This window comes from Ammospiza caudacuta, chromosome 16, assembly GCF_027887145.1.
Source record: "Ammospiza caudacuta isolate bAmmCau1 chromosome 16, bAmmCau1.pri, whole genome shotgun sequence".
Classification (NCBI taxonomy): Eukaryota; Metazoa; Chordata; class Aves; order Passeriformes; family Passerellidae; genus Ammospiza; species Ammospiza caudacuta.
This window is the reverse complement of record NC_080608.1, coordinates 10,029,689-10,173,867: the sequence shown is the minus strand read 5'-3', so window position 1 is coordinate 10,173,867 and position 144,179 is coordinate 10,029,689. Positions and strand designations below refer to the sequence as shown.

General features: G+C 41.8%; 1 protein-coding gene across 1 annotated transcript; it reads left to right on the top strand.

Annotated features, from left to right (window-relative positions):
* The first annotated feature begins 43,284 nt into the window (after positions 1-43,284).
* On the top strand, positions 43,285-105,849 carry TRPC7 (transient receptor potential cation channel subfamily C member 7). Its single transcript, XM_058815316.1, has 12 exons — positions 43,285-44,055; positions 62,832-63,014; positions 77,951-78,115; positions 82,905-83,121; positions 87,817-88,050; positions 89,813-90,077; positions 95,532-95,727; positions 98,696-98,917; positions 101,740-101,820; positions 103,463-103,516; positions 104,729-104,804; positions 105,707-105,849. Exons 1-12 carry the CDS (start codon positions 43,303-43,305, stop codon positions 105,847-105,849), a joined length of 2,589 nt encoding a protein of 862 aa, XP_058671299.1. The 5' UTR covers positions 43,285-43,302.
* Positions 105,850-144,179: the final 38,330 nt, after the last annotated feature.

Genomic DNA, 144,179 nt, shown 5'->3' with positions numbered 1-144,179 from the left:
CTTTTCTTTCCCTGAAATGCCAGGGGCACATGGTTATTTTGAAAGTGTTCAACCCAGCTTGGGATTTTTTTTCTTTTAAGCAAGCAAACTGTGGTGACTTTTTCCAATGAAAAAAGTGCTATGATTAAAAGCTTATAAGTCAAAGAGCAATTTCCTGGGTAATGGGATATTTGAAAATGTATGCTGCAGTGGCTTCAGATATTGTGGTCATACAGAGCAGGAGCTGGGTTGCTGCAGATCTGTTTTCTTGTTTAGACATTGGCCCTCTTGAAATTCAATTACACAGATGCAAAATTCTCATTCTAACAGCAAGTACAGATAACACAGGGATAAAGTATTAGTGTACACACACACACTGCCTTCTTGAGAGAAAACTAATATACTATGTTGTTTAGAGAAAACTAATATATCCATGTTGTTTATGCAATTCCAGTGCCAGCTGCAGGGACAGGAATTTGCTGTCTCCAAACAAACCATGTACCCCTCAATCCCTGGCATGAAATCACAGTCCTGCAATCTGAAGCAGGTGATGCCTCCCCTGATAAATGAGACAACAGAGGAATTAAAATCTCCAAACAGCCCTTTTCAGAGGGAAAATAATCTGGTCATCCCAATTTCTACATGAAAGAAAACTATGAAATGTCCACACCACTCCACCACAAAAAGAAATAAAAACCATTTTTGGGAAAAGTAAGGCAGGTTGGTCTGATATGAGGTGCAATATTACTTTGAAACACAAAGGACTTCCCAGAAATCCAGTATGTTGAACAGAACACCAGAATGGAATTTAGGATGCAAAATAAAAGCCTATAATCACACTTCATAGCTTCATTTTGATTTTGGAGACTGTATTAGGGATGAAGTTTAGCATTAAAGCTGTAGCTTGACATATCCCAAGGATTTGAAGCCTAGAGCTTGCAGTTCTCATTTATCTTTCTATTAAGCTCTCTGACAAGTTTCAGAAAACCAGGCAGTTGAATCTGCAGTTATTTGTGCTACCTTATAGTAGCTAATAAAGCTGTCCTAATTCCTCAGAGGTATGTAAAAATGTAAATTGTTTTGAGACTTTGTTCATTTACTGATGTATATTTTCCTTTTGCATATTTTCTAAATGAGTACCATGGCCTGAAGGGAGGGGGAAAGTCCTGTAAAATCCCACACTGCTATATATATTGAGATTTACTTTCTGGCTGCAATTCTACCTAATTATTACTGCTTTCTAAAATTGTTCAGTATAATGCCCAAGAGTCCCAAGACTGGAAAAAAATTGCATATTGTGAACAAGCAAAACTTGCTCATTAAATTTAGTTTCCTCATGCTATGAGACATTTAAACAAATAACAAGCTTTAAACATCTGAGTAATTTTCTTGAAATCCTGATGTTTTGATAAATACTTAAGAAAAACTTTTCATTGAAAGAGAAAACCATGAGTTTTTTAAAACTATGCATTCTTCTTTATGTATATGTAATGGCTCATTAAGTCATCGCCTGACTTGCCAGCTATAGCATAGATGATATTTTGATTATCAGATGCTGCCTTATGACAAGAAATTGCAAATTCTCCCCCAGACACTTTGCTGTGGTGCAGGAAGGCTGAAAGAGCTGGGACTGAAGAGGAATTGCAGAAATTACTCAGCCTCCTTGAACATCACAGTGTGGCATTGGATGATGGAGAGGGATGCATTAAACATTCCTGTGGGTAAAATAGCTGTAAAAAGAGTATTCTTTGTGAGTTACAACATCTCACATATTTCTTTGGCCTCTTCCACACAGGATATGATTTCATCATTGTTACCTGGACAAAAGGAACATAGAGATTGCTCCCACAGTATTTCACTGAATTTCAATTTTAATACTGAAATTTTCCAGTTACTCGTGGGATTTTCCTGATGGGATTGAGTCACATAGTTCCTGTTAAATTCTAAAGTGAGTCCCCAAAGTCAGACTCTCAAAATCACAGGCTTGATGCTGTAACGTCAGTGATGATTTCACTCAATTGGGTACAGCAGCTCCCCATAGAACACATATTTTTATTATCTGGAAAAGTCAAACCAGGTTTGCTTTCCACTGTGGGCTGGATTTTAGGAGGCAGATTTGTCTCACAAGAAAGGACAGGACACATTGGAAAAGCTTGAGTATGGAAAACACTAAACTAAATAAACAGGACAGGCAGCTGGGTTTTGATCTGGGGTTTGCATTCCCTGTTCCTAAAGCAATCCTGACACATAAATCAGGAGGTAATTGCATGCTGTGGGGGTCACAGCCCTTTCTCAATGTCTGTTTCTAAGGTTTTATTCCCCCTCCCTGTGTTCAAGTGGTCAGTTTTCATCCCTCTGTGCACAGGGATCCTCCCCAGCAGCATTCATGGAGGGAAGACTTTAGACAGGGACAATAAATACAAGCAGAAACCAAAACTCTTGTTTTGTTAAAGCAGCTCAGTCCCTCACCCCAGTGCTTTCCCCTCATTGCTGCATGAGTAGCTTGATGCTGTATACAGAAACTCTAAATATTTTATTACATTTGTACTCTGAGGAGGGGTGGATTTTGTTGACAGTCAGCTTTTACTATGAAAGGCTAGTACATGCTTCCAACCTTGCAGTGCATTTTTCTTGGATAAAATAGAGTGAGGGTCTTTTTAAGAACAAAATGTGCAGCTCAGCTTTCAAAGAGTAAAAATTGAAAATAATCCATTGAAGTGCATTCTTAAAAAAAGTAATTTTTTTCCTGGTTAAATTCAGAAAAAAGGAGAAATAAGACAAACAAATTTGTAGTTATCCCCTTGCAGAGGAGTAGGTATTTTTAGTGTTCATTATCTATTTTGATGAGAATTGCAAAATTCAGATTAACATTCAGGTTTTATTCATATATTCATGCAGTTCAAGGCAGTTTTGAGTAGATGCTGTTTCCAGGTGGTTTGTGGCTTCTGTTAGAGGGTTTAACACCAGTAAATTGATGTGTTTTATTGCCTCCTCTTACCTGAATTATCCCCATTGGTTTTACTGGATTAGCTCACAAGTGTCAGGGGACAAAAAAGAGCAATATTCTGGCAATGCACACCCAACTACGGGAATGCAAAAAATTACAGCTGATTGGGGAAAATTAACAAAAAATTTAAAATATCAAGCATTTTCCTTTTTTATACAGTTCTGCTGAACACTGCAAAGCCACTTTCAATTTATATTTATAGATTTAATTCAAATAGTAAAAATCTCACAGACTATGGACAATATTGTTGCATTTATGCAGCACCATGAATTTTTGGGTTGGATGTCTTATGATGCAAAGCAATTCATTCTTCGTTATTCATGAAATTAATTTATACAAGCAGTGCCTAAACTTGCTCTCATAGAAACTGGAGAAGTATTCTCCTTGCCTTCAGAGCAGGAAAGGACAAGCAACTGCAATATTATACATCTGGGAGCATAGACATTTCTGGAAAACCTTTTATTTCTCTATACAATGGGGTAAATGAAAGACTATGTTCAAACTTAAATAAAAAAACAGTAGAGAAATATCAATTCAGTTGTCTAAGAAGTGAGTAGTATTTTTTGCAAAGGATCAGTAAGCAGAATAAATGGAATAAGAGCTGAATAAATAAGGTTTGTATAGAAAAGAACTCCATGAGGGTATCATGCATCATTGAAGACGTGCTCTGCCAAGCAGCTCTGTGGGGAAATAAATGTATACTAAAGGGAGCCAATGAAAGGTTGACTGAATACAAAATAATGTCAGTTTTGTGTCCTTACAGACTGAATAAACCATCCCAAAGCCCCCTTCCTGTCCTTACTTCAGATAAATCTGCTGTGTCCTTAGTGTATTACAGCTGCAGATGCCAACTCACCTGGGCTGGATGGCACAAGCCCCACCTGGGGAAACCTCTGTCACAGTGCTGCCTACCATGAAATGCTGCACAATTCCAGAGGAAATACTTATTTAAATGTTAAACCTCTCCATCACTGGTCAGTCTGCCTGGGCTGTGAATGTGGCTTGTCTCCTTCCCGGGCTCAGGATATATTTTTCAAACTTTTAGAGCTTGGAGATTTTAAATGGAACTTAACAAAAAAAATTCAACAAAGTCTTTCCTTGGATCAGTTATTGATCCAATAACAGACCAAAGCAGCTTCATTACATCATTTTCTGGATGCCTGAAGTCAGATGGAGAAAAAGTTGCTTTCCAGCATTGTGGAATTACAATACCTTCATATATTCCCTCACCAGAAAGTCATCTATTCTCTCATCCTGCAATTAATCTTGCAAAAGAGCAAACAATGACATAGAATTAATCAACCACTGTGACAAAAAAATTGTGATGGAAAGATGAACCCAGCTAAAATTAATTTTTTGAGCGACAGCTTGAAGCTCAAACAAGTGGAAAACGTGGTGCAAATTGTACCTAGCTTCAAGAAAGGGATTTTAATGAGAAATGCAATGGCACAGCAATACTAATCAGTTATAAAAACACAGTCCACCTTGGGCTGCTGAGTGAGTCTCATATCCTTTCCTGCATTTTCTCTTTCCTGTGCAGCACACTGAGGGAACAAAGATTGCCCTGCATCCATCACCCAGGCTGAGGGAAATGCTGGTGCAGCTGAGTGGGTTTGTGCTCATGAGCAAATGTCTGTGACAATGTCCTCTGGCAAATGCTGCATGAAAATATTGCTGTTACTGAAAGCAGGAGGTGATGGATCTTCCCATGAATGCTGTGTTATTTACCAGAAATCAGATACCCAGGAAGGGCCCTGGGGGCTGATTGATGCCTGTCACACACTGACAGCTGCCAGGTAAGGACAGGGAGGTTGGGATCCTGATGCAGGCATCACTCTGCAGCTGCAGACAGGGCAATCAGCAGGGAAGTTCCATGAGCTGGGGCATCAAGCCTTGGTTCGTGCCTGAAATATAGCAGACACTATCACCTTCTTATATTTAGGGATCTTCAGCTTTGTATGTTTTGTTTCTTTGGTTTCTTGGGTATTTCAGAGCAGAGAAATCTTCTGCCTTTCTTATTGACGCTTCAGAGAAAATCAGGCAACCTGTCCCTCCCAAAATGCTTTTGTGCATTGATGGAAGTGGAGGAGGAGCCTGGTTAGTCCTCCCATGGATTCCTGGCTCCAGGTAAATTAATTCTCCCCTACTTTAATTGAACTTCACCTCAGTGAACACAAGAGGTGTGTAGAGCCCAGCTACTTCTCAGATTCTCATTAACTATTACTTAGCTGCCTTTACCTGTGCTAGTATTTTCTAAGTAACTGGAAAGGTGCTGATTTCATAGCAATGAAATTTTATCTTTACTTTCCTTTGCAAGTGTTTTGAAAATATCACTGTAGCCTTTTTTCTTCCAGATTTTAGGAGCTCAACTGGCATGTGCAAGAGTGCAGGTTTTATTCAAGGTAACTTCCTAAATTTTCCATTTTGGAGCTAAAAAGATTGGTTCATTTACAGTTTATTTGTTCCTTTGGGTTATTTTTACAAGTGGAAGTATAAAGCTACTGAATCTTTCTGTAGTTGCAGTTGTGATAGTAACTCAGCTTCTCTTGCTGTTTTTAAACAACAAAACCAAGATCACAGATTTCCTAGCAGTAAGCTGTCACCTTATTTAAGTTTTGCTGTTACATTCATTCATTGAAAGAATACTTGAGAAAAAATACTATGAAATGCAAGAGTTTAAAACTGTAGGAAAACAAAGTACTTTACTGATAAATTGATAACATATGATTGCTTGGCTTGAAGAAGGCTTCTTGTACATCTGTCTCAAATGGAATGTGTACTTTCAGTTGATTAATGATCATGTATTTCTCTATGATTTCTTAGAATGGCAAAAAATGCACTGAAAATGTACCTTTATATGGAGGTGAAGATGCCCAGATGTGCATGAAATACAGAATAACAGTGAATATATTGAATCTGTCTCCTTTTTTGCTTCCCTCTTTCAAGTCCTTTCTAAAAATGATGGAAATTGAATAGATAACAAAAACATAGTGACATATTGAGTGATAGGCCTGATTCCCATGCAACACCCTGCTTATGTTGGGAGATTTTGCTCACTTCTAAAGAGGAACCATTGGATACCAATGGAACAGGGCTCACAATAATCTCTGGGCTTCTTCATCTTATTCCCTTCATTTCTCAACATTCCATTGCTTCCATTGCATCTTTGCAGCCTTTTTGAGTGATGTTTCATACATATAATTAAGTGACAAAATCTATCCCTTCCCCACCTAAAGTGAGGTGAGCCGTTAGGAAATAATTTCCAAACAAATGTGTCACCATTGTGCTATATGCAGCTTCTGATTCTTAAACTTTGGGAGGAAATGAGATACAATTAATCACTTTCCTCCCCTTTTCCCTCCCAAATGGTAGTTTTCTTATTTTAATAAAAGTCACTGCAATCATACAGAAAAAAAAATGTTTGTCAAAACAACACATACATTATGGCTGTGGAGCATGTCATGGTGGATAATTTGCTTTCTTTATCTTAGAGCTATTATTGTTTTCTTTCAAGTCTCTTATATTCAAGGCTAGATGATTTCAATTACTTCAGATCTGCTGTAGGTCATGTTTTCTGCTCCTACAGTCATCCACCCTTTTCATTTTAATTTTAAAGAACTGAGATAAATGAAACAATAATTTTCAAACAACTGCAACTTTAACTCCTGGTTAAAACTGGGTGAAATGGAATGGTCATTTCTTTTTTCTGCTAAGGAAAAAGATTGTTATGTTTGTTGATCATTTCTGCAAACAGCTCTCAGAATTATATTTCAGGTTTTTATTGAAGCTGTATCTTTTCAGAGCTATCTAGAATTCATCAATAATCATACAGGGGCATGTGTGCAGTCTGGGCTCACAGCTCAGGACAGGCTCTGCAAATGCATCCATTCCTGCTGGAAGCTGTAAGGGCTCCAGCTGGCTCAGGAATGCCCAGCACCTTCCAGAGAACCCTGACAGTGTCAGCAGCCTTGGCAGAACACAACTGGAGGAAAGGATGATCAGAATGAGTGACCTACTGAGTCTGGAGGAAAAAGTCAATGAATGCTGATTGCCCAAACCACAGGACCACATGCAGCTGTAGATGGCTGTCGCTCCAGCAGTGTCAGTGCTTTGGAAGGGAGGAGAGAAAGAAGGACAGGGAGGTCCCACAGGAGCAGGAGAAACATCTGCTGCTCCTGTCCCCTGTGACCCTGGCATATGGACCCCCTGGGAACTGGACTTTCTGGTCTGCTGTTTAACACTTATCTGAGACCCTGGGGGTCTCCTTGCTCCAGAGTGCTGCAGACACCCAGCTGTTCTTGTCTTCTGCAGCAGATGTGCTCTGCAGATGTCCCTGAGGCTCAGAAGTACATGTGGAGCAGCATCCAGCTTTGCTCAGCTCCAGGGGAAGAAGGGGTTGAAAAAACCAAAACTATGCTGCAGGAGTTTGAGCTGGTGCTGGCTTCAACTCATTGTTCTCCTGCTGTCATTGGAACACTCTGGAAGGTACTGCCAAGGGAGAGACTTTGCATTGTCTTTAAAAGCCTAACACATCCTATGCACTGATCACCTGTGCTAGTGCAAGCTGGAGGCCTCAGAGCTGAGAGCTAGCTATAGAGCTAGTTATGGGCTGATGGACAGTGATCGAGCACCTCATAACCCTTCAGTCCTTGTTGATGTACCCCCAGAAGTATTTCTGAGGGAAATTTTCTAAGGGTTTATCATATATAGAACTATGAAAGGGTAATTTGGCCTCCTAAATGAAGATATTCCTTGGCAAGCCTTTTGAAATCTGTGGTGAATCCATCTAAACATTCATTTATTAGTAAAAAAGCAAACTCAGCTTGACTGGAGTCAGTGCAGGGTCAGCTCCCCAGGCAGCAGACTGCAGCCCCTCTACCTGGTGTGTAATTCTGAGTTTGCTGCTGCTGCACTGCACCCAAACTCTTCTTGAAGAGGCTTTTCCAGAGCCTCTTGTCCAATCTGTTGATATTAGCACCTCCTGGCCATGTCTGACTCCTTTGGTTTATTTTGTCACCTATTTCCCATCTCTTTTACTCAGTACTCTTCTACCCACCACACTCTGTTCTGTATGCATGCAGAATATAAATGTTTTGAGGATAGGAATAATTGAGTAGAGAAAGAATAATGATAATTAATGGGGGGCTTTGGGTGACATTTATTGCCTCTTTTCCAATCAATATATTCATAGTTGGTGAACAACGCAATAGAATAATTAATAAAGCAAATAGCATATGTCCTTTCTCACTAGGCAAGGAACTTAATCATGCATCATTTTTCTACATCTGTCATGACACCTTTGAGTTGTTAGATATTTTGCTCTGTAATTTGTTGAGTATGAAAGCATCCCTCAGCAAAAAAATATTAATCTAAAACATTGTTCTTGGACTTTAACCTACAAATTCTTATAAACATATTCCTGAATAAGGCAACATTCAAGAAATAATAAATGCTAATCCCAAGCATATCTTCATTTTTATTGTCTTTTTTACATTCCCCTAACTTCTTTTCTTTTAAGAACAAATAAACTTGATTCTATGAGCAGTAATAGACAAAAGATAAGAGAGGAAAAGCCACCACACAACCAACATAACTCAGAATGTCTGCACTACAAACAGACAGAGGATGGGTGAAGCAAGGAACTGGCTGATTCTTTTTTATTTTTTGGATGCAATTTCACACGAGATGACCTACATTCCTGATGTGTCTAAATGCACCAATAGTTAAAACAAAATACAAACAAAGGAAACACAGTTCTAGCCCAGAAAGAGGAGTGGAGTAATTCTGATTTATGATTGCTACTTTATTTTTCATTGTTGTAAGTCTCCATCAGCCAATATGACCAATCCTTCTCCTGGACCGTTTTTCTTGTCAATCATCTGCTAAGAATTTCAGACTCCCATTTTAAGCAGTGAGTCTTTTGTTATCAGAAATCAGCTTTATCTTGAAAACAGTTATCTCTTAAATTACCATCATGGGAGGGGTGGACTGGAGAAGGTTTATTTTCCAATTTTTTCCCCAAGAGCTTTCCTTTTATGCACAAAGCCCGTGGAAGAAAAAGCATCGTTAGCACAGCATCAAAGAATCCAAAGAAAGGATAACCTTTTCTCAAAGCAGGGGCAACCATTAAATGAACAATTCATTTAATTTTTAGTCACCTTCTCCTTTCAAATGAAAAGCAATAGAAACACATGTCAAAGAAACCAATCATGGTAAAATCTCTGTGCAATAGGCAGACTCTAATAGAAAGAGATGATGGTACAAAGGAATGGGAAAAAGCAGCTCCTCTTTCTTCTTCTCTCTTTTGTTGTGAACACAAAGATAAGTGCTTGCAATCAGATGATTTTAATGAGCAATCCAGTTGTTTGGTCTGGATGGTATATTTCCAGATGCAATCTATAGAGGTGTTGGAATATGAACTGGTTCCTTCCTAAATGCTCACTCGCCTGGCGGGACCTGGCAGGGCAGCCCTGTTGCAGTGGATGTGCTTTCTCCAGAGAGAGCAGGCAAAGGGGAGGGACAGAGCCCTTGCAGGAAAAATGGTTTTCAGTGCTTTCCCCCACACACACACTGTGCAAGGGCTCTGTTCTATTATTTTCTATTGGTTGTGCAGGACCTGTCTGGTTTAAGTGAGAAGTTCCATCTGCACTGAATAGAGTACCTGTGATGGCTGTAAAATCCCGAAGCTCTGGAGCTAAACATTCTGCTGTGTGCAATCAGACTAATACACAAATATGAAGGCATAATGTGATCATCTTTGTTGCACTGATTAGCTTGTTTTGGGAATGTCTGTGTGGGAGGCCTGATGCTGAAGTGGGAGACAGAAGATCACTGGTAGGAGTAATTGAGCATCATGTTACCAAGAGATTCATCTGGTAAGTACACAGAAATATTCAGTGAAACTGTCTGGTAGTAAGATGCTTGGAGAAGTCATATGAACATATTGACAGGCCTCTTAAAATTCCAGATAAGTTTTGAGCAAATCAGGATTTGTGGACAGCATATGCTCCTAGTCATGGGCCTCTTTCCCTGCACATTTTGTTACCACAATCTTTTTGATGATATATTTAAAAAATCAGGCTTCAAGCTGTGCTTATTCCCAGGAGTGCCTACCTTTTTCTGCTTTCCATCTCTTCAAAATCCAAACAAGTATTTGCAACACCTGAATGTTACATTTATGCAATCAAGTCAATATTTTCTCAAAAGCAAAGTATCAAAAGTATCTCTCTTTGTAGAGAAGTTGAGATGACTCCAGTGTGTGAAGAACACCAATATTGTAAACAATAATTACAATGTTCCTTTTCTCCCACTAATGGTTCTATTACTTTTATTATTACTTCCTTTCTTATGAAATGAATTATGTCCCTGGAGCTATGTGAAGGGATTCATATCTACTATCTAGGCCTGGGGAGGAGAAGAAAAATTCATATTCACTTAAAACATCTCATAGTGAAGTATGGAAATAATAACTAGTTGTAAAATTAAAGTGATTTCCATGGTTAGTAATTTGTGTGTAGTTTTGACGGTAACTACTAAGGGCTCATGTTGGATCTAAATATATAGCTTTATGTTTAAATTAAAAAGGGGCTATTAGGCAGTTGTGCTTAGTTATCATGTACTGAAAAAAAATATATTTTCAGTGCTTGCTTTCAGTAATTTAGTACTGAGTGTGCCTTTCTCTGCTGGACCTCCATGAAGAGCACAAAGAGCCCTCTAAATCCCATTAAGTGAGAGTTTCTCACTCTCACTGGCTGTATGGAGGGATTGTGTTTGGAAAGAAGTGGCATCTCACTGTGGTTTTGCACTGCCCAAGACTACAATGCACAGGTTCAGTTCTGCAGCCTGTACCTGATGGTGACCTCCTGTGAGTTTACAGAGATAGAAAATGTTCCATCCTAGGATGTTCTAGGAAATGTCTCCTAGGAAATTGCTGCTAAAGGACGCTCACCTTTATATTATTATTTATGTTCTTTTGAGAATACATACTTACCTGCCCCCTTAACAATCACGGTCCTTGTTTGACTGTTTTTCTTCAGTGTGAACCTTGAACAGAGCATAATGCAGCAAATGTGGATTTCAGTTGTTTGCCTTTAGAGATACACCCTCAGATTTCTAGCTGGAAGCCTCTAGGGATTGATGTATGACATTTTCTTGAGATAGTAATCCAAAGTAATTAAAAAACACAAGTCAGGAATAAAATCATAACTTGAACAAAGCCCAGAATTAAAATACATATTTTATCCCTTTTATCTAGCCTTCTAATCAAAATGATAATGCTTTGTCTAGCTTGAAATGTTAATTGCATGCTATAGGTAAAGGATCAAGGGAAAAGGGGACATGAAACTGTACCTTTGCAGGTTATGTATTTCTTGGTTATGTATTTCTTGTATTTCTATGTATTTTTTGCAGGATCTGTATTTCCCTGCTGTGAGTGGCACTGGGCCAGCATGGGACTTCCTGGAACAAGAGCAATCCTTGCCCCTCAGCTCTAAACTGACCCTGTTCCTCCACCTTCCACAGAATCCCAGGATGGTTTGGGTTGGAATGGACTGGAAGCTCATCCAGTTCCACCCCCCTGCCATGGGCAGGAGCACCTTCCTCTAGAGCAGGTTGCTCCAAGCCCTGTCCACCTTGGCCAACTGGGTTTTTTGCAGCCTAAATAAATGCATTTTGCTTTCAGATGATAAAATAAATCAATATTTAACATAAATCATTTTGCAATTTTTACTGCATTTTCTTATCCCTGTTTCTGTAGTCCTCAGTTGAGAAAATCCTGCATTAAAGCTCCTTGGTCCCTTTCCTAATGAGAGAAATTAAATTCAACTTTTGTGACCTGCTGTGAACTCACCCAGCTCTTTTGGGAAGGGGGAGAACACCTAAAATTCACAGCTGTGCTGGTCTCTTGAACAGAAAAAGACAATACCTGCTGAGAAATATAATATTCCAAGAATATGAGTGCTGGATATGATGGATGTTGACAGATAGATGAGAGTAAACAAGGCAATAGGAAGATATTTGTCAGTTTGACAGGGGCTGATCTTCGCATGCCCGAAGGCAGATTCCTATCAAGAGCACGACATCTTAAATGTCTGTGAGTGGTAAAAATGGGAGGGTTGAAAATAAACAATGAGGTGATCTAGAAAAAGTTTTGGGGAGCTCCGTAAGGAAGAAGGATGGTAAGAAAGATGGTGATATGTCTTTAGCAATGTGGCATGCAGATGGGGCAGGGTCTGGGGATGGGTCAGAGCTGTGCCAAGGGCTCTGTGCCAAGGGATGAGCTGGCCTGGGAAGGACCAGGAAGGGCTGGACACTCAATTTACACCAGCAGGGTGGGGAAGGCAGCAAAATATGGAAATAGAGATTTCACACCAACAGGCCATGCAAGGAAAATGATCTTTCAGCAGAATTCAGAGTGAAGAAAGGGAAAAAAAACACCTGTGGTGAAGAGATGAAAAGTTTAAAAAGAAGTTTTTGTCTCAGGAAATCTAGGAAAAGTTCTATTTTCTGGAAAACTTTTATTTTTGGAATTAAGGTGCATAAAAATCTGTGTGACCTAGAAGGGGAAATGAAGGTATGGCCTGGGAAGTAGGACTGTATGACTGTTGTCTACAGTGAGAGAAAAGAAGATTTGGGAGGATTATGGAAATTCCTGTGTTTAGCTATACTGGCCTTGAAACACAGGATAAAAGCCATCAAAGGAACAATCCATAAAGGTCACTATGATGTTTTAAAGAAATAGCAATTAGTTAAATAGCTAAAATTTCTCATTTTTTGGAACTAGATCAACTTTCTGTCTACGAGTTCCTATTTCATATGTACAAGGTACTGCCTTTCTCAATGAACAGGAAAATACATTTGTGTTACTGTTTTAAGTACCTAAAATTTATTTTAAATTTCTGTTACTATTAAAAGCTAATTTTTTCTGTGTATATAAATGGCAAACCTATGAAAAACTTCTGCTTTTTTGTCCTTTGATTCCCCTGTTCAACTACTCTCTCTTCTTTAATTCCATGCTCCTTTCTCTCCCTACATTCACCTGTGCAGAATAATTTCCAAAACTATTCAAACTCTCTAGGTTATTTAAGGCTACTGCCTACAAGCCATCCCAAGAGTTTTCTCTTTCAGTGTAGAACAATGTGTGCATGTCCCTGTCCCAAAACATCATCACCAGGCTCTGCAGCATGGATCTGATGGTGTTAGAGAAGGGATGAGAAATGAATAATAACTTATTCACTCTGCTTTTGTTTTTCATAGAATGAACTCTTTGTTTCCAGCTCAATAAGAGATTCTGTGCTTACATTAAGAGGTGTACAAGGACAGAGCTCTTGCTGAGGACTCAAGACATGCACTTCAAATTGTTCAGGAGCTGGAAGCTTTGAGGAGGACCAGCTCAGTCAGCTACAGGAAACTCTTCTAATGTGGGGATTATGTGTTAAATGTGACTGTCACAGACATCTTTTATGGAAAATCCTTTCCTTAGGATTTTTTCTCCTGAGAAGCTGAGAGGCCTCAGGAACAGAATGTAAACAATGGTTATCTGCTGCTGTGGAATGCAACAGGTGCATCTGTGATTGGTGTGGTTGTTTTTAATTAATGGCCAATCACAGTCCAGCTGTCTCGGACTCTTGGTCAGACACAAGCTTTTGTTATCATTTCCATTCCTTTCCTTGCAAGCCTTCTGATGAAATCCTTTCTTCTATTATTTAGTATAGTTTTAATAAAATATATGTAATAAAATAATAAATAAAGCCCTCTGAAACTTGGAGTCAGATCCCCATCTCTTCCCTCATCCTGGGACCCCCATGAACACTGTCACATGTGACTTTTATTTCTACCTCTGCCAGAGTTGGGTTGTGGTTTGGGGAGTGTCTCTTTATTGGTCAAATGTCAAAAATACTTCAAGTAACATTTTGTACTAATAAAAGTATTAAAGAAAGAGGAATGTGTTTGATATCTTAAACATTCAGAAATGCATTATAGGTGGGGACTGCACAACACTGTGATGTTCTCCCTTGTGTGGTATAGAGCTGTTCTTACATCAGTGCTTTGGATGAGTCAGTCTTACATTTGTCTCTCAGGGACTGGAACCTTTTGTTTTGGATCTAGACGCCGTCATTTAGCAATGTTTATATAGTGAGATTTTCTATTTTAAGACAGTTTCTATTTCCTTCCTGGCTATATTTAAAGAATATTTATTACTACAGACCATTTCCCCAGAGTAACTAGATGAATATAGCTTTTTTAACATTCCATAAATTAGAATTTTTTTCTTTATTACTTAGTGCAGCAGTTCCATTTATTACCTTTTGTTAGAGACAAAAAATACTTTGGATCTTTCATTTTGCAAGTAATTTACTGCAGGTTGGTTTGTTTTATTGTATTCAGTGTTAGCTTCCAATATGGCACTAGAAAGATTTAAAAATTTAAAGAGACACATTTTGGCATTGCATAAAAATACTGGGTTTTGCTTGGCTCCTAATTGCAGTTTCAGCTCTTGCTGTTGCTGCTGACTGAAACCAGAACAGAATTGTCAGAATTTCTTCTGTATTAGAGGTCACAGACAGGGTAAACAAATGCTGCTGTATTTCTAAATCATAAAGTTTCCCTAAAAAGGGTAATCATGCAGGCCTAATTTGATCAAAATATAAGCAGTGTCCTTGTAGCCAATCTCTGAGGTCATTTGAGACACCTTGGGAGAACTGAGAGATGCCCTGTGCCTTTTCTGCCTCTGATTGCCAGCACTAAGCAGGAGAGCAGAAATATGACAGAGCCTCATGCTTTACATAAGGTCAACTCATTTTGCACAGGGGCCAAGTCCTTCTGAAAATAACAGCAATAACTTTTAACTTATTCTAACATCTCCAAATATTTGTCTAAATGATCTTGGTTTCTGTCCTCCTGCTGGGGTTCCAGCAGGGACAGAGGCAGCCAGGGGCAGCTCTTGTCTTTCATCCCTCTCCCAGGGTTTCACTCCCACCTTGGCTCTTCCAGACAGCTGCTCCTCCTGTGCCCTTTGCAGGACATTCTACTGAGCCAAATAGCAGGGATAGATACTTGGAACAGAATTTTCTGGATCACTGTGGTCTGGAGTCCCAAGTCCCAAATCATTGCTGCCACCTGCTCCTTCAGCTCTCATGCAGTGATGGATTGGAACTGGAGTCCAAAGCAGAGGCTGAATTTATTGAGTCAAGAAAGGTCTTTTGCCGGCTTGATTAGAGCTTGAACTTCATCTTTTCTTATGGAGCCAATGAATATCTGTCTGGGCCACACATGCTAAGAAGTTTAAGCCTTTTTCTCTTTGAAAAACAAAGGGGCAGGAATGCTGAACTTCCACGCTGAGAACATTTGGTTGCAAAGTCAAGCAACAAGTTTAGTAAATGCCACAAGACAAAGCCACATTCTGTGCAAGCCCAGGGATATTTGAGGGACGCCAGTCTCCTTTCAGGTACAAATTGAATAGCAATGGAGGCAGAAATGTTTAAAGCAGGAGAACCAAGCCTTGTCTCAGGATTCAGGGGCTGGGATCAGAGCCCCCAGGGCTGTTCCTGTGCTGGTGTGTCAGGGCAGCACTGGGGGCTGCAGGAGTGTCTGAGCCTGCCAAGGCTGCAGTGAGGTTGCAGGAACAGCTCCTTGCAACTCTTTGGCATGTCTGCCTTTAAATAAAGCATTTCTGTGTGCAATTTCCTCTATTGGTTTATAAGGAACAGTTTTCATGTCTGCTCCATTACAAACTCCTCCATCTATCTGTGACTCATCTGGTAGCACAGCACAAGGAAACAGCCCAGACTGGAAATGCTTTCATACGTGGAGCTGATGGAGATTTGTCAATGTCTGAAACTTTTTTCTCTTTTCTTTGGCTGCCACTGGCTTGTATTATCATTCCTAATCTTTTAAGACTCAGTAAAAAAAAAAAAAAAAAAAAAAAAGATAATTAAAAATATTTTAGTGTAAAAGGAATGAAGGAAAATTACCATCCCAGTCTGTCTTAGATGGCTGCTTGATTTTCCTGATCCTTAAACAATATGAATTGGACCCATAGTTTGATTCCTTTCCATAGACTCATTTGGGGCTGTTATCTGTTTCACAAGGAAAAGCCATCAATTCTGACTTAATTTAATTTACTTTTATTGGAATACAATTGTAGAAACAGATGCTTATGTGTGGATTTGATTATACAGAAAATAAATCTTTTTAATGCTTTCAATAAATATGAATGGTTGCCCAATACTTCTCATTTTATTGCTGCATTTTTCAAGCTCCCTTTGAAATTAGTTGAATTTTGAGATTTATCTCAAAGTGACAAGAAAGCCTGAAAATCTTCTGGGGTTATTTTGTTCTTTTGCTTAAGCATGGCTATAGGAGTCTCAGACTGTAGTTAACACAGAATCCACAAACTTATAGATAATTTCTTAAAGAAGTACAGTTCTATTGTGTACATCCAATTACCATGGAAATCAAACCCCTGTTGTTAGAACCTTTCACAGTTCATTTTTCAACTTAATACACTATGAACTCTTCTTCCTCAAGTGTTATTAAATTGTCTCTTTAAAACTTCTCTGCAGTGATCACACAGAAACACAGAATGACAGAGTACCCTGAGCTGAAAGGGACCCTCAGGGATCCCTGAATCCCAGCTCCTGGATGGGAACCTGCACAGGAACACCCCAAGAATCACACCATGTGCCTGAGAGCTCATAACAGCAGAAGATCAGTATTATTACTAAACTGGAAAGTAACTGGTCACTCTGCAAAGTGTGAAAAGTGTAAAGCCACCTCCTACAACTATAATTACTCCTTCTACAGTAATTATAGCTAATTTCTTCCAGAGTCTCATTGACTATGTACAGGGTATTAAAACTGCCCTGTTGTGGACATCAGGTGTGGACATTTCTGTTTGCCAGGGGACAGCTGCCACTCACCTCTATTCTAATCAAACCAGGACCAGAAAACCTAAATTTCAAAGTGGTTAATGCATTTTTAAGTAGAAATACTATGCTTAGAGGCCATAGATATTTGTTCTTTTTGTTCTGTATTCCCTCTGCAAAGGATAGTTGAGGTTACACAATGACTTTTTAGAAACTTTTGTTTTAGCACAGGAAGCACCCCTGGGTTTTCCACTGTGACCTGTTTCAGCTGTTATGACAGCCTGAGGATCCTGCAGTTCCACTGGGTGTGACAGCCCTCTGTGAAGCCCCAAATGTCACCAGAGCAGGCTCTAAAGCTTCAGCCTGCTTTTCTGGGTGTATTTAGCACTGTGACTAGACTGACACCCAGCAGACAGTGGGGCTGGGGCACTCTGCTGTCACTGAATGGCAAAATGAGCATTGCTCATGGTTTGCAGAAGTCTGTGGGAGGCAGGAGCAGCATAAATGGCACATCAAGTCTATTAAAGCAGCAGCTGAGTCTATGGCAAACTGTAGTTAAATCCTGACAGGGAGAGGCTTTGTAAATTGCAATGCCAGGTGTTTGTCTCTTTCAACATGCTAAAATGTCTATGGATGGTGAATTTTGGGTAGGATTCAGCAGGAATCAGGCTGTTTGTCCTTTCACATCCTCAGAGAACCCCCCAGAAATCAGACAAGCACTGTAATAATCATGTAGCCTTGTGACAGAAGGGTGTCATCTTCTGTCTGTTATCAGCCAGAGCCTGCAGGACCTCAGCCCACAGGGGAGGGATCAGCTGGGAGAAAACCTCCTACAAAATCCCAAACTTCTTCCAGAGATGCATCAATTTTGACAGGAATTTCCTTGGAAATTTTCTCAAAATGAGGAGATGTGGCTAACAGTTGCCTACAATAATCCTCTGGAGGTGTGAGAGATTCAGACTCTTGGGGTTGGATCTGTGACCTGATGAGATGCTGACCCCCAGCCCTTTCCTCAGCAGCACCCAAATCCCAACACAGCCTGGCATGGGTCTAACAGGAGGTTCATCCCCTCTTCCTTGCCCCTTAGAAACTGGGGATAATAGGAAATAATCCCTGGTGGTTTGGGAAAAGACAAGGAAATTACTAATCTCCTTTCTATCATGATATTCACTACAAACTTCCCTTCTGCAAGAAGAATTTTAATAAGGCAACTTTTAAGTCCATCAGAGAAATTAAATAACACTAGAAAATATAGAGAGTTCAAACCTTCCTAAAGGTTTAGATGTGATATGTGGTATTAATTCACTAATTACTAAATTAATTACTGCATGCAAAAGCCACACGATAACAACAACAAACAAAAAGGTCAAAAAATATCCCTTAGTTCAGAAATTGCTTAGGTTTTTCTGTTTGTTGGTTGGGGGTTTTTTAATAGCAAAAATCTGCAATGAAGGATTCTTTTGAATATTCCCATTGCTCTGGTGGTGCTCAACATGATGGGGAAATTGTTTGATAGGAAATGAAATGCTAATTGTACCTAAAAAAGGCAGCATCTCTTCCATCTGCATAACCTGGCTTGTAGGGCTGTCAATAACACATCAAACCTCTAAACAGACAAGCCTCGTGTTTATGAAAACAATCTTGCCTTGAAATTTTGAATAGAGCAGAGCTTTTTTGGTTCTGGACAGATTTTTTACCTTGAAGCAGCTGATCCATTTGCTGGGAGCCAGGACAGAAGTGGGGCCGGCACTGCTTAAATGAGATTGGGAAAGGAAAAAAAAACCTCTGTTAGTCACTAAGAAGTGTGTATTGCACTGGAAACTGTGCAAACTTCATCTAACATAAAGGGTATTGTCAATTACAGATAATCCTTGGTAATTAAGTATTGATCTCATTTGATTTTTATGTCTGGCAGCAGGAACAAAGCCTGTCCCCAAGTAGCTGCTCCAGCTTCGTTTGGCACTTTAAATGGCCCAGTCCATTTGAGCAGCACTCCCCATGTGTCGGTCGGGTGGATGCAGCTCCCTGTGGGTCAGTTCTACCTCTGCAGCTGTAAATGTAGGTCAGTGCCTGCCAAGAGGCTGCTCCTTATCTCTGAAAGCACAAATCCTCACACGCAGCATCCCAGCGTGCTGTGTTTGTCTGTCCTGTGAGAGAGCTCATTTTTCCAGAGCAGAGAGCTGATTTTGTGCCATTAGCAGTGCTACCAGCCTCCCTCTATCTGTCCTGGCCCACCTCTGCCACCAGCCCCCTGTGGCACAGCACTGCCAGCATCCTGCTGCTGTGGCACAGCCAGGATGTCCTCAAGGCCAGTGCCCATCCTCTGTGCTGCATCGCTGTCATGGGGATGTTTTCTTCCACCATTCAAAAGAGAACCATGAACTTACAATAAGCCCCCAAAATAACTCCCAAAAAAAGCCAAAATATGCAAGCAAAATAAAATCCTACCAACTGGTAATGCTGGAGAGGCAAATTAAGTGACTGTGGCACCGGTTTAAAGGAAGCAGTTCAGCAAAAGTTAAAAGCGAATTAAAAGCAGTAGCTCCTACCCACTACCCAATTTTAAATCTGTGTGTAGGACTTGTGGTTGAGATTTACAGGTGTGAAAACTCAGTTCTGGAAGGGAAGTGCATGGTGAGCTGATTGAAGGTAACATATCACACCACTGGAATTAAAGACATGTCCAGTGCCAAACCATCTACAAGGGCTGGTAATGCACAAGGAAATGAATTTTTGCTGTGAAAGTGACTGAGCACTGGCGCAGGTTGCAGAGAGAAGCTGGGGCTCTGCACCCTTTGAGAAACTGGAAAGATGTCTGGACACAGTCCTGGGCACAGCTGGCTCTGGGTGGCCTTGCTTGAATTGGGGCTTGGACCAAATCAGCTCCAGATGTCCTTTCTAACCTCTGTGAATTCAAAATGTGTGACCTAAAATGAGCACAGGCACAGCAGTCCTTGTTAAAATTTCTTTCATTAATCGCGCAGCTGTTGTGACCAGACTCTCTTTCTTGAGTTTGTGTCTTGCCTCATTTTCTGTTCAGCCAAGAAATTCCTTTACTTTCCACCACTTTCAGGCTGGTGCTGAACTGTTTCTGTGAGTTCCCTGCCCTGAGCTACCTCAGGGTTCTCAAACCTGAAGCCAGCTTGGTTTTGTCCTCAGCATGACTGTGCCTGACTCGTGCACTTCTGGCTGCCTCCAGAGCAGACTGTGGGGATCATGTCCTAGAAGGAACCCTCCTGTCACTCTAATCACACCTAAAAGGAATCTGATCTTCACATTCTTTCCAATCCCTGCATGTTTTCAAAAGGATTTTTTTTTTTTATTTTGCTGTTGCTTTTTTTTTTCTTAGTTTCAAGCACCATTAAGAAGCCCCCTGCAGTTTTACCTCATCTCTCTGTGTCTACTGCTGTTGGTTTATAGGAAAAATATGATCCATGTATTTATCTAGTGAAACATGGTTATTTTCTCTCTTAAAGCATTCATGGCTATTTTTTCTCTTAAAGGACTCAAGTTTTCCCCTTAAGAAATCCATTGACTCTCATATATCACTCTAAATACCTCTTTAATAGGCATATTGCTTTCTCGTTCGTTAAATAACTACTTCACCATCTCCAAAATACCTGTTTTGATATTAAAAAAAGTCCAGATTTCCTATCCATACCAGAAGGGTCTGAACTAGGTGATCTATAAGGTCCCTTCTAACCCAAAATGATCTATGATTCCATGAAATTAATTTGGCATATTTTCTTGCTCCTGTATACAAACCCTTGTGTAGCTTCCTCTGCCCAGTTTTCTCTGTTCTGATTATTTTGCCTCAATAGAAATCCACCAGCAGTACTTAAGTTCAAAACAAAATATGCTCTAGGAGGGAAACAGTTTTCTTTTTCTTAGGCAACACATAATTATCCACTCCTCAGTTCCTATGGAACTTGTTTTCCTATTAGGCTTACAAGGGGCTGCAGCTGTATTTTTCCCTTCAATCTCCCCCCAAAAAACCCTCATGTTGGATTTGTTTCCTGGTCATTTTAGAAAATCAGTTCAAAGCAAAATATCACCAAGTTGCCATATCTGGAAACTGCATTCCAGTGTTTATGTGCCTGCACAGGGTTCGCTCCAGTCTTGTGGCAAATACTCTGGTTTTGGGATGCCTTAACATTTTAGCTTTTATATTTTTCAAATCCTGTACTGCATTAGTGCATAACTCTAATCTCCATATAGAGTGTCAGCTGCTGTCTTCACATTTTGGGCAGACAAAACAATCCCTCTAGGCCTGAAATTCAAGGATACCCTACTGCCTTAGGCCCTGAAAAGTATAAACAAAAGTGAGTTGGGAGGAAGCAAACTGGGGGAATATAACTGGACTTCACTACCGAAAGCTGTAATTGGAGGATTAACCCCTGATATGTAAATGGACCAAACTAAAAATTGTCTGAAAAACTCATGACCATTGTCCATCTTGGGTGTAGCTCCTCTCAGAGACTGCCCAAGGTGAACCTATTGAAGGCCTTTAAATACCTACCCGCTTTATTCTCTTAACCTTGTCTAGCCTCTGTTCTAGGCAGCCTCCCCAAGGCATCCCTTGCTATGGTGGAAAAGAGGGCTCTGTACCCAACAGGATGAGCACTGCAGTGCTCTGATCTTGGCCGCAGGAATCATGAAACTGCAGCAGTGATGTGCTGGATTCCCTGCTCTGTGTAACAAGGTGAAGCACACACACAAGCTGCTCAGGATGTTTGCTCAGGATTTCTGCTCAAAGACCAGAACTGGCTTTGAGTTTACAAATAGACTCAGATTTGATCTTACAAAGATTTTGCCCATGCTGCAAAAACATTTTGCTTTGAAATGTTTTTTATTTTAGGTTTTGACAGACTTAAACAATCTTATAGTCTCTCCATTTTTATAAGGAAAAATTACTCTTCTGTTCTTTATTTCTGCTGTCCAAACAGTAATATTTGAAAGACTTATTGTAAACAAAGAAGGGAGATTTTCCTTTTTAATTTAGTATTCAAAGTAAGTAGAGACAAAAGATTTGAACCCTTCTCATAGTAAAAGCAGCAGACTGGAGAGGCAGGTGGTGTGCACAGTTTCTCAAAACTGAAATAAATCTGAAAGCATAAAGTGGTCACAGTGACCTCTGTCTGTACAAATTACTCAGGTTGGTTTAGCTAAAAATACTCCTATTTCCTGAAAGAAAACCCAGTAGAAAAGGGTTTTGAAAAGGCATTTCCTCAGTGTGAGCCTGAGCAGGACTGTCAGTGCTACCTTCTAAATCCTTCCATGGAAACCTCTCAGCAGGGGAAGCATTAGGCTCTGAGCATGGTTAGCCTTTTTCAAAATAAGCGTGAAAAAACATTAAAAGAATATTGTGCTTGTCAAAAATGTGAACCAAAATACATAAACCTGTCTCCAGTTATCAACTCAGCATCTTTATTTGTAGGAAAAAATGGGCAGGAAAGCTTCAGGAGGAGCATCACTCACAATATCTGGATGTGCTCAAGGGAAGCCCTGTGAACTCAGTGCTCTTTCTGCTTACTGGGTTCAGTTTTACTTTAGACCTTTGGTCATTTACTGGTGCCACTGAGCCAGAGATTCTGTTAAACAGCCCCCAGGTTCCTGTTTACTGCGTGCACTGCTCAGACGGACAAACCCACCAGTCATCCCTTGAGTATTCTCTTAAAATCCTGAACTGGTGGAGGAAATCATGCTGGATTTCCATTAGAACTGTGAAAAAGAAAGATTTCTCTCCTCTTCCATTATCACCCTGATAAATCTCTGTGAGGTGCACCTCCTCACCTTTCCAAGCTTCCCTGAAGAACAGCATAAGGCAAATGGCTTTCATGAATCATCTCTTATTGACAAGACTGCCTACCTGTGTTTTGGGGAGATAAGGGCTTTTTATCTGGCTGTCAAAGGTGATTGTGGATAGAATGCATGTGGCAAAAATTTACAGAACATTCTTTTTCCACTGCTTTAAGATGCACAGATTCTAACAAATAAAACTGATCATAGAAAGATGATTTATTTGCACTCATAAAATTTATTATGAGCCTTGGCCATGAGCTTTGTCTTAGTACAGTGAAGCATCTCCTAAAGACTGAGATGAGTTGAAAATTGCACCACTGATGAAACCAGCATTTTGTAGTGGTGTTGCTGATATGGTTAATGCTTCCTTCCAGTGGTGGTTCAGTCCAGGTCTGTGAAGATGACTCCAGGAGTGACACAGATTCATTTTGTTTCCCCCAGGAAGCATTGGCTTTTGTCTGTATTGTGGCATGTTAGGCTGTACCAGGCTGAAGCCTCTGTTGCACCATCAGGTTATAGGTGCCACCCCAAAAATGTTCACTTGGTGTCTGATTATCAGAAGACACAAAAAACTGATCTGGCTTAATTTGAAATTTTACTGAATCTCCAGGATTTTGTCACAAAACTCCTGCTGATTCCAGACAAAGCACAAAGCCTTGTAATGATCAAGAAGATCTGACCTACCTATTTGCTTAAATGACCATTATAAAAAGGATTTTCATTCCACAACCTTTATTCCAATCAGCACTGTGAAATCATGATAATAGATAAAGAATCAGCCACCATGTGTTATTCATTAAGCTGTGCAAACTAAACTGCAAGTGCAGAATCCACAGTAATTACATTTGGGTCATTTTTTCAGGAAATATTTTTGCGCAGACATCTACCCAGACGATTTATTTGCAAAATACTGACTTGTGCTGGTTGGCATAAAAGGAGAGTTAGGACTATCAGGTTTCATGCTCACACAGTTTGGTCTCACTTTTCTAGAGCTGAGACTGCAATTTTTACTGAGTTTGAGAGAAGTATTTAAAAGTGATGGGTCATTGACTGGTGGCTCCAAGGAAAAGGAGTGGAATCAGTTTGAGGTTTAAAGTGCAGTATCAGGACAGAGAAGGATTTAGGGTGATAGTATTTGAAGGAAAGTCTTCTAAACAAATATAAAGTTTTGGAACAAAAGCCAAGGCAAAAAGGAGCTGTCAGGCTTGTCAGGGTCAAGAAGACAACAGGCTAGGTAGACTGTAAGTTTTCTAGCTCTTTTTTTTAAAAAAGAAATTGAGAAATTAAGCAAAACCCCTAAATATTGTGTTCTGAAGTTAAGGAAGATGAAAGATGTCCTCATCTGGTGAATTAATTTACTTCTAAAGTTAGTCAATTGTTACCTCTCCAAATTCAGGATTATTTGGTTGAATGGATGCATGCAGGACAATCATCTTGTGGCAAGTGCTCAGTCTGAGCCTCATCCACTGCAGGTACTATTTTATAAGTAGTGACTTGGCTCTTTCAAAGTGGGATTTGTCCTTTTCGACTGAGATGTCTGTAACTGTACCTTAAATCATTGTCTACATTAGTGTCTTGTCAGGAGGAGAAGAGGTATGCTGGGAATAGATCTAAGGCATCTAAACAAAGCACTTCTCACCCTGGGAGTGCTCAATTCTTTCCTTTGACAGCTAAGAGAGGCTGTATGTCCAGTCCAGAGTGCCATTGCCTCCCCTCTCTGTAAACCCCTGTCAGGTGAGATGAATCCCACACCCAGGAGGTACAGAAAGGAGGCAGGGATTGCCACAGCCACAAGCTTCTCATGTAGCAGGAGTGCCGTGGAAAAGCAAAGCTCAGGCTGAGGTGTGGAGGGTCAATGGGAGCTCCCTTCCCGGGGTGGAAATGGCAGAAGGAAGGATGACCTGCTGCAGGTGAATAATTGCTGGGTAATTCCTGGGGGATCTCAGTTAATGGAGCTGCAGCTTAATTAAACCTCATCATTCATAGCTTCCCTTGATTGCTTCTCTTTAAGAGTAAATAGAGGAGGGAGGCAAACAGTACAGACTGTGACAGGTAAGTGGGCTGTTCACATTAATGAGTGTGCATTGTGCAGTCAGCAGTGGCACCAGGCTGGGGAGGAAAGGGGATTCTTACCACAACTGTCCTCCCCAGTGATTAGGAAAGCTCTTCAAGAGAGCTTTTGTGTTTAAGCACAAAGTGAAGACAAAAAATTATGCCTAAAATGTTATCTGAAGGGTTTTGAAAATAATACACAGCATAAGAGTTTCCCAGGGTGGCAAACTGAGGTTTGGGAAGAGCACTGTGCATATGAAGTAGGTGGGATGATATTTATTCCACTCTTTGAGCTTTGCTTTAATTTGGGGAGAAATTAAATCCTGGGGTCTAATGAGAAGGCTCATATATAATCAAAACAATTTAGGTTAGAGTAATATAAGACAAACTGGCTAAAAGCAATGACTGACATTTAAAAAAAAACCCATAATTTCAAAAGTTTTCACTGAAAAACTGGTTCAGACTTCCTCAGACTGTCATCTCCCCAACCTGTGTTTGAGTAAAAGGAATCTTATTTCACTTTTTCCTGCTCTTACCACATGTGGATCCATTCTCTAACCTCCTTGGGTAGTTGTGGCACTGTTTGAAGAATAAATAATCTGATCCCTGAGTCCAAGCTGAACAGCATGAGAAAGGAGAAAAGAGTGAACCTACTTTCCACCACTATTTCAATGATCAGATTTTTTCCTCCCAAGTAAGTTTCTAATCAAAAAAAGAAGAGAATGTTCTCCTACCAATGTCCTTTAGCCAGTACTACCCCTTTCTGAAGGGCAGCGAAGGTTATGTGAAGCAGAGATATTAAATAATTATTTAATTAATAATAAATAAATAACAGATGTGTTCCAGAAAGAAACTGGCTCTGAGGGGTCAGTGCATACTATTTTATATTGTCTTATATGCAGAATGCAATACATTTCAGTAATGATGTTTGAAAAAAAAATTAGTGGCATAGTTAATCCTCTTTTGCTCAAATATTTGTCTATTTGTTATCTATCAACAATGAAGACCAAAACTCAAAACTCAGTCAATGAAAAATTCTTAAATATGACCACCGATTATTACATAGATTAAAATAAACATGAGGAGGTATTTATCATACCAGTTAGATTCACAAAGATTTGACATGAAATTCAGGATGTAAAATGCAGGAGAGATTTCCAAGTCTTTCAACATTGTTTGAAAGGTATGTTAAGTTTTTACTGCTTTCTTGTGATAATGTATCATGTATCTATTGTTCTTAAATCCTGTTTTCTTGCAACCTTCTTTGCAAAATAGGAGCATGTCAAGTGTAACTTTAAATGACTTACAGATGTACTCAACAAGGTGGAATGAAAGCCCTATTTCCCTGCCTTTCAAAGATGACACTATTGACATTTTGTTTTCATCATGAAACAAGTATGTGGTTTCCAGAATGATCAAATGCTGCTGCCTTTAAAATGAAGTGCATATCAAATGCTCTGAGGGAGTAATTCAAAAAACTCATTTTCCAGTATAGTAAAGAGCAAGAATTTTGTGCTCTACGCACATGAAGAAAACAAAGTAGATCAGGGGTAGTTTTAATGCAATGGAATTGTATTTGAAGACAATCAGCACACGCTGATTTACAGCAATAGTACATGGGTTACATCTGTCACTTTTTGAACTGCTGTTGAAGAAATTTGCAGAGTTGAACCCCTCAGTTGCAAAGTTGCTAAATAGATGCTGAGGGGCTGATATGCCTTTGATTTGCTTGGGTACCCAGCAGCAATCCCAGTGAAAATACCTGTGTGGAGCTGATCCTGACTCTTTAGAACTGTAAAATGCCACACCTAATACTCCTGACTGGAGAAGTTCCACCAGAGAGTTTCTGAACTGTTACATTATGGCTGAGATAAATAACTTAATTCTTTCCTTTGCTGAGTCTGACACCTCCCATCCCTGTGCCACACTGGGATTTGTGCTCCAACTCAGCCTGCACCCTGCCTGTGCTGAATCCCCCAGTGATGGGAACTGGAGATGGTGACACCAGCACTGCAGGGTGTGACACTGCTGGGTGCAGGCCTGCCCTGCAAGGGATGGAGGAAAGATGCTCTGATTAAGACTGCAACTTGTTAATCCAAATATCAAAACTCACTTGTCAGCTTAAAAGTCCTATCTCTGAGCTCATTTCATTTGCCAGGGGCTGCACTGAGAGTGATAAGAGAAATCTCATATAATTGAAGTATTGGTGTACAGTACGAAACATGAGGTAAAGGAATAAAAGCTCTATTTTTCTCTTGAGTTTTTCTTATCCAAGAGGAAGCCAAGGCAGTGGCCAAACTGGTAATAGGCATTTAAGGCAAGTAATTGACTGCTAGCCTTCAAAAAGGATCTGATGTGGGTTTATTATCTGTCTCATTCTTCTTACAGCATATAATAGAATTTAATGTTGGAAGCCAGGTATCACATATCAACTACTGATAACTATTTCAATTAGTCTCCAGATGAATGTTTATGGAATACCTTCATTCTGTGGATATTTTTTTGAAGAGATATGAAGCTTGTCCTCAGAAGAAAAACAGACTTGGCTGAATTACAGAGTATGTCCAGAAAGATTTCTATCTATTTAACATGTTGCTCAGGCTGATTTTGTTATCACTGAGAGTAAGGACTTTGTAAGGCACATCTGAAGTTCACAGCCTGGCTGGCATGACATGGATATTCTTTATTAAAGCATTTCTGAAGGCTTAACGATAGTCTGTTTTCTGTAAACCATTTCTGACCATTGGTTACTTGGAAGACACTCAGAGAACTTTGTTGGGATTCATCCACAGGTAGGTTCCACTTTGGAATCTGTTTCCGACTATTATGCTCATTTAATGGAAGCATCAAATTGGGGCACTTTGAAATGCTGTTAAGATTTAGTTTCTTGTATTTTTTTTATTCTAATTCTACTATGCCAATCATATTTCATAGCACAACAAAGATGACATTAACACAAATTTTGCTAAAAGGCACTAAATCACACACACATAAAAAAAAATTGTCTCAGATATTTTTTCTTCATCTCCTCTTCTGTGCTGAAAATGCACAGAAGAATATGAGGTACCCACAAATCTAAGCTTGATGCTGAGCACAATGTTATGCAGAACAGCCTTTATCTTGTGGATTTTATTTAAGGAAAGAAAAACTGTTAGGGATTAAAGTGTTTGGGATGGAAGATCAAAGAAGGACCAAATTGAATAAATGCAGTGTGTGGAGTCTGTTGATTTCATTCAATGTCCTGTGGACAAGGAATTTACCAGTGGTTTTGTGAACTAAGCTGTCATCTCTGCTAATTTTCTCTTTTGCTCAATCAGTGTGTAGACATATTATGTCAAACAAATGCATGGGATTCCTCCAGGCTAAACTTGGTGCAGTTAATAAACCTTTCACTCATCAGCTTTCAGTGGTTAATCTGGATTGCCTCACCTCCTCCTGCTGATTCTAGAGGCTGCTGAGAGGCACTTTATTCTCCTGCATGAAATTTTAAATTATTTCAAGGCTTGTTTCTTTCAGATAGAGAGATTGATCCATGCTTGAGCCAATCCTTCATCTCTGTCACTCTTTCAAAGCCAGAAGAAATGCCATTGTGTGGTCGTACTGTCCAATGCTGCTGATCACACTGTGCTATTTCCAAAAGCAACTGCTTGTGAATGGTTTCTAACAACTTTTTTTGGCTTTGAAATATCTCAAATGTCTGGTTCTGATTTTTTTTAAATTTTGAGATTTTAAGTTTTTTAAGTACTGCAGGAAAGTTCACCTTCAGCCAGTTTGCTTTAGCTGATAACTCCAAGAGCACTGGCAGCACATCAGCATCCCTAAGAGGATGGGCTTTAGCTTGGTCTGGTGATAACACTGTTTACAAAACTGCTTCAGAGATGAGGAAAGGCCAAAACCAAGCCAGATTCAGAACAATGTTTTGAGATGCTGACTTTCAGAACACATATCAGGATGCTTTAGGACAGGCTGCTAACTACAAAAATTCACAGCAGTGGTGCTGTCAATGTTGCTGTCACCAGCACAGTCTGAACTCTCCATGTCTGCAAGGACTCAAGTGTAAATTTAATGGAAACCCTGATTTCAAAGGCTAAGCTTTTCATTTTGTAGCTTGTGCTTCAGGCTCTTCTCAAGGAGAGAGAAATTGAATGAAGCAGGTCATCATCTGTCCCATGTTATATATGGTTTCCAGAGTACAAACATTTAGGTAGAAATCCTTCTTTTAGACACAGTTAATCTGGGTTCCTTCTTTTAGACACAGTTAATCTGGGTTCCTTCTTTTAGACACAGTTAATCTGGGTTCTGCTTCTTGGCTTCTTCAAATGCTTGAAGGAATTGAAAAGTTATCCTGACGTTGATTTTTCTGCTGTGAATGAGAGGAGTTGGGAAGCGTAGCTGGGCTTTTGGGACCTTGTTGATGGCTAAGAGGCTCAGCAGGAGCACACCTGCCTTGGAGAAGGTCCCCATGGGGGTTCAGAGCTACCCTCGAGTTCCCCACAGCACTAAACTGCCCTAAATTATCCCTGATGAAAACTGGGAGAGAGAACAGCAGCGTTGATACTCTCACTGATAATATTATTATTCTGGTTGTTTTGGAAACCTATGGGATAAGCATGGCCAAGCTGAGGGCTTGTACTGGCATTGGTAGAGTTTGTGTTCATTCCCTAATAGGTATCAAAAATACAGTTTTGAAAGGGCCTGGAACAGTGCATATTTCTGGGGAGTGAAAAGTGAAAAAGATTTTTGTGCTTAAAATTTGTACTAGAACTGAGAACTTAGTGTTAACGTAAGATTTTCATTAAATGGCCATTTCTCTAATATGTGGTTAAACACTTGCTTTAAAAACATACTAAAGCATCAATATTTTGCATTTTTTTACTTTAGAATGATGCCATGTTTACAGATTATACTCTAGAATCAGATAGTGAAAAAAGGTATCAAATATCTTACTTTGGAAAAGCAAAAATATCTCTTTGACTTATAACTAAGGTAATGTAAAAATCATTTGTGATTTTGCAATTTTCCAGGTTTGTTTTGCTCCCCCCCCAAAAAAAAAATCCAACAAGAGAATTTATCATTCTGATCCTTACATGGAATATTTTGGTTTATTTTATGTCTTTCCCACATTCTCAAGTATTGATTGCATAAATATTTTTTGATTCCAAACAACAAAAAACATATTCATCTTTTTTGGGGCTCTTGTTTCTGGTGTTCATGTTTATTGATTTCCATGGAAATTAATTACTTTATGTTGTTTTTTCTTTATGTACAATATTTTAGTGAAGAGTTTTATCAATAATTTTGTTCTTGGGAATACTTTTAAAGAAATGGAAATATTGAACAATCACAATTCTGTGGATCCTCTCTAGTAATCACACAATTGTATGCAATTTTGTACCTTGTGGGTTTCTTTTTCCCTTAAGCAGTTATTTCATTTCATCATAGAGGAAGATTTGGCACTAAAAGATGTAAATGTTCTGTACTATGCAATTAGAATAAAATTCCTTTTCCTTGAAATTCTGCCAATTTACAATATTGTGAACAGAGGAACAAAAAAAATGAGCTGAACATTATAAAAAATCCTGAGCAGGTCTGAGAGAGAAAAAAATGAATGAAACACATAATAAGCTCTACCTATACATGGAACATTTTTTTTTTTAATTCTGGTGAGAGATATCATATATATATTCTATGATGCTTCTGGAGGGAGCAATATTTAATTGAAATATAAATAATTCAGACCACATCAGTAGAACTCTTGAGAGTGGATGGAGAGCACCATGAGAGCAATACCTATACTCTGACATCTAAATGCAATTAGAGTGGGATCCAGAAAGTGAAAATATCACGGGGGGAAATGACCATGGGGTCTGCAACCAAATGTGTTTGGGAAGCGTGCAGGAAGTGTTGCATAAAATCTGATTACAAAAAACAGCAGAGGGAAAGGATTCAGAAGGGAAATGGAAAGAGTTTAGGGCTAATTATTATATGCTCAAGTGTGAGCGTGGCCATCTGGCAACTCGTCCCCAACCTGTACCCTCAGGAGAAAGGAAACTGTGATGAGGAGAAAAGATGAGCAAAAATAATTAAACACTTGAAAGAGAAAAATGGGACAAAGAAAATTATAAAAGCTCTAGAAAGATTTGGCAAGGGTTGTAGAGAAGCAGTAAAACTGGAGGAGAGCAGAGAAGCTACCTGAAGCTTTAAAAGAAATAAATCTGAGGTTGGCAAAGGTTCATCATCCTACTATTTGGGGGGAAACAGCAGCAAAACCTCAAACACCTGCACATGAACTTCTGTAAACAGCAAAGAATACACAGCCAGTAAGGTCTCACACAGAAAATAAAGAATTGTCACTTCTGTTAAAATGTGCATCAAAAATATATTTACAATGGCCTCTGCAGCCAAGAAATGTACAGAAGACATGATTAGAAACATCACTGTCTTGTGCCCTGACAAAAACTACTCATCAATTTTATAAGGAAAGCAGTCTTTAATATCAGGAAGGAAATAGTTATATGTATTAAAAGAAAGGAGTAGAATTTCTCTTTCAAATTTAAAGTTCTCCCGTATTTTAATTTGTAAATATTTTTCCTGTATTTGTATCTTTATAACGGCAATGAGGTTCAACAGGAAATGAAACACTTGTATTCCAGAGTTTCTTCTGATTCAACTCTTAACTGTCCAATTTATTAATAGAAGAATTTTTATATATGTAAGGATCATGCCTTTATAATGAGAAATAATTGCACCAGTTCTGATTACCATATAAATTGTTCTTGAGGTAAAATGGGTTAAAAGATCTTGTCAGACCAATCATATCACTGATAGGACCTTAAATGAACCCATTTGTTCTCTTGATGCTTCTTTTATTGGAGGATTATCACTTTTTTATGATCAATTTTTTTCGTTGTTGGGGGTAGACAGCTGCTAGTCTTAGTAAAGTTATCCTGAAGCTTTTAGGTCAGTAAAAGAAGTTTCAAGAGAAAAAAAGGCACTAAAGTGAATAAAACTGTCTTCCATATAAAGGTTCACAACTAGACAGACAGTGAGTAATAAAAATATATTCTGCTTATTATGTTTTCTAATGTGAGGAGACTTTGGCATTTATTTCAATTTTTTAATGTGGAAGGATATTAGATGAGATTGTACAGCCAACAGGGTTACTATTCATAAATACCCTTGTAAACTGCCAGTCATCCCAGCCAGTAGCTCTGGAGAATGGAAAATTCATGAGATGCTGGAAGTAATACAAAGACATAAAGCAATATTTTGCCCTTCAACCCCGGGTCAAAGCTGATTCAGGTGGGTACCATTTCAGGAATAATTAGGATTGCATGTCATATAGGTTGGAATTATCTTCTTGAATTTTAAAATATTATGCAAGCTAGGCCTATGTACTAATATTTAAAGGAGCATTAGTAGTAGGATGTTGGTACAGCTGGTTCTGTGGGGGCTTGGAAGGAAATTCAGTGTGCTTTTTGTTGCCTGTGTCTTTAATGAGTTAAAAGTATTGATGAGTTTGAGCCCTTCCTCCTCCTCCTCCTCCTTTCTTCATTGGCTTCTCCAAAAGCTCAGCACAACTCTGCTGCTTCTCTCCTGCTCCTTTGGTTGTTTTTCCAGGTCAGGAGCAGTGCAAAAAGAACGGGGAAAAAGAGATGGAATCATACCAACCTTCTTCTTAATGTTCTTTTCTTTATTGTTTATATTTTAGCTGAAGTGTTTTGAAATGTTGGTGATAAATGCATGTGTTTGAAGGAAGGACCAAATCAAGTTTTTTTCAGTGACTAAACAATACAGAAGTGTCTGGACAAAATGGTTTATCAATGGTAATGACAAAATGTTTATCAACAGAAGCAAAAGTTCTTCCAAAAAATCATTGAACTTCCATTTGTCCTCTTGTTTTGTCCGGTTGTGACAGCAATTAAGTGGTGGAAATCATTAAGAGACAAGAGAAATTACTCTGATGAGTAACTGGGCAATTAACTACTCCTACATCAATAAAAAGTTTAATATCACAATTTGTAAACTTTTTTTTCCCATTTGATTTAATCCTTCTCCCCAAAAATCTTTCTTTAGTCTTTTAGTCTTTATTGGTGGTGCATGTATAACTGCTTGAAACTCCAGATATAAGCAAAAAAAAATAGACTTTTGTTTAACATGAATATGTTAAGAAGTTGATTTTCTCTTTCTTCAATATGTCTGGGAATGCAATAATATTTGAGGATAAAGAATAATGAACCAAATAAAAACTGAAGAACTTTCAAAACTACAAACCTCGAGAGAAAATGTGAAGTCTCAATATTCATTCAATGTCATGACATAACCATACAATTCCATGACTTATAAAATTGCTTAATTGTTTCCATCTTTTGATTCTGCAGAGAAATGTGCACTTGCTTGGTTTTTGTAGGATGTAACAACTACCATGTGTTTCCTTTAGTTAAAGGCACAAGTGAGATGGAAAAAGTAACAACTTGATTCTTTAATAAAAGAATCTTGCCAGTGAGGCAAAAACATTTTTGGTACACTTTACAAGAGTGCAAATATTTGATGATTTTTGGGAAAAAAACCCACAAGTTTTCTATGGTTTCTTACTCAATACAACTTTAGTCAGAAGTGTTTTGTATAATATTAGAAATAGATTTCTCAGCACACTCTTTTCATATGAAACTGTTGCAATAGCAAAATGCAAAGTTAATCATGATGAAAGGCAAAAAGTTCAGAACCTTCTGAAAAATGCCTTTTAAAAGAACCAAGTGTAAGATTTCTTGGTTCTGAAGCTGTGGGTTTCCACTGGTTCTGAGCTGTGCTTAACCAGAAACCTACAACAATACTTTGTACACATTTAATGTGCATTGATAATAACAGACTAGAGACATCCCCAGTCCCCTTTTTCCCTCTCATTTTCTTTTTGCTTTGCATGTTAATCTGGCATAATTAATTGCAATTGGGAGTGCTGTCAGTATTTTATCAGCTGCAGATTTATGGAGTGGATAAGATGTTGATTATTAAGATTATTAAGAAGGTCCTCCTGATAACTGAGTGCTAGATATTGCTGGGGCTTTAGGGGTTTATGGCTGGGCTTTGCGTTTTTTTAAATAAAGGTGGGAAAAAGATAAGAACACAGAAATAGAAATTGTGAATATTTTCCAGTGAAGTTACAACTCAAAAGGGTCAGGAGATGTAATTGCAACCGTACAGATACATGGAGCAGAAATGTAGTACATGCATTTCAAAACTATCTCAACAGCAAAAGTGAGTAGGTAGCTGTGGAGTCTTTCTTTTGTTTTCTTTCATTTTATTTTCCTATCTGCACAGGTTATCTTTTCCTACACAATGCTGTTCTCCCACGAGCCTGGTAACATCCACATCCTTCTCATATTTGCCAATACGAGACATGATTAATTTCAAAGTGAACTTCAAGAGTCCCTAAATGGGGCGAGACCAAAGCCATTAGTGCATTTTACAGAAAAGGAGGTGCTGACAGTGTCAAAACAGAGTGCAATGAATCCTGCAGAGCTGGCTGCTGCCCTTGATCCTTAGAGGTTAATACTGTCTCCCCCAAATTCAAGACAAAAACTCTCAGTAGGAAAAGACTTCCCCTGCTCACAGCTCAGGCTGGTAAAACTAACTTCATTGCCCAAAGATGTGGGTTGAAAGTCCTGCATCAGGCACCTTTAAATGTTTCTGAAAGGCATCATCTGGGATGCTTAGAAAAGAGAGAAGCAGAAGCAACAGCAAGCTCTCTGTGGTCCTTGCCAAAATGGTCAGTGCCCTCAGGTGTTTCAATCAAATAACATCCTCAGCTGATTGCACAGGTTTGAGACTGAAAGATGGTGAAAAATCTTCTCCTAATCAGTGCTCCCACTTCTTGCAGTGCTTGAGGGGGTGGCAGAGGGAGAACTTGGGGCAAATCGTCCCTGTGCCATCCTCCCATGTGTGCTGTTCAGAGAGCCCTGGCCTGCCTCCCACCAATCTGAGGGGTTCCTCCAGGCTTAAACTCCCAGAGGCATGGCAGGGGAGGCAGGGTGGCATTATTTGGTAATTGCATGAGTAGGTGGGGATCCCTGCATCCAGGTAAGGCAAAGGAGGGGAGTTGCACCAGTGGGGAAGGACATGGAAGGTCATGGACCTGGAGAGCCCTGGGTGACTGGAGCTGTGTGGGAGGCACAGGGAGCATCCCAGGGGGATGACTGGGGGAGGAAAATCTGCTGTTACCTCTCGGAATGGAGGGCAGGATGACACCCCTGTGCTCCTGGATGCAGCTTCAAGTTTCTCTGGCAGCTCTCCTCTGCCACGCAAGGGAGGGGAGTGATTGAACTGAGTGATAATTTTGCATGCTGGTTTCACTCTCCTTTCCCTCCTCTCCTGGCACACGCATACACACAGCCCTTCTTCCTAAAAGACTCCTAGGTCTCCTAGGTACGGGATCAAACACTCCCAGCCCGGGCATGGCAGAGGGGGAGAAGCGGCTCCAGCCACTCCCGGAGCGGGGCGGCACAGCGGGGTGAGCAGAGCCCGGCATTCGAGGGGAAAGCCCCCACGGAGCCCCCAGGCAGCCCTGCCCTCCCCGGCAAGGCTCCCTCGCCCCGCCTGCTCCGGGGCAGCCCCTGCCAGCGCTCCGGGCTTGACAAGGGGGCGCGCCCACGGCAGCATCGAATCCACACCCCCGGCAGGACAGCGGCGTGCCAACAGGGGGAGGGAAGGCGGGCAGGACAGCGCCACTCTCATGCCAACCTCGCAGCCGGCTCTTCCTGCAGGAGGCGAATCGCAGGCGCTCCCGGGGAGCCGTGCCCCGGCGGAGCCGAGGCTGGGATGAGGATGAGCGGCTTGGGCGGCGGCTGCAGCACCGCGGACAGCGGCAGCACCGAGCGGCACCGCGGACAGCGCCCCGCGGCCACGGCCGCCCGCTGAACGGAGCCCGCCCGACGCGCTCATGTAAGAGGCTGGCCGGGGATGGAGGGACGGGTGGGTGGATGGATGGTGCCCCTGCCCCTCTCCTCTCTGCTCCTGGCTCCGATGCTGCTCCTCACTTAGGGACTGGGAAGTTTTGTGGGGTTTGGAGCAGTCTCCGGGTGACTCGGTCTCCTGCGAGCCTGAGGATGGGCTGGTGGGAGTGGGGAGGGTTGGTTGCGTGTGATATAATTGATTTTAATATCAATCAGTTTGGTTTGTCTTTTCATGAGTGTTTTGGCTTTTCATGAGTGTTTTGCCTTTTCACCCTTGGAATTTGTGCTTGCTGTCAGTGTAACGCAAAGGGTTTGTTGTTTGCTAGCAGCCACATGGTTTGGAGGCACGCTGTTTTCTTCTTTGGTAGCTGGGCGAAACGGTTCAGGGTTTGATTTTCGTTAAAGCAGTTCGGGCAAGGTGAAATATAAAAAGAAAAAGTGAAAGGGGACGCTGTATGCTGCGTGTATCATGCCTGTTGCAGCTTGCAAGGGCTAATGGTTGTCAGGGGTCCTTCTCTGCACGTTTTTTCCTGTCTTGAGATAACTATGAAGTGAGCATTGAAAAGGGTGCATCAGCAGGGGAAAATGACATGCATCCAGAACAGAGATTACTAGTTCTTTTCAAAGCTTTTCTTGCTCTTTTTAATGGAACTGCTTGTTGAAAATCAGCGTTACACTGCCCCCTGCTTGAACAATTAGAGATTTTTCGTTTCTCTCATCACTAGTAAAAATTTATGAATGAACAGGTATATCTCTGTTGTGTTCTCTAGTATGATCCAAGCCTGAGTTTTGAAGCGCTTCAACAGTGAGAGTGAATTATTCCTAGTTCCTAAAGCCAGATTTAAAATAAAAAGTAGAACTCGTTCTTCTTGTGACATTTCATTTGGTGGTCAAAGATATTAATGAAGGAACAATGGGAGAGAATGTAAAAATAGCCTTAATTTTGGTACATCTATATCAGGTGTTCTGTGATAAATTTGTAATAATTAGCCAACTTCACAACCAGAGATTAAGGGGAAACAAGGAAGGAAGGGGTATAAAGTAACCTAGTACTTGTTTTATAACACAAGAAGAATTTGAATAAAAGAGAAAAGATCCTTATTTGTCAGTCTCTTCTGCTGTAAAAGTCTCGTATTGGTGCACAACATTTCTATGGGATGGGGAAGAAAATGCTGATGATTAGTTTATAAGAAAGAGGAGGGTGAGACAGCTGAAAAGCAGCGGATGTTTTTTTTCTGCAAGATAGCTGGTAGAAAACCAAATTCCATTTCCTTCTGGTTTTTCCAAACCACAAGACAGAGCTGCCTCCTTTCTAACAGAGAACAGGGAGGATTTGAAAATGTAGATGCTGTTAAAGGTTTGGTGGTCCATCCTTAATGTTGCTAGGCTATTTTCCTCAGACCTTTTGCTTCACGTCACAAAGATGTTAAAAGTGTTCATGTGTGTCATTGATCAGCAGTTTTTAATGGCACCAGAGGCCTGGTTTGTCTTCCTGAACATTCTCGTGCTGCCATTCCTTAAAAAGATTTGGAAAGGTGTGGTTTTGCTGACTGCTCCATTAGGAGAGAGACCTCTTTCCAAATTTTACTTTTATTTGTATGAGCAGTGGGAATGATGGGGAGGGGATATCACTTTCTGCATCTGGTTTGTAGAGCTACTCTGCAAATGAATTAATATCTGCCTGCATGGCCTAAACATTTCGAATAATTACATCAAAAAAACTATTAATTAAAAATCTAATAATACATCCTGGACATGTACTCAACTTTACATGTAGGAGAACGACCACATTGCTGACAGTATTGAACTGGGGATTTCAATGTTGGTCACAATCCAAGAATAAATAAAGTGTCACTTCAGCTTTTCAAAGCATAGAAAACTTCAGAATAAACTGCTGACAATCAAGGCAACCATCTCAAATTTTACTGAGTCTGTTTACATAGTAAGTCAGCAATATGTGAAAAAGGATACTTAAAATTCTTGTCTTACATGAGAAAAAGCTTGACTTAAGGTGAGATTTAGAAGGCTGATTAATATTTTGGATAAGAAGGGAGTGTCAGAGGACTCTGGGAAAATGAATCTGTGCTGGATTTGGAATTCCAGAGTAGCCTGTTGTATACAGCATAATAAATGTATGCAGTTGTGCTCAGTCTGTGTTCCTTGACTGAAGTCTGGAGTATACTTCAAAATAAGTTGCAATTTTTAATTGAAAGATTAACAGTCCACTATTTTTGCTCTGAAAAACTTGAATTATTATTTTAAATTGATTGATTTCTATCTCAGTTTTTGTTTGCTTTTAGAGCCCAATTTCCTTCTATTTTGTTCATGTTTATAGCATGTCTTAGCTAGCCAGGTTTTCTGTGTGGAACCAAGGGTTAACAGAGAAAAATGGTCCTTTGATATATAAGAGCTGTGTCAATTCCAAAGAGGCCTCAGGGAGTCTGGAGCCTTTATGTGCCCTGATTCTTTTCAGAAGTATTGATGTAAGTAGAAAGAAAAATAATAAGTAAAGTGTCAATTTGACAGTTTCTGAGGCTCTGTAGGAACTGAGGGCAGTACTTTCAAAATGGCTTTCAGAAACTGAAATTTTCTTTTCAACAAGGCAGAGTTAACGTCTCATCAAAGCCTGCTCTGATGGGTGCTTACAGAGCTTATAGGGCACAGTAATGGTTACAAATCCAAAGTCTCTTCTGTAGTTTCTGGACAAAGGGGGCCATTGAAAGGGCACAGGGACACTCCTGCCAACCTCTCCCCACTTAGTGAAGGCAAACCCAAAGTGTAGGCAGAGACCAAGTGTCCCTAAAGCTGCCTTTGTAAATGTCCTGCTCAATTTCTAGGCTTAAAGACAGGTAAAGGTTGACATCACCTGAGAATTCCAGAATTGCTGCAGTTCCTAATACCTATTGATTTCAATACACAGACTTTGGATGTTTTAAAATCTCAAGCAGGTACTATTCAGCCTCTCCCACACTTTTAAGGCTCTGGTTCAAAGCCATGTGTAAAAACTTCAATTCAGCCTTTTAAGGCACTTGAGTCTTTGAACATTTTCTCCAAGCCCCAGCTCCAGGTGGTGGCCCGGCCCTCCCATAGGTTTTTCTGTGGGATTAGAGAGGCAGCACAAGGTGTTGAATGGCAGAGTCTGGAGCCCTGTGGAAAGGAAGGTCAAGGAGAGACCATTTGCTGGAATAAGCTCCATGTGGAGCAGCTCAGCTCCTTTGTTATGTCCACCCTGTCCTCCCTGTCAGCACTCAGATCAGTTAAGAGAGTGTGGCTGCAAAAAAAAAAAAGGAGATTTTCAGCTTCAGTGTGTTTCTAATGCATCCACATTAAGAACGAATCTCATGTTATGCCATGTTCCCCTCTCAGACACTGTCTCAGCACCGTCAGAGCCAATTGCAAGGACCTGCTCTCAGTCGCTTTAATTAGAAACTGAATGCTCCCAGAAGAAGATTTGTTACCAGCTAAATCACCTTTCAGAAAGAGCTATTCTTCTCCACTCCCCACAGGAGTCCAGACATCTTGTGGCTCCCTCAGCCATGGAAAGCTGGATGTGCTTTGCTGCAAGCAGTACTCAGGCTCTGAAATTTTTAATTTTCTTTTCCTGGACCATTTTGTCTCCAAGAGCACTGCATGCATTGGCATCCTTTCCTAGAAAAACACAGTATTTAACTGCAGTGCCTGATGAGTTTGATCACTAGCTGTCTCAATAAAATATGCAAATACAGAGTCATTTCAATCCAAAGCACCTTTGAAGAAAAATGATAAGATAAATGCAATCAAGTCACAATTACTTTTATTAAGTGAGCACATTACACAGCTCAGTAAATATGATTAGTTCTAAATGTGCCTGCACACAGCTGAAAAGCAGAACAGAACAAGGTGTTGAGTACAGTCGTGACATTGCAGGAGGGTTCAGCTTCCAAGAGCTTCAGCTATTGCATCCTTTGCTCTTTGCACTACTGCTTCTCTTGTCATGATTCAGTGCTCAGGTCAAGCATAATTATAACTTTTTTTCAGAAGGGGGTTTGGCAGCTGAGCATGTCTAATGAAATTATTCAAAGTTAAAAGTGTAATTTTTTATTCATCTCTACTTCTCTATAAAGATGATAAAGTGTGATAGCTGAGACATTGATCTTCTCTGCTGATGAGCAAGGGGGTGGGGGGGTCATAATTCATGTGAGGTGAAGCCCTCTGGATGATGGTGCTCTTGCCCTTAGCTGCAGGGAGTGGAGATCAGCTCTGTGCTGTAGGGACATCCCTGAAGAACCTTTATGGCAAGATAAATATTGGATGGTCGTTATCTCTGCGAAGAGCAGGTGTTCTTTCCTGTTTCCTCTTTTTCTGATGCAATTTCTGTTGTTAGAAACTGTGTATGAAACCAGTGTTCTCTCTGAATTGAAGAAAGTGAAATGAAGGTCCTCTTTTTCTGGCATGTTTTCACATATACAACAAACAGGTGTGAATTAGCTCTAGGCCAAACTCTAACCTCTTTTTCATGCAAAAATCTTAACTAGGCCAACAATAATATTTTGTGTGTTTATGTTTACTTTGGGTGTGATTATAAGACTATCTGTCCCATCTATCTGGGTTGTCCTTTAGAGGCAAAAACATACTTGAAGAGAAAAACTTTTCTAACAAAAAAATTGTAAAGTATCAAGAACTGTACTTCTACAGCAGGAAAAATATCTAATAGATTTCTCACTGTTGGAAATTATAGATATTTCTGAGTTGCTTCCAGTACTGATACTTAATATAACAACAAATATAAGGTTGCCAAATGTCTTACCTTACATGGGTTTTGAATATCAAAGAAGCCAAGTGGAATTCCTTCAGCTTGAAACAGCTAATAAAATTAACTGTCCTAAAATATTCCAGCCTGTTCAATCCTGCTGCACTCATGGGTGATCACTGAGCACCTACCTGGGCTGGACTGGTTTCCCCTTGATCCCAGCAATGATGGCTTAAATCATCACTAGCTCATCCTTTCAAGTTGCTTAACATTTTAAGAGATTTAATTCAACACTCAGGAACTCCCAAGGCTGTAAATTTTTAAAAAGTGCTTTCTAGTTCTATAACTCCCCACTTAACAAAGTCACAACTCAGAAGTGTTTCTTGGCATGTGCCGTCCTTGCTTGAACTCAGCAAGGTTCCACTACATGTTCAAAATGTAAATGCTGTCCTGAATAGCTAAGGACAGGAGCTCCAGTTTAAAAAAGCATTTGTGCATGTGGTTATCACTTCTTTTTAACCACATGTTACTCGTCCTGGCCTTGCTGGAACTGCTTCTGAGATGAAAGCTAATTGCTGAGGGAAATATCTGTGTGTATGCATATATGTTTCCAAAATTTGGACTCCACTGAAATCAATGAAACCTATAATGTTGACTTCAAAGGGTGCCAAATTTTACCCTGGGCATTTTTTTGGCTTTAGAGAACTCTATATTTCTGTGAAATATGTTAGTTGCATACTTTATTTATTTAGTTGTTATTGTTTTCTCTTATAGTAAATTTCATGTAGTCTAGGGAATTCATTTACTTAACCATATTGCCTTCATTATTCTTGTATACCTCATCTCTGTGTTCTTCTTCAACTTCAAACCATGCTGGAAGGAAATAGTTTTGAGATTCATACAGCACTTTATCTCTCAGTGGAGCCTGGGATGATATGTTCAGTTCCTACTAGCTTTTATTAAGATGTTACAGTTATGCATCAAAGCTTAGGGGGAGAGGTTCTCAATTATGAATCTGTTTCAACCTTGTGTGGTCACATAATTGATTCCCTAGGATTTGTTTAAATTTTAATGTAACTCTTAAGAAATGCTGTAAAATTTGTTTGAAAGTCTTCAGTCCATATCAGCACAATGAATTAAAATTATATGTATGTGTTGGCTCCATAAGAACAGCAATCTTGAGAATTTCAATGTCCTGGATCTTTAGATATTTTGGGTATCTGATAACCCTGTGTTTTGCCAGGTTCTTGCTGGTTCCTTTGCTCCTTTGTTGCCTATTCTTGAAGGCAATGGACCTTCTCCACTTGGTCTCCTGGCACAGTTCCCCTCATCCTCACTGCAGAACTTTCCAACCTCTGTAGTATTTTTTCAGAGCAACACATGAACTTTTCATTGACTGAAGGTCAGCACTGACTTGGAGAACAGATGGAGTGTGGAAGGATGAACCTTTGCCACCCATTGAGCATTAACACCTGCTTATTTGTTACATCTGTCCACTGCAGCTCAGAGGCTCCTGAAGATTTTACCCAAGTGATTTAGGACTTTCTATTGGGCTGAGTGCAAATGCTGTCTGTGAAAGAGGTGTTGTTTTTACCTTTTTAATCAGGCTGCACATTCTGTGGGCTTTGGATGGCAATTAACTCCACATGCTTAGACTCTAAAAGACACTGTGAGTGTGCTGAAATGCTGCTGCAATAAAATTTTTTAAAAGAGCAACATTGAGACAGCTCTGAATGCAAAATGTGAATGTTTTAAAGCCACAGATACATTTAAGATTTATGTTTATTTCATACAAAAATGCATTTTCTCATCCATGAGACAAACTGTACATAACATTGCTTTCTTTGGGACTTACAGAGAAGGTGGAATAAGGATAGTTTATCATCTCACCATCTTCAAGTGAAGGGCATTTCAGCCACATAATCAGTGAGGAAATTTATGACCTTTTTTCTCCTGCCCTCTGTTTGTGATGAGAGACCTGTGTCTCGTATTTCTGCAATAGCTCTCTAAAACATGCTTACTGGGGACTGATGTGATATATGAGGAGTTATTCCTGTGTTTTCCCAGAGTCTCCCCTGGATCTGGGTACTTGTATTTGAAGTAGTGGCTGACTGTATTTCAGTAAGAAATTAGACTGTTCATTATTAAACTCTCTAGATCAGGAAACAGAAAAATGGTATTATGTACCTTGAAAAAAAGAAGGGAATGAATAGATGGTTTGCTTGTACCACCTGAATCTTATCAGAATATGCAATATAATTATCCTTGTTACCATGTGCTTAAAATTAGAAGCATATAAACTTTATGGAACATAGTTTACTGGCCTGATCCTAGGTCTATTGCCAAGGGAGAGTCCTGCTAACCTTCTTTAGGGCTTGTGCCCTCAAGGACAAAATTCAAGAGGAGTGGTTCAGAGAAATATTGTCTTATGTACATTAATCCTAAATATGATGTAAACAATACAAATGGAAAATTATATATATTATAAAATATAAGAATATAATATATAAAATTATATATTTATCTATTTATATTATAATATCATATTATATATCATATCATATATCATATAATATCTAAAATAATATAATATATAAAATAATATGTAATATATAAAATTATATCTATTATAAAATTATGCTGCTTTTTTCCTATTTATCAAGTCAAGGATGTGCATCCATGTTGCAATCAGGAAGGGTGAGCAAATCACTTGTCTTTTGTTCAGAAGCTAATCTTTGTTCCACATATATCCTAAATGATTTTACGTAACTGGCGCAGGCCACACAAAGCTAGTCAGATGTGGTCAAAATGACACATTTCCAACCTTATTTCAGGTCCTGTGAAATCATGGCTGTGCTAGGATGTAACCAACATTCCTCTGTGGTTTTCTGCAGGTTGAGACACAGCAATTCTAAAGACATGCATCGGAGGCACGCCACCCTTCGGGAGAAGGGCCGGCGCCAGGCCATCCGGGGCCCTGCCTACATGTTCAACGAGAAAGGCACCAGCCTCACCGCGGAGGAGGAGCATTTCCTGGACTCCGCAGAGTATGGCAACATTCCCGTCGTGCGGAAAATGCTGGAGGAATCCAAAACCTTGAACTTCAATTGCGTCGATTACATGGGACAGAACGCCCTCCAGCTGGCCGTGGGGAACGAGCACCTGGAAGTGACAGAGCTGCTCCTCAAGAAGGAGAACCTGGCCCGAGTTGGGGATGCCCTTCTGTTGGCCATCAGCAAAGGGTACGTGCGCATCGTGGAGGCGATCCTGAACCACCCGGCCTTCGCGCAGGGACAGCGCCTCACGCTCAGCCCCCTGGAGCAGGAGCTGAGGGACGATGACTTCTACGCCTACGACGAAGATGGAACTCGCTTCTCCCACGACATTACCCCCATCATCCTTGCTGCCCACTGCCAGGAGTATGAAATTGTTCACATCTTACTTCTCAAAGGTGCACGGATTGAAAGGCCGCATGACTATTTTTGCAAGTGCAATGAATGTATGGAAAAGCAGAGGAAAGACTCCTTTAGCCACTCTCGCTCAAGAATGAATGCCTACAAGGGATTAGCCAGTGCTGCTTATTTGTCTCTGTCCAGTGAAGACCCTGTCCTTACTGCTCTAGAGCTTAGCAATGAACTGGCCAGGCTAGCCAACATTGAAACTGAATTTAAGGTAACTCACCACTGTGCCTTTTTCCTTGGGCTGAGAGTGTTCAGGCTATTGAGTAGTTTACATGTTTGATCAAATTTTGGGCTGTTGTTTGAGAGGTGGGGGAGTAAGACTGGCAGAGACTGCCAGACGTGTTAGCTATGCATAGATTCAGATCACTGTCAATCTCCAGTTAATAAATGCTTGGAACTGAACATTGCATATTACAGCAGAAGCTTAAGTTTCTGTGTTGCACACTGTGATTGCTTAGAATCTCTAGTTTGCAGCAGGAATAAAAATTAGATTGTTCAAAAAATGGAGACTCGTTTTTTGTAAGAAAGGTAAGTCTTTTAATTGAGCAATCTATTTTAGAGGCAGAGCTCTAGACACTGTTTTAAGAATCCAGTACATCTAGTTCTGCTACAATGATAAAAGGTATAAATCAAGAAATTTTGGTTCTCTGTAAAATATTTTAAACTGCATTGCATCTTAATGGTTTGGTGCTGCATCTATACATGATGAATTGCATGAAAAAGGAAAAGAGAAACAATCAATAAATAGCTATGAAGTTTATCATCATGCCAAACATAAGAGTAGAGCTTGTGGAACTCTCTTACAAGTTATTTGAGATTTCCATTATCATAATGAGTTTGTAAATGTCCAATGCCATTTGCAGTATTTCTGTATGCCATTTACATGATGTAAAGAGCATTGTCTTCCTTTCTAATATAAATTAGGCATTAAACCCCTCATTTTCAGTGGCTCAGCCATCAACATTAGCCTTTTTTCTGTTTTATGGCTATTGTGCAGCTACAATCAGGATCAGTGACTCTGGGGTAATAAATTCCGTGTTGTGAGTACACTGGGGCAGGATGCTCACCAGGAATCCATCATTTCTAATTAAGAGAACTATTCATGTGTTAAAGCATCTGTTTCAGGATTTGTAGCTCTGTACTACAAAGGACTGGGGAGGTCATCCCCCTGCACCAGGCACTGGCGGGGCTGGTGTTCAGTTTTGAGCCCCTCACTCCAATAAAGATTTTGAGGTTCTGGAGCAGGTCCAGAGAAGGGCACAGAGCTGGGGAAGGGTCTGGAACAGAAGTCTGATGAGCAGCAGCTGAGGGAGATGGGGGCTGAGCCTGGAGAAAAGGGGGCTCAGGGGGCGCCTTCTCAGTCTCTACAGCTCCCTGAAGGGGCTGTAGCCAGGTGGGGCTTGGTCTTTTCTCCCAGATAACAAGCAACAGAAGAAACAGTCTCATGTTGTGTCAGGAGAGTTTTAGGCTGGATATCAGGGAAGATCTCTTCACAGAGAAGGGGGTCAAGCCCTGGAAGAGGCTTCCCAGAGAAGTGGCTGTGTCACCATCCCTGAAGGGATTTAAGAGATGTGTAGAAGTGTCACTTGGGGACATGGTTTAGTGGTGGCCTTGGCAGTCTTGGGTTTAAAGCTGGATCTTAGAAGGTTTTTCTGACCTAAATGGTTCTACGAATCTGTGCTCTCCACTTTAAAAGTAAGAAGAAAACAGATTATCAGGTTTTGTGATTGAAAAAATCGCGACCCGCTGAGATCTTTTGGGCAATAAAATCATGGTAAAATTTTGCAATCTCTTTTTCCCCATGTGCATCAGAATGCAAGGACACAATAATTTGAAGGGGAAGTTTTATTTGGATTCAGTCTGACTGAAGCAACCTCCTTGGGCTCAGTGAATCCCAGTGCTTGAGTGAGGGTTGCTCCAGTGTGAGGGCACTGGAGGCTCATGCCCACACTTAACAACAATAATATCTCATTAATGCTCCAGCTTCTTTTCATAGACAGCTGTATATTGAGAGGAGCATGAGCAGCCCTAAGCATTGTGTGCCTGTCAGTCCTGATAAGTGTCTGGCTGCAGAAAAGTAAATATATTTACTCTTCTGATATAAAAATACCAGAATCTTCTCTTGCACAAATCCTCCAGGAGCAAACCAACAATCCAATATTGAAGAGCTCCATGGTGGTTATATCTCTGCACTGGCAAATAGATGGGAATAAATCAATACCCAAAAACCCCCCAAAACATTAGAAACCATTTGCCAAATGATGCATTTCCAGGTTTTCCAAGTTCATTGTCTTGTTGGAAGGGTCTGTGCAGCACACATCCATGAATGTTAGTGAAGTACCTACTCATACCATAAGTTTTCTTCAAAGATTTCACATTCCTTTGCTATATTCATTCTTCCAGAAATAAGAAAGTTCTCAAGATTCTAATCTATTCTCACTGTAGCAAAAAAAAAAAAAATACCCCCAGAGGTATGTATTTATGTAAAAATATTTATTCTTATTAACATAATCAGTGTGATGTGAAATAGGGTATTAATAAAACAGTGGGGGGTTTTTCACAGAACATGACAACTTAAGAATTTATTTTGAGGAAAGAACACAATTGCTGAAAATGTATTTAAGAAGTCCGCAAATGAAGAAAGTTTATGAAATTAGACAAGTTCTAGAGGGCTTTTTTTGTGACTAAAATAGAATTTTCCCAGAAACTTAAAATGTTTGATTCCTAAAGTTCTATAATTAAAATTGGTACTCAACAGATTTATAAAATTATCACTCAGGATTGTTTAAGAACATTATTTAAAAATTATGTGCGATTGCAGAAATGCAGTTTTCAGGAGGTACAATGAGTCCTTGAAACGGAAAGACACAAAATTTTAATAATGTAGGTGGACAAATAGTAATTTAGTAACCTCTGAAGAAACTGCTAGCATGAGCTAATTAAAATATCAAAGCAGTGCCTCTCTCCTGCTGCTTGCTGCCCCAAATCTCTTATGCAAGAGCACCTTTCAGCACATCAAAATGAGAAGCCAATGCATGTGCTATTTTTTAAAGAACATTAAAATTTTTAAGCAAGTTGCCTCTTTGTGCAGACAAATGTGAAGCAAAACAGCCATGTGGACCACTTTAAAGAAGAAAACTTGTGTTACCTGTGGTAGGCCAAATTATCCATTCTTTAGTTTTTTACTGTGGCAGAAACTGAATAGATTTCTATCACCTTAAATTGCTAAGATTCAGTAATATGCTGCAAATCTGATGAAACAGATTTGCAAATTTGCAAAATTTTGTCAAAAAACAAGATTTCTCGTTAATTGTAGAAAAAAAAATTGCTATGAAAGATGTAGTCCATTAGTCTAGAAATAAATAAGACCTCTTCCCCAAAGTAAAATGAAAAGTGTGGAACCAGTTGTTTCTATGAAAATACATGTAGAAGTGGGGTGGATGGGAAACTCCTAAGAGATGGATTCCAGAAGAGAGAGAAGCAAACATCAGAGCCCCTGAGTATGTTTGCAGGTCTTTAAGCAATGATATTCTCCTCTAGTGGAGGCAGCCTAAGCTGAAAAAAAAATACCTTAATTAAGTGCTTTGTCATTTTTGTATATCCCACTTGAAAGCTCAAAATTAAGAACAAGTTCATTACTTTCTCTCTCTTTCTAGTTTTAATTTTTTTGTTTTAAAAAGCCAAACCAACATTCACTGGAGCAAAGGCAGTACAGAGTGGGGGCCTCATTTAGTCCAGTGGATGGGTCCCTTCTGCATTGCCCTTGGGAACACAGAGAAAGAGAGGATCCCATGTGGATTGAAGGGTTCCAAGTGACCATGACTCTGCAGAGTGTAGGAAAATCTGGGCAGGAAACTGAGGGGCTCCTCAATTCAAAAATCAAAAGTACAATTAAAACAATTATAGGACAAAGTTAAAGTGCTTTGTAGTTTTCCACAAAGGGAGGAAAACAGATATTAGGCTAATGATTAATATGTGAAGCTGTTTTGAGGGAGAAAGCATTTATTGTCAGCCTAGCAGAGCTAGGATCCCTCTAGCCCACACAGGAAGAATTCTCCTCTCTCATTCTCCCCTTTTTACTCAAAAAACCCCATCTCTGTACATTCCAATTTCTTTAAAAGCTTGCAGATCTTGGACCTCAGTCATAAAGTAAATAATCCTTGTGCCATCTACCAGAGGATTCTGTTTGTTTTGCTCATATAAATAAGTCTGATGAGCCAGGGTTTGTCCATCTGAAGCAGCATCACCCCTAAGCCAGGCTGATGAGAATTGCTCTCCTCTTTGGTCCAGAGAAATCCATCTCCCTTGTGGCAGCTTGGTGGGAGAGCATATGCAGATGTCTGCACAGTTACCAGCTGTTCACAGCCAGGTGACTCATTTCCAAGACTGGAATATTAAAAGCAGTGTCAACAGAATTGTTTTTATATGTCTATCAAAAGCCTTAGGAGATTGAATTTCTAGCAAACAGCCTGCAGGAAATGCCTTTGCAACTGTCTTTAACAGCAGCATCAGCTTAATGCTACTGTCCACAATGTGGAACTGAGTGATTCCCAGAATAATAGTTCTGTTTACTTTTCCTGAAGCAGTGACTGTGTGATCCTTTTTCTGGTGAGATCCCCCTCCACAGCCACCACTGTTTTACAGCCTTGCATGCTCTCAATTTGGACCACATGCTTGTGTGTGTCAGGAAGCATCCTTGTGATGAAGTAAATCAGGCAAATCATTCCAATTTAGCAATCCAGACAAATCAAATTAGAGCCTCGCAAAGGAGGCTTAGAAAAGATCTCACCAACCATAAGCAGTAAATCAGAGCTCAGCTCCTCCTGACTAAAAGCTGTTCTAAAAGCAAGATCAAAATCATCACCTGGAAGACATATGGTGTGTGGTCTTTGTTTACTGCTCCCACCAACATTGTCAGTGCAATTACTACAGCAGAACCTGTTTTGTTTCTCACTTATATGTTTCTTCCTGTCTTTCTTCCTTTACAACACTTTCTCTAAAAGCTTTTGGGATCCAAAAGCAGGTCCTGGCAGTGAGCCTGCTCTCATGTGCAGGTGAGCTTCAGGTGCAGGCTCAGGGACTGTGAGAGGCTGGTGGGCAGCGAGTCCAGTGTGGGGATGCTGCAGGGATGAGCCTGAGCTGCCCCTGCTTCCATTGGGCTGCAGGGATGCAGAGAGCTGAGCCTCAAACCCCTCTGTTCTCATGATGATGAAAGAGTAACAAAACAGCCCTTGAGACTCTGTGACTTGTTAGGATGATCTGGCACTCCTGTTGCCTCAGTAAGTCAGCTCCAGCTTTTATCCTACTTAACTATAAACCGTTAACTTCACAGGATATGCTTAACTTAAACTTTAAAGAGAAATTACTTAGTCCATTTTCTTGTTGTTTCTAGCTCCATGCAGCAGGGAGTTAAAAAATCATTATTAGACTCTTGGTGTTTTGAAATGAGTGATAAAAAGATGGAAAATGGCATAAAACATTGAAAAGTAAAATAGTAGGATGGGGAAATACTTTGAGAGAATGGAAGATAACAGTGAACTTGGAAAGAGAAAAGTACTTGAAAACCCTCAGATTGTAAACCAGCAAGGCTGCACTTATAAACTCGGCTTCCTACCCAGGCTGGACAGACTCTGGGGTTTGTTTGCTCTCAGGACTGACTGATGGGAGCTGTGCCTGCAACTCATCTCCCACTGAAAGCAGAAACTGGCGTGGGAACCTCTCTCATTAGCCTCATGAACATTCCTGTAAATCCATCACTTCGTATTTCCGCTCTGACCCATTCTTCCTTCAGTGATCTTCTCATCTTTTCTTAATCTCTGCCCTCAACATATTCTCTGGCAGACATCTTGCTTCTGTTATGTTTGGGAATACTTTTTATGACTCATATTTATTATTTCAGCAAGCTGCTCTTAAAGGCTTTAGTGTGTTTATACAGCATTTGTTTAAGCTTTCATTTAATTTTTCAGACATTCTGTTCTTTTCTTTATTTTCCTTCCAGACAGGAGTTGCATTTTAAAGAGAGGGATTTTTTAAGCAGCTTTCTTTTTTTTTTCTTTGTGTTTCACTTTGCTGGGTTTTAAGAAGAGAAGGCAGCAGGGAACTTCAGAAATTTGGTCTGGTAGGCAGAATGTACTCATTGCCTTTTATTACTGTTTTTATTTCTCTTGCACAGCTCTCAGTCTTAACTACTGCCTGTTTTGAAAACTAAGCATCCCAGTACAAATGAGTATAGGAACATCACTACTCACAAGTGATATTTTTTGGATATTAATTTTTCCAGGTCAATCTTTAGTGAGAATATTATTTTATGTTTTTTTCTTAGGGATGGAGTCAAGGATGTGGTTTGGTCGTTTTGAACTTTTAAAAAGAACTGATCCTTTTTGCCCCCTCTCACCTATAAGCCAATTTTCCCCACTGCCATGAAAACACTCACATTTAGAACCTGTGATGTTTTTGTTTTAATTTTCACTTGCACAAAGCAAATGCATAAACAGGTACAACCAATTAATTACCCAACTCATAGTACAGGAAAGAATCAAGTCCCAGTAAAGCAGGAAAACAAATTTCCTATTGTTACAAGTTTAACTTCTTGTTGGAACAAATTAGGTATTAAAATAAGAGAGGAAATTAAAAGTGATAATGGAAATAGCCTGGGAGAAGGAGAATAGATTTAAGCCTGCAAGTGAAATCAGTGTTTGGCTCACTGAGTGGGACTCACTCTGTGCAGAAGGAACTCATTCTCTATGCTGTTCTTTTTCAGAGACAAATTCACTAATGATAGCTGCTACATCAGCTTTGTCTTAATAGTCAATTAATTAATCGTGGTTACATTTTTCTAAGGATATGTAGCAGAAACTGTGGAAAAAGAATATATATAGTCTTTCTGCCCTTAGAACCCACCAAATCTGTGACTCTTATGTTGCTCTCTACATATTTATAAACTAAGAAATATCCTTTATATTTTGGGAGTTGTTTTGGTAAGTGCTCTTTTTAGGCTCTGTGATTAAATAATTTTCTGCCTGGCATATTGCCCAAGGAAAATGGTTTTAAAATGTTGCATGAGAAGAAAATCTTCAAAGTTTTTCAGAGTGGTGTAGAGCCATTGCCAAAGCTGGGATGTCTGGAGCTGCCTTGAGAAACCCAGATTTGTATCTCTGTGTGTGAAGGTGTGTTAGCATCTGTCTGTGTCTGCTCACAGTCAAGCAGAGCAGTAGGTGCTGTGATTCACAGTGAAGGGTTTAACTCAGTCATCCACAGCCCACACCTGTACCTGGGAAAATGAAGACCATTTTTCATGGAAGTTGTAACTCTGTTGGCAGCACAAGCCACTGAGCAGTCACATAAAATTGGATAATGTCCACTGCCCACAAGGTTATTTCACCCACCTTAGGAGGTGACATTGTTGTTAAAATCTCCCAGCTGAAAGAAAACCTCTTTAAAGTTCTCAAAATACTTTACATGCAGGAAAAACTTTTCTCTACTTTCCTAGGGAACCAGCCCATTCTCTCTTTTGAAAGAGTGAAAAGGGAAAAAAGGTTCTTTGTACACATCAAAGCATAGACATTGCATCAGTGGAAGAAAATGGAAAATTTGAATTAATGGTTCAATCACCTCAGATTGAATTAAGCCTCCCCTAAAAAATCTCCAAATCTTGAAGGAAACTTTCAACATTTGAGGATGTCAAGACAGATGTAACCCTGGAAATATCTGACTCTCCCAGACAGTGTAGCTGGAATACTTTTGTTCCCTGTGATGCTACTGCAAGTGAGATTTTTGGCAATGCCAGTGCGCACACCATCGGTGCAATGTTTATTGCCCTTTACAGCTCCCTGGGAAGTCATTTTTAGTCCTACTCAGTTAAGGATGAGCAACATTGCAACTGCAGCACTCACATCTTACTGCTTCCAGCTTGATTGAACACATCCCTGGAGCAGGATTTAGTTTAGGTGGGCAACAGACACGATCATAAAAATATAAAATGACATGGAATTCTCTTATGATCATTAATGGGAGAAAACATCTGGGAAACAGAGAGCAATAGAAAAGTGTCACATAAGGAAGTAGCACAGCAGTTGCCTCACCACTGCCAAGCAATTCAGAAGCATTTTTACATATAAAGCTTTTAAGCCAATCACTGAGATGCTTTAGCCCGGTAGAGAAATAAGTGTAAAATCTGGAACCAGGTGAAATTGCTTTAAGGTAATTTTCCTCCTGGGATTTCAATGTTTTCTTAAAAATAAGCAGCCCATCCTCCAACAAGAGCCCATTTCTGAGGAGCTGGAAAATCCCTATACTAATAGTTTAGAAATACTTCAAAAATTTAACTGTAAAAAGTTCAGCTTACCACAATCTTATTATTGTTACATGATGATCTTTATAACAGCTTTAACATGGGAGGAAAACTCAGTCGCTGGCAAAATCATGACCCATTTGACCATCATCTTCAGATTTGTTGAAGCCATGATTTTTTTCCTCATCCTTTGAAAGAATGACATGCAATGAAGCATTGGGGTGACCAGCAGGTCTGATCCAAGGCTGAAACCTGCTCATGGATTCCTCTCTTTATACAAATGAGGAGTAGCAACTCACATCTTGGATCCATCACAGCAAGGTGTGATGGGCTGGTGTATCAGTAGGTGGGATTGATCCCTAGCACAATCTCTCCCAAAGATCTGGATTCTCCCACAGGATGAACCTTTGTCTCTCCAACCTCTAAGCAATAAAGGTGAGACAAACCCCTGTGTGCCAGCTCCTGCTGCTCCCTGGCTGCCCTGTGCCTGTGCCATGGCTGGGCTGGAGCCCTCGCAGCTCTCCAGAGCAGAGCATCCCAAATTCCCTGCCAGCCCTGCTACCAGCTGCTCAGGAGCTCTTGGAGCAGGGACAGTGATTTGGCCACTTGCCTGTGTTTAGTTAACAGTGACAGAGTGTTTTCCTTTCTTGCTCACCGAGCGTGGAAGACAAAATGAGTCCTGGTGCTCAAACTGGTGCGTGCTGTCAGTGGCAGCGCAGTGAGAGGGTTCCTGCTGCCCTGAGCTGCTGTTGGAAAGAAAGACTCATTGGGCCTTTCCATCCCAGTCACTGGGTCCTCTGCAGGGAGCTCAGAGCTCCTCTGACTTTGAGCTTGCCCTTACATACCACTTATCTAAGAGAATTTTCTCAGCACACTTACTTGTGGCCACATTTCTCTTCACAGAGAAAAGCAAGGCTCAACTTCCCAAGGATATTTTCTGTGAATCACAGTGAGGAACCTCAGAGAAAGAAGAAACAATTCTTATCTCATTTGCTGTGCCTGTGTTTGTGCAAAAGTGGAATGCAATATGGAGATTGTTTTCTCAGAGTGATGGTGTTTTGTTTCCTTGGCCTATCGGGGCCAAGTGTGTGTGCAGACTGTGAGTCAGCAGAGTCTCAAGGTTTTGTTCAGAGGAGTTGAGTGTTTGTGCAGGTTCAGTTTAGATGTAGTGTAGTGTAGTATAGTATAGAATTATATAGTATAGTAAAGTAATTAATTAGCCTTCCAATTAATTACTTTATTATACTATATCAATGGAGTCCTCTTTGTCATTTCTCCCTTTGTCAGGGTTGCCCTACTGTTTTATAAACTGATATAAAATGGCACAGCAACACAATCCCCCTTCTTCCTCCCCTCAGTAATGACTGGTACCAAAAGGGGTCCACCTTAAAGCACCAAAGATGAAGATATTTTTCAGACAGATAAAATCCAATTCTTGTTGAGGAAAACAGACAGAAAAGGCTGTGATCACTACTGTGATATCATTCCAATCCAACATTTTTAAGCTTTGCATTTAATTAGTGCCAGCAAATGGCCAACCATTCAGCTGGTACCAGCACTGGGGTTTGGGAATAGTTAGGAGCTGGGAGGTTTGTGATGAGCAAGATGACTGCTTTCCAAAGAGTGCTGCTCATTATTTACGTTGGGAAGGGATATCTACTGGAAATACAAATGAGCATAATGAGGATAATTGCTCGGAATAGAATAATGGTGTTAGAGCAGCGGATGGGAGAATGGAGTCAGGTACGTTTATCCAAGGCACTGTAGGGAATCAATATTATATTAGTGAATGTAAATGAAGTAACACATTCTGGGGATCTCAAGTTTGACATCAAATAGGATGCAGATGGGCAGTGATTTAGTTTATCCCTCATTATGTTGTTAATTGTTGTTATTGTAGATAATTATGATGAACTTATCCTCACTGAGTCCAGGCAGACTATTCAGAGAATTGTGGATAAACAGTAATGGTATACAAACAATTTCATATTGCTTTAAAATGGTGCTAAGTACTGTAGAAACTATGGTTTTTTTGCATTCACATGATCAAAAATGGCAATTTTCTGGAATTTAATTCGTTGCAGGGAAATTGTGACCAGTGCAGCATGGAAACAGCTCATTACCCACTGGGTGTCATTTCATTCTCACTGTCCCAACTCCAGGATCTGAACTCATTTTAGAACAAAGAGATATAATTATGCACCTTTTATATTCATATTTCTGCTCAAGAAGGTTCTACAGCATGACTTCTAGGTCTGCTCTTCTCAAAGAGAGGAGAATTTCCATAAAGTCAAGATTGCCCTGTGCCAGGACTCAGCAGCTGGAATCACATTTTTCCAAAGTGATTCGTTGCTGTTTATGTGCCATGGGAACTACAATTTCACCCACTCTGATGCTTGTGACCAGTTTTATTAGAAGCTCTCCTTGCTGGGCATTGAGAACTGTGGTAGTTGGCTCTTTGAGACCTGGAAAACATAAGGTTATTTTAATTACTAATATCATTTGCAGTGGCTTGCAATTAGGTCAACATTCACTTGCAGGATGGATTTAGGAGGAGTCTTTTTCCTGATATGCATGTGCTGCTTGTAGCCAAAAGTCCTGTGAGAGAAGGCACTCATAGCACTTTTGAACATACAAATGTGTTTTTTAAGCAAGTTGAAGGTGCCAAATTTACCTCAGCCTAAGGGATAAATGAAGCTGTCATGAGCAAGCAATTACTGTGAATTTAAATACATTATTTTCTCCTGGTTGTTTGCCATCTGATTTTCAGGAAACAAAGAGATGTCAAGCAGCTGAGCTGAGAAGAGCCACACAATTGAGGAAGAGCAGCTAATTCTTTTAGTGCAAGGAAACTATTTCATCTCAAATTGTATAGGAAATAGAAATCTTCCCCAGTGAAACTTGCAAGAAAGAGATCAAGAATGTAATATACATGGGAAAATGTCAGAGAGAAAAAGTATGGATGGCATGAGGAATGAGAAGCTTGGCCCAGCGGTAACTGTGCTTTGATAAATCTCTCACATCAGAGCTGCAGAATTACCTGAAAGGAGGCTGTGATGAGGTGGGGGATGGCCTTTTCTCCCAGGTGATTTCCAGCGTCATATCCCCACACAAGGAGAGAACAAACGTTTGAATGTCATGAAGATGGATTTGGAGCAATGTGCTGCATCTTCATGAGCTTGATTTTACTGCTGACATGAGCAGATCCTAATCTCTTCTCCAACCACAAAACCATCAGAGTGTTATCTGGAAGTGCACAGCTTGCATTTAAAGAGAAGTTGTTGACAGGACACAGGAGACAGGCCCTCTCCTTGGCCACATTTGTGTATTCCCCACATTTGGCATGCACTTTTCACTAATACCTCTGTCCTCTTTATCCAGGGACTTGATAGTTTATCTTCTGAAAGCAGGTGTTTCAGCATAAACATTCAAATGAGCTAGGGAAAATCTGCAAGGAAAAAAAATAAAACACCTTTCACTTAATTGAGGAATCAAAAGCTGTGGCTTATTTGTGATTTGTTTGAAAACGTGCTGAGGTGATAGGAAAGAGAAGTACCTCAAGCATCAAATGCCATCTTATGTTGAAAAGCTGCTATGCTAACCTTAAGACTTTAAATATTCTCATTTTAAAAAAAAAATTTAGACCAATATAATTTCTGTTCTAAGTTAATAAAATATTTTCAGAGACTTGGAATGGGGTGGTAGCTCTCTGATGAATAACACTGATGTTCCTGCACAGGGATGCTCAGTAATGGTACCTGTCAGGCTGAAGGTGACTTTAGGGGAAAGGAGTAGAGGAGATGGAGGTGTTTTCCAGGCAACTCATTAGGTATGAAAAGAAAGACTGTATTCTGTTCAGGGTGAGAACTTTGGATAAGTCAAATCATCCTTTAATTTCAGTGTAGAGGGAGTTCACATGTACAGGAAACTTATTTCAAGTTTCAGATAGTAAAAAAATCAATAGAAGTAATAAAAAAGGCTGAGTGGATTCTGAAATTTCTTATGCTAGGGAATCTAAAACTTTGAAGAGTCAGGACTTGTGCTCAGTCTCAGTCCTTAACTATAAGGACTATGTTTGATTTCTGCATTTGCTTTCCCAAAAAATACATCCATTAAATTTAGATTTTAAAAACCATCCAGACACCTTTTAAAGGAATTGTTCCAAGGGGAAGTCAAAGTAAAGTATTTTTCTGGTTCTAATGTTTTTATTGATGGAAAAACACCTTCCAAAATTTATTCATTAGTTTTGGTCCCAGAGAACCTACATTTATCAAAAATATTAATAATTTCCCAGAAGGCATTATTGGTAGAGTCTGTAGATTTGTAAGAGCTAGAGCAGAAAAGAGCTAAAGTGCAAAAGAGTAGAAATGAAACAGGGAGGTGCAAACCTGTCCTTTCTGCTGCTTTTGACAGTTCCCATTTCAAAGTTCTTGGAAAGTTATTGCTGAAGATTAAACATATACCTGGACCTGCAAATGATACTTCAAAAGCATGGTAACAATTCTAAAGAATTTTCAACCCTGCAACTAGAATTACTACCACCATCTTGTTGAGCTTCTTGAAGTATTTCATGTATCTACCAGTCAATAGGTATGAGATGAAATTCAAAGTCAGTGGTTTGATGGATTCCTAAATGTTCTATCCCCTTGGTGGAGGGATATACTCTCTCAGAGATGAGCTTCTGCAGTGAATATGAAGACATGAATTGCAGCTAGAAAGCTGAGGAGAATAAAGAGACACAAAAAAAAATCTTATTGTAAATCAGTCAGTGCAACTGCCATTGAAATCCTTGTAGTGATGCAAGGGATGTTATTTCCATGGCTTGTTGGAAGTCAGAAAATTTTTGGTCCTCAGTCAGATGATCCTGTTGTTTTCTGGGCTTCTTTGGAGAAGAATAATACCAACACAGGCACACTCTGCTTTGTCCTTGGGCTCCTATATTGGCCACATCTCTTGGTGACAGAATCTAAAATCCCCCTTTGCTCTGCCATGCTGCAGCCTGGCCCTGCTCAGAGGACAAACCATGGCCATGTTTATTTTGACTCCATTTAGAAGTGTCCAAATTGCTTGGAAAGCAACAGAGTCACACTTGTGAAATGTCAAACTCTTGTATATGAACAGATTGGTTATTATATTATGCACGCTGGAGATTAAGAAGTCAAGGTCTGGATCATTTTGAAAATGAACTGAGGCATCTGTTCCTACCTCTAGAAACATTTAGCAACCTGCACCTGAGTGGGGAAATGTTTTAAACCAGCACTGGGCTTTAAATTCAGAGGCATGCCCACGGCTATAGCACAATATACCCAGAGCTCCAATAATTCTCTGATGTGCTGCCACTTAAGGAGCAGGAGAACATAAACCAATGTTTATGTGCTTGCTGGACAATTAACTGTACAGCCTTGGCATAGACTGTGCATGTAGGCATTTCATTTAGTCTGGAAACAATAAGAATGCACTCAACTGTATTCAAAAGTGTCAGCAGCTGGCAAAGCTCTTTGGGAGGGTGCTCAGTGCATTTCAGAGCAAAGCAAAGTTACATGGCCAGGATCGGTGCAGGGCCTTCCTCAGCATCTTCTCCCATCACCTTCCCTGCCACTGGCCTTGTGCTTCTTTTCACTCCCAAACACATGGCCAGCCAGAGACACTGTAAGTACACACAAGGAAATCTGCCCCACAACTTTTCTGTACAGGCTTATGCATATTTCATGTGGTATCTAATTGGTAAATATTTATAAGCATTTTGAATATTTGACATGATGGTTTATTTAACAATTTCATTTCAAATCTTGCATGAAATATTTCAGCTTTCCCCCCCCCCCCCCCTCCTTTCTCTCAGCTTTGTTTTCTTTCTACAATAATTTTTACTTGGGGGAGTTTTCTGTTCATATTTACAGAATTGCCTCTCCATTTTTTTTTCCTGCTGTCTCTTCTCAAAATGCTAATCTAAGCAATGCAATATTTCTCTCCTTGATATATGTGTATGTGTGATGTAGAATGAATACAAAGAGCCAAGAGCTCAAAGAAACATAAAAAGAGACTCTGTGCAATGTGCCTACAGCTTTCATTTGCACAGCAAATTTAATGCTACCCAGAAAGGCCAGATAGGTTCCTGGTCTTAGTTTTCCTCATTTCACTTAACTTTTTTACTCAAACTCCATACCTCTGACCTGAAACAGCTCTTTTCTGAAAAAAATCTGGTTGGTTTTGAACAGATGTGGAGACATGACAGAGTTCATTTAGAACATAATCAACAGATAATAATAGGGTACTCAGAGAAATTGCAGTGAATGACAAGTACCATCAGCCTTTTCAAAACAGCAAAATTAGACATTTTTAACTCCACATGCACAACACTGTTAGAAGAAGCAGGAAATTACTAATTTGGAATCCTTTTATTACATTCTAGTTTTTAAAAAATGATATTGTAACATTCTCAGGCATTATCCTGATCCTGCTCTGCTCACTGCCTCTGTTGGAAATAAAATTCTCTTCCATGTGTAATTTGAAACAGACTGGCTCTCTTGCCTACTGGGTTGTATCCCTCATCTTCCTCCCTGAGGCTTGACAGCACTCAGCCTGTCAGGATGAGGCCTCTCATCTCTCATGTGTGATCTGCAATTTTCATTACTGTAAAAATCCATCTGGTTTATGAAGCTCTTAATCCTCAGACTTCCACAATGTGGCACCTAACTGGGGAGCTTGGGAAGGTTTGGGTTATTGTCATTGTCTGTGTGTGCTTCTGCTGCCCTGCCAGGAGAACTGAGCTGGAGTTTGTGTCCCCAGCCCTGAGTTTCCTGTTGTGGTACAAGTCTGACCCCACTGCCTGGCCAGGCTTGCAGCCAGGATGGTTCTCCACAAAGCTTATTTGGACAGCAGGGCCGTGAAGTGCCTGGTTTAGGGGTAGGACCCGGCTGGCAGGGCAGGGGTGAAGTGGAGTGGGGACTGTCCCTTTGCACCCCAAGGCACAGTGGCCATCTGCCCCTCTGTGCTCTGGCAGAGTCAGGGGAGGCCTCAGGGCTGTGATCTTCAGAAACCTTGGTGTAACCAGAACCACAGAGAATTACAGAATGCTCTGAGTGTGAAGGGACCCACACAGATATCAAAGTCCAGCTCCTGGCCCTGCCCAGAGCAGCCCCAAGAATCCCATCATGGTCCTGAGAGTGTTGATCTTGAGCTCCGTCAGGTTTGGTGCTGTGACCACTGCCCTGGGGAGCCTTTTCCAGTGCCCAGTCACCCTCAGGGTGAAGAATATTCTTCTGATATCCAACCTAAACCTCTCCTGACACAGCTTCTTTTTCAGGCCATTTCCCCAAGTTCTGTAACTGCTCACCAGTGCATGGAAGTATCTGGAAATGCATCCTTGCTCTTCTTCACCTCGTCCTCCCACCCCTGGCTAATCTCTGCCCTGGGGTGCAGCCTCCCATCCAATGTCCCAGCACTCCTTCCTGCAGGGAAAGCAGCACCTTGGATGCTTCCAAATGTGTGAAATACGGGCAAATGTGTGAAATAAACAGTGCTGGCATGAACACCAGTAGAGCTGGGATGCTGCCTGTAAATAAATCTTCTTGTCTTCCTTGGGATTTTTCCCGTGCGTCAGAACTCACAGTTCAGGATTTCAGGTGCAGGTACAGAATTTCTGCTTGCGTCACCAAAGCTGTGCATTGCAAGCCAGGATCAGGAGAGGCTTGGCTGTCAGACCTCTGTTAATCTCAGTTTTTAAGTAAAGAATAATGTGTGCTTGAGAGAAATACCTTGACATGAGGAGAGTCATTGAGCGTGTTCTCGCCATCAGGGTGATCAGGGTTTTCTATGATGACTGTGAGCATTAAGGAGCCCAGAACAAAGATGAAAAATGATTTTGTAAAAGGGATCATCAGAAGACACAGCAGGTTCAGTGATCTTTGAGACTTGTTTTAACAGATGAGCAGTCTCCTGAGAGATGTAATCTGCCTGCCTGCCTGGCTGCAGAATTGCTGTAGAGCAGTTTATTTTATTTTATTTTATTTTATTTTATTTTATTTTATTTTATTTTATTTTATTTTATTTTATTTTATTTTATTTTATTTTATTTTATTTTATTTTATTTTATTCTTTCTACAGCTTGTACCTTGGACAGGATGTATGGCTGCTTGCATCTACTTAAAAATCAGAGTAAAAAACTTTGACTGAGGAAATCATCCATAGTTCCTACAAATGTACAGAATCAGTAAAAACATTAAGGTTGGAGATGTGCATAAAGCTGCGTCTTTTTTCCAGCTGGGAACCTGCCATTTGCAGATGCTTTGGAAGCACCTTCCTAGTTGCTACTAAATATCTTTCCTTAAAGAAAGGAGAAGAGGGAAAATAATCTAATTTAATACAAACTAGTTGCTCAGATGATGTGGAAGTGGTGATGAGAATTGTCTAAAATGTGCTGGTTAATAAGCTTATGAAGTTTGCAAATAGTACATAGAGAATGGTATTAAAGCCCAGCAGAGTTCTCACCCTTGGTTTTTTTTAAGCTGCTGAGCTAATTGAGCATCTCCATTACCTGTGGCAGCAAGGCCTTTCATTCCCACCCTACACATGTTTTCAGATCTATCCATATTTGCTGTCCTTAACTATTTCTGTATTTATTTTGAGGCTGATGTTTTTGTTTGGCCATCTATTCTCTCAGTGAAGAGGTAAGCTTTCAATTTATTGAAATTCATCTTGGTGTGGGGAAGATTAAAGCATGGAATTGATTTGAGAGGAGTGCTTTGAAGCCATAAAGTAAAATCTATCTTTCATTTACATTTCAGACTTTACCTCACCCTGTATTTGAAAACATTTACTCCACAAATCCTATCTATCTCCACAAAATGCTCTTGTACTAGATTTAGATGTAAATGGACCATCAGCTTTTGCCTGAGATATAAGAACATCTCAAATCTTGGTGCTCTAGCTTGGCACATTTATGGAAGTTTTGGTGCCCCAGCTTCTGCAATGGGGCATTCACCCAGATAAAGATCTGCTGGTTGTGCTCTTTATGTCTCCTCTTAATGAAGATTTGAAGTTCTTGCTCCCCTCCGTTAACAACACAATTAGAACACCTGGTCTGACTACAGCACTAAAGGACAAAGAGAGAAACTCAGATCTAAAGTTTTTTGATACATAAGAGGATGTAAACATACAAGTTTCACCCTGCATGAGGTGTCAGCAGTAAAATCCCTGCTATTCCCCAGCTGTCTTCAGCCCCTTCTCCTAAACACAGATCAGAAATGGCTCCTTCCCCTTCCTGTGAGAATGCCCCACTTGCAGCCCTGAGGGGCTTTCTGGCTCCCTGTGATTATTATTCTGTGATTATTCAATTATTCTGTGCTCTTCCCAGCTCTTCCATGCATGAAAAGTGAAGTTGGGACGTGCACACACATTCATGGTAGAAGTAACCTCAAACCCATGACAAAGTCATTAAACCAACTGATTTTAAAAATTCATTAGCATCTCAATTCTGAAGGGGAAAAACTGACCAAAGAAGTTAAGCCACCTTTAATTAAGTATTTTAGACAGCACTGTTCCAACTAATTAATGAATGTTTGTACAGTGCTTTAAGATCTTTGTGTAACAAGGAAGGCTAATATGTTGCTATGTGTAAATGATAGAAAAGATAATTTAGAAAATACAGAAGCACAAAGCCAGGTTACCCTTATCACTTCATCAAAGCCAAGTTTAACTATCTTCTTCTTTTGGCTGCTGGCTTAATTAGATAAGGTTCTGAATTTAATTAACTCATCAAACCTAATTTGAAAAGACCTCTCAAATCAGTTAGAGCTTGTCTTGTGCTTATTATTCCTATTTGTTGCATGGAGCCTTTAATATCACCATTTTGTTATGATATGAATCGTGGCCTTAATTGTGTTCTAATTTACAACATTTACTCAGATGGTGGCACTCTCCTTGTTTTTTAAGTGTCAGCATGTGAAAATCAATCACAATTTAATTTAGGGCAGGGAAATTGCTCTTCTAGTCCTCTGTCAAGTCAGGTACAGGTTATCTCTTTCCCCACAAGTGTAATTTGGGTTCTCAAAGTGAAATTATTTCACAGGAAATCATGTTGAGTTTCTGAAGTTCCATTTCTTGGTGAGGTGGTGTGACAATGTTCATCTGGCTGCTCCTTCAGGAATGTTTAACTAAACTCTAAGGTTTGAGGCTGAAGTTGGTTTTACAACTATATAATTCATTTGAACACATCTGTGTGTGATGCTCCAGCTTGTTGTGCCAGTCTGAAACTTCTCGAAAGTTATGAAAGAAAGAATTACTAGGAAAGAATCTAAACTGAAAATTTTGCTGTATATTTTACCCAGTTAGCAGGACCTTTTTCTTGGCCATATTTTTACATTCCTAGAGATACGCCACACAGAGAGCAGACATCAACTGATTGCTTAAAATCAAAATTTCCCTAGAAATTATTAACTTGTTCTGTAAAACTTGTTCTATTATCATGCAAACTATGCTGCTGATAAAAACATTGCTAATTAAGTCTGGAGGAGTTCCTGTACTTTTGTGAAAAGCCATCAACATGCTGTGTAAATCAAATGCTTTCTTACTCTTCCAGGCAGCAGTTTTGCAGAAGTAACCTTGCTCACAATTGCTCTCTCTTCCTTTTTTTCATTTGCTGTTTGCAGCCCAGCTTTCCAGCACACAATTAAATACATTTTCTTTCTGTTTTTCCTCAGAATGACTATAGGAAGTTATCTATGCAATGCAAGGACTTTGTTGTGGGGGTGCTGGACCTGTGCAGAGACACTGAAGAGGTGGAGGCTATTCTGAATGGAGATGTGAACATCCACCTGTGCCCTGAGCACCACCGGCCGAGTCTGAGCAGGATTAAACTTGCTATTAAATATGAGGTCAAAAAGGTAAGCTCTTCCTTTGGGTCCCATATGTCTTCACATTTAATTGTGCTTCCTTGATGCCTCCTGAAAAATAAACAAAAGATAGATTTCACTGGGACCAGGACTGTCCCTAGAATTTTAGCAACTTGTGGCTTGATTTGTATTTTCTCACTTGCTTTAATATGGAGAAGGTTATCTGCAAAATGAAAAAGAAATTCTTCTAGAAGTATTTGAAACAACTAGCCAGCCTTACAGAAGTGTGTTGTGTGAATGGAAAATGTTATTCTGGCAAATTCTAGGCCTGGGTGGTCCCAATTAATTGCTCCTTCAATATGCTTTGATGGAAACTGGGCTCCTGCTACGGGACTCGAAGAGCATTCCAAATTTTTGAGCTAACATCTGCTCTCTCATTCCCCTCCCAAGCCCACCACCTGCTCCATTTTGCCTCTTGACTCTGCTGGCTGGAGAAGGTCTTTTCCTGTTATGAAAGCCATTAATTAAAGAGAATCTTAAAACATATTTGAAATTAAATGCTTTCATGCAGGAGCACGTAGCATGGAGCCAAATATTCTCTCCTCGGATGTTGTGTCTCTGCTTTGTTCCATCACCAAGACCAAGCTGAACATCTCAGTTCACTCTCAGTTCAACAAGCTGGGTCAAGCTTAGTTATTGAAATTATTGTTGCTTTGGTAACAGGAGGCCAAACTTGCTCTGGTGCTCCTTCAGAAAATGAACTAATCTAAAAGACACAGATAGTGCCTCATCATGGAACAGTGCCCAGTGATCCATGACCTGAGAATCATCAGTCACAGAATCACAGAACATTCTGAGCTGCAAGGGACCTTGTGCCTTTTCAATGTGTGAATTCTGTGCTACTTTGCTCCTGTGCTACTTATCCTCCTAAAAATTTGTGTCATCCTTTTGCCACCAAGACCACGAGCTGGAGCTGCTGTGCTGCTCTGGGCACTTCCACCCTGGCTTACCTGGCTCCAGAGGGACATTCCCCCATTTCTTACCCTGTCTGTATGTAGCTTTTCACAATGCATGAACACTGACCTAAAGCACCAGTGGGGGCCATGTACAGTGGATCTTTTAATGAATAAATATCTTCCTAGGCCCAGGAAAGCTGAGCATCCTTTGTGGATCGCAGCAACTTGTTGCACACTGGTAACAACAGTTAAACTAATTGCAGGATTTCAGGATGGCTCTCAGGTCAGCACTTTTCAGCACATTCCTTTCAGCAGCTGGTGTGTGTAAGATGAGTGTTTAACTGCTGACTCCAAAACAAGGCAGTTCAGTCTGTGGGAGACACAGACACACTCAGATAAATGGGTTTGGCTTTGGCAGTGACATGATAATGGACTGATACTGGTCACACTTGCTGAACAAAGACATTGTGTTATGGTGACACAGTAATTAATTCCTGAAGAGGCAATGCACTTCAGGTGCAAGCTTTTTATTCAGTTGAGAGATATTTAGGTTTATGTGTACAAATCCTGTGCTTTGAAATCCATTTCCATTTTAAGGAAATCCTATAACAGAGAGGGGTCAGAGGGTGGGTGAAGTATTACACATATTTAATGAACAGATTCTTGGACAGATTCTGTAAATTTCAAGTCACTTTTCCAAAGCTAATGACTCATCATGACTAGACCTTGTCCAGGTCTGGGCTCCTCAGTACAAGAGAGACGTGCAGCTCCTGTGATGGGTCCAGCAGAAAACAAGGATAATTAAGGCCCTGGAGCACCTTTCTTATGAGGAAAGGCTGAGGGAGCTGGTCCTGTTCACACCTGAGAGGATTCCCCATCAGTGTCTGGCAGTGCCTGCAGGGAGCGTCCAGAGGATGGACCAGGCTCTGCTCAGTGCTCCAGCTAGCAGGACAAGAGACATCAGACAGGAACTGATGCCCAGGAAATTCCGCCTGAATATAAGAAAGAATTTCTTCACAGTTCATGTGACCAAGCACTGGAGGAGATCACCCAGAGAGTGTGGAGTCTGCTCACTGGGGATATTCAAGAACTGTCCCAACACAATCCTGTGCCATGTGCTCTGAGATGACCCTGCCTAGGCAGGAGTTTTATACAAAACAGCTTCAGGGACTTCAGAATGGTCTGACAAAGAAAAAAAAAAAAAGAAAGAGGGGTTAGTGGTTATGAGTTATTTTTTCATTAAGTTCATATCCAGACTAAATATTTGCACTCGCATGGGAAATTTTAAGAAATATTTGATGTTTAAAAAATCTATTTCTACCATTAGCTTCTTAATTCCCATTTCCATATTAATACTTAGTGCCTACAATAGGCTTTCTTTGATGAAAAATTGCAGAGAACCATGAAATGCATTGAAAATTATTATTTAATATCCATTATTTTACTTTTACAGCTGCTGATGCAGCTTGTATTTCATCACATTTTTATTTCTAGAGTCTGGGAAAGATGTCAAGGACTCCCACCCTCAGACAGAAGAGCAATTGCATCTGCAGAGTTTCATCAGGCCTTTGCAAAATCTTTTAAAATCTTCCTAGATCTTCCAGATTTCTTTGTTACTTCATTGTCCTCACACAGTGCAGTTACTGCAATTATGGTGTCTAAGGAAAATCTTGTGTTCACTCAGAGCTGAAGCCTTCTTACCTCCTCTGCTCAGTAAACCTGCAGCTGGTACCTACAGCAGGTTTTTTCTATATTAATGGAAATGTCTCTGCATTTTTCCTTCTGTGTTTCCAATCAAAGTCCCCTGTTACCTCGTTCATTTTCAACTTCAAAAAAGCAATTCTCTGGTCAAGTGAAAGGACATGGTTTTATTGATCCTTATCTTTTTTCCTAATTCACAAAGTTTGACATGAACCTTGTAAAGTCATTCAAGAAAGCATCAACAATTACAGGCTCCATTTGTTGGTCTCTTTTTTCCTTTTCTTTTCTTCTGCAAAGCATCCTACTAACACATATGAGAGAATGGTGAAAAGCTTAAGGCTCTAATTCAAGGACTTTCTATAATAGAAAGTTATTTGAAGAATTAAGAAACTCTGCTTTTACATATTTTGCATCAAGGAGAAACCCAAAATTACAGTAGTTTATAAAGTCTTTATAAAAATGGTGTATTGCTGTTATTCTTCACACTTTTTGAAAGAACTAAATAATCACTCTGTACTCCAAGATTTTTTGGAAAAAAACACTCAAATATCCTCTGACCAAGTTTTCCAGAGGCATTTTTCCATTTAGATCCGCTGTCTTAATGATTCCTTGGAATTTATCAAAATGGAAACAGTTTTTCAAGAGCAAAACAACCAATTTTCAAACACTTAAGCAGGTACTGAGTCCTGGATTCTTTCTAAGAACTGAACTTTTTGCCCATGCTATGGGACTGTTGCAAATGTACCATTGTCTCCCCTGGTTTGTTTAGCGATGCTTTCAGAGATTTCCTTCTCTTCCATCTCTGCAGGGTCTGGGGCACAGGGAGGAGGAGGGTGGGGAGCAGGAGGAGCAGCCAAGCACCCTGGTGATGCTGCAGCCAGACTGCCCAGGTGCTCACCTGGACACTGGAGCAGAGGCTGGGAGCTCTCACAGTGGCACCAAAATCTGGGGGGGTCCAGCAGCTGCTCACAGAAGTGGCAAAATAAAAAGCAGCATTAAGGTGGGACAGGTGGTTTGGGTGGATTTTAACCAAAAGTAGCTTGGGTTGCTAAGTTCTGATCCCAAGCACCATGAGCTCTGTGGCCATGGATATCCTCAGCTGCTGCTCATGCAGGTTTACAACGTCTGAAAGCTTACTGTGCTCTTGATTGGAAATTTTACAGTAATGGTTTTTTTCTTTTCTTGAAACAGTCAAACAAATTTGTTTTCACCCAGGTACTTGAAATGTAAGGGTAGCACACATTTTTCCTCTGTGTGAACTCATTTCTAATTAAGCCAGAATATGATTCCTGCTTTTGAGAGGCAGAGATTCAGAGGTTGGAACTACCCTTGGACAGCCAACGATGAGAAAATTAAAGTTTTGATGTCTTACAACAAAACCATTCTGCTGCTTTATATCAGCTGCACAGATGCACATATTTTATGTTCTCATTTTAGTCTCTACCAGTATGATCCTTTCTTGTCTCTCTTTAATGTTGGCAGGGGACTTGTATCAACATTTACCTTTAGGTATAAAGCTGTGGCTTCTCTGTAGGTGTACAGCTATTGCTCCTCTGTAGGAGGGGACATTAATTTCCCTTCTTTCCCAGTGGCAAAGTTATCATTGCTCTTTTCTTTTAATTGCAAATGTTGAGTGCCCACCTCTGTCTTCTCAGCAGCTCTGTCCATAACCACCACAAAGCCAGAGCACCTTTCTCTTTCACGAGTTTTAATTGAATTAACAGTAAGACACACAAATTGGGTTGGGGAAAAAAAAAATAAGAATTAAACAGAACACCAGATGGCTGTGTAAATCCTATTTAAGAGAGAGCTGGAACAGGAACTTTTTTCATAACTATATTATTAATAATTAACATATGGAGGATGCTCTGAGCAGAATACTCACGGCTGCATTAGATTATAACTTTTCACTGTGTTGGTCTCATGGTTCAGATACTTGAGGGCATGAGGAGTCCCAGCTCTCATTAACTGCTGCAGCAGCCTGGATGGGAGCAGGAGAAGGCCAGGAGAGCCAGCCCTGCCTGTGCTGAAGGGCTTTGCCCCCCAAATGTGCAGTAACAGACACTGCCCCAAAGATGCTCCACTAGAGCATCCTCAGGAAGGTTACCTGGGACAGCCTGGGTTTTGCCCAAGAAACACAGGAAAATAAGGTGGGAACAGAGGGCAGGAGAGACCCAGAAGTGACCAGAAGTTCTGGCAGCAGGAGAGCAAGGAATGTCTCTGTGCCACATGCCATGGTGGGTGAGATCTCTCTGCAGGATTCTGGGCACAGCCACACCTGCACACCAGCCTGAACACCCATGGAAAACTACATTTGGGTAACCCAGATGAATGATTCACATCCCTAACTTCAGTTTAGGAATTTCTCACAGGACAAACATTGACCTTTCCGTGCTCCAGTGACACAGATATGGCTGTGAACAGGACAGGGTTATGGTTTACCATCTGAGGAGAAGCCTCAAGGAAAGAACTTCTCAATCAAAAGGGCTTTCAGAAAGTTGTATTTTTGTTTCTGCAAGCCCTCATTAATTTCTTCCCTCACTTTTTAGTTTCAAGAATATGTAACTGAGGTCTTGTGAAGTCATTGATGTCCTGGACAGTGGTGGTGGGAAGAAGAGTATCTCTTGCTTCTGTCAGGGGAGAGCCAGTGAATGCTGTAAAATGTAAATTTTATATCAGTGGAAGCACTGTGGTCATTCTGGACTCTAAAGCTTATCCATGTAATTTTTCTTTTTACATTTTTAATTGCATGTTGCAGATGTTTTGACAGAGATTGGAAAGGGAAGGAGTTACTTCCCTTCCCCACAAAATGCATTTCTATATCTGAGTATTTCATTAGCAAGGTTCCTTCCTCCCACTAAAATCTGTGACTCTGATTATTTCCTTTTTCCCAGATGTTTTAATTTCTTTTCTTTTCCTTGACAAATCTCATTTTGTTATTTCCTGCACATACATCCATCCTCTTAAGGTTTCAATGAATCATTTCTCCATCCTGAATACTGTCTGAAATATTCTCAGTTCACTGTAATATGCAGACTTAATTATTTTCATTTGCAAAGTGTCACAGAGTCTTAAATGTCCATCAAGATACAGACAAGTGAGCACAAGAACACATCAAAATCATTGTATGGATGTACATCACTGATGAAAGGGCTTTAAATTACCTTTATTAATAATTAATAATAAAATTCCCATAGAAAAGGGCAATTAATATGGTTTGCTACAAACCTGACCTTAGCTGACTCCAATTTTGACTTTGCCTAAATCCCCATAGACAATGTTTTAAATCTCTCCTTCTGTGCCCTCTGTGGCTGTTTTTTAGACACCAAAGGGACATTGTTGTTTGGTAGATTTTATTGTGGCATGTTTTCAGATGAATAATTCAATGCTAAAAATTTTCAAGTGGTTTTGATTTTGCACAGATATGAAAATCCTGGAATTTTAAAGGCTGGGACTTGCAATTCAGTCTCTTGTTTTCAGATAAATAATTCAGTGATAAGATTTATTCATATATGTAAAAAGAGGAGAAATCAGACAGTAACAATAAATCTCTTCAGAAAACATGCAGCCCACTAGAAGAAGAAACTGAAGTTTTCCACAGGGCCAACCACCTTATTCCCTACCCTAGAGGAGAATGCTGAGCCCAAAAAAGCTCAATCTTTATCTCAGAAAAGTCAAATTATAAAAAAACTTAAAGGCAAAGCAAGGTTTAAACTAAACCAATCAATGCATTTGTGTAAACTCTACATTTTCTAGTTACACACATCACACATATCAGACTTGCCTTTTCATTTCATAAGGTCTAAAATTAACAGGAGAACAACAAAAGTCCCTTCTGCTATTATCAATTTTGCCTTTCCAATCAGTGCTGAAGAGCAATAATGTCAATGGGCAAAGATATTGGATTTCAATAAAACTGGAGAATGTGTGAGTATCCTGGGTTTTGGTGTGAGTATTTGCCCTCTACCAAATGGACCTAATAACAAAGATATTTTGGTTCAGAAGGAATCAATGTGAAAAGTTTTGTAAAGGTGCAGTTTATTACTAAAACTCTTCTAAATATTTGTGGGTTTATGCCCTAAATGCAACTCAGAGGCTGAAGCTGCACAATTAGTTGGGCTTTTTCTCCTGATAATCCTGGCTCATCTGGGCCTTGCTTACAAACACAAACCTTTCCCTTTGCTGCAGGTTTAAAAACACTGAAGCTCAACTCCAGACAGCAGGTCTGAATATTCACCAAGCCTGCCACAGAGCTCATCTGCAGGATGAGCAAGAGCCTCATGAATATTTGTGTGATGCCATTGGACAGTGCAATGAGCCCCAGGGACAGAGGGAAGGCTGCAGCCATGCTCCGGGCAGGGACATTTCCCTGTTCTCTGGGTGTCTGCAGCAATTCCTTGTCGCGCACTGTTTCCTTTCATGCTGTTGTTAGATCCCATTGAAATGAGGCTTGATCAGCTGAATTTTTCTCTCACCCGTGAAAATCTTTCTTTTGCATCTGGACAAAGGAATCTGGACCTGTTTTTGCTCTCTCTTGTAAGGTTAGTCTGGTGCAAAGTGTTTTTAAAACAGGGCCCATGGCCATGGATAGAATTTAACTACAATTAGAGCAGATCTATTTTTTGTGAAAAGGTCCCAGTGTCACAGCATGGGTCTTTGGAATGGAACTTTACTTGTTATTTCTAATTCATTAGCAGTAGGGCACGTACTTTCTATTTCTTTCTTAAACTTTCTGCAGTTTTATTTTCCTCTCTTGAAGCCACAACAGCAAAGAGTGAACCAAGTTCCAGCCTTATTTACCCCTTGACAATTTCAGCTGCAAGAATTTAATAGCACATGCATTTGCTAAAGGCAATTTTTTTTCACACTCCAGAGCATGAAATAAATACAAAATATATTGAATATCCCACCTGCTTCTGCTAAGGTCTCAGAATAGCTTTTGCAAAACAAAGGGCTCTTTGTTCACTGGGAAGTTCACAGAGCAGAGATAAGAGAAGGTTTCTGCCTGTGCTGGTCTTTCCCTGCACTGTGTGTTTTCCAGGAAACTTCAATAACTCCCTCTGAGCTCTCTCATCTTCTGCTCTGCATCAAGTGAAAAAAAACCTGTAACGGGTCTTTTACTGGATAACAAAAATGTTTTGGCACATTTTTGACGTTTTGTACTGCCCCCCCAAAAAAGTATGTTTCAGCTCAAGAAAAGTATTTTATTCAGTGTAAATGCAGACCCTTTACTTAAGCTTCAAGTCTTAAAAATGCCTAAAATATCAAGGGAATCTTCAAAAGGAAGAAGTGTTATAAAAGCAAAGAAACTTTTTTTTTTTGTTTTAATACATTCAGTGATTTTTTCCCCTCTTATTAGCATGTGGGGATATATTTACCTCTTAGTTTATCTGATTCTCTTTGGTGAAATGGCAGGGTATTTATGACCCTTCCTAGGAAGAGCAGCAATATCCTGCTTTGACCTTCCCCTGAGTTTTTCCCAGCCCTGCCAATGTTTGCTGATACTCCCACAGTGTTCAGCGCCCTGCTGAGAAAGGATGATTTCATTGCTCCTTCGGTGAAGGCTTTGCTGGGAGGAGCAAAACAAAGCTCAGCTTTCCCTCTCTCCCCTCCTCCTCCCCTCTGGTTTTGCTCAAGAACAGCAAAGCTGCCAAGGAAACCTCAGCTCCCCTTCAGGCCCAGCCCTGCCTTTGGTCCTGCTGGGAGCACGAGCGCGGCAGGCTCAGATCAGGCTGGTTTGTCTGGGAGCTCTCAGGAGATCTTGGTGATTATTCTGATGTGCTTTTAACTTTCCAGAGCACACAGTGTGTGTAGTCCAGATCCCACCTGGTTTTTCCAGTGTGTGTGATCCAGATCCCACCTGGTTTTTCCAATATGTGTGGTGCAGATCCCACCTGGTTTTTCCAGTGTGTGTGATCCAGATCCCACCTGGTTTTTCCAGTGTGTGTGATCCAGATCCCACCTGGTTTTTCCAGTGTGTGTGATCCAGATCCCACCTGGTTTTTCCAATGTGTGGATCCCTGCAGGAGCACTGCTCCTCTGCTCCTGACAGCACAGAACCCCAGAATGGTTTGGGTTGGAAAGGGACCTTAAGGATCACCCAGGTTCAACCCTCCTGCCATGTTCAGGGCTGGCAAAATGGGAAAAGCCATGTGTGCAACCCATTTGATGCCCCCTTCTTTTCCAGTTGTAATTCAGGGGCACAAGGTGCCAATTGAAACCCTTTGGATGGCTCATTTGAGTCAGCATTTTCCCTAACAGATTTCTGGCATTTGAAGCATTGCACACCCAGCCCAGGGTTCCTGTGAGCAGGAGCTGCTGCCTAAAATGTGTTAATAAATGAAGGTTTGCAGAAGCAAAGAGCTACATCAAAAGGTAAATGCTCAATAATGAACCCAGAAAGGTTGCTCCAAGGACATGAATGCAGCTACATGATGGAAAGAGAAATTGCTCATCCCTGCCCCTGCCAGTGTCTCTTGACATCCCCAATGTTCTCCTGCAAGTCTATTTATGCAGCTCCTTTTTAGCTCACACTCAGTGATTAAACACACTGAAGTTTGCCATGAGGCTGATGGGGAAAGCACAGGCTGAGAGGACACGACAGGAGCACCTCAGGACTTTGCAGCCCCAGGTTCATGGTGTTGGTTCTGATCTGCAGGGTTTTATCTGCTTTCACTGCTCCACTGATGAGTTTTGCCTTCCTGCCACAGCCCCGGGCTATTCAGTGTAGGGTGCATTAGCAAAGGGAGATGATCCTGTCTGAGTGGTTCATTCTTTTGCCTCAGTGGTAGATTTCTGTAATTTTAAGGGAAATGGAATTATTTCAGTAATAAAAGAGATACTGGTTTCTTTCTGCACAATTAATTCCAATCATCTGAGGCTGACCTCTGTCTCAGCTGTCTTGCCATGTTTCCTTATTTCTGCTGACACCATTTTTCTCTCCAAGATAAGACTCCTCTCCTCTCCTCTCCTCTCCTCTCCTCTCCTCTCCTCTCCTCTCCTCTCCTCTCCTCTCCTCTCCTCTCCTCTCCTCTCCTCTCCTCTCCTCTCCTCTCCTCTCCTCTCCTCTCCTCTCCTCTCCTCTCCTCTCCTCTCCTCTCCTCTCCTCTCCTCTCCTCTCCTCTCCTCTCCTCTCCTCTCCTCTCCTCTCCTCTCCTCTCCTCTCCTCTCCTCTCCTCCCCTCCCTTCCCCTCCCCTTCCCCTCCCCTCCCCTCCCCTCCCCTCCCCTCATTACAGACTCTTCCTCTGTTCAATATAATAGAAAATTCAAAAATAAAAGTCTTTCTATTGCAGCATTTTCTATGAGAAGTAATTTTCTATATGTTTATAAAATATAAAGGTATTTTATCTTGGAGTGAAACTCCTGCTTTTTTGAGCAACTATGCTAAGGAAAACCTCTCATTCTGTCATAAGAGCTCAGAAGTGTTTCCCCACAATGCATATAACATGTTAAGCTACCAGAGAGAGCTGTCACACATCAAATTAAATAGAAATGTGGAAACGTGATCAATCATTGTGGTATCCACAGTGGTCTCTGAAAAACCTTCTTTATTCCTATATGTAAAACTCTTCCTTTGGGTCCTTTCAATTCCCACTGAACTCTTCGAGAAACTTTTCTGTATTCCAGATAAATATTCATGTCTCTTATTTAATCCCCTGTAGCACAGGGCAGGGCTTTTGGAGGTGTCAATACTTTCCTGAGTCTTCCACTGCCTCTCAAAAATTCTGCTTTGGTGCCTTCATTATTTGAGCTGATTGCTGTGTGATTTTATTATGGGGTTTTTTAAGCCTATTTTAACTTAAAAAGCTGTGTGAGTGATAGGCTGGAGGGAAGAACTATTTCCTTCCTATATCAAGAGGTATGCACAGGAAAATCCACTGCCATCTAGTGGGATCCAGGGCCCTGGGGCCAGCAAAGCTCCCCCTGTGGTTTCTGAATGCAGAAGCACTGCAAAACATTTTGCTTGAGCCCACAGATCCTGATGCATTACCTTCCTGACTCTGCCCAGGAGATAAAGCACTCAATGCTTTTAAGTGGCTGGTTTTGGAGCCAGGCAATCCCCTGCACTGCCAGTGCTTCCATTTCAATCAGAGATTTCCTGCCCTTCTGCACAGCCCTGGTCACACTGCTCTTTCTTGTCTGCAGCTCGGGAGCACCCACGGTTTGTCCCTGAAAGCCTCCTCACCTCATTTTCCAGCTCTGAGGAAAGGAAAAAGAGCATTTAATGGGAACATTGAAAAAGCACTGCAGCATTCAGGCCTCTGAAATTCAATATCACACATCACCATTTGTCATTATGCTTTGAAGCATTCTGCCTTGAAGCTTTTGTCTCAAGCTTCTTCTCCATGCCTAAGTGCCTAACCAAAGCATTTTTAGTGTAATCTTTACCTTGGTTTCAGTGCCCATTCCAGGGAAGAGAGAAAGTTAAATGTAACATCTTTGAGGTGATCTAAGACCAGTTTCTGAAATGTTGACAGAGAGAGGACTGGCAGTGTCCAAGGGGTCACTCTGTGTTTCATTAATATCTAATAGGGAAAACAATGAAAACCGTACTGCTTGCTGTAAGCAACTAACAGATTAAAACTCATTCATGCTCTGATCTTTAACTTATTATCATTTTATCATCTCTAATCCTTAACTTATTTTTCCCTCATTTTTGTAATAATCAGAGTAAGATGATGTCCTGGGGTGACTTAATGATGCTGAATTGTATCTCCATTCATCTGTTTAGCCCAGAAATAAATTTTGTGCCTTTAAAATTAGATCCAAGAACAAAGAAGGGGAGAAGGAAAAGCAGTAAATTTTTTGTGTTTGTATTCAAAAACAAAGAGCTCCATCTCTGTGTGTTGTCTGTGCTGTCTGCAGCATAGACAGGGAGCAGGAGAGAATCACCTCTGATTTTAGTTAGGTTTTTTTAAGTTAGCTGAGGATGAAATGTTTTTAGGAGCTGTTCAGCTGTTGTTCAGTCTGAGAACACCAGGATTATCATCCAGGGCGCCCCAGGCTGCCCTGCAGCTGGGACATCAGACCTGGGCCCCAGAGAGACCAGGACATAACCATGGAAAAGACTCTTTCTCTTTCCAATCCACAGAAAGACTTTCTGAATTTGCCATCTCTTCAGAACAACAAGAGGTTCCATTGTTCAATATTATTAATCTTTTCATGTTTGTGAGTATTTTGCTTGTTAAATAAATAGAGTTTTCCACTTTTCCCCAAGGAAATCTTTTCCCAAACCAGTGGCAGGGAGGGGCCGCTCAAATTTGCTCTCTAGAGGAACTCCTTTGGAAGTTTTTTTCCCACATTTCCCATAAACCAGGTCAAAAACTCTCTTGGTGCCCAACATGGGGCTTGAGAAAGTGGGAAAAGCCTGTACTGATTTCATTTTAGTTGTACTTTGTAATGGGATAAAGCAATCAGCAGCCATGCTGCTTGAATTCATAACGTCTCTCTGGGTGGAGGCCTTCATGTGTCCCGGGTCCCCAGGCTTTTTTGAGGTTTTAACACTTTTCTCGTCCCTGGGCTTATTTTCTTATCTGGAGATAGCTGCAGTATTGTTCCTAAAATGCAGCTTTTACAGTAGAGGGCCACGGATTAGTATAGCAATTATGCTGGGCTCATAATGATTTATAGGGAGTTTACAAAGGTACTGGGGTTTGTTCAAGGTATGTATGGATTGTGGTTTATTCATCCTGCCCTGTGTCCTAGCTCCAGTAGCATGTTTTGGGGGTTTATTGGTAATTGCACCCAGTTTGTTAGAGGAGGAGCAAGGGATGAGGCTTTTCAGCCTTTCCTTTCCTTCTTCTCCTTTGAGTCTGTTAAGTCACTTTTTGAGAATGTTCTGTTTCCCCTGAAAGAGAACGTTCTAAGAACATTAAAGAGACCACTTTCCTGGTATTTTATCTGGTAATCTTCCTCTATTTATGGTCTGCAGCATGTCTAGAGTTAGGGCTGAGATGTCCAGAGGGGCTGATGAGACCCCTGACCCAGGAGGGGACCCAGCCATGGAAAATCCTGAGTGCTGTGGGGAATGGGAGGATTTGGGCCAAAGAGATGACAGATGAACACCATCTAGGCTCCATGGCACTCTGCCTGTCTTTATTGCCTTGTACAAAATAAATTGTTCCACTGAACTGGGTTTTATGGCAATTCCTTCTCAATTTTCCTATACTTGTATTTTTATTGTAGCTGTTTCCAGACACATTGAAAAAATGGACAGATTAAAATGTCTGATGAAGTCTCTGGAATGCCAACCAGAAGTCTTTGACTGTCTCATTGCCAAGGACAGCTGAATTTCTTTGTTTGAGTGAATTCTGAACAATTACAACAGGAGGAGGAGGTCTGGGTATTGCTTGGGCCCTTCATCCCAAAGTCTGCACATTCACCAGTGTCATTTCCCTTCCCATGAGTCACTACAAGTGTGGTTGAATTCATGATATCCGAAAATAAAATTTGCAAAAGAGATCAATTCTCTACTGAGATTCCTTCCACTTTGTTTTTCTGTCCATTTGCCAGGAAGATAACAAGCCCAAGCAGCATTAGGACAAACACAAACATCAGGCATTAGGAAATGCCTCCTTGTAATACTGCTGTCATCACCTCAGCCTTACACTTTAAATGCTCAGAAGGACTAGGACTCATGACTTATAATTACTTTTTTTTTTTTTTTGAAAGCATTCTTTTCCATGAAAGCAGCTTAAAAGAAAGAATATTAAGATGTTAATATTTCCAGGAAAAAATTCTAAAGACAAAGGAGGTTAAAAGTACCCATCAATTTTCTTTGTTCTGATTGATTTATTCAGTAGAAGGGGTAGAGTCTCATCTTCTTTTTTTTTTTTTCTTCTTTTTGAGAAATGTAGAACCCGAAGCCTAATTCATCACAAAACAGCTGCTAATGTGCTATTAACGAAGGAAAAGTGTTACTGCAAAGCAATCCTAATTACTGTGCAACTGTATTTCCTTCTGAACAGTAACAGTTCTGTTAAGCAAACATCTCAAAAAGAGTACATTAAGTTCCCAAATCGATCATCGTTCACAGGTGGTGAAGATGAAAGCACAGTTAGAATTTTCTCTGGTTTTCAGTCCCAAGAAAACCACAGATGGCAGCTGAAATCTTCCAGCTGGGTGATCCAGGGCAAGGGGTGGCTGCCGGGCATGGTCCCTGTCCCTGTCCCTGTCCCTGACCCTGACCCTGTCCCTGTGGCCCCCAAGCCCTCAGCAGCCTCTGCTTTCCTCCTCTCCTTTTTTCCTGACCCCTTTCCTCCTCCCCTTCACCTCCAGAAAGTTCTACTCTCTGAAAGAGCAGAGCATTTTACATTTCCCTCCCAGGAACATTTATTCAGCCAAAGAACTAATAAATGAAACACTCGGTTCTACTTATGAAATCAGCTGCACCAGCAACATATTTATTTTTCATTTTTTCTTTCTATTCTTTTGCATTTTAATTATCTTTTCTTTGTGATTAAAATAGCCACGTTCTAAATTCAATCACCTCAAAGAACAATATGAACTAAAGTTTAATCTTTTATTATAAAACTGTTAGGTAGGATCTGGTGGTGCTGTAATTTTGCCATTAGGAAACTGCCCTTTTCACTTTTCTGCCATTCACCTTTTTTTTTTACCTTTTTTTTTTTTTTTTTTTTTTTTTTACTTCTGAACAGTAAACTGAAGAGTCCCAGTTACAGGGTACAAAACAGGTACTTTCTGTACCAGAGCACCACAGCTTTCCCTGCTGCTTTTGAATTTGCTTTTGTCCTATCAGTAAAGAATGAGCTGTCATATTTTGAAAGGTACTCTGAGATAAAGCATCTAAAGTAGCAAAATACCAGCCAGATCTCATAATTTGCAGGAGAGCCCTGCAGAATGGCTCCCTTTTGGTCTTTGCAAAGTGAATAGAACAATTTAATATTAGTGCTGTGTTAAGCTGCTGTGTCAATGGCCTTGGCAAAGTCATCACAGTGTTTTCCAGCTTGATTTCGAGCCCCTCTCTGTATTTTCTGAATCTCAGGGTTCACTCTCTTTCCCCAAGAAGTAACTTGCTCAGAGGCATTTTGTCAGTGCTGACCACTGATGGATTTTGGGGTTTGGCTCAGATATTCAGCTTTTTAACCACACAAAAATAGCTTTCTTCTAGAGAAGACAAGGAACAGAAGTGATGCAGGTTCTGCCACCACCTGGGGGTCCTCTGTGCCTGGTTTGCTGTTTTCTGTTTTTTTATGGACAACAAAGTCATAACTTGTCATGTTCCACAGGCAAGTTCAGAAGGTTTTTCCCTGAAATCTCTTCCTCTTCAGACAATGCTACTCATGTCTCTGTTTCTGCTTTTCTTGCAGTTTGTTGCTCACCCCAACTGCCAGCAGCAATTGCTCACCATGTGGTACGAAAACCTCTCAGGCCTACGGCAGCAATCCATAGCTGTGAAGTTCTTGGCTGTTTTTGGGGTCTCCATCGGGCTGCCCTTCCTTGCCATAGCCTACTGGATTGCTCCCTGCAGCAAGGTACAAACTCCTGAGGGGCTGTTTGCAGGCATCTTTACCCAGGGCCTGCAGTGGAACCCCAGATTTTTCCATAAAGATGTTGGGAAGTGATTCATGGTATCCTCTAAGATACCATGGGGAGAACAAGCTTGGGGTGTTGCTTGACAGACACAAACGGAACTGTCATGGTCTGAGATTTAGTGGGTAAAGAGGGTGAGGGAATGGGTGACAAGAAAACAGAAGGAAAAAGAAATGTGTAGGAGATAAGAACATAAGAGTGTAATGAAGAAAAAATAGAAGAACCACCAACACTGGAAGCAACTAAAGGAGGAGGTTCTTGTTTTAGTTAACTCATGTTTAATTTATTCTTCTTTTATGCACTTTTTGTTGTGGGTTCCTCCCTTCTTCAGGGTGCCTTTGTTACCTTTCCTCCTTCTTTCTGAGCTTGTGGTTTTAATTAGCAGAGCATTGTTGTGGTTTTAGTTAATTCAGCATTATTGTGGTTTTAGTTAATAGAGCACTATTGTAGTTTTAGTTAGTGGAGCATTATTATGACACATGGGCATGAAACTCTGGCATGCCCCAGGAAACTTCTTAGTGTTGCAGCAAGGACTAAGACTTAATCATAAAATCTTTATGGTTTTGAGGGAAGAGATGATGAATCTTGGAATACAGCTGTATACCTAAATATAGATCAGATGGTGGAAGACAGTTTGTTGAGACCTAGAGGTCAAAGGACCAGAGCCAAACATTAGCTTAGGTAAAATCTCAAGTAGTTTGTGGTATGAAATCTGTAGAGGTTTCATCCTGAAGGAATCTGCTCAAACAAGTGGAGATAAATAAGTGTGTGGCTGAGTGATAAATAGCTTTGTCATTGCTCTTGCCACAGAAAAAGGGGTGGCAGGGAAGAAGATAATTTCACATTCAGCAATAGCCAACAACACCATCCCTTACAAGGAAGATGTCTTCTGCAGGAGGCTTGTCACAGGTACTTAAATTTGATAAAAATGACCCCTGGCACTGATACTCAGTCCTGAAAGTATGTTCTTCCACTTCCTCTAAAAACCAGTGAGGAATCCTTTCTAAATATTTCAAACTCAAGTAGTTATAGATCCATCAATTAGTATTGAGGAAAGACCATAATTTGAAACACATATTAATACAACCAGAAAAAGTCCTTCGGTACATCTGAGATAATAAAACACATTTAAACCTTGGTCTCCTCCAAAATAGCTCCAAGAGGAGCATTTTGTGTTAGAGGATTTGAGGATGTAACTTCATCTCCTCGAGGTCTGTACCAACACAAAGCTCCTCATTTTCCATGGGTACCAGCCAGGACTCAGAGATGCTCACAGAGCAGTTCATGTGAAATCCAGGCTGTGCTGTGGGTGCTTTTGGCTGGCTCATAGAGGGAATTATTGCTTGGAATTACCACCTTGATTCCTCCATGTCAGAGCCCAGTCTAGCAGGGGTTTATGAAGCTGTTTAATTTCCTCCACCTCTGTTGAATGTGTTGGGAGTTGGCACAGCAGCCAACAGCAACATTTGTGATGCAGTCTCAGAATTACAGGGCCCACATTTGAATATGGCAATAGGTAGGAAGAACAATTAGACTAGAAATAAGTGGAGAATTTAAAAAACATAAAAACTAAGAGTAAAGAAACTGAGGCAGCCCCCCACTAAACTAAAACAGTTTTGCAGCAGAAGTAAGAAATTATTGAGAAAGTGACTTAGTTTTAATTTCTTGAGGTAGGTGTATTAAAATTTTAAAATGGGGGGAGGGGGATACTTAACTTTTCATCAGCTTTGATTTCATTATCCTAAACCTTTCATGCATTGTTATTTTTCAATGTTCCTTCCTTTTCACCCCACTAGACTTTAAAAAAACACATGTAACTTTCTAGCACAAAGCCCAATTGAAATTTCCTTCAGGCCGGTATTGTCTTTTAATGCATGGATTTGCCTTGATCAGAACAATGTAGTCTTGATTTTTGATTGGGGCCTGTGATAGAAATAACTGAATCACAAAAACAATTTTTGCCCTAGGAATTGGTGCCTCACCCAAAATCATCACTGTTAATTTCAAGGGCTGCAGGTTGATCCAAGAGCCTGCTATCCTCTCATAGTGTTATTGCAGAAAATTCTACACAGGCAGCATCTCCACTCTGAGCTGCCCCATTTTGTCCTGGTCAGCTTTACAGTTATTTTATTTGGTTTTTACTGATGGAGCAATCTTGATCTTACACAACAGGGCAAAGAAATAATTTTTCCACAGTAATAATCAAGAAATTGATACACTCATGCAGTTACACACCTTGAGTTTAGCTATATCATGTTGTTTGAAAACTCTTATTGTCATAAAGCATTAGACTGGTTGGAGGAATTCACACTTCATAAGTTTTTACAGAACATTTTAGTCTACCTCTTATTTTAGCTCTAAGCTAAAAATTAGATTTCTGAGAAGATATAGAAAGCATCAGCTCAGAAAAATAATGGTAAGCTTTCTGAAGTAATAAATGGGACAAATGGCTGATGTAACATTAACTAAATGCAGATTTCTGTTAAATCATGAGAGAAGTAAGGGAAATTACCCACGGAATTCATTTGGTTCTGTAATACGTGGGATTATTTCTCTGATAACTGAGACTATGCTACTTTAATCTAAGGTCTTTTTGTTTTACATTTCTATAGACAGCAGGAAAAGTCTGTGTGGAGAGGATTCATGATTCAACAGTGATTGCTTTTCCTCTTTTAGTGAATTCAGGGTAGAAATGAGTCTCATACAGATTGCAAATGCACTTTCTTAAAAATTTCTTGCTAAGGATCCATGGCTGGTGTTCCACTTTACTCTTGCAATCTGAACTCTCTCAGGTCATAGGGGGAAAACATCTGAGATTATTACTGTGTGACTTTAGACCTATCCCATCACCCCCTCAGCTCAGTACTGAAATTATAAATTCTACTACAAAGCATCAATCTACACAACATCAACCATAAAAACTGTTGAGAACTGCACCAATGGTGACAGCACAGGAGGTGAACCAGAACTGTAAGGGTTGAGACTGGTTTTAACACTTCATCCACTCCTATGTCTGCCATATTATTCGTAGATAAGATTAAATAAACTTGGGTTTCAAGCCAGTGCAATATCTACCCAGCTAAACATGTCCTTACTGACCTCAGAGAATGTTAATAAGGACCTCAGGAAAGAGCAGATATTTTCATTTTCTTTAGTCTTTTCAGTATTTAGAAGCATGCACATTTTCCAATAGGATTTCCTATTCTTTCAACTTTATAAAATATTTTATTGACATTTTATAAACTCTGATAAGAAAAACAAATAAACCCCTGATTCCTAGTACTTCCTTTGAATTTCTGCTAGAACTAGAGACCTCTGCTTTTGAAATATTTCCTGTTCTGCCATAAGCAGAGACCAGGGCTCCTTGGAATTAATCTGCTATTGGAGATAAATATGAAAATAAGTAATTTCCTTTTTATGTTCTCTTTCCTATGAAGTTTTATTATCAAATCAGTGGATATTAAAAAAAATGGATTATATCTTGGCATCAAAGGGAAGGAATCAATGAGTAATAAACTGAAAAAAATGTTTTGAATTGGCTTTGAGGGGAATTTGGAAAGACCCCATCCAGGCCAGCTCTTCCATTGCTCCCTGTTGTGTCCAACACTACAGGCTTTGGCCCTAGTGCTCCTGAAAATGCTTCTACTCCTTCCATCATTCTGGAGTAATGTTTTCTTGGATCACAGAAAATTTAAAATTTAAAGAGTGATATTTAAATTCATTAACCAAGAAAGCTTGTCAAGAAGAGCAGAACAATTATCTGCAGGGAAGAGACGTACTGCTCTTGTTCTTGGCTTAGTGTCTTGAAATAAATCCTTGTATTCTGGGAGTAATTCTCCAGCTTTGGTACTAATTATGAGAGAAGACTATCATAGCAAAGCATTTGAAAAGCATTACTAAAGCATATTTAACCAGAAGGCTGTTTCTTACATATTGATAATGAACCGAGAATTCACTATTAATAAAAGATTCTAACATATAAGGATGAGAATTGTGTCCATCATTAGTCTTTATATTGACACACAAGTGCATTCATATAAGACAAATAAACATGTCTCTCATATAAATGTCCTGGCTCTTAATTTTCTACTCACCATATGGCCAGGGCAATTAGATATTACGTATGGGTTTAAAGAGGCATTGCCATGCATAGAAAATTACCCAATGCATAATGTCTAGTAATAGCAAATAACAACTTGAACAAATCTAAACTCGATTTAGCTAATGATCCAGAATCAATTACTGAATCCTTTTCACCCTGGGCAAAAGGTTTCAAATTTTATAGTGGAAAACATCTAGGACATCACATCAAATGTCACTGTTAGGTTGGATATGACATACGTACATGTGATCAGGGTCTAAGAAAAAATTTTTTATTCTATGTGTTCTTCAGCTTATATACTCTTTAAAAAGTGTGATCTTAAGTCATTAACTACATCACTTAATGACTTATTAATTGGTGCAAGCAATTAGTGTCAATATAATTGGCAAAAGTTGTACAGAAATTTCATAAGGCACATATACACATTTACTTCTGCACATAGTTTAGCTTACAAAAATTTTTAATGTATCTTTTCTAATTTGTTTCCATGCTGACAGCCTTGTCTTCTTTTTTGCTATGGATACACTCGAAAATCATCAATTGTTATTTCTCCTATTAACTCAGCTTTGCTTTCAGGCTAGCTGTGGGGGGTAAATAAAAACCTTCTGACTGTGCACGTTGCATTGCAGCTGGGACGTACCCTTCGAAGCCCTTTCATGAAGTTTGTGGCTCATGCAGTTTCCTTCACAATCTTCCTGGGACTGTTAGTGGTGAACGCCTCAGATCGGTTTGAAGGGGTCAAAAATCTCCCCAACGAGACCATCACGGATCATCCAAAGCAAATATTCAGAGTCAAAACAACCCAGTTCTCATGGACAGAATTGCTGATCATGAAGTGGGTATTGGGTAAGTGAAACCAAAGTGTCCACAAGTGCTCTGTGGAAATTCAATCTCATTAGGAATAGCATAACACACAATGACAAGACAAAGAAAAAAGAAAAATTTAAAAAACCCCAAAACAAAAACAAACAAAAACCCTCCAAAAACCCAACAAACCACAAGCTAAACAAACAAAAAACCCAAACCAAGAAAACTCCCCAAAATTGAAACAACTTACTATGAGTCTAGATGTTGATGTCAAGAGTTCTGGTTAAAAGAGGAGCAAAGAAGACTTTGATCTTGGCCATTACTTTTGAAAACATTGAATGGTGCTTAGCAAATTCTCATTTACCTGATTTTTCCACTTTCCATCATAAATGCCACAGATGTTGCCTATTTATCTCTGTTGGTTTAATCATTGCATCTTAAAGAAGATAATGTTATAATAGAAACTTGTGGCTTCACTCTGGGACAAAGTGAGCAGAAAGAAGTGTGGTGAGTCTGATTTATTACCCTGCCATGGGATCCTACTGTAATTCACTGAACCTCAGTGTCTTTGCCTGCAAAATGAGTATAATGTCATTTGCTTTTCTTGTAGTGCACTCCGAGGTCTAGTGATGAAACCTTCTAGGCAAGTAAGAGCTAGATTTTATGAAATTTGTAGTATGAAATTTTTACCAGTGAGAGGACAGTGCAGTGCTCAAATTTTACAAAAGAAATTATTCAGCAATTACAAAGTAAGGATTCATGTGGGTGAACCTTTTGAGTGTGAAAGTGTGCCACATCCGCAAGTCAAATTTCTAAGGAGTTTCAGACAAATTCAGATGTCTCACGTTTCCTACAGGCATCATTTACTCCTGGCAGGTCACTTAGTTTGAACCACTAGTCTAAACAAGTTCTGGAGAATTTACTGGGAAATTGAGCTTATCAACTCTGTAGAATCTTTGTCTACCTCTTCTGAATCTATTTTTGTTCACCACCATGATTTTGATTCTCTTCTTGCAGCAAATAATTCCACTGTTCCATGAGTACTGATGGCATTAAATTCCCCTGAAAAATAGGATATGGCTGCTCTATCTGATGACTTCCTGGCCAGTGTTTCTTTGTTCCCTGTCCCTGTGATAATCAGAATCCCATACAGGATATTAGGCTAGAAAATGCTGAATAGATGCCAGACTGGATAGAGTAAGACTGTAAGATATATTTTTAAAATTATATTAAAGCAGTTGGACAAGATTATTAGATTTTAAACTAGGTATTCTTCCCTTATAGGCAGTAGGTATCTGTCTGCTTGTTGAGTTCCTGAGAGATGAAGAAGAAAACATTTCATTTAAAGAGAAGGTTTTCACTTTTCTGGGAGTAGAAAGGTGATTCATTGTACAGACTCCTGAATATAATGAGATTTTCTAATGACTGCCTACATCTGCACTGACAATCTCCTCTGGCCATTTTACCTGCTTGCCTCCATAAAGCTTCAAGTAATGTTTCAGCAATACTGAGGTGAAAGTTTGGTGCACATGGCCTGCACTTGTTGAGCCCCATGTGTGACCCTGAACTTCAGGGATTGTAAAAGCACCAAGGGTGGCAGCTTTTGCTGCTAAAATCTTACAGATATTATAAATACATATATTCAAGTAGAAATATAATTAAAGTGGCCAACACAGACCTACCTAGTGTCCTTCTCTGATGGAGTGACTGTGTAAGTGCACAAGGACAAGCTGCAGATGTCATTTAACTGGACTTTTGTAAAGCCTTTGACATGGATCCCCACAACATCCTTCTCTCTAAATCAGAGACAGATGGATTTGATGGGTGGGCTGATAGATGTGTAAGAAAGCTGCTGAGGGTTGTGTGGGCAGTGGCTCAGAGTCCACTGATGGACATTGGTGACAAGCGGTGTCCCTCAGGGTCTGCATGGGGACAGTGTCATTTAATACCAGCATTAATGAAGAGAGTTCAAGTGCACCCTTAGTGAGCTGGCAGATGGTAAATGCTGAGGCTGGCACACCTGAGGGATGGGATGGATTGTCAAGTTTAAACAATCATGGGGATCTCATGAGGTTAAACAAAGCCAACATCCCCTTTGTACATGGTGCACAGCAATTTTGGCTCATGTACCCAGGGCTCATTGCTTGCCTTGGCTGCCTCTTCCCTGTGAGCTTCCCATCTCTTCCTCTTCAAATGAGGAAGGCTGGCATTTTCCTCATGAGCAGCATGGGCAGAAGTGTGCACTCAAAGCAGGGGGTTTATTTCTAAATCCCCACTGCAAAAGCAGCCAGGGTAGCAGTTAAACTCTGGGTAGATGCAATCTGAGCACTATTAATCTCTTAATCAAACAGCCTTTGGTGGACCCAGGAAGGCTCAAAGGCAGCTCTGCAACATCAGCTGCTCCTGATTTATGCACCAGGCCAGAGGATATAAAAATCTGACAAACTGCTCCTTTTTGTGCACAGGTGGTGCACAGCACTTCTTGCACACTCCCATTTTTCTTCCAGATGGGCTGTGCCTGTATCTTGACTCTCCTTCCCCTGCTGAAACCAGAATTGCCCATCAAGGTGACATTTCTGATTATCCCTGCTGTGGGAACAAGAGAAGCAGGAGCTGAGCCTAGGATGTGCTCACATCCCACATCTCTGAGCATCAAACTCAGGGAAACACCCCCTGCCAGAGCCATTGGGGGCCTCAGAAACACCACACTGCAATGTAATCCTGGCAGAGCTGCTTTGTCTAACTACTTCTTATTCCTTACACTTCATCTTACGTCCCATCCCCTAAATTTTAGCTGATTTTTCTCTTCTCAATACTTTTACTGGGGAGAAACTTTAAATTACTGTCTCATAATGTGTATACAATTACCCAGCAGTACTGACCAAGTAATTACTGTAACTTTTCTACTTGTCCTGACAGACATTTTTAAAAATGATTGCCACAAAGCTGGGGAAAAGAACAGTGGAAATTATAGGCCAATAGCATGTTACTTTCGCAGATGGATTCTTATTTTAGTCAGACTCCTCAGTTTTAGACACTTCTTCATTAATCTGTGGCTTAGGTATATTAAGTGAGCAAGATTAAACATAAATTTGGACGGGAATAATTTCTGGTCATCAGTGAACAAGTGCTTTGTTGGGCAATGCTACCATGCATGTGATATTTCTTTAAGTGCTTTGGTACCTTTTTAAAGCACACATGTAATGCACAGGGCTAATGGCTCCTATCCACCATTTCTGGAATGCTTTTTTTTTTCAAGGCAGAAATGTTCCTTTAATATTTCATCCTTGCTCCAGGAAAATTCCTGAGAAACCAATTCTTCCACCTCCTCCCTTAGGCTATTTATTATTAAATCTCGCTCTTGGTGAGTGTCAGTGTGGGATGAAGTTCCTGCTTTCACACAGCCAGGCACCAAGGAGGAGGAGAGCTGGGAGGCTCCTCTCCTGCCCTCTGCTCAGCATCCTGCAGCTCTCAGGCTCTCTCTCAGGGCAGACCCAAATCAGGGCACATCTCCAGGGAGTTCCCAGGGCTGTGGAGCTCACAGGCTCGCTGTGACCTTGCCTGATGGAGAGCTCAGCCTTCCTTTTTCTCTTTCAATCCTTGCCCATGCACAAGGACTGAGAGCAGCAGCTCTCCTCTCCTCCTCCTCAGGCTAAATTCCCAGAGACCTGTTTCCCTCTCTGTAACCCCAGTGCACCTCTGGGGACACCCCAGGAGCTTCAGAAGGAGCCAAGCAAAAGCATTTGCATGCCACACCACGAGAGCTTCCAGCAGAGAGGATGAGAGGAGTTCACAGAAAGGAGAAGATTGCAGGAGGTCACATGGAAATTGGCAGGCGCTGCTCCTCCTTGATTAAATGTGAATTTTGCTGCTGCTATGGAAACAGGACTGGGTAGAGAGCAGGAAATATTTATCAGTGGGTTAAATATTCCAACACTTTAGCTATTCAGGAGTGAGATTTCAGCCCTGGAGCCCTGCTGGGATTGAAAGTTGGGTAAATTGGTGAATCTGACCTGAGGTCTTTGACTGAATTCACTTGTCCACTCCAGCTCTTCCCAGTAGGACATGGATGTAAAATATTTGAATTCACTGGGTTTGGCATTTAGGTTTATTTCTAAGTCTGTTGTCAGAAATCATAAATTTGAGCTAAACTCAGTGTTTGCAAAGTGGTAATTCAGACTTTAATATATGGAAATTCATTATTTAATACAGAAAGCTTTATGAAATTGGAAGGAAAGAATTTCTGTCTTACCCTTTTTTAATCATACTAAACTTACTATTGAACAGTTCTGTTTGCATTCTCCAAATGGACACCCCCACTGTCTTAGGGAAGGAGGAACAGAGCAGCAGAGCAAGCAGTGCCATTTTCAGTGCCACGGTGTAGGAAGGTCATCCTGGGGACAAGAGAGGAAATCTACTTTTTTTCCAACTGCATCAGCAGTAGAATTTTCTACTGTCATCAGAGTTTCTGAACAGTGCTTTTTCTGTTGTCATCATCAGAAATCAGCTTTTTTATTGACTTATAGAGTGACATTTTGAGATTTCTGCTTCATAAGCACAAAAGGTTGTATTAATTTTTAAGAAAAGATGACATGAGCCATTCTCAATTCATACGTTTAATTAAAAAGTCTGCAGCTTTGATCTTAGAAGCCACTGCAAGCAGGAAACAAACAGATCTGTCTGAATAAACACCTCCTGTGCTTGCCAGTTACAGATGCTCTGATCCCTCCACAGGTATGATATGGTCGGAGTGCAAGGAGATCTGGGAAGAGGGTCCCCGTGAATATGTGGTGCATCTCTGGAACCTGCTGGACTTTGGGATGCTGTCCATCTTTGTGGCATCATTCACTGCCAGGTTCATGGCTTTTCTCAAAGCCTCTGAGGCACAACAGTACGTAGATCAGTACGTTCAGGATGATGACCTCAATAATGTCACCCTTCCCCCTGAAGTTGCTTACTTTACCTATGGTAAGATGCTTTTTGCTATCTAATATTTCCTGTTCTTTTAAGTTAATGTGTGGCAGTACTGAAAGCAGCTTTCTTTTTGTGATATTTATATAGTATATTTTCTGAATAAACCAAATTATTTTCCCTAGATCTATCCATTCCAGCCATCTTCCTAACCAGTCAGAAAGGATCCAAACCTCATTCAGCCTCTGCTCTTGTGCTACATTCAGGTCAATCACATGCTGAAAATGTATCTTGAGCAACAGGTAATCAGGAACTCTGAGTGAGCAGAACAGAATTTAAATTACAGATGAATTAATCTGCTTGGCTTTCCAAATGAGAGAGGAGGGAAATGTGTGAACAAACACAGAATCTGAGGCTGCAGTAACTCTGCATTTGTTACATCCAACACCTCGACAAAAATAAATAAGAATGGCAATAAAAATAGCTGCTGCTCATCAAAACCTACATTTTTGTAGGGCCTGTATCATCTATAAGCACTGACATTGGGAAATGCAAGCCGCAGCAGTGCCTTGAAAATGTTCTTTTGGATGGCTGAAATGGTTTTTCTTTGCTATACAGAAATGAACAGAGCTTCAGGTGTGGGGACTGGAGACATTGCACACCTCTGCCAGCTCTGGATGGCACCCATGGGGATTTTTGCTCACAGGAGTTGCAGGAGCTCCAGAGCCAGGCACTAAGGAACACCAGTGGCTCCCTAGGTGTTCTGGAGGTTGTTCTGGTGCTATGCTTGGGCTGGAGAGGAGAGCTGAGGCAGCATTTCCTCCACTTAGACCCAACCAGCCCCAGAGCCACGGGCCTGACCCAGAGCAGTTCAGAGCCACAGGATCAGCCTCCAGCATCCCTCCCTGCCCACACAAGCCAAGAGCCACAGAGATGAGGTTGTGGCTTTTCCCCCTCTGCCTTGCTGCTTACTCATTTAAAGTGAGTTCATGACACAAAGGTGCAAAGGGTCCAGAACAGAATATCCCAACAAGATGCTGTGAATTCCTCCATCTGATGCTTTTCCTTTGGTTCAGATTACTGCAAATGATGCCCTAGTTTAGTGCTGTGGCCCTGAAGATGTCACGTTTTAATGTGAGTTGCAATCTTTCCATCAAGAGCCTGAGTTGATGCAAGGACACTTATAAGCCATATTAATATAAATGTTTACATTTATTAGATTAGGTAAATGATGCATATCTGGTAAAGTAAAACGATTAGAGTAACTAGACTTCTGAAACTGGTTTTATTTTAGAGATAACATGAAAATGGTACACAATGTTTATATCTGCTTTATCTGAACAAATCCTAACTTTCTTATCTAATGGTGGAGATAGAAGATCTTGGTCTCCCTAATGCTTCCTTTCCAAATACTGACACAGTGCCCTGTATCCAAATCCACAGCTCTACTCCACTGTGTTGTGGTTTTGGTTCTCCATCTCAAGAGCTTCAAATGGACAAAGCACAGCACAGTTAATATTCAACTTGGAAACAGAAAATATCAAGTTTGTTTAAAGCCATGCTGGGTTTTTTTTTCACTGTGTGGCTTCAGTAAATCCCAGTGATTTGGTAATTTCCTACCTTTACCATGTGAAAAATACAACTATATTTGTACAGCACATTGTGGTCCAGTGTACAACTGCCCCAAAGTTGTTTGGTTTTTTTTTCTCTTTAACTCCCACCCAAATGCAAGACTGAGTCTGGAAAACGGTCATTTATCATAGCAGCTTCCAGCTAACCCTTTCTGTTACTAACACCCAGTGTACATGTATTGTTTTAGCCAGGAACAAGTGGCTCCCCTCGGATCCCCAGATCATTTCAGAAGGCCTGTATGCCATAGCTGTGGTACTCAGCTTCTCCCGCATTGCTTACATTCTTCCAGCCAACGAAAGCTTCGGGCCCCTGCAGATCTCTCTGGGCAGGACCGTGAAGGACATCTTCAAGTTCATGGTCATCTTCATCATGGTGTTCCTAGCCTTCATGATTGGGATGTTCAACCTTTACTCTTACTACCTTGGTGCAAAGTACAACCCCGCGTTTACAACGTGAGTACCCGTGGGAGGGAGGCTGCTCTGCAGGGCTGGCCCCTCTGGCCCTCTGCTCAGGGCTTTCCAGAGCAGGGGACAGTCCTGCTGAGAATGAGGGATGTGTCCCATGCATCCAGGGGAAAGCCTCCTCCCTTGCACTGCGATGTGGCACCAGCACAGCACTGGGACAGTCAGTTTTGTGTCACAAATCCACCTGGACTCGCCTTGGGGACACAGGGCAGGCTTTCCTTCCCACACACCTCTCTTGGCATGATGTTTTCCCCTTGCTGTGTGCTGACTTTCAGGAAACCACTCCAAAGCCACAGTGCCTGAGCCCACAGTGGTGACTGTGTGCACAGCAGACATTTGATGCTGCATTTGATGTGTCAGTCCTGGAACGTGTCACACAGTGAGCCTGGGGCTAAGCTCATCACTCCTCTTGGAGAAATTACCTTTCCAGTGTCATTTCTGTCCTGCAAGTTGCTGTTGCCTTACAGTTTTACCACACCACCCTCTTGTGCCACATGTAACCTGTAACACAATGTTTACTTTCCCCTGTTGAGCCAAATTTGCATTCTAGACCTCTACTGGAGCCTCAGAGTGCATTTTAATGGAAGGATTTGTGAGACCATTTACATCTATCTGTACTCAGTAGTTACGGAGAAGAGAACTGAGTGTGTGGGATGTGACTTGCTTCAGATTTGAAAAGAGGAAGATGCCCTTGAAGCACAAGATTTAATGAGCATCAAGGCTGCACCATCCCTGGCTGCCTGGTGGCACAGCAGCCCTCACTTGTGGCATCCCCCAGCCACATCCCTGGAGAGCAGCACTGACAAATTCCAGCCACTGGTGCAACTCAGCACAGTAGCTCTGTTATTAGCACTCATTATCTAAGTGCATCTTCCAGTAGTTACTGTCTTTTGATTGAAATAATGATCAAATATTCACCAAAATGATGACTGCTCACTGGAGTAAAGATTGCTTTAAATGCCCAAGGGATATTTGGGCTGGGAAGAGATCCTCCTTAACTTCAGCCTGCTGACTGCTTATCCTGGGGGGACTTCATGTTCTTACAAAGCAAATCTTCCATGAGCATAAATTTTCCTTTCAAGAATTTGGAAGAGCCTTTAAAAATACTTACTTTCTTCTGATTATTTAAACACACAGGAGGTGGCAAATGATGATCAGTGAAAATGAGCCCTTTCATCATGTGAAACAAAGAGAACAGAGTTACATTCATTCCAAAAATCCTCCTTAGACATTCCATGCAAAAAACCAGAAGCCCTGAGGTAGACAGTCTCAAACAATTTTAATAAGCTAATTGCAAGGTTGTTTTGGCAGATGGGCAGACACCAGTTGTAGCAGTGCTTCCTGCTCTATTTTGGGTGGCTGCTTGTTGGCCTTGCTGAAGGTGGTGGTCTCCTGCTGCCACTAACTTACTCGTGGAAAGGAGAAAGATTTCAGTATTAGAGCTTGGGTATTAGAGCTTTTATTACAGCTTTACAAGTATTACAATCTATTATCTTTGTTTCATTCCCTGAAAAATCCCTGGGGCAAAAAGGGGTCATGCTTACTCTGGTGTCCTCATAACCCTTCTGTGACTGCAGCAACATCACAGAAGGCATCTCCTGGGAGCATGTTTGTGAATCCTGATGAGGATAGGTGAAATTTTACAGAGAGTTACGCAGTCAGAATTGTGAATATTTAACTCTGATTCTCAGAGGCCACTTGGACAGTTGTGACAGGAAAAGACCCAGTGGATTTGTGCCCATAATTGACTGTGGGCAGTTCCAAACAGCACTGGCAGCTCCCTGGATTGCCTCAGTGGGAAGCCTTAGACAAACAGCTGCTCACTAAAATACCTCAAATCACACATTTAAGAAGAGCACACCTTCCCAGGGCAGTATGTAAGCAGAAAAAAGAATGTACACTGAGGGAATTGCTTGCTTAGTTCTAATGATAATAGCTAGTGAATATTTGGTTTAGCTTTCGCCCTCCCTTTCTACTGTACTTTGAAATTGTGTACTCAGTTTCTTCTCTGTTCATCTACAGAACAAGCACATAGTACCCCAGTGGCCTCTGATTTGAGTTAGTATACTAAGTTTCTGTCATTTCTTTCCTTTTGATGCAAAGGAGCAAAGGAAATAAGGATGCAGTTGTCTTTACTCCACACTAGTTAAATATAGAAATTATTTAACTAAATACACTTTGAACATTTTTTGGAAATTCTTCAATGCTGAAGAGCAGATCATTTCCCCAGCAGTTGCCACCACACCAGCTATGTTTATCTGTTTATCAGATGCTGTGTACAGCACACAGCTCTTGAAACAGCCTGTAATTAAGAACATGCTATGCAAACAAAATCGAAATGGAGTCAAGGCTGATTGTGTTCATCTTGCTTTCTGCATCAGAAATCAGGCTGAAGGCTACAAGGCAAGGTTTTCTGTCTCACTCTCCCCAAAGGGGAATGTGACTCACTGCTCAGTGCCAAAGCTACTTCCAGGCTTGGAGGCTTTTTTCTACTTGTTTTGTTTTGTCAAAATGTGATAGTTTTGTAGATTGCATTGACTGTCTTGCTTTTTTGGCAGAGTTAGTTCTCAAATTCATTTAAGGAGATAAATCTGAAAGGATGCCTTAAGGTTTCTTAAAGAGGAGGGCACAAGACTGATATGAAATGACAGGCTTGCCATGATCCTTTGTGATGAAAAGCACTCGCTGTACACAAAAGTGAGGAAAGTCTGCAAATAGATAACTGGCTATGGTTTGTTAGGAAGAATCACCTTCCTCAGTGCAAAATCCTTAAATTTTACTGAAATAAGTGTAATGAAACAAACAAACAAACGATCTCTGTGGTCTCCCCAGTGCAGTCAGTTCTCCCCCAGTAAAGAGGGTGACTGCTGCAGAGGCTCCTCCACAGGGAGCATCTGCCAATCTGTCACTGCCAGACCCCTCTGCTGCCAGGAGCTGCCAGGCTGGGCAGGACTCCTGACTTCCTAAATCCTTCATTTGTTTGCCTTTGAGAAGGATGAAACACCTGCTGACCTTGCAGGAAGGGGGTAAATTGCTTAGCTGGCAACAAGGGGACACCTTGGCATCTTGGAATCTTTGAGAACTTGGCTCCCAACCAACTCCTCTCATGTTTTAGTGAGATGTTCTTGAAAAAAAAACAAACAAACAAACAAAAACCCCAAAAAACAAACAAACAAACAAAAAACCCCAAACCAAAACAAAAAAAGCTCAACTGATGTTCTCTGCAACCTGTGCCAAATCTCTGGCAATAATCTAAAAGAGAGAAGGAAAGAGTCATTTGCGGCCTTTGTGATGGGTAGGGAGGGACTGGTACCAGGTCTCCTTAAATCATTTCCTCTGACAGAAAGGCCTGCATATGCCTGGGGCACTGCTAAACATCATTTTGGTGCTACAGCTTAGGTCAGCCTCTCCAGCAGCCTCCAGTCCCACCAGCACAGGCACTGGTCCCTTACCTGACCCTGGAAATCAGGTTTGTGGACATGACAAAGGAGCCTGGCACTCCCTTTACCTCTGGGGCTCGGGGTGGTCAAGGCTGCTCACAGCTCTCAATTTACTTTTCAAGGAGAATCTGGCACTGCTCGAGCACAGAGGTCAATGCTCAAGCTGCAGAAAAGGAGCAGAGCTGACACATTGTATTAAAATCTGCCAGCAGGGCGGAAAACTGAGGGAACCTTTCTAAATTAAAAAGGAAAGTTAATAGCAGGGTGCAGCTGGGCTCAGGGCTGGAGTTAGGGTTTTTATTAGTTTGGGAAATCACCTCGGCGGTGGGTTTCAATGCCAAAGATCATTGGTGTAATATGTGTTCTTAAACTGGAAAATACAACATCTATTGAGGGAGCAGTGGCCAGATTGCCACTGCACAGTGCAGGGAGCCTGACACATTGATGCCAGGTCAGCCCTGCTGCAGAGAGGGCAGGAGAACAGAGCAGGGTGTAACAGGAGAGGAAAAGCAGGGGGAAAAGTGATGGTCCCTAAATGTAATATGGTCACACATCCCCCAGGGGTATCTCTGCAGCCCTGCAGAGCAACAGGCTCAGGGAGTGGGATATCAGCAACTCTGGTTATCTGTGAAATTGTACAACACTTATTTGAAACACCACTCAAGGTTAGTCCCCACAAAACAATATACAGAGTAAATATTATACTCTTTACTGCAGTTTTACTACTACTTGTAAATGAGCTGTGGAGTACCACAAATGATGATGAGAATTAAAAACCAGTTTGCTGCAGCAGAAAGGAGCTGTCCAGAAATTCTGCACCAGCCTTTCAAAGGGTTGAAATTAATTTCTCTTGCTTTTATGAATGGTGTAATTGACACTGGAATTGATGTAATGTTTATTTTTCCTGTTGAATATGCCATGGTTTGTGTCTATAAGCTGTTTTTATAAACAGATTTAGCAGGATTAGTAAAACACTACCCTAGTAAGAAAAATTTCATCAAAATAATTTTTTATGGCATTGTTTCATTTGAAGGTGCTCCCTCCTGGCGGGCAGGAGAAGGGAGGCAATTAACTGTTAACAGGCTAAGGATTGTTCAGCAAAGGCAAAATGCCTTCTAAGTTAAATATTAGGCAAAATGCTTTCAAAATGTGCCAGCATCCCTTCTCCTCTTCCTCCTCCTTCTGTCCTTTTCAGCTGTGGCTGCTCCCCTCCCCTGTTACAGCCCCAACTCATTGGATCAGACTCTCCTTCTGACCTGTCAGTCCAGCTTCATTCTTTCCAGCCCCACTTCTCTTTGTCGTTGGCTTATTCCCCTTTTTCCTATCTTTCAGCCTTTTAATTTTCCTCTTGCTCCTTCCTACTTTCAAGCAAGGATAATAATCAAATCAAAATGCCTTTCTGCAACATCTTCTACCACTCCTTAAATCCAATTTCTTCCTACAAATGCTTGGGTGTCTGACATGTTTGGAGTCCCAAAGAAGGACAGGAAGAAAATCAGACTATGGTCTGGCTATATTTGCACTCTGTGTTCTTTATATTAATGCCACAATGCAGAACTTTTCAATCCTTTCTCCTGGGTGAAAGACATGCTTCTCTTCTGCCCTGGAAACTGCAGAGAAGGAGGTCAGACTTGGTTCTATCTTCTTGGGAGGAAAAAAGAGTGAATGAGTAGAAGCAAAAGCCCTACATAAAAAGTTTCAGACTGCAAGTTGCCCATGGATTTGTCATCCCTATTAGGGACACAAAATCCTAGTGTAATGCACCTGATAAGAACAGATGGAGCAAATCAGGGCACTCTGTAACTTTGTAGTATTAATCAGAAATCATATTTCTTTATCAAATCAGGAAATGTGATCTGGCACATCCCTAGGTGATGGATAATGGGTTGCAATAACTGTGCCAAGATATATTTATATTTGTGGATTGCTGCTTTTATTATTAGCATGTGGCCTGGCTAACCCAGTGTCAACTCTATTAAGAGATTGTTTGTTTTATTTTTAGGGTAGAAGAAAGTTTTAAAACCTTATTCTGGTCAATATTTGGCTTATCTGAAGTGATATCTGTGGTGCTGAAGTATGACCATAAATTCATTGAGAATATTGGATATGTACTCTATGGAGTATATAACGTGACTATGGTGGTTGTGCTGCTTAACATGTTAATAGCCATGATCAACAACTCCTATCAGGAAATTGAGGTAAGATAAATCAGATTAAAAACACAAACTTAATTATTACTGATAATGAAAATGCTAAGAACCCAAGGAGGCTGTAGTTTACTTTACATCCAAGGTTAGAATCCTGAAAACATCATATGTGGTATAACAGTTAAGGCTGAGTCTGTCCCCAGATTATGATTGAATTAATAATCAACAATGAATAATTTCTATAACTATTTCAGCTTCCTTGTTTTTAATGACCCTCTGTGAGTAAACCAAATTTCCTTAACATGTATTTAATGGAAGTGGCTTGTGATATTTTTTATTCCTTTTGTTGGTTATCATAATTTATCCATGTGTGTTGCCTTAGCTGCATTGTTTGCTTATGACAGAGTAATATTTCTTCTGACTTTTTGCCCTGTTCCCTACTGCTTAAACACTCCAGCCCATGTAGATATGAAGCTCATGTGCATTCATGAAAATGTTTAGAAATTACCAGGCATAAAACTTGATACAATTTTTTTGAAGAGTCTTTAGGGTCGGCAAAACATGACTTTGTGGACATTTACAAAATCCATCTTTTAAAGCATATAAACAGAGCCCTCAAGGAATATTAATAGGTTTCTGCAGAAAGGCGTTTGCAGGGTTTACCCAGCCCTGTTCAGTAGCGTGGCTATTAGCAGAGTGGATTTGCTAAATGCTTTGGACATAAACAACTCTCTGCTAATCTAAATAAAGGCATAAAAAAATACATTATTTGGATAATGTTAATGTTGAGTCACCTTTTACTTCTGATTTGTTAAATGTCAAACTTCTGCAGTTGCGTTTGTAGTAATTACTTGTCCTAATCTCCCCTCAAAACCTGACATTGAAAAAGGCCAGGGCTGAAAATATTTTCTCACTGTAATGTCTGATTCATCCATGAACTGTAGTACAAATATAACTCTATCCTGTGCATGCTGTAACTGAGTCTAAATGTCAGAGAGACCTTACACACGCTCTCTGCCCCAGAACCTTTCAGGATTGCAGAAACCAGAGTCATTTCTCCAAAGGTTTCTAATCACACAGGATCAAGCAATTCCCTGAATCCTATTCACCTGAAACAAGTTTTACTTCAGAAGGGGTCTCAGCCTCTTACTGCATTTTCCAGTTTATTGTAGTAGACAGAGATGCTCTTGAAGAAAAAAAGATCTCTGAAAATATGTGAATAAGTGGCCTATATTAACTTTCCAGTTTAAACTTTGTGAAAGCCATTTTCTTGGAAAAATGGTTTGTCATTCTTCTTGATTGCAAGGAAAGTTTCTAAATTTTGTTAAATATTACTTGTAACTATCAGCAAGCAAAACAAGTGTGACTGTTTGGCCCAGATCCTCCTAATTGAAGAAAAACTAGTTCTGATAGTAATTAATTTCAGTAGTCACTAGTGAGAGATTTCAAGAGCTCTCTGTGAATCTCTGTGAAGATTAAAGAGAGTTGTAGAATCTGAGTCATATAGGTTTGAAAAAAACCTATAACCATTCATCCAGGTGGCCAAGGCTACCACCAAACCATGTCCCCAGTTGTCACATCTGCACATCTTTCAGTATCCCCAGGGGTGGTGACTGACTGCAGAGGAAGTCCCTATTGCCAAAGTGTGTGTCTGACCAGAGCAAGTCAATGATGTCCTGGGATGGACATTGCTGAGGAATTAAATTCCATTATGGTCAGTGGGCAGATGGTTTGCTATTAGCTGGAGTGACAAGACCATATTTTCTTGCCTTCCATTTAACATCTCTCTTTGCTGCTTCTGGTTTTCCTCTGTTTATACCTCAAGTACTGGTGCTTCCTGACAAATTTGGATTTATAGAAAGAAAGAAAGAAATCCTTTTGCTAGCCATAGAACAGAACAACTCCCATCAGCAGTACTTCTCACTGCATAACAGAAAGGCATTAGAACTGTTCACTGGTGGTTTGTTCTGTAATTCACCTTAAAGGTTTTGTGAGGTGCAACCCCAAACCATGAGAACAGAGAAGGGCATGCTGCTGCTCTGGTGAAGCCACACTGCTGTAGCTGTGGCAAAATTCATCTCCACGGTGTCATGGCAGTTCCTGAGCAGGTTCCAGAGGTTCAGGGTAATCAGAGGATATGAATTTCACCAGAACACACAATTCCAGATGTACACAAGTACAGGGAGCTGGCAGATCCACACCTCTGCTCCTTCTGCCCTCCATGTAAAGCACAATGAACACAGTGGTACAGCAGCTGTATCTCATCCTTTCTTCTGCCTGATAAATGCTCCAGGTACATGGCCCTGATCATGCTCCTGTATAAATGCCAAGTGAATGATTTCCTCCTTAAAATATTTGCTAGCCTTGCCCTTGTTACTTGGAAGTGATCCTGGCCCACTTTGACAATTCATAAAGGACATTCACACACACTGAATGATGGAGTTTTTCTCCACCTTCATCAGTGGCAGGAGGTGAACAGTAGGAGAATTAAGGTATTTAGGGATATATGGTGGTGAATACAGACAGGATCCAAGAGGAAATCAGCTGATGATAGGGGAATGCTCATCCAGCAGTGTCTGAGCCTCCCTAAGGGGATTCCTGGCCAGAGCAGTGGTAACAGATGGCACAGAGCACTGCAGTTCATCACAGACAGTCTTTGCTGTTGTTGTGCTCATAAAAATTTTTTCTGCTTTCCATGTCTCTATGTTCTGACACATTCATTTGTCAGCATAGCAAAAAAACAGATTGTTACTGAGACAACCCTTTGATACACAAGGAAATAGTGTAATATTTGGAACACACATGTGTTCTGTTTATGCATCATTTTGTTTAAATCTTCCTTGTTTTGAAATTACCAGAAAGAAGCCTACAAATACACATTTTGTACAGGGGCCTTGTTCTGGGAGGCAGAATTTTGTTGTACTTAACTCCTACCTGTATGTTTGTCCTGGTCAGAGCTAAATTCCTTCCTATTTACTAATTTGGGTGTTGATTTGTTTTTCCTTCTCCCCTTCCCAAGGAGGACGCGGATGTGGAGTGGAAGTTTGCACGTGCCAAGCTCTGGCTATCCTACTTTGATGAAGGAAGGACTTTACCTGCTCCTTTTAATCTAGTGCCAAGCCCTAAATCATTTTATTATCTCATACTGAGAATAAAAATGTGCCTCATAAAACTCTGCAAATCTAAGGCCAAAAACTGTGAAAATGACCTTGAGATGGGGATGCTGAACTCCAAAAAACGGGTATGTTTTATTTCCACTTTTCAGCTTCTTTGTGGAAAGGATTCATGCCAGGGAGCTGCTGGAGAGGGCTGGATGGTGCTCAGGGACCACTGCACGTTGCTCTATCACATTGCAAGCAGGGTGTCCTCCCAAAGGCCTCGTTGCACCAGGAAAAGGACAATTTTTGTAAAAGCAGGCACTTTTTTAACTTTTGTAAAAGCAGGCACTCCAAGGCCAAATAAGCAAGGTCAGAGAGAGGGGCAGAAGCAGAGGAACGAAGAGGTTCACGACTTGTCTGCTCAGGGCCATTGTTCCAGGCTCTCCCAGCTGAGCTGTGTGACACTGCCCAGGGAGGGGACAACAGGGTGGCACTCTCCAGCTGAGATGTGTGCAGCCCACCCTCAGCTGTAACCTTGGAAGGAAGACTGAGGAGAAGGGAAGGGAAGTTGGAGGAGGCTTTGCAGAATTTGTCTTTGGGGCATGGAGGCTGCTTTAAGGTCTGCTTGGACCTCTTGGAGGAGCAAAAAACAGAGCCCCCCAGCTCACGGTGAACTATCCAGGTCGTGGTGAGCCATCCAGCTCATGGTGAACCATCCATGTCCTGGTGAACCATCCAGCTCATGGTGAACCATCCAGCTCATGGTGAACCATCCGTGTCCTGGTGAACCATCCAGCTCATGGTGAACCATCCAGCTCATGGTGAGCCCCCCAGCTCATGGTGAGCCATCCAGCCCATGGCGAACCATCCAGCTCATGGTGAGCCATCCAGCCCATGGTGAACCATCCAGCTCATGGTGAGCCCCCCAGCTCATGGTGAGCCATCCAGCCCATGGTGAACCATCCAGCCCATGGTGAACCATCCAGCTCATGGTGAGCCATCCAGCTCATGGTGAGCCATCCAGCCCATGGTGAACCATCCAGCTCATGGTGAACCATCCAGCTCATGGTGAGCCCCCCAGCTCACAGTGAACCATCCAGCCCATGGTGAACCATCCAGCTCATGGTGAGCCCCCCAGCTCACAGTGAACCATCCAGCTCATGGTGAACCATCCAGCTCATGGTGAGCCCCCCAGCTCATGGTGAGCCATCCAGCTCATGGTGAACCATCCGTGTCCTGGTGAGCCATCCAGCTCATGGTGAGCCATCCAGCTCATGGTGAGCCATCCAGCTCATGGTGAACCATTCGTGTCCTGGTGAACCATCCAGCTCATGGTGAGCCATCCAGCCCATGGTGAGCCATCCAGCCCATGGTGAACCATCCAGCTCATGGTGAGCCCCCCAGCTCATGGTGAGCCCCCAGCTCATGATGAGCCCCCCAGCTCATGGTGATCCCTCCAGCCCATGGTGAACCATCCAGCTCATGGTGAGCCCCCAGCTCACAGTGAACCATCCAGCTCATGGGGAACCATCCAGCTCATGGGGAACTATCCAGCTCCAGGCAGCTGGATAGTTATAGATATCCACAGCCTTCAAAGAGGATCATCCTCCCAGGAGTTTGAGAGAACTGCTCAGGTCTGGTGCTCACCCACTCTCTGCCAGCACCTAAATTGAAGGGAGAAGTCTGTCCATGGGGTTTACTCTGTATTATCAAAAAATTTAACTATCAGCATAGGGTGCTTTGCTGAGATAGACAAGCATGTCTACAAATTCATTTAACACTGCTATCGATTACTGGAAGAACCACTAGAACAGTGGAGTCTCCAAATGAAAGAAGTGTTTCTCCTTCAACTACCTCAAATAATGATTTTAAAATGCTTTTAAAATGTTATTTGAATCAGACTGCACTAAGCTTGCTTTGTTTGAAATTTAATTTCTGCTTCAAAGCCTAAAACAAAGTAATAAAATTTCCTCTAAGCCTCTGCTCCCCAAGCCTGATGAGGGAAAGTGTTTGGCTTGTCTTTTTTCATGGAACTCATGCAATATTCATATTTTCCATGGCTTTAGCATAAACAATTAAGAATATCAGTCATTTCTTGCTTGCCTATTGATTTTGTTCATGTATCATCTTCAAGAGTCTCTGTAAGCCCATGATACACCTGATGAGTAAGAAAGACATTTGTTAAAAATTACGCTATTATTTCAGACTTTCAATCATTATAAACATCCTAATTTGAAAGAAAAAAAAATTAGGATCTCTGGTTCAACCATGGAAGGAAAGCCCTTATCCAGGGCCTCCCCTCTACATACAATTGCATATAGGTGCAGAAGTTTATGATATTTATTCCTTGAATAAGTGATTTATTTGGTTAATATTGGATCAAAAACCTCAGAGGTGGATTAGAGTCAAAGAAATCTCCGACAAATTTTATGTGTAGTGTCCAGAAAAGTCTCCTTGGAAGCTTCTAGAGCTGTCATGCCTCTGATTAATATAAAATTGTCTGTTTAAAAAATGCATATTTTTCTTGACCCAAAAGAAAGAGCAAAGGGTACTGCTGTTTTAAAAGGACCCATGAAAATCAATTGTGTTTCAGAATTTGGCTTTGTACCACAATCCCGTTCTTTCCAAACGCAAGCAGTTATCTTGTGTTCTGAATGGATAAGCATCAGCCTCATTAAGATAAAAGTATTTTGTGCCTCTTTATACCTTGTTGTCTAAAACATGTGTGTGAATAGCATTTCTGTCTAGATAATTTAGAATCCAGATTTTTCCATTAATTTGTGTATTTTTTTGGTTTTTTCTATCTTCCAAAAATTTCCTTTTTTGGCTTGAATGTTCTAGCTTTTACTGTACTGTACATAGAACCATTTCCTACTGTTTTTCTAAAGCTCTTCTTAGTTTGGGGCTGTCTGGGAATGGGAAGCTATCATTGATTTAATCATGTCATGATGTTTTATAATTTCAGAAAGTTCGTTTTCACTCTAGCATTCAGAACACAGAGAGTTTTTCTGGGAAGAACGCTTACACCAAGCCCACGAGATACCAGGTAATCAGAGCATGAAAGCAGGAGCCAGGGGAGAGCTCTGCCCCTGCCCAGCTCCCACCTGCAGCAATCACCTTTGCCTTCTCCAGGCGATGCTGTCCTGGATGGGCACTGCCTCGGGGCTGGGCTGGGGTGTTATGGAAAGAAAAGCAGTCTGTACCCCATGGAAACACGCATGGTGTTAGCATTTGTCATGCTGATTAATGCCTCTGAGGGTGTTTAACTCAACACACATCACCCAACCTTTACTCCTCCCATCTTGCATTGACAGCATTTCATCCCTCACCTCTCCAGCTGCTGCATTAACATCTGCATGTGCTTCCCCTGGCTTGTCCTGCCCAGCTAACCCTGCAATGTGCTACGGTTCAGAACCCCCTGTGGCTGCAGAGGTGGCACAGGGTAACACAGCTGTCTGTCCAGCTCCAGTGTGGTGCCAGCAGATGTGTCATTTCTTGTGCAAACATGTCCCAGGGCAACACAATAAACAGAATGTGCCCTGCAGGATTTTTGGCTTCTTTTGTAGCACAAAAGTGGAATGGAATCCGATGGCAAGTGTTGTGTCTGAAGGGACTGACATTAAAGACAGATGAGGAAAATAATAGTTAAATTGGCTAAAATGTGCAAGGGCAATTCCAGAACTGGATTGTCTTGTCTTGGTACAGCTTTCAGCACAATGGGCTCCCCAGCTGTTCAGCAGACCAGTAAGAAATTTCTACTGGTTTTAAAAATTTTTCATGCTTTTCTACCAAAATAAGAGGGGTATCTAAAAATCTAAGTTAGAAATGGGATGCATTCACTCTGGCATCTGGCGTTAGTTGGCTTGATTCTATCAAAGTAAAGGGGATGAGAGATTGTGTCCTGCTCAAAGTGGCATTTCAGCACTTCTGACATGTCCCCATCCATTCAAGCCCACAGGTGATGTGTCAGCCTCTGCTGAACTGGTTCTCTTCCTGTAGCTATTATTTCTCAATGAGATCACCAAGTGTTTGTGGTAAATTAGACCTTTATTTCCAATATTTAAAAAGACAAAGGTGACCGTGAAAAATAGATAGAAAAAGCTAAGTACATGTTATTTTGTTTTAATAATGCCAGGTTTGTCTTCAAACTACCTTAGAACATTTTGGTTGCTGCAGAAAGAAATTGCCCAAATAATATAAGGAGAATGTAATAGTCTAAACATAAAGAAGAAGGAACAGTGTGATAATCAGGCTGTAAAGCTTTTCTACTACTGGGAAAACCTTTGAAGCACTTGTTTCTAGCTTACCAGTGTTTATCAAGGGATATATCTGCAGCCTTTGCAGTCTGTGTACTTAAGACTACATATGAACAGTGCTCTAGAGGGGTAACAAAAATATACAGAATTTAAACTTGCAATATTTTGAAAAGCATGAGGAACAAGTCAACACAGCTGCCATGATTTGAGAATAAATTAGTCTAGGAAAAACAGTATCTTTATCAAAGAGAATATGGGAACTGGTGTAAGGAGAGGTTATGTATCTTTTTTTCCAGGTAACAAGAACCTGTGTTCTGATTCCTTGTTTTAGTCTAAATCTCCTCTAACTTCTGCTCTGGAAAAAAAAGACTTATTTTTGGCTCCAGGATTTCCCTACTTTCCCCAAACATTACTTCATTTATGTTTTCTCAGGTGACAGCCCTACCTCCCTCTGGATTCTACTACCTTGGCCATCTCCAGCACACCGTAGGTGCACTGTACTCATCTCTGCTGCCTTAGTGACTCACCTGCTTAGCCAGATGCCTCTGGCATAAAGGACAGTCCTAGTCACCCCATATTCCATGGCTGCATGGCATAGACAAATGACTGGATCCTTCTTTAATCTCCACTAGCCTTTTTCACTGCTATAATCCTTATTTGGCTATGCAGGAAAAAGAGCAGGTGTACTGTTTTCTTAATTTCACACCCTTTGTAGCATTTTTCAGATGTTCCGAGCAGAGATTGCTCTGTGAAGAAGTGAGTCCATGCCGGGAGAGGCTTCTCCTTTAACGCTGGACATCTGGTCAATCAAAGACACTGAGCTCTCTTGTGTTTTCAGAGGATGTATGTAAATCTCTGTCTCTTAGAGAGCACTTCTTTTTATGTTTATATATTTTTATTCCTTTTTTCCTTTATAGGTTTTTATTATGAGATTTTTTTCCCCCACTTAGGTTTCTTTTCTACAGTGAAGATAAGGCTATGAGCTGTACCCCAGAGTGCAGCCCAAAACTGCCAAAGTTACTTTCCTTTTAGATAAATGGAACTTAGACATTCTTGGAACAATAGCACATTGCAAGCTCATATCCATAACTATCATCTATTCCCATACTTACTATTCCATACTAACAATCATCTTCCATTTTCTAAATTTACATGGCTTTATATTTTTCCCCATATATATCTCTTAAAATCCACCATTTCCATAAGAAACTTTTCTCCCTTAAGCCAAGTTCCCCACCTTTGTTCAGACTCTATTTTCTCTGTCCTCTAAATTTTTCTCTTAAAAACCCCATGACAAGGCTAACAGAGTCTTCCTGTGAACCTCAAGTCAGCTGCATTGTGAGTTTGCTAACATCATTAATTACCACTTATTTCTTCCTGTAAAGTACTATTAGACAGCAACATGCTAAAAGAAGGCTCTGGAACCCATTTCCTTAGCTTTTTATTGGATCATCTGTGTTTTCTTTCTGTCTGGGACATGCTGTAGATTCACATACATCCCACAAAGAACCCCAAAGTGCCGAGTGATTGAGTGGCTGTCAGTCAACTACTGTAGTGCAATCTTCACAATATAAAATGTAAAATAAATGGGGGGGGAAAAATAAAAAAAAATCTCTAGTGAAACCATATTAATTGCTCATAATAAGTCTGGCATGTGGACAGTCTCCCACTGAAGGAGTGTTTCTGTTCTCCTTCCAGAAGATAATGAAGCGTCTGATCAAGCGCTATGTGCTGAAGGCTCAGGTTGACCGGGAAAACGACGAGGTCAATGAAGGCAAGTGGAATTTTATCATTGACCCACCTAAGGAGCATGAGCTGTTATTGCTGCTGATCTGGCCAGGAGGAGGGTTGAGCTTAGTTAAGATGCTCTGTAGAGAGAGCTTGCTCATGCTCACACTCAGGTGAGCAGTGCTGACTCTGAGCCGCCCTTGTGCCCTTGGAATTCCAGGTCCTTGTTTGTCCTTAGCAGAACACACATCTCACAGGATCTTCACCCAGCCCTGGTCCTGGTTTGTCCTTAGCAGAACACACATCTCACAGGATCTTCACCCAGCCCTGGTCCTGGTTTGTCCTTAGCAGAACACACATCTCACAGGATCTTCACCCAGCCCTGGTCCTGGTTTGTCCTTAGCAGAACACAAATCTCACAGGATCTTCACCCAGCCCTGCTCACCCCTGTAGCTCTAGCTCTCCTTCCTTTACCACCACCAAGGTATTGCCAACACCCAACCTTACCCTGGTGTCCAGGTGAAGCATTTTCTGACTGCATTGCCCAAGCCTGCCCCAAGGACCGTGTTTTGAATGGGATCCAGATTCACACTGCTGTGGTGGCTTGTGGGATTTTTGTGCAGATGGAAAAGAACTCTAACACCTCTTAACTACACCTCTTACCTACCTCCTATGTAGGTGGAGATCAGTTTGTGGAGGGAGAACAAATTTGAGAAAGAAACATGAACTCTCCACAACTCTTCAACAGCTGTATTTGTTGGTACCCCTACTGCAAGTACAGGTTATTCCTTTCAACTACAGATATTGTGTGTATAATGCAGGAAGATCAAATGCAGCTCCACACACATTCCTGACCAAACACTGCAATTATTGCTCTCTTGGGTCTTGGAACCATAGGGATTACTGACTTGGTTGAGTATGGCTAACAAGAACATTTTCCTCTTTCAGGAGAACTTAAAGAAATCAAACAAGATATTTCCAGTCTCCGCTATGAACTCTTAGAGGAAAAGTCCCAAGCTACTGGTGAGCTGGCCAAACTAATACAGCAGCTGAGTGACAAGTTTGGGAAGACCTTAAATAAGGACATTTGATGGAGAATACAGAGAAAGACAACTTGTTTTCTAAACATTGTTCATTCTCAACCAGCATCTAAGGAGGGCAGAAAACATGTGAAAGATGAGTATTGCACACTCAGCTTTTGTTGACAAGCACTTTGCTTTTACTCCTGCACTTGGTGAGTGACCAGTTAAATCTTTTCTGATACAAAAGTGACTTGATGGTAAAAATCTATGCCCCCAACATCAGAAACAGATGCACCACAGAGAAGGCACCTCCAATTAAAGGCAAAAAAAAAAAAAACAGATCTTCATTCACCTGACTCCAGAGAAGACAATGTGACTGTGCTCATTAACACCAACAGAGTCTGTACTGACCAGGAATGGGTGAGCCTGAAGAAAAAATGTGCCAAGCAAATTCCCTGCAAAAAATTTTAAATTCCTATTCTTGGGTGTATGCTCTCCTTTTATGTTTACATTGGGAACCCTGAATAAAACTTTGGCAACCCTGAATATAACTTTGATCAGCACTGTGGCTAATGAAAAGCTAATGAGAAATCATCTGTTGAAGTGACCAAGGCAGTGAACGAGAAGTAGAAGCTGACAGCACTGGAAAAATGAAATCAAGCTTGTGGGGTAAATTATCCTTTAACCTGATGAAAGGATTTCCAACCAAACACTCCTGTCCCCCTTTTCCAGCTGTATTAGCTCGTCTGCTGATGGATATGGTCTCTTTGTATGCACTTAGCCTCTCTTTTATCTTTAGTCGAACCCATCTCCGACAACAGTGGACTGAAATATTTGTAATGATGTGAAACTCACTTCCCAGGAATACCCAGAGATAAAACACCTTGTGCTAATGTATTCAGTTCAAAGAACAACATTAATCCAGAGACAGCGATGCAACTGAGCTCAGCTTTCAGATTCCACAGGTCAAACTGCAAGCCATAGGGAGGGATCAATCACAAAGAACATTGCCCAGTAGTTTCCAGCCTTGAAATTTGTACAAAAATGTTTCAATTGAACATTCTGACCAAAAAAAAAAAAAAAAAGAAAAAAAAGAAATAAAGGAAAAAGTCATTGTAGAAATTGTTGTCATCTTTTTGGCTCTTACAGAGGATGAGAAAGGGATTCAAAGTGTTCTAAGGCTGTGGTATTAGAAGGATCACACTTTTTCAACAGGAAAATTATAAGTCTGTGCAACACAACTGCAAACATGGATGGATTGGGTTTTCATGGTCGGCTACATGATTTCAACTACTTAAAGCACACCTTACTACTTGGGAACCATGGAACTGGACTGTTTGTTTACATGAGACACCCATAAAATGAACATGACATCTAGGTTTCAGCTGAGACAAACAAGCAGAGCCAGAAGGTGACCTGTGATCAGTTCTTAAGTGCCAGATGAGAATACATATAGCCTATTAGAATAATAGTTATATTTGTACAAAAATGAAAGAAAACAAAATAAAAAAAAAGTGTACTGTACGTAGATCTGTTTAGAGAAAAAAATACTGTATTTTTACCTTTAATAAAATTATCTTGTATACTGTAATATTTTTACCTAAAAATGGAAAAAAAATAAAATTACCTCATAATATTTTGTTGTACACTGAGTGAAATATTTGCTTGATCTTTTGACTACCTATTACATGGCCTTTTTTTTTTTGTTTTTCTCCAGTATGTGAACAATGAAATCATTATACAAAGCAATTTTACCACAGTCATTCTGAAGCCTGAAAGAGCCAAAATGCAACACTTAAACTAAAATAATTTTAAATGAGAAAAACTCAGGAATGGTATGTACTCAGCACTTTGGGCTGTCTCCCACAAGTTTTGACAATATATACGCAGTTTTCCCCATAAGAAGAAGGAATATATTTCATGGCAATACTATTTGTCCCCTCCCCACCTTTCCAGCTCACTGCACTCACTCAGGAACCCACCAAGAAACAGCACAGTATTCTCTAGGACTTCAAAAGTAGACTAAAATATTAAAAATATTGTTTAAAAAATCTGCTTCCTCCTCTTTTGCATTTACATTCTTGAAAGTATCAAAGTACAGAGACTTTATATAAATATTCATGACAAGCAAAATCCCACTACATCAGAGCACTTTTCTCATCTGGTCCCAGTAACACACCCAAGAAAGTTGCTCACTGTGTATTAATGGGCTGTTGGCAGAAGCAGAGTTTATTCTCCAAGGCCAGTTTATAAGAAATTAAAATTAAGAAGCTTCACTGAAAGAGAAGCCTGAGAGAACTTAGAGAGTTTGAAGAGGAAAAATCAAGGTGGGTGAGTCCCAGATTGGACGAGACCTGAGACATGTGTGTCCCCTGTCCCATTCCCCATCACCAGGGGACCTCCTGGCAGAGCAGTGTCACATCAGCTGAGCTGGATTTCCTCCTCTGTAACACCTCTGACCTTTGGTTTGTAGTGTAGGTGTTGGTATTCCTTGGACAAATTCATACTGTGAAGGGATGAAACTTCTTACACAAATTATTTGTAGATACAGAATTATAACTTTTTACGGGAAATAAGAGAGGTTCCATAAAAATGAGACTAATCTGGACTCCTCCACACAAAGGTAAATATTCTGCAAGAGATGGTCACAATTCTGCAACTAGCACAGGTCAATCAAACTGGATTGGAACAGACACCCTGAAGAGGATCAGAACAAAGTCATTCGCCAGCCACCATTGATTTATTGACTGCCCAAGTCTCTAGACAGTTGTTTCACACCTTGCAAAGGACAAACCAGCCAGCTGCTGCCAACAGAGAGGAAAAACCAGCAGGAAGCACTAACAGGAGTTGATATTTCATGGGGCTGAAGTGCCTGGTGTTAAGCCAGGGACCCCAGAGGGGCAGGTCCCAGAACAAAGGAGCTGCCCAGGGGCACCTGGCACCTTGTCCCTGCTCTCAGCACCAGGGGATGGATGGGCTGTGCTGCCACAGGGCAGATGGGATGCTTCATACTCATCTCTGCTCTCCAGCTGGATTAATTCTGCCTGTAACTTTGTGGAGGATGACTAACAAACACTGTCCTCAGTTCCCAAAAAACATGGTTGAAAAGTAAATATTATGAAGAATATGAATGGTGTAATGAATAATGGCTTACAAGGCTGCCTGCATCCTGACCAGAGCTCATATTAAATCGTCAGAGCTAGGCTTTATTTTTAATTAATCTACATGAGGAAGGCATTTCCAGCAGGCCAAAAGAAATTGCCCTAATTAAAAGATACAAGAAATGAATGATCAGTCAGTGAGAACAAGCCAGGACACAGTCCATCAGCACAAAGGCAGCAGAGCTGAGCAGCCTGGACAGGGCTCCAAACACATCTGCAGCTGAGGGCAGATCTCTGCTGCACCATGGCCAGGTCTGGCTGCAGCCCTGGCAGGAGGCAGGACCTGCCCTGCACCTGTCACACAACCCCTGTGCCTGACAAACAGGGCACTTCATCCTCAGCTGAGGATCAGTAACCCTGAGTTATTTCCCTGGGTAACCCACAGGCAGGGAAGGGAACCACAGCAACAGGAATGCTGGCAGGCTGTGCTCAGGTGGGCAGGGAGGTGTTTCCTCTATCCAGACATTATAAATGCCTCCCTAGTGACCTGAAAAACAGTTCTGCCCTTGCTTTGGCCACACATCTCTCACCACTGCGGTGTCAGAGGCTGCAGGCAGCAGGTCCCATTTTTCCCCTTTCACCCTGGCTGGGACTGGGCTGTGAACCCTGCAGGTAGCACACCTGGTGCTGGACAGCAGCCTGCACTAGCTACAGCCTTAAGGAACTGACCTTTTATTGAGAAAGGAGGAGTTTTATGCATTTCTATTGCACAGGGGAAATGAAATAGCCTTAGCTATTTCTCTGCATCTGCCTAGTGAAGGAAGACGGAGGCAGAGAAATTCAGTGATTTGCCTTAATAACCTGAAAGGAAGGGCCCAAAATGGGGCTGTGGTTCTGAATCTTATTAGAATGAAAATATGCTCATTAGCTTTGCCCTCTCTTTGTCCCTATTCTGCATCTTTGTAGGGCATATACTCCTCAGTGAGGGACAGGATCTGTCAATGCCTGATGCCAGCAGCACAAGAGCAACAGGAAAAAAAAAGTATGATTGCCTCAGTGATCATATATAATTTTGGGAAGTCACCCCATTCAATCCCTGGGAGATTTTAGTGGCTCTATATCAATGATATGTCTTCACTACTGCTGAATTAAAAAAAAAAAAAGTCAAATAGAAAGGGAGATTGTAACCAAAGGAGCAAAATAACTAAACTGGTTCTGAAATTTGTGATGACTTTTCCATCAGGTAAAAGGACACTCTCTTCAGGTCATTTGAGACAGACATTTAACACAAACCTGCAGTGTGACAAAGGGGAATAAACAGTTAATGAACAGCTAATGATCCTGTTAATATACAACTAATGTTTACTGTAATACAGACTAATATTTAATTCCCTTACTAATGATTAATTATTGTGCTGCAAGGTTTCAATTAGGCTTGCATAGCAGAAGCATGGGGGATCTGGTGAGGAGATGGGTTTCTGTGTGAAGTCACTGCCCTGAGCCCAGGCTCTTCCCCAGCAGCTGCCCCAGGGTGGGCACAGCTTTGGCAGCACAGCACAGCCCACGTGGGAGGGAGCAGGAGATGAAAATTGTTCCCTTGTACATCCAGGTGGGTGGCACAGACTCATAGCAAGTTGCTTTTGAAAACAAGCTGATAGAAACCTGTCGCTGTGCCCTGCAGCTGACAGCATCCAGCACTGCGCTCTCCCCCTGCAGCAGGGCTCCCAGCCTCTGTCCTGGTACCAGCATCCCCTCTGATGGCAGGCACTGCAGCAGGGACTGCAGGAACTCACTCCCAGGTTTTCATTTGAAGATGAAAGCTTCCATGAAATTAAAAAGCTGGTTTGATGCAAAAGTTCTATCTGTACAATAATATGCTTTGGGCCAAATCTTCACCATGATTCCCAAACACAATTAAAGAATTCAGTTCATCCTGAAAAGAAGCTTGTTGGGCTCATGTGTATAGAAGCAGCACTGACTGGTTTTGTCAGTCATTCCTGCAGCCAGCCAGGACAGACAGACAGGGTAAGATACTCAGAAGACCACACTCAGAAGTTGGAAATAGGAGGATTCCCAGCTCCATTTGCAGCCAGCCATGTGAGCCCATAAGTTTAGGGACTTTGATTTTTGTCCCAGATCTCAGGCAAATCTTTGGGTGAGGAGAGGCCAGCAGGGGCAGCCTCTAAGCACACCTAGGAGCAGAACTCACTCCAGTAGCAGAAACCCCAGCTTTGCTTTCAGGCAAAGCCTCAGTGAGATCAAACAGATACCTGAGCAGAAGCAACGTTCACTGCAGAGTGAAGAGTCACGACTGGAGGGAGACTTTTGTGCTCATTAAACACCCTGCAGTGTTTGCTGTGTGCCTGGGAGCACCTGGCTGGTCCCTGCTGCCATCTGGGCATCACAGCAGAGCCACGTTTGTGGTGATGCCCCGAGGAGCCACCACTCTGCTGTGACAGGAATCCTTGGGGACATGGGTGTGGTGGCAGGAGCTGCAGGGACCTGCAGGGTCCGGGGGTAAAGCTGCTGCCACTGTCCTCCAGGGCAGGATGGAAGGGATGGTATCACAGAGGTGAAACACAAACTTAGAGCAGGTTTTGCTTTCAGGGCTGAACAAGGTGGGAGAGGTGAATGCAGGCAGGAGAGGAATGAGACTGAGGGAGGAACTTTGCACTCATGGCAGCTGAGCTGTAGCATGGAGGCTGGGGTGTGCATTACCTGCCTGTGCCTCATTGTCCTTTGGGGTGAACTACAGTCCATACACTCTGAGTTTTACTGCTGAGTTTCTTTAAATATTTAGAAAAAAAAATTTGGGAGGTGAGGGATGGGGCTTATGTTCTGCACCCATCTTACAGTGAAAATGATGAGGAGAGAAAGGTGCAACTGAAAATATAATTAAATGAGAGGAAAAAGTGAGTGTCAGCAGGAATAAGAGAAAATAATAGCGCTTTCTCAACTGGAGTTCCAGCCACCACCCTGAGCTGCTGCCTGTGAGCACCTTTTCCCAAGCTGTGCTGGCTCAGAGCTGACCCCTGGGGACAAACAAAGCAAGGATACAGCTGCAGAACCTGCTAAAATCCACCCTGGCCCCAGACACTGGCTTTGGCTCAGAGACAGCATCATAAGGCGGTGGAACAATTGTGCCTGGTAATGTCAGTTCATGCCCAGCCTGCAGTAAACCCTCAGCTCCACAAGTACCCAGCGCTCTGAGAGGAAGAAACTGTTTGCTGTTTGTTTTTTTCAGGAGTTTTTTCCCTGGCTTTTAACAGTAAAAGTTCAAAGCTCCTGTGCCTGCAGAGAGCTGTGAGAAGTTCCTCTATATTTTCTCCATGCTTTAGGATAATCTGTGGATGTCTCACGGGGATTTCAGTGGGCATGTGCATTCAGGAGGGGAAAACACAGCCCAGAGCTCTGCCAAACACAAACTGCAGTGGATGGAGAGAAGGGAGGAGGATGGATCCGTCTCTTGCTGCTGGTTGCAGTGGGAGCCAGCAGGTTGTGCTCACGAACAAGAAATGCACAGCGAAAGCAAAGCTACAGGATAAAAACAACTCCTCTTTCTGCAGGGCTTTTCTCCAGCTCATTACCATCTACGTGTTTTAACAGCCCATAAAGCCACAAGGATCTGGCACTTATTAAATTCTGTTATTAAAAAAAAAGAAATTATAAACTGATGTTTTCTTGTTAGAAAGCCAATATTTCTTCAGCTGACTTTGATGCACTCAAAATTTTCTACTTTTTACTGTCTTTTCCTTTTTTAAAGTGTCTGCTGGCTCCTAGAGGACAGCACCTTTCAGTATCTCTCATTTGTACCTGCACAAAATATAGATACACAGCTCCAGAAAAAATTCCCTCTTCAGCTGAATTTTTTGTGTAGGACCTACTGTGGCCAGAACTGCTGCTTCCCTAATATAGGGATTCTGCTGCTTGAACTGATTTAAAAATGTAAAGGTTAGGTTCTCTTCCAATCTGTACCTACATAAACCAACCAAACTAATTTAAATTAGAAAATAAAAATGCATGTTTCTGCTATCATCTCACATGCAGGGTTTCCTTAACCCATTCTTCCAATTTTAGTAGTATTTCTAACAAAATGTGGACAATTCTTTAATCTGAGGTACCAAGATTTTTGTGATAGCAGAATGAGTGACATTTTTTCCAAAATCTGAAGGGGAATCCCTCCAGCATTCATCCTTCTTGGAGCTGGAATTGTGCCTTAAGCCTCCTTCTTGTTGCCCTTTCTTGTTGCCTTCCTTTTTGTAAGGACACAAAGCCTGTCCTTAACCAAAGACAGCACTCCAGTCACAGCCTGGATCCCCTAGGTGCAGCAGTTTATCTCTTGCTGGGCTTGCAGCAGTGGCTCAGACCTGGTTGTGTGAGAACAGCTCAAACCTGGGTGCTCCCAGGGGCACCAGAGCCAGGGGAAGGCTCAGGAGCCCAGAGCAGCTCTCCAAAGGCAGCACCAATTTATTCCTGGTGCTCAGGTCTCCAGCAATGCCAAAGGGACTCGTCTGGGACTGGGGTACAAGGCAGGAGTGATACAGAGTTATGGGATGACACATCCACCACACGTCAATTTAAATTGGGTAGTCACAGTAAAAAGCTGAGCTGGCCCAGATAAAGAAGTTCAGATGTTCCTTGAAAAAAAAAATAATAAAGCAGACATAAAAGCATGCTGTAATTGAATTAGTGAGGATCAGAAAAGGCAGGATGAGTCCATCAGCAGCTCTGTGTGTCAGTCCCAGTGCTCCCAGTGCTCCCACAGCCCTGAGCTGCAGGGCCTGGAGCCACCCCCTGAATGTGACATGCTCAGCCTGAGCCACAGGCACAGGGCTGAGGTTCAGAAACATATTGTTATCTAAGTCAATCCTCCCAGCCAACCAATTCCAGCAACTCACTTAGAAAACACCACCCACGTTCTGTAAAAATTCAGGTTTGAGATGCAGCCCACAGAGATTAATGAGGGTTTGAATTTATGCCTCAAGAGCTTCCAATGCTTTGGTTTTTCTGCTATACCATTATAATCTTCCTATACATAAAGGGCTGCTCACATACTTCCAGAAAGGGCTTGATTTCACAGCTAATAAAAATTGCATTCAAGAAAAAAAAAATAAAGCAGCTGCTATTACTCAGGCTGCAATTTAGCACAAAGTCTGGGGATGCAAATTAGTGTGCAGTGGCCAGACCGAGTTTCAGGTGGTATTTTTCTCTGCCATGTGCAGGTGGGCCCCAGGAAAGGGACCCAGTGGGGTGGGGGTTCTGCACAGCCCCTCCACCTGTCCTGGCACTGGGGGCACTTTCCAGCAGCCCCCAGAACACCATGGGGTGTTTCCTGAGGAGAGCTTTTCACTCAAGGCCTGAGGAATGGCAGAAGCCAGCAAGACCCTTCCAGTATTCCCCAGGCTGGTGACGATTCCAGCAGCCGTGGTGACAATTGCTCAGCACTCGGGCACAGATGCTGCTGGCAGCCATCCTGCTGAGTGCACCCATAAAAAGCATCCAAGCACAGCTCTGCACATCCCAGGCACTGCAGAACAGCACTGAACAAGGTGTTAGCTGGGAAACACCCCTGGGAACTTATAGTTATAGTGAATTTATGCTCTGTTGTGCTACAGCAGACACGGGCAGCCCTAGCAGAGCACCAGGGTTTTTTGCCTTTCTGTGTCAGTGTTGCTTTTCAGATTTCATTTTTGTCAAAATTGAATTGGACACCCTGGGGGAAAGGAGGGGCAGGAATCCCAGCACTGGCTGAAAAGCCAAATAACCTTGTTCACACAGGCCATCAGAAGATGTCTCTTGTCTTGTGCACCTCTCCCAGAAAGGACAGAGAGAAAATTCACCTTTTCTTAGCCCCAAGTACATCCTTATCCCCATTTCTGAGCGATCCAGGAACCTGTAAAGCTGCAGGAAAGAAAATACATTCTTCCTCTCCACACATTCCATGTGAGACACTGGAACAGCTCTCAGGGTGGTCCCACTGATCAAGCCCAGAAGGACAGTGGGGACCAGCACTGTCACTTGTGATGTTCTGCCTCTGCATCCCTTTGAGCCTCACTGTGCACAATCCAGCACAACTGTACACATTTCATGGGGAATGTACTCAAAATAAGCATTACTCAGACTGATGACTAGGTCTTCCCTTACAGCCATCTGGATGGTTTATTTTAGAAAGTGATTTGGAAAACAGTGCTTTATTCATAATTATTCTGAGGGCTCCGTTAGAACACAGGGGCTGCAGGGACCCAGCTCCTGCCTCTGTGTGGCTTTTCTCTCACTGGCCTCCAGCTTCACAATCCCCTCAGTGGTTCCCACAGTTTTTGAAGGAGGAGGATCAGATTTATCATTAACCACAACAGCTTCTTATCATCAGAACTTTGAACTGCAGCACCAGGCAGGTGCCAGAGGTGACCCACCACAAACTCACAGACCCAGAGCCACCACACACCTCCAGCTCATCACCTTGCACTGGGCTGCAGCCACTGACAGAGCTGCAATTTACATCAATGCAAATTAACACTCAAATTGCTCACTCAGGCCTGTGCTGCCTTTCAGTGTGTGTCACCTGCTGCACTGGAGCCACCATGGGCAGGGGCAGGTTCAGGATGCCACCAACACAGGTCCCAGAGGCTGATGCCATCCTGCCATGCATAAAGGGAGAGGCACTTTAAATTTAGGAGGGGTTCCTGTGTATCTCATCCAAGCCTCATAGTGCCTAAATTATTTATTATGCATTTGCTGCATTATTTATTGAGTCCCTTTTGCCCACACACGCAAGGAACACGAGCCAGTGGTTCTGCCACAGATTTCATACCCCATCCTAGCTCCAACAACTCCTTCCCATCCTCCTCCAAAGGACACACCACCTTGCTGTTTTCAAGGTAAGTATGTTTTCCCTTGGGTGCAGAGGAGGGAGGTCCCAACTTGCCTGTCCCAAGGCAGGATCTTGCTCAGCAGCTGTGCCAAAATGAGCTGAAATTATCCCAGGAGATCACAGGAGGAGATTTTCTATAAATGTGGCCCTGGTCACTGTGAATAAGGAGCCCTATCTCTGCCCCCAGGAGGGGACTGCTGACTCTCTTGCTGTGGCCACCACAGCCATGGAGCATCCCCCATGCTGAACACTGAAGCTTTTGGACTGGCATGGAGCTGTGTCAGGGGAGGTTTGGGTTGGGCGTCCTCACCCAGAGGGTGGCTGGGTGCTGGAACAGGCTGTGGTCACTGCACCAAGCCTGACAGAGCTCAGTGAGTGCGTGCACAACCCTCCCAGGGACAGGGTGAGATCTGTGCGGTTGTTCTGTGCAGGATCAGATCTTTAGGGTTGTTCTGTGCAGGGTGAGGTCTGTGGGGTTGTCCTGTGCAGGGTGAGATCTCTGGAGTTGTCCTGTGCTCTCAGTGATCCTCGTGGGTCCCTCCCAGCTCAGGATATTCTGTGACTCCAAGGCTGGCTTTGCTTTCCCACATCAGGGCAAAGCTGCTGCCTGCTGTTTCAGAGAGCCAGTGCTGCCTTTTCAGAGAACATTTCCATCTGTAATTACTGCACAATGGGACAAAGTGAGGGTGCTTTGATCATGTATTCATGATATCTCCCCTGCTTTGAAGATAACTCTGCAGAGTGACAGCAGCTGTTTTAATCTCCCAGGTGGTGCCAATAAATACAGGAACTGGTAGTTTAACACAAGCTATCCATGTTCTCATATTCCTCCAATATCTAATAATAGAACAGAACTGTGAAATATAGCAATGATCCCACAGCTGCAACCACCTATTAAACCAAGACAAGACATGTGAAGGATGGCTGCTAGCACCATCCAAGCCAGTGAATTTTCAGATGTCCTCCCATCTGCAGAAAGGATTGCAGATTTCATTTATTTCTCCAATACCCGACAGAGCAGAAAAAACGGAAGTATATTTTAAAAAGGTATCAAAAATCATCACTGTCTGGACCAGGATGGAACCTCTTAAATTGTCAGATTTCACAGCAGAGTCTGCATGGCACTTCTGCAAGTTTTCAGAATCCTACCCTGTCAGAAGGTTATAGGGCTGCTTGTGATTTGATCTCTGAAGTAATTGCTAGTTGGGAGAAATAAGCAAGACCATTCATTATATTTCACAAAGAACAAAACAAACCACAAAAATAACAAGATAGAGGATAGATTTGGCTTGTTGAAACAGATGGATATTCCTTCAACTACATTTCAAGGGCAGGAAGATGCACCAATCTCCTCCCCACTGTGGATTTTTAATAAAGGAAGCAGAAGCAAACAAGGAGGGTTGATACCATGAGGCTGCAAAGGCAGCTGCAGTCTCAGGAGAAGCAATTTTGCCTACAGTTCGTGCTGTGTGGTCTCCAGGGATGTATTCTTTGCTGGCATTAATTGGCATGGAAAATCAATAGAGCCACGTTTATAAGCTGCAGTTGTTGCCTGGGTCTTTCTTTGCTTCCCCTGCCCTGGCAGAGATGTGCTGTTTATTGACAAATTGCTCCTTGGGATGATATGTGCTAACTCCACAGTTCCTGCAGTAAACTCATTTCTCTCTAATCCCCTCTGTGCAGAGGCTTATGAAGGCAGTTGTGATTCCTGGATCTCTGCCTTTGGCTACACCTGTGATTAATGGCATTCCCCAAGTCTTGCAGATTTGGGATTTTGAGAATATGGTGGGAGAAAATTTGTATTTGTCGGGCCCCAGGAGTCTAAAGTGTTTTGTGTCAAATCTTCCCTGTGTGGCATTACATTATCCCCATTTACACATTATTTTATCCAGACTTTGCATTTCAATTAGCGAGTCTTTAGGGGTCCCTTGAATGAAAAGATGAAGAAACACACTCAAAATTTTTTGCTGATCTCTCCCTTGAGACTCCAACCATTTTTGGCTGTACTCTCCTGCATATTCTTCCCTTTAGTTTACTCTTCTTTTTTATTTCCACTCCATTTTTCACTGTTTTATTATTGGTTTTTGCATTTCTCTGCTGCTGGTGTGACATTTCAGGGAGGACAGGATGGATGCTCTGCAGTCCCAGCAGAGCTCTCTGCTCTTGCTGAACCTCTGGGACTGAGGACAATTCCTTGCTCTTTCCTGGAGATCTACTAAGGGCTGAAATGGCAATAAATAAATAAATTAATCCAAACTGAGACCATACTGTACATGGTTAAGGGGGAGTTAAGCTGGCTGCTGGTTTTCCCTCAGTGGCTTTATCTCCAGGCCAGCATCAAAGGGATTTGCTTGACAGCAGCCAAGCAGATGGGAACAATAAATATGCAATAAAATAATTGCATGGATTGCATTTACACAGGAATGAGAGCAGTAACAGGGGTGTATAGAATAGTGCAACTCCACAAGAAAGAGTCTGCAAGTCCCGTGAGGAAGGGACTTTCTGTTCAAAACCTTCTGAATTTCCCAGAATTATCATCTGGTCTAACTCTGCCTTTCCCTGAGGGTTTGGTGTCAGCTGTGGATGACATTTGGTGCCAGGTGAGTGTTAGTCCTCCTTGTGAAAAGATGCCCCTGTTGGTGTCCCCACAGACATGGGCCAGAGGAGGAACAGGGAAGGCTGAGAGAATTGGGATTGTTCAGTGTGGAGAGGGAAGGCTCTGGGGTCTTTTTGTGGCCTTTGAGCATCTGAAGAGGCTACAAGAAACCTGGAGAGAGGCTGTTTTACAGGGCTTGCAGTGCTAGCACAAGGAGGAATGGCTTCAAACTGGAGGAGAGCAGGTTTAGATTGGATATTAAGAGGAGGGTGAGGCCCTGGCACAGGCTGCCCAGGGATTCTGTGGCTGCCCCATCCCTGGCAGTGTCCAAGGCCAGGTTGGAAGGGGCTTGGACCAACCTGGGACAGTGGAAGGTGTCCCAGCCCATGGCAGGGGGTTGGAATGAGATGTTCTTTAAGGTCCCTTCCAACCCCAACCACTCTGATTCTATGTCCAGGCCTGACTCTTTGACACTGCTAAACAAGGACAAAATGAATCCAACTTTGTGATGCTTTTCAAAAAGGAATTGCTCATATCTCTGAGGGTTTAAATTATTTTGTCAGACATTGCTGCTGGCATGAACTGTTGGCATGGAGACTGATGCGAAATTTAATACAACATAAATAAAATATTAATGACATAGGAGAAACCAGTAGTGATTTAAAGAGATACTGAGCTGCCAGCCAAGCTATGGTTTGGAGTTCATCATATGAACAACAGGGAAAACAGTGATTAAAGCTACAAAGGGCAGTGAGGAACAGCTTCATTCTGCCAAAGTCTTCTGACCATCAAAAGCATTCAGAAAGGTCTGGTTTGGCAGAGGGATGAAATGAAGGACTTCCCCAATTTTTTTTTTTCTTTTTCCCCAACAGAAATTAATGGAAAGTCCCTGCATCAGAAGAAGCAAGGCCAGGCCAGCAGGCTGTGGGACATGGCTGAGAGTGCACCAGACACATCACAGCAGCCACTGAGGGCAGAAAACTCTGCCCTCAATCTTGGGTTGCCTTTTCAAGAAAACAAATAACCAGAGGGGAGGAGGAAGGATATTGCTAAAGTAGGGTGCCCAGAGCAAGGAAGCGTTGCTGATTATATTAGCATGGGTATAGTCCAAGAGATTAAGGCTGAAATCCCTGTTTCAACATTAAAATTGTTCCAACAGGTTCAGCCGATTCAGATTCCAACCGAGGTGTGCAAAGGCCAAGTTAGAGTGTTTGAGTATTTACTGGAGGCAGTTTGTAAAATGCATCCCATTCTCCAGTATGAGGTGAGCAATCACCTTTCCCAGTACAATTTTTGGGTTTAGTGCTGCATTGCCAGTTTGAGAACTCTTTTTCTTCTGCAAACATATTTCATTGAAAAATTCCCAACAATCCCTCATTCTGAATACTCACACTAAGTTATATTTGTAGTCATATGATTCCAAAACATGCAAAGATAATGAGCACTGAGTGTAACCTAGAGCATGATGGAAAGCACTAAATGAAATCAGGTACTTATATTGGTTTTTCTCAGGCTCAGGTAATTGAAAAGCTGTTGGTAAACTGGCAGAGAGAGTCAGCAGAGAGGGAGGAATGATCAGAACAGGTCCTGAGCTGCTGCAACCAACAAAGAGCTCAGTCAGACCAACTTTATTGAAACAGCTGATCTTGGTGGACGTGGAGGCAGAATTTCATCGCAAACCAGCATTTTTATTATTTATTAAAGTCTAAATGAATGAGAAGTTAGTCCTCTCTGCTCATGTCTTTTCTCTTTCCAAGGCTCTGTTATCCCCATCCCTCAGTCCAGATCCTGTTACTGGTTGTAAGGAAACAATATTAAAAAAATAAATGAATTTTCTGAAGCCTGATAATTTTCCTTTTACATAAATCATAAAAATTTCTCCTGTGTGCATTGAAAGAGAAAGGCTGAGTGGTTTGGGAGTAATGCAAGTATATCTGGGCTAAATATCTGAGAGAGAGCTGGAGATGAAAGATTCCCAGATACCATGTGTTAGTCATAATTTAAAAGCCCTGTCTCCAGGAGATAAAATTGTCCCAAGTAACTACTGTAAATGCTGACTTTCTAGTACAGAACTTACAGCATTTTCTATTGAATGCTCTGTGCATCACAGAGCATCATCACAAAGAGGCACAGGAGGACATTATGTTGGGTGACAATGGAGACCAGAGCATAATCACTGGGGATTTGTGCTCTATCATTAACTTACCATTCAAAATGAACCAGAAAAAACAAGAGGCACACATCCTCCAGAGCCACAGGGCAACAAATTCAAGGGCCCTTTTCTGATTGCAGGTGCAGATCAATCAACTGGGCATTTGTGCAAGTGCAAAAATTATCACAGTGCCTCTTGCACAAATGGGTATAATTGTATCTGAAATATTTGAAGCATAATCTCCTTGTAGGAAGCTCACACAGGCACGGGGATTAGTGGGAATAGTCACTGAGACAACACACACAGCACAAAATCAGTTCACATCTCCATCAATTATTCAGCGAATGAGGGCTGATGTTGGGGCTGGTACGTGGCTCTGTCAGTTTATTGCACACTATCTAGAAAGCTGCATGAGGTGCTTATTGACTCATGGGCATGTGGGGAAATGCAGGAGAATGGTGTGGAAGTGCTCATTAAAGTGTTTAGCACATGCACCTATTGTGCTTGTTTTCCTTCTATTGTCTCTGGGGCAAGGCAGGAGGCTGGGCCGTCTCCCAGAGAGGATGTCTGAAGTCAACATCAAAAATATTTTCCTGGGAAGTGGATACACATTTATAAACAAAAGCACTCCCAGGCAGAGGCCAAATGTCCTCATTGCCTGGGTAATGTCACCTCTGCACCTTCCATGGTCCCTCTGCATGTGTCCCACAGAGGACAAAGCTCCAGCCTTACCTGCTGGGGAGGGGCACCTGCAAAGGGCTGTGCCCTGCCCCAGTGTAACCATGATATTTTCTGAAAAATCTTTTCCTTAGGATTTTTCCTCCTGAGAAGCTAAGAGGCCTCAGGAACAAAATATAAACATTGATTATCTGCTGCTGTGGAATGCAACAGGTGGATCTGCGATTGGTCTCATGGTTGTTTCTAATTAATGGCCAATCACAGTCAGCTGGCTCGGACTCTGTCCGAGACACAAGCCTTTGTTATCATTCCTTCTCTTTCTATCCTTAGGTAGCCTTCTGATGAAATCCTTTCTTCTTTTATTATAGTTTTAATATAATATATATCATAAAATAATAAATCAAGCCTTCTGAAACATGGAGTCAGATCCTCATCTCTTCCCTCAGACTCCTGTGAACACTGTCACACACCAGAGATGCTCAATACCTGCTCCTCTGCACCTTCTGCACACAACTCCCCTCTATGGGCTCTGCATTCTAGACTGAAGCTGTCTTTATTCAGCAATAACCACCCTGCAATCTCATGTCATTTTAGGAGAAAAAGACAGGGAAAACCAGGATGCCTTATTCAGTCACTTAAAAAAAATGTTTCCTTTCTGTCAGCGCCCATGACCTCTGACAATCCTTCTAAGAAAGGATCCTAGTGTCCTGCTCTTTTCTACATCCCTACCATCTCCCTTTTCCCCATGCCTGTCCACACTTAAGAGCAGCTCCTTGCACTGAGAGCTCCTAACTAAGCACCCACAGCTGGGATCATGCTGTTAATCCCTCTCAGGTCAGTCCTTTTGGCGCTGTTATCATGCTATCACATTACACTTTCATTACTACAACCTCAGATGTTACTGTAGTCCCAGTAAGTGCTACCAAAATCGTTTGTGAAAGCACTTGCAATTAGGTAAATCATTAAAAACACATTTATAGTAGCTCACCTAGAAGCTGAGCATTAGGCTGCTCAGGAAAAGCTCATTTCCAGGCAAATGGGTTCCAACATCAGCTCCTTCCCACGGTGGAGGGTGATTAGAGATGGATACGTGGGAGCAGTGATCCCAGCTGGGCTCCCAGCCTGAACCGCTGTCCTCCACCCCTGGGGAAGGCTGTGGACAGCAGCAGAGAGGGCAGCACCCTCCGGGTGTATTTTTCTGGAGCAGGGTCTCATAGGAGTGTGATTTCATGGCTGTCATCTGCTGTACTGGGCAGACGATCAACAGCATCCATCAGAGGGGCTGCTGATAAAAGTCAGCAACAAGGCACAGGATTAGCACTGGAAGAGAAAAACAGCAAATATTCAGTTTCAAACAGCAACAAAGTGAGAGGTGCAATTTTTCTTATCTTTTTAACATCATGTAAAAGCAAGATCTTTCAACAACCGTTCCAGAAAGTTCCCTCAGCTGCCTGCTGAGCAAACCCGGAGAGCAGGAACCCACAGGAGTCAGCTGCCACCTCTTCCCGAACAGCAGAGGTGCTGCTCTCTCCAGGCACTCACCATTGTGCTGTTTTTACAAGATGACTAAAACACCTTAAAAGTGTCCCTGTTGTGCCAGATTTCTCCAGAGGAGACTTGCCTGGAGGAATTTAAGGAGTTTGCATGCCTGCCCTCCTTCCAGCCCACCCCTAGGGCTGTTTGCTGTGACCTGGAGATGCCAACACTGCCTGCACACCTTCCCCATCCCACCACTCCATCCGAGCTCAGCTCACAGGCTATGGTCACTAACTGTACCAATGAAGGCTGCCAAAAAAAGGCTGCCAGCTGGTTTTGTGCAGAAACAGTAGCATTTATGTAATTTTTGTCACCTTTGGCTGTGACAGTGGTTATTATCAGCTGAGGAGATGTGAGCATCGAGTGAAGATGTTTTCTTCAAGATCACAGCCGAACTCCTGGTGCCATTTAAATGCTTCTCTCAGTGAACATTCAAAAGCTGAACGGCTCAGACACATTCTTTGCCCCTCCTTTCATCACAGCTGACCCAACAACACACAAAGGGAGCTGATTTGCCTTTGGAATGCCAGACTTTGCAACCATGGCAATACGTAAATGTGCTTCCCTTCCCCCTTCTCAGGGAAACTAGCTGAGGTACAAAAGCCCAAGGAGAACAGAAAAGTTTCCTGCTCAGTGAATCTGGAGTGAGCAGGCAGTGTCATCCAGGAGGGACTTGCCAAGGAGTTCCAAATTGCCCAATACAAATCCTGGCAAAGGGACTGACAGCTTGCAGGATCCATACATGTTAATCTACTTAGCTCAATTTGCTATAAGCCTGGCCCAGTTTTTAAGGTTTGCTATAAGCTACCAAACAACCCTGCCTGATTAGTTTTACTCCTTCCAGCACAACTTTCTGAGTCAGAAGAATTTAGTGTTCCTGTGGCAGAAAATTAAAAATTCCATTTGGACAAAGCTTGTATGCAAGGAAGTTCAGAGCCTGAGAGGAACCTCAATGTAATTTTCACCTTGTGCATTCTCCGAATTTCATGGGTTTGTTTTTTCAGTGAGAGAATACTGATACTGCAAGAGATGCTTTAGCACAGCAGAATGAAATATTCACACCTGTAGTGAAACATTTAGTGATACATGCTCATGCAGCCTTTGGCTCACTTTGGGTGCTCATCTCACTAGTGATTCCTGCCTAATCTTGTCACATGCCATTTCTCTGGGGGATCGCAGCCTATTTTCCAAAGGAAATGAAAAAGTCGCCTTGAGACTTGCAACAAAATCCCCGCAGCTAAATAGGAAAAAACTTCCCCGGCTGCTTCGTGGCTGCTCTCCAGCCTTTCCTTTGGCTGGGCTGCCTGCTCTGCCAACAGGAGCTGCTTTTGCCGAGGCTGCTCCTGCTGTGCAGCTCCCACCCTCCCACACCCAGCCTGTCCCCAGGGTGTGTTTATTTTCCTGCTGCGGATGCAGGCGGCAGACGGGGCACAGCAGACGCTGAGCTCCATCCCTGCTCTGAGTGAACAAGGAGCTTGGCTCAGCCCCATCCACCCTGCCCAACAGTGCTGCTCTAGCCACCGTGCAGGGAAAGGCACAGCTCCTTCATGCTGCTCTAGGCACCGTGTGTGGAGGTGTTCACAGGGGTCCCAGGATGAGGGAAGAGACGAGAATCTTGACTCCATGTTTCAGAAGGCATACTTTATTTTATATATATATATATATATACATATATAAACTTTTATTATTTTTATATATATTATATTAAAAGAAAATTATATATTATAACTATACTGAAAGAATAGAAGAAAAGATTTCATCAGGAAGGAATAGAAAGGAATCAATAACAGAAGTTTGTGACTCTCAGAGTCCGAGCCAGCTGACTGTGATTGGCCATTAATTAGAAACAACCAACATGGACCAATCAAAGATGCACCTGTTGCATTCCACAGTAGCAGATAATTATTGTTTTTCTTTACCTCTGAGGCTTCTCAGGAGAAAAATCCTGGCAAAGGGATTGTTCAGAAAATATTACGGTGACAACCATGCCAGGGAAAGGCACAGCTCCTCTCCTGCTGCTCTAGTCTAGTGGCACAAAGCGTTTCTGTGCCCCTGGACCTGCTGGGAATGGCTGCAGGATCACCCTGGCAGCAGCATCCTGTTGCTCTCAAGGAGAACTGCCCCATCAGTGCTTTCCCTTTGCTATCCATGGTGTCCGTCTGTCCTGGCTGGCTGGGGGGAGCAGGACACACAGCAGGGCTCAAGGCTCAGCCTCTGTGTGTCAGGCACATCCCTGCCTGACAGAACACCCTGTTTTCAGGAGGTTTTACTGGAGCTTTGCAGAGGATGCTCTTGCAAAGGTGAATGTAGGAATCGTGCTCTCCCACCAAAGGTAACCTGTACCAGCCCCTTCCTCACCACTTCTAAACCCACAAACAAACTCCATTTAATAATGAGGTGTTTAAATGCACTAACACACTCTTACATGCAGAGGCAGCTGTTGCTAATAGAAACAGATGCTCGATTTCTATAGAGGCAGTTTACTCAGAAACTGGTGCCAACACGGGGCCTCATCCTGCACGGTGCTGTTGCTCAAGGAGAGCAGGGAACCACGTAGGAGGTGCTGAGCATCTTTCTATTATTTTCTGTTTCACACCTTCTTGAAAACAGGCGGTGTCTGTAGCTGTTTGGAGAGCAGATTTTGATTTCCCTGTGGTGTGAAATAGTTACAGGAGGAAGGAAAACATTCCCCCATCAACAGGACATCTGAGCAAATGCTCTGAAATTAGTCACTCGTTTAGAGCACATAAGAAATGCCACATCTCTGATGTCACATTTGATATTGTGGTTTGCTACTGTTGCCCATTAGCTCCAACACCAAAGACTGGAAACCCCATGGGAGTTAAATGCTGTTAAGGAATTTATGTAAGAATTTATCAAATGGCATGTGAGCACACAGCTCAGGCTGTATTTTACTCACCTGGGAATCTCAAGGCATCCCTGAAGGCTTTTCTGCAGCAGTAGAAAATGTTGGAAACGTGCTCAGTTGTGACATGGATGCATACACAGCATGGGATTCCCTGGGCTTGAGGGTCCCAGGGGGCTCAGGAATGAGAATGAGCAGGTGGAAGCTGGGAAGCATGAAATATCCTGCCATTCTGGGGTTGTGGGTCCATGAAATCTGCATCTGCCCACAGGATCTCCAATCTTCCAACCGCCTGAACATCCCAAGCCCTTCACTCTCCTAGGACATCTTGTGCCCAGCTGCAGGCAGGAGGCAGCAGTCCAGGCTGGATCCCATGCCCATCCCATTAACTGGAATATCCCACTCTGGCTTACCTTACCCAGAGCTGGCCAAGGTCACACCTGAATTTCCCATTTCCCAGCTTGCCTGTCTCTCCCAGCAGGAACAAAGGTTACAGTAGTCTCAGGCACCTTCAGAAGAGCACACAAGACATGGAGATGAGATGTTGCTCTCACTGCTCCCCAGTTCTCATTGCTACCCCTCCTTCTTCCCCTCCTACCATGGCCTAAGAGACATCAGGTAAGCTCTTAATAACTCTTCTCTATTCCTGTTTCATTTTGAAGGATGCTGTTCCTACTTACAAACGCTTAGATGGTGAAAAGCCCTCAGAATTCTCTGGTAAAACCAGATAAATTTTTTAAAAAATTCTCTCTGCCTACAGACCTTGCGCTCTCTACATACGGTCTACTCTTGATTATTGGTCAGTATAAAATGCAAAATTACAATATCAGCATTTAATCTGGTTTCAATGGTAGATTCTCCTCAGATTTCTATAGGTGTAACATCAAGCAATAAGAAAAACTGTGATTTTTAGGGAGTTGCATTTTGTGTGTGTGTGTGTGTGTGTGTGTGTGTGTGTGTCTACAGAGATGGTGTGAAGCTCTGTGACATTTTCCTCCTTCTGCCCTCAAATCTGCCTTATGCCTCCCACAAAAGAGCAACTCTTTATTCTGCTGGGAGCTAAACAGAGAGCAGAAACCATGGCTAAGTGCAGGCTTGTCTCTCCTGCAGCCACAGGAGAAGACACAAGGTCCCTGCAGGACCACAGCAGCCACCACAGCAGCTCATTTGCTCGGTGAAGGAAGCCTCTGAGGGATGAGGGTTTGGGGTTGGAGCACTCCCCTGACAGCCCCTGCACACACAGATGCTTTATGAACTTGGTTTATGGAGGTGCCAGGGATTTCTGCTCCACTCCCAGCAGAAGTTCTCTGGTGTCTGGTCCTGCAGGACAGGAGCAGCACATGCAGGACTAGAGCAGCACATGCTGCAGCTGGCCCTGGGCTCTGTGTGTGTGCTCAGGATGATGCTGGCCAGGCAGGGGTCTCCAAGCCCTTCCTGCATCTGTCTGCCTCCTGGGTGTGAACTGGAAAGGGACCCAGGAGAAGATGTGACCTGTGGAATCTCCACCTGCAGCCCCTCTGGGCGAGGGGAGGGCAGGCACATGGGCCATGGGATGCCTGAGCACAACCAGAGCTGGAGGAGTCCAGGGTCCTCTCATCCATCTCCACCTCAAGGAGCACACCAAGCCTGGCAAAGGCTTGCCCAGCCTGCCCTCAGAGACCCCAGGGACAATGTCCCAGAGCCACCTCCCCAGCTCACATTGTGCTGTCACCCCCACCAGTCACTCAGCCGTCTCTTGCCACCCTCCCTCCCCATCAATCACATTTTGTCTGTCTTCTTTGGCTTTGTTCTGCTTCTTTTTCTGTTCCCTCCCTGCCTGTTCTTTCTCTAATTTCTGACATTGATTTCAACACCTTTTGTTCCTCCTCATCCTTGTCTTCCTTCCCCAGATCCTCTTTGTGCCTGTCTCAAGCACAGTCCAGGCTGTGCACAGTAATCAGCTCTGAAAACCTTTCCAGACTCTATTTTCCTTCTTGGAAAGAATCTCAAAACCAAATAATAGATGTTTATTTTAATTAATGATAGACCAAAGCCTAGCATTAAAATCTCCTTGTGCTGACAGAATGCACTTACCTGGCTCCTGATTTGCTCAATGAGGCTGCTGGATTCTTTCATTGATTCCAGCCAAGAAAGGTGTCCCACAGCAGACTGGGCTCTGCACATAAACAGCCCTGTAATTACAGAGCACATCTGTAGTTAGGTTAGGGCAGTCTGCTTCTGCAACCTGTGATTTTCCAGGCTTCTAACCAGGCAATGATGGGACCTGCTGAACCAAAACTTCTGCACTTTGCTCCTCTGTGAGTGTCTCATTGCAGCAGGGCTCCAGAGAGACAGGGCTGAACTTTTAAGCTGTATAAACTGATAATTGAGAACCCTTCCCACCTTTCACGTTACTCTCCCCATTAGATAAGTGCAGTGAATCAGGGAGCTCAAGCCCTCAGTGCTGTGAGTCCTGTGCAGTCACTTCCCTGAGACTGAAACAAGTCCTTCCCTGGTGTCTGAGTAGACAGAATGTGTCTGTCAGGGTCTGTCTCTGACTTCTTCCATGGACAAAAATCAGTCATGACCCAGCTGAATTTTCCTTGACTCTCTAGGGCGAGACAACTCACTTGTTTAACCTTTGCAAGCATCTTCTCTTAGTACCAGTACTTCAAAGAAGTGCAGAATCACAGAGTGGTTTGGGTTGGAAAGAACCAAAAAGAACATCTTGTTCTAACCCCCTGCCATGGGCAGGGACACCTTCCACTGTCCCAGGTTGTTCCAAGCCCCATCCTACCTGGCCTTGGACACTGCCAGGGATGGGGCAGCCAGAGCTGCTCTGGGAAGCCTGTGCCAGGGCCTCACATCTTCACAAAAAAATTTCTTCGTAATACCTAATCCAAAGCTATTCCTTTCTGTTTGAAGCCACTCCCCCTTGTCCTATCACTACATCCCCTCAGAAACTACATCCCCTTCCTTGGTTTCCCTACAAAGGTTTTTTGATTGTTTGGAAGGGATTTTTTTTTAGGTAAATATGATAAATAATATTTCACACTGAGAATGGAGTTAATGGCTGTTAATACCAGCACACTGCTTTCCCCTCAACCAGTCTAAGTTCCCAGTAGGTATCTGGAGTGCCCCACTATTGCCATCCCTGTGTCACATTGCTATTGCTGGCTTTTGTCACGCCATGTGCATCTCCACATCCCCTGAGCACTGGGGAGGCCTCTGAGGAGATGCTGAGCAATTGCTGCTGCCAGTTCCTGGTGCTCCTCAGGAAATCTCCATCCAGCCCTCCGAGGGCACTGGGGAAAGAGCATTCATTGGCAGAGTCTGATCCAAGAGGAGACACAGCCCCGGGCTGGGAAAGCAGACAGACTTGATTCACTGCAAGGCACCGTGAGTGCTGCAGCTGCCAAAATCCCCGAGGGGAGATGACCCCACAGATTGATCCCACAGCCTGGCAGAGCCTGGAGCTGTGCTGTGTGTGTGCTGCAGATGGGGCAAGCCTCGGGCAAAGGGGGCTGCAGCCCTCTGGGAGAGCACAGGAAACAATCCTGGTTGTGTCACCAACCCTGCCACGCCAGGTGCCATCCTGGCTGAAACACCCCCGTGACATCCCTCTGAACAGTGTTTCCAGACCGAGTTTGCAATACCCCCACTCGTAAAACAGGCGATGCTGCTTTTGGCAGGACTGCTGCAAGCTCACATCATGCTGCAGCAAAGCTGCTCACAGGCACAAAGGTATCTAACCTGTCTATTAAAGTGCTGAAGACAAACTTAAACAAATATCCTCCCCCTCCCCACCAACTTTGTTTAAATTAAACACTTTTTACTTCCTGATTTTATGTTATTTTTTTCTCGTTTTTTTAAGGCAAAAAGCCTAGATCTGAGACATCAGCCAGCCTTCTGCTGGCTGACACATTCCTAGTGAGGCTACAAAAGAAGAACAAAGGTCTTTAGTAGAAAAATTATTTTAAAATATAAGCAGGTATTTCACAATGAGCTGCTCTCAAAATCAAGTGCCAAATTTCTATTAAAAATTAAACCTTTAAACCAAACACCAGTCAGATCCCAGCCACTTGCTGGGGAAACCAGCACACTCAAGGATCAACAGAGAAAAGTCTGTAGCCACTGTGCCACATGTATAAAATAACTGATAGCACTGGGCATGAGGACGGTTACTGAATACCTGGAATAATCAAAGAAGGCAGCAATTATTTTTTTTCCCTACAGGAGAAAGGTACTTAACAAAATTCCAATTTAAGCATTATTTATAGGGTAAACTTGTCACCAAGGCCTCTTGCAGTGGAAATAAATTAGGGCTCATCCATCAAGAGCAAATGCTGCTGTTCCAGCCTGCCCTGGTGCAGTTTCACAGCAGACTAAGCCATCTCCCAGCATTTCCCCAAGCTCCTGGAGCTGATCCCATCTGGGCTGGCTGGTTAATCACCCTTTTGCACAGCACTCCAGATGAAGGCAGCCCCACATTAAGGTAATCTGGAGCTGCCTGATTCAGATAATCAAAGTCACATCCCCAGGGTTTGCCTCCACTGAGAAACCAATACAACACGGCCAGGATGTGAATTACCAGGATGTGAATTACCAGGATGTGAATTACCAGGATGTGAATTACCAGTGCCACAAGCCTTTGCCTTAGGTCCTCCTTCTCCCCACCAAAATTAACATCTCCCTGTTCAGCACAACCCAGATACACAGTGAACTGGGCTCAGTGACCCAAAGGCAATTTCAGAGTGGAGGGAAGGTGTGGTGATGGAAATTAGTGTAAAAGCTGCAACTTGGCAGGATCAGCTCTGCTGCTCCTTCAGACATTTCAGCTTGGTCTTTGGACATCTTTCCCTGTGGAGGTGGGAATGTCATCTTCTTCACTTCCTACCCCTCTCTTATTTTAAGTAATGAATCATGCTTTACTTTTCCTTCTTTTCGAGTCCTTCAAAGTTCCAGACTCCTGCAATATCAGCAGCAAATAACCTCTGCTGCTATGAAATGTTATTTTATCATTGTTAAGTGTCATTTGTCATAGCAGAATGACATTTCTGATTTCTTAAAATGTTCCCCATGTGAGAGACCTTGGTTCCCCCCTAATTAGCAAATTCCTTTCTGGTATTCAGAAATAAAGGACATCTTACGCTCTAAAATCTCAGGATTAACTGGAGGTCACATCCAGCATGGCTGTGAACCCCCTGAACCATGGGAAGAGGTGAGAAGACCACGGACAGCATTGAATCATTTTTGTCAGAGATAGATGATTTTATAGACTTTTATAACAGAACACGAGACCTTGGAAATAATTTCTGTATGAGAAAATGACAGGGAAAAGCAAAGCAGCAAAGCAAAGTGCCCCAGAGCTGATGGCTCACCCCAGAGCAGCAGGCACGGTGTCCTTCAGCTGACACAGCTTCATTAGCAGCCAGGCTCTGCATCTGCTCCAAGGTGCCAAACACAGCAGACTGGCAGCCCTCCACTGCCTTTATTTGTCCTATTAGTGAGAGGAACAGGGAATCAATTAGCAGCCAGGCTAATTAAGTGATATACAGTGTGGACTAACACCCCAAAGCCTCTCTCAGCCCACAGTGGAGGCTGGACCAGCATCCCATCACCCCGGGGCTGCAGGAGCTTCAAGGGAGAAGTCAAGAGACAAACAAGGACAAATCTGGGCAAAGTGTGAGGTGCTGCATTGTGCAGATGGAGCCATAAATCCAGTCTGTTCCAGAGAGCAGGGATTTGCTGTGGGGCAGCTCTACCCACAACCAGCCCTCCCCACCCCATCTTCGCATTTTTTGTAAAGCTCTTCTCATCCTCACATTTCTTTAAGTTCTTGCCTGGTGTGAAAAACCTATTTGGACTTTGGTGAGACTTTTCTAGTTGAATCCTAACAGTAAAGCACCTTTTACAGGCAGCAAATTACTGGCCAGCATAAAAAATATAAAAACCCAAGAGGAAACAGAAAGTAGGAAATCCAGGAAAATAATCACCCACTTGGCCAGAGTGAAAACAGCAGATTGCTTTGGGAGCTTATCCAGACCATGTGCAAGTACCCAAGATCTTTCCCTTTTAACTGTAAAGTAATCTATACCTACCCACTTGTGAACTTTAGTGAAAATAATGAACTGGCACATATTTATAGCAAAAGTCATGGCACATTAGGTATTCCAAAGGACTTATGTAAGCGTCACTTTCTTTAATGCAGCTTTAGAGAAACTGCTTTAAGAACCTTTATCAGCATAAAACATATTTTGAATTTAATGGAAATTAGTAATTGGCATGGCAAAGTCAAAGCCATCTGAGTGGGATGACTTAACCTTGTTGGACAGTATTTTTCACTAACTACAAAGGGTAATCTGCCAGTGGAGATAGGAAAATTCTCTTCTATTGTCAAATGCAGTGAAACAAAGGAGGAAATTTCTGCAGTGGATGGGGACTCTTGGAAATAAATGGAATGTGGTAAATTCTATGGAAAAAGGTGCTTTCTCCAAAATAAATCAAATTAACCCTACATTGAGGAAACTGAGTCAGAGCAATGTCCCTATGACTAAACAAAGCACTGGCGTTCAGTCTGGCCTCAGCCTCTCTCCTAAGCAGGAATTTTCTTCTGACCAGGCTGGAGGGTCCTGGTGTGAATTTCCCTCTGAAGTCCTCTGCTCTGAAATATTTGTACCTTCTTCACACCCATTCAGTGGTCGACTCCAAAATACATTTTCTGTGCAAATGGCAGAGCCTAAGGCTTGGGTTTCCTTTCAGAGTCCAGGGCAGCCAAGTCCTGTGTTGTTACACATTCCTGAATTTGTTCAGCTAGATGTATGAATTAAACATACATTTACATATGGAGAAACCTGACAAGGCTTTGTGGAGTTTAATTTATGCCCTGAAATTTGCTGAGCTTTGTCTCTTACCCTGCCATCCTTGCAAAGAACACCCAACCCCACTTACCATGGTGGATGAATTTGGGTAAAAGCCACTTTCTTGAGTCTCAGGATAATTTTGTGATTTGGGGTAGTTAAGGACACCTCAGGCTTGGGATGCATCCTTCTGTAGCTACAAGCCATCTGCTGGCTATCATTCCTTCACAAATTCACTTCCCTGCTGTCATCAAATAGATCCCTATTAAATGGAAATGAAGCTCCCCGCAAAAAAACAAAGAAAAAAAAATAAAACAACAGAAAAAAAAGGAAAAAAAACCCAAAAAAACACCAAACAAATTTTGCTTAAAACCAACAACATAACCTCAAACCCCCTCCGAAGAAGGACAAGTCAAGGTCCCCCATAGGAGGGGGTAATTCTTATTTATCCTGAATTCAGCCAGCCTGTGGGTACTGCAGGGCTGACTGCAGCCTCCTCCTGGCCAATCCTTCTTGCTGACTCCTGCTGCTCCCTGAGACTGCAGTGGTGTTATAAAGCCTTCCTATTAGCTATTTAAAAAGAGATCATTTTGGATTACAAGACTTTTCCTGAATTCTTCTATTTTATGGCACTTATCACTTGCTGAATTTTTGAATTCTTCATTAGAAGCAGCAACCACATAAAAGCAAGAGTGGTTACCAAGGATGGTTGGGTTCCATATGAAAGCCCAAATCCCACAGGAGTTAGAGCAGTGAAGATTTGTAGCCTACTAAAATCTAAGATCTAATGAAATCTCCAGCATCCCTGTGCCACTAAATGTATCACTTCCCTTGAACAAAATGAAACTGCTGTACCTCCAAGGTTTTCTAGCACTCAGCCAATTTAATTTCTACTTTACATATATATAATTTGCTTTTGTTATAAAACTCTGAGGAACATATTGTCCACCTGTCACTGTCTTCCAGAACCTCCAGCACTGAACTGATAATGCAACCTTTCATAGAAATAGTCCTTACTCTCCACCATGAACCCCTTGGGGCAAGAAATAATTTTTCCCCCCTTTTTGCGTGTTGTGCCTGACACAGCAGGGGCCAGATTCACATCAAGCAGCACATAATAGGATCTACAGCATAATGAGTGATAACAAGCAGAGTGGTAAATGATGTCATTTAGCGGATACTGTCCCTGTGGTTCACTGATGGCAGTTTTTTTATTGAACAGGCTTTTCTTCACAGTTTCTTACTGATTTAAAAGTCTGCCTCTATCATTATGCCTGTCTGGGTCTCTATTTAATGCTTTCCTACTGCAGCTCTTCTTCTCCTGTCCCTCTTTCTCAGACTGCTTCAGGGAGCTGGAGACTCTGTTCCTGTGTATCTTTCCTTTCCCTTTCCTTCCCTTTCCTTCCCTTTCCTTCCCTTTCCCTTTCCCTTCCCTTTCCTTTTCCTTTTCCTTTTCCTTTTCCTTTTCCTTTTCCTTTTCCTTTTCCTTTTCCTTTTCCTTTTCCTTTTCCTTTTCCTTTTCCTTTCCCTTTCCCTTTCCCTTTCCCTTTCCCTTTCCCTTTTCTTCCCCTTTCCCTTTCCCTTTCCTTTCCCTTTCCCTTTCCCTTTCCCTTTCCCTTTCCCTTTCCCTTTCCCTTTCCCTTTCCCTTTCCCTTTCCCTTTCCCTTTCCCTTTCCCTTTCCCTTTTCTTTCCCCCCTTCCCCTTTCCTTTTTTTTCTTTTCCTTTTTTTTCCAGTTTCACTTCCCAGCTGGGTAAGCACTGTGGACAGCCAGGTGCTTCTGAAGGCCACAGTGGGACTGCCACCACAGAGCAGCAGATTTGCCCCTAAACCAGAGATGATCTCCACAATCTCACACTTCAGAACACGCAGCAGGAGCTGATACAGGGCTGCCTGGTATCTTTCAATTAATCATCTTGCCCTCATCCCATCTGCCACCTCTTTGCTTTGGTCAGGCTCACCCAGCTCCCAATTTCAGAGCACTCAGTGCAGAAGAGCAAATTGAATCCAATCTCTCAGCACAACCTCCAGCATCTGCTGCCCACCCTGGGATCCCAGCACAGGCTGCTCAGCCCCAGCCTCATCTCTCTTGTCTGTACCACAGCTCCCATTAGACCAAATCAAGAACACATTCATTAATTTGTACCCCAACTCGGAAGTTTCACTGAGAAACATATTTAAATAAATGTTAGAAATAACATTGTTAGAAATAATCAAAGTAGCTCTGCTCTGTGTGGAAACACCTTTTGGCCATGTCTTGTCATTATTTGCAGGGCAGCAGAGCCAAGAGCCCCAGCTCACCCTGGGAACTCATCTCTGCAGGTCAGAACCAAGTGAGAGATGCAGGTGAATAAATGGAGGGATGGGAAAGCAAAACAGGGAAAGATAGGCAAATTTCCAAGGCTTATACCATGTGCTCCTTTGAATAAGAACCACACTTATATGCGTGTGGTTTTCATTATTAATATTTTTTAAAAGCTACTGAAATATAAACAGAAGTAAATAATCAGAGCAGTGTGTTTACCTCCAGCAGTCTTACCTGTTTTTTATAACAGAATTTCTCAACAATTCATAAATTTTAAATAAGATGCTTTTAAAGCCATAACCATGATGTTTGATTTATTACAGATACTGAGGCCAGGGTGGTTTCTGGCACAACAGCCAGGGCAGGAGGAGGCAGCACTGCAGTCAGGCAGTTCCAACACTCTCTGATGAAGAGGGTGAAGTCCCACCAGCCCCAAGCTGCCCTTTGATATCACAGCCAGCTGTTTCCTGAGTTCTGTCCATGTGTTTGCCCCTGAGAACACCCTGTCCTGCATGGCCTCTCTCTGCATTGGCCATTCATGGGTTTCAGCAGATCTCTAAACGAGACGTGATTGTCCTTTCTGTACCAAAATCCACTCAGTGAAATGATGAGTCTGGGTGAACTAATGGAAATCCTATCATCCACCAGCCCAGTTCCACTCTGTTTTCTTTTGGAGGATGCTACCTCAGGCATTCACTAATTTGCCATTCATTACTTTTTCTGGAGCCCAGCTGCATTGGCTCTACCCCTCATTTCTTTTCCTCACAGCACAAATCATTTTGATGCCTGCATAGCTCTGAACCAGAGCAGCTATTCCTTCCTGCTCAGCTCAGCCTGGTCCTGCTGCTGGAGAAAATTCATGTGCCTGCTGTTCCCATCCATCCCTGCAAAGCGGGAGGGCAGGGCTATGTTTAATAAAAAATATCTTACACTGTTTACTGACCAAAGAGTTGTTCGACAGATGCTCCATTCTTAGCCATGCTTAAATTATTCCCTAAGCAAACAATACAAACTGCACACTTCATCTTACCCAACACAAAAATAAACACAGCACACAAAATATATGGTTCTGGTTTAAGTTCCCATATAAAGAACACTGATTTCTACTTTGCTTGAATATTTTCTGCATAATGTTTGCCTGGTAATTATTCTTTTACTGGCTACAACAAATTAAATGCCAGAACCTGTTTATTCTGTGAATTTTTAAGTCTAATAGTGAGTCTCCTATTTCAGCTTAAATAATGTTGTTGATGTGATACCCCTTGATGGATTGTATACATAAAGCCAGATACAGAGATTAAAAAAAACCCAAGAGCTAGGTTTTTTTCCTTGTTTTTCTTAGTTTACCAAAGATGCAGGTCAATAAATAAAACAGGTCCATTTGCCCTAAAATGGAGGTGTTTGGGTGTCTTGTAGAGACACCACCTGCAAGATCACTGCAGATCTTTGCTGCTTTGGGTCCTTCCTACCACATCCCCATGTCCTGTCTCAGATGCAGCCAGAGGATGGAGGGGATGGGGTGAGGCTGGAGCTGAGGGGTCCCAGGGCTCTGGGACCAGTCCCCTCCTTATCCCAGTATGGCCCTGGGACACCAGACTGGGAGCCACTGAGGGCAGCCCAAAGCACAGAGCCCTGTTCCTTCTGGCCAGGGATGCCTGGGTGGCCTCTGCCCATTCTCAAGCCAAAAAGCCCCAGGGTCATCCCTGCCCAGCGCTCCAGGCACTCCAAGGAAGGTGGAGGAAAATCCCTTTTCATCCTGACCTTTGAAATAAGGACCTGTGTCTAACAAAGCAGACACCAGATCTCATCTGGAGTGAAAATGTCCAAGGAAGGACCTGATCCATCATGGCTCTTTATCCTGGGCTCACTCTGGGCTGCCCGTAGCTTGGAGTAAGATCCTGTCTGAAGTTCCCGCATGCACTTAGTATAAATATTTCCCACTAATTAAACAATTTGCTCACGAGCTGTAAATGGATTAAGCCTGGCAAAGACCTTGTGTATCTCTAAAGCCACCTTATGTTAATCCACAAACAAATTATATCAATTTATTTCACACAAGAAAGAGGAGGGAGTAAGAATCAATTTAGAAACACCCTGGCACTGCCAGGAGCTTATATAATTTTCACTGCAAAAGCAGATGTTGGGCTGTTCTCTTGCTTTCTTGAAGCCAAAAACCAAAAGTAATGTGTAACACAGGTCTCCAAAGCCCCAGAGCTGCCATCCACCTGCTGCCAGCAGCTCCTGCCAATTGCCATGTGCTTGGAGCCCACCAGGGATGTATTTTTGTATTAAGACTTTTTTTAACAGGGTCAGGGACAAGTTCCTGCCTTGCTTTCACTACTGACAAACTTAAAATTGTCAGCAGCAAGGAGTGCAAGGGTTGGCAGGGCCCAGTGTGTGTAAGTCACAAGCTGCAGCAGGGCTTCCCCTGGGCACAAGTCACTGCTGGGTTTTGGATCTGTCTCACCATGTCACTTCCCACCAAGTGTATATAAAGAGAAGTCAATCAAAAGAATAAAATGGGTCTGATTCATGGGGGTGTTTCTTCAGATTTAGGCAATTCCACCCAAAACGCTGCTTCAGAAATGCAGAAAACTGAATGCAGAGAGCAACAGTAGGAGCAGAGCAATTTCTGTGATGCAGGAGAATTGGGAAAGGGAAAGGGAAAGGAAGGATGCAGGTGGAAAGAAGAGAAAGGAGATTGCCTCAGTTTATCAATTACTGATGCAATGAGCAGAGTAACAAAATGGGGAAGGTCTGGGGGTAAAGAAATAAAGTTCTTGATGTTGCTGAGCTCTGCTGCTCCTGCTGGGACCAAGGGGCAGCCCCAGTGGGTCATGCAGGGGTGCTGGGCTCCCAGCAAGAGCAAGGTGGGTGGTGAGGAGGGATGGCTGGAGAGATGCTCTCAAGGAGGGATCAAAGTGCAGCTCTCAGATAACTGGGGTGTTTCTCTGGCTCTTGGGGAGGGTGGACCTGTGAGGGTGAAACACCACCACCACTGGGGAGGATGGATCAGGGACAGAGCCTTCTGTTTGTGCTTTCAGTCTGAGGATGAAAGGGCATTTCTGGACACAGGAGGGGCAGGAGGGATGTCACTGACACCTTCCCAAGGAAGACAGACACAGCACAAAACAACTGTTTCTCACATCCAAGAATTGTTGTACTCCACCATCTTATTGTACCAGTGGTTATTCCCAAAACAAGTGGAGAAATTTCTCTCCATGGCCAGGGCAGTGCTTGTCCTGGCTTGGCAGCAGAGATGGACAGCTGGGCACAGAGGTGTTTCCTTTCAATCCATCTCTGTGAAACTTGGAGGGCTGGGTCCTGACACTCCCAGGAACAGCCTGCCCAAGTGGCCACTCTCCAAATGAGAGGCAGGACAGAGGAGTGTTAAAGAGCACAGAATCACAGAATGGTTTGGGTTGGAAAGAACCTTACAGGTCATCCTGTTCCAACCCCCTGCCACAGGCAGGAACAGCTCCCACCAATTTGATGAGAAATGGTAACAAAGCTGACAGGATCCTTGCAAAATGGCTCCTTCATTTAAATAACTCTTTAACCAAAGTTTATTTCTGACGCAGCAGCAATGCTAAGAGGGACAGAACATCTTTTGGAGCTTCTTCTTCTCACTAAAAAATTCCAAACTCAAGAGAAAAGACCTGTAACTGAGACAAAGAGGATTTACTTCAGTTCTTTTTGTATCCACGTATGTTGCTGAGTCTTTTCTCAGTGAATTAAAATAGATTACTCAGCTCAGGATCTCTTTACAGTCTTCTGGAATTAGTTCCAAGAGCAAGTGATGGAAATATCCCATTCAGGCAAAGGATTAGGAGAAGATACACACACTCAGTGTGAAAATTAGCAGCTCATGAGAACAAAATTATTATTTCCTCTCCACCCTGCCACCAAATCTGCAGCCAGCAGTGGGTTCCAGCAGCTGAAATTAAGGGCTGTTCCATGTTTTATGGGAGCTGAAGGGGTCACCCGGCTTGCCCAGCATCTGCTGGGGGTCAGACCAGATGCTGAGAAGGCCTCAAGGCTCATGTTGGGCTGGGATCCCAGCAGGAGATGGGTGCAGCCCTTGGGAAGGAGCTGAGCTCCAACCTCCCCTGCCAGAGCAACCCCAGCCCCACACACAGCTCATGCCAGAAGGAAACAGGGGGATCCTACAGGAATGGCTCTGTTGAACTTCTCTGCTGCTGTGAGGGCAAAACTGAGCACACTCCCTCATTCCTGTGCATTGGGTACTGCCAGGAATCTGCTCTCCACTGATGGGCTGAGCTGTGTGACAAACACTGCCTGAGGGTTCAGAGTTATCACCCAGGGAAGTGGCACATTCAGGGCTGGGTCACTGGGACTCAGAGCTGGAAAATGCTTTCAAACTGCACTGAATAGAAATATAGATCAGTAGAAGAAATACTGTCACAGTAGGGACGGAAAATGACACCTGTGTCTTCATCCAGAATATCAATTTTTTATTCTTCACAGCTCATATTTTAATGGTTTTCTAAGGCATCACGTTTAATTCTAGTTGGTTAGTAACTTATGGAAATTCAGTTCATTGATTAGTAATGGCTATTGTATGTGTCCATCAAAAACTCTCCTCTCCAGAGATGTTTACACTCTTGTCTCCTGGGAAAAAGATGCTTCACACGGGTAGAATCTTTCTTTCTTCTCACAGGTGCAAATTGGTTCCCACAGGAATAGACTGATATCCAAGCTGATTCTCACTGTTCAATTCCTTTCTCACAGGAACTTATCATGCTGGCTGTTAGCTGTACCCAGCCACAGCAGCAAGGCCTGAGCCATGATTTTACAAGCCCTTTCTCTTGTCAGGTTTTACCCATGTATCACAAAATACATCACAAAATGACTTTCTGAACATCACTGTCAACAGACCCAGTATCACAAATACTTTTATGGCATGTTTGCTTGAGAAAGAGACTGTGAAAGGCATTATTCTGTGAATATAGGTATATTTTTTCTGCAGGATGATACAGCACAGACCTGTCAATGCAGGCCCCAAGGCTGGAGCAACCCAGATTATCTTGAATATCAAAATGTACAGTTGTGCATCTCCTGCAAAGGCAAAAAGATCACTTGACATTGTGTGACTGCAGCCTTGTTATCATTGTAACTTAATTATTATTTTTACTGCAAAGCTTTTCCCAGTGTTAGACCCACAATCATCTCTAAGTAAGAGGTTTATATTCCTCTTCCTGTAGATCAAACTTGGAACAAATAAAATTTTGTGAAATTTTGTTGACCTCCTGCTGCTTCTTCTGCATTTGGCCCCGGCCAAATCCCTGTGCGTCCTCTTGGACAAACAGTCCAAGTCCTTCCACCAAAATTACAAACTAAATTTGCAGCCCCCTTGTGTTTTATTATTCCATTACAGAGTGGAAACAGCATAAGAGTTATATAAGGAGTGACTCCAAAACATGAGAAACTCTCAACCTCTGCACAGATCATCTCTGAACTTGCAAAAGGGCTCAGTTAGTTGGCTAACAGAAATATTTACCCAGCTAAAGGGAAAATACTCAGCCACAGATTTTTATCTAACAGTGTCTCTAGTGACAGCTTAACATGGAATTTGTACTCTAAGGGGTAATTTAACTTCAATAAGCTTTTCCTGCAAAGAACACTGAAAATTGCACTTTCTCTGGTCGATGCTTTCTTTGTTTCTGGTATAATGTTCTCTCAGCATATAGAAGATTACTCATATTTTGTTACTCATATTATTTACAGACATAGGTCTCAACACATACACAGGTATTGTGTGTACCACCGAGATGTTAGAAGGAAAAACTGCTGAGATTTCCAGCTCTTCAAGAGAGAGAGGTTTGAACCAGTTCCCAGATGTCACATGACAGTTAAAATAGAATTATACTCATGTTTTTATTCAAATAACTACTCTAAAATTACAAAAGATAAGTACTACCTTTCAGCATGAATAAACTTGAATACATGCTAAAAATAATCCCACATTAACTCCTGAAGTCTCTGCCTTCTGGAGGGTGTAAATGGATGGAGTTTGCTTTAGATGTTTTACATAACCATATGTCAAAAAATTCAATAGAACAAAAATTGCATATCTGAAAAGTGAATCTGCAGCTATTTGAGAGGTGGTGTCACTTATTTTTTTAAACAGCAACTCAAATCTTTTATCTAAGATAAAGACTTTTGATGCAAATAAATTTTTTTACTCTGGTGGCATAAAAATTTTAGAGGATGGACAAAAAGGTCTGAAACAGTCTAGGGATTAAGGTACAATTCTCTCACCCTCACTTAGAAGTGTTTGTACTTAAGGATGTGAGTAGGCCTGATGAAATCAATGAACTCCACTGCAGAGAAAGGGACAACTCAAAATGAGGAGGGCAAGCAGTGTCTGAGCCCCTTCTAATAAATATCCTCCAGTGGCAGGCTGTGGTTTCAGCTATAAACCAGAATCTTCTCCTTTTTATAGTTCTGCATATCACAGCAGATTCTTACCTCAGCCAGCTGTTAGGAACAGCACAGGACATCATCATCTTTCGGCTCTGGAGGATCCTGAGGCTCCTGCAAGCTCAGAGAGGAGATATTTACTATATGTCACTTATTTTTTATAAAGTTCTCTCAACACAGTGTGTGGCACTGAGGGATAGCACAGCAGGGCTTCAGCAGCTGTCAGGGAGTTTCTTGAGAAGGGCAGGGCTGGGCTGTGTGTGTTTCTCATAACTTAGAGGACAATTTCCATCCTTGATTCAGGCATTGCTCTCACCAGTACATTTCACCAGCAGAATGTCTGGAACTGTGAATAATAAAAGATGTATTTACTCAAGTACACAGATTACACAGATTACAAGATACAGCACAAACAGCTTCCTGCTATATGCAAGGGTGAGTTCTGTAAATCCAAGTGAAGCAATGCCATAAGGAAGCAAAATACAACACAAAATGAATTTGTAAGTGCTAAGCAAAGAGTCTGAGAACTACTGCAAATGGCAGCTTCTGACCATTTAAAATGTGGAAGATTATGCCTTAATGAAACAGAATTCTTCAGGATTCATCATTTGGACTGTAGTGTCAAACACGGGATCTCTAAACACCTTGGCCCTCACTCTGCCACTTCTGTACACATCTTAATTACAAAGACACATGTTTTCAAAAATTATGGTATATATTATAATAGAACAGTTCTACTTCCCAAGAGCAGTGGTATCCAAATTCCAAGCTGATAAATGTGCAGTGAGACTCCTTAATGTTACTCAAAGTTCCAGTGTCAGGGAGGAAATTACACACTGGAGCAGTTCCCAGAGAGAGTTTGTAAATTCATTTGGGGTCCCTAAACACTGTTCATTGTGAGCTGGTTTTCCAATATGTTACTAGGCTCAACAACATTGAATAATTTTGGGGAAAGAAACTCCCAGTAGAAATCCCAGGAGTGGATAGCCTTTCCAACACAGAATCTTAGCCTTTAGTGTCCAACTCAACGTCCATATCTGGTAGGACAGACTGACTTAATTTTTCATTACTGAGATCTATTCAGCACATAACTGCCCAGTTCTCCCTGCTCTGAGCTGGTTCTGCTCTGATGACTTCACCCCTGGAAGCAGAAATGCCTGCTGCCTCATTTGGCCATCAAACACCACGCTCTGGGGGTGGGGGGCTTTGGGAAGGTCCAGGCTCACCCTTCTGTCTCCTGACACGCATCAGAAACCCTCCCTGCTCACTCTGCAGCACAGAAACCAGCACAGGCTTCCTTCACAGCCTGTCCCTGCAGTCATGCATTTGTAAATCGTTTTCAGCTGTGGATGTTTATGATTCAGACATTTCTTCTTCTATCAATAAACATCCTTCAAAGCCGAGCCTTTGCTCTGTAACCAACTTGAATTCAACAAGCAAATTTTAGGCTTTTTTTAAAGATCCAAACAATGTGAATATGCAGTTGAGAATCTTTATCTTTGCAATCAGTCATTTGCCATCATTTTCCTTCTCTCTACTTTCAAGTTTTAGCAGAACTGTGTGATATTATGTCATACATAATACAGACTGGATAATTATCAAATGTCCCATATGTTGTAGGTCATTCCCACAGCTGTTAATGCTTAAAATCTTGCCTCCTGTTTCTCCATGAGCAGGCATCCTACCAAGTTTTGATGAACACAATAGATTGGGAAAATCTATTTACCCAATATTTGGAATATTTACAAATTTGTGTTTACAATGTAAAACAAAAAGGATTCCTATCCATTAATGGAAAAGGAAAAGGAAAGTGAAAAGGAAAAGGAAAAGGAAAAGGAAAAGGAAAAGGAAAAGGAAAAGGAAAAGGAAAAGGAAAAGGAAAAGGAAAAGGAAAAGGAAAAGGAAAAGGGAAAAGGAGAGAGAAAGAAAAGAAAAGAAAAGAAAAGAAAAGAAAAGAAAAGAAAAGAAAAGAAAAGAAAAGAAAAGAAAAGAAAAGAAAAGAAAAGAAAAGAAAAGAAAAGAAAAGAAAAGAAAAGAAAAGAAAAGAAAAGAAAAGAAAAGATGTTTTGAACTACCAGAGCAAAACATTTTAATTAGGCTGATGAATAAATCAGTCCAAAGAAGTATCAGAATCTTTCATGAGATGGCAAAATTTATTCAGCTGTGAATTTGAGGAGTGGATGCTGAGGGCAGCCTGGAATCTGGGCCAGAGACAGGAAATTATACCAACAGCAGCAGGAGAAGAGGGGTTATTTTATTTACATGAGATACGATAAGCAGCACGGCCCCTGGCACAGGATTCACAAGAAATCCACATTGCAGGACTGTCAGTGCCTGACACTTCAGATCCTGAGGTACAGAGTTCCTGGGGCTCCCACAGCCTCATGTTTGGGGGAAGGTAATGAGAGCATTTTGTGAGCAAAGCCAGTCGTGGCTCAGCAGGAGAGGCACGCTGTCATGTCAAACTATGGAGATGCAGAACATCCAGGAAGGTTTATTTTTCTTTTTTCCTGCAGTTGTTTAGTTTAGCCAAGCATAATCTGTATTTTAAGGCAAACAAGATGGTGGTAACAAATGGGTTGCCTCGTTCTCTCACAGGGCTTTGTGAAAGGGGAAGGTGATTGTGCTGCCTCACCAGAAAAGATGGTGATTTCAGAAAGCAAGCTCAATTGTCTGAACAATATTCTGCAAATGAGTGAAAAAAAATTGTATCAGAGAACAAAGGATGAGTCACACAGAATTACTCAATAAGAAACAGCAAGTCAACTTTCAGAGGATTTGGGTGATGTGGATATCTCCTGAAATTATGCTTCACTGCAGCATCCGTCATGAGGGAAACAAGACACACAGCAGTGAAAATACCCTGTCATTCCATAAGTGGAAAATTTCAGGTGACAAAAACCAAAGCAAAACTCAGTCACACTGTATTTCAGATAGCTCATGCAGACTCTGCATGGTGAGCCCAGAAATCTCCCAGAGAAGTCTGAGGGGCAGTGATATTTTACCCACTAC

Coding starts and splice junctions, on each gene's coding strand:
- TRPC7 (XM_058815316.1), top strand. CDS start 43,303: ATGCATCGGAGGCACGCCACCCTTCGGGAGAAGGGCCGGCGCCAGGCC. Junction 83,122..87,816: donor GATCATGAAGTGGGTATTGG/GTAAGTGAAACC, acceptor ATCCCTCCACAG/GTATGATATGGTCGGAGTGC. Junction 90,078..95,531: donor TACAACCCCGCGTTTACAAC/GTGAGTACCCGT, acceptor TTTTATTTTTAG/GGTAGAAGAAAGTTTTAAAA.